The sequence below is a fragment of the Arachis ipaensis genome, chromosome B8 (assembly GCF_059453495.1).
Source record: "Arachis ipaensis isolate K30076 ecotype BB chromosome B8, ASM5945349v1, whole genome shotgun sequence".
Lineage (NCBI taxonomy): Eukaryota > Viridiplantae > Streptophyta > Magnoliopsida > Fabales > Fabaceae > Arachis > Arachis ipaensis.
In genome coordinates, this window is record NC_142443.1 from 132,329,708 (window position 1) to 132,473,886 (window position 144,179).

Consider the following 144,179-nt stretch of genomic DNA (forward strand, 5'->3'; position numbering starts at 1 on the left):
CCTACAACCTCATCCTGGGGAGGAATACCATCAACGAATTTGGGGCGGTGATCTCTACCAAGCTATTGCTAATGAAGTTTGTAGCTGATGATGGATCAGTTGGGACCATCAGAGGAGACCTAGAGACGGCAGTCACATGCGACAACGCTAGCCTCTCCCTGAGAAAGAAATCTAAAGAAGCATTCGTTGTCTTTCTTGCCGACCTAGATGCCAGGGTCGATGACAAACCCAGGCCGGAACCAAAGGGAGATCTTGAAAAGTTCAGGGTCGGCAATTCAGACGAGAAGGAAAATGATCAGGGCTAACGACCTGAAGGAACCTCTGATGGAAATGATCAGGGCTGACGGCGACCTATTTGCTTGGACACCAGCTGACATGCCGGGGATAGACCCGCAGCTCATGTTGCATCGCTTGGCCGTCAAGGCAGAGGCCAAACCGGTGGCTCAGAGGAGAAGGAAAATGTCACAAGAAAGAGCAGAGGAGGTGTTCAGACAGACGGCCAACCTCCTCGAAGCGGGATTTATCCGGGAACTCGACTACTCGACTTGGCTGTCGAACGTAGCTCTAGTAAGAAAGCACAATGGAAATTGGAGGATGTGCAAGGATTACTCCAATCTTAACAAAGCATGTCCCAAGGACTGCTACCCCCTACCCAACATTGACGCGCTCGTCGACGCGGCGGTAGGATATCGATATCTAAGCTTCATGGATGCTTATTCTAGCTACAATCAGATACCAATGCACCGGCTAGATGAAGAAAAAATAGCATTCATAACGCCGGGGGAATATATTGCTACAAGGTAATGCCATTCGGGATGAAGAACGCTGGGGCCACATACCAAAGGTTAATGAACAAGATATTCGGCGACCTCATAGGCAAAACGGTGGAAGTATACGTGGATGATATCCTTGCAAAGACCACCCGACCTGAGGACCTCTTAAGCGACCTAAGAAATGTGTTCGCTTCCCTCCGACAACACGGCATGAGGCTCAACCCGCTTAAGTGTGCCTTTTCCATGGAAGCAGGAAAGTTTTTGGGGTTTATGATAACCCAGAGAGGGGTGGAGGCCAACCCTGAAAAGTGTCAAGCAATACTTCAAATGAAGAGCTCGGGCTGCGTTAAGGACGTTCAGAGGTTGTCAGGAAGGCTCATCGCACTGTCCCGCTTCCTCGGGGCGTCGGCTACAAAAGCCCTGCCGTTTTTCAACTTGATGAGGAAGGGGATAGATTTCGAATGGACCCCGGCATGTGAAGAAGCATTCAAGCATTTCAAAGAGATCCTTGCAACACCACCTATTCTCGGGAGACCCAAGGTCGGAAAACCACTATACCTGTACTTGGCCATAACGGATGAAGCGACGGCGGCGGTTTTAGTGCGAGAAGAAAGAAAGATCCAACAACCAATTTACTTTGTGAGTAAAGCACTGCAAAGAGCAGAATTGAGATACAGCAAGTTAGAGAAGTTGTCATTTACACTCCTGACCTCTTCCCGTAGATTGCGACAGTATTTCCAAGGTCATCAAGTGGTTGTGAGGACAGACCAGGGAATCCGCCAGGTATTCCAGAAACCTGACTTAGCGGGAAGAATGATGACTTGGGCCATCGAACTATCCCAGTACGACTTGCAGTATGAACCCAGGCATGCGATTAAGGCGCAGGCCATGGCCGACTTCTTGGTAGAAGTAACGGGAGATCCAACCGAGACAACGAGCATACGGTGGAAGCTCCACGTAGACGGGGCATCCAACCAAATGTTCGGAGGTGCCGGGATCATCCTGGAAAGCCCAGCCGGAGTCATCTACGAACAATCGATCAAGTTCGAGTTCCTGGTGTCAAACAATCAAGCGGAGTACGAGCCCCTTCTGGGCGGCTTAATCCTGGCTAGGGAAGTCGGAGCCACAAGGCTAGAAGTTTACAGTGACTCGCAGGTCGTTACTTCTCAGGTCAATGGGACCTACCAAGCCAGAGACTCACTGTTATAGAAGTACCTGGAGAGGGTCAAAGAGTTGAGCAAACAATTCGAGGAGGTCAGGATCCAACACGTTCCGAGAGAAAGGAATGCACGGGCAGACATCCTGTCCAAGCTAGCAAGCACAAAACCAGGGGGCGGCAATCGGTCTCTCATTCAGGGTTTGATAAAAGAACCAGCGGTCACCCTCCACTTGACAAAGATAGATCCCTCTTGGATGGACCCAATCACTGATTTCTTGGAAAGCGGCAAGCTCCTTGATGGCGAGAAGTCGGCGAAAGCGTTGAGAAGGGAGGCGGCCAAATATGTGATCATACAAGGTTAGTTGTTTAAGAAGGGACTCAGCCAACTCTTGTTGAAATACCTGCATCCCAACCAAACGGACTATGTGCTCAGAGAGGTCCATGAGGGGTGCTGTGGTCACCACATCGGGGGCAAAGCCCTATCAAGAAAGCTCATCAGAGTTGGTTATTACTGGCCATCGATGATGAAGGACTCCAAAGAATTCGTAAGGAAATGCGTCAAGTACCAGGAGAATGCCAATTTCTACAGGGCGCCGGCAACTGAGCTAAGTCTATTGACGTCTTCCCAACCTTTCTCACATTGAGGAGTCGACCTCCTGGGACCCTTTCCGGCCGGTCCAGGGCAAGTCAAGTACCTTATAGTTGCTATCGACTACTATACCAAGTGGATAGAGGCTGAGCCACTGGCCAACATATCCTCATCCAATTGTCAGAAGTTTATGTGGAGACAGGTGGTAACTCAATTCGGCATCCCTGAGGTCATTATCTCTGATAACGGGATGCAGTTCACTGATAAGAAGTTCGTAGAGTTTCTCACCGGTTTGGGTATAAAGCAAAAGTTCTCATCCGTGGAACACCCCCAGACGAACGGCCAAGTTGAGGCCGCGAATAAGGTCATCTTGCTAGGCCTCAAAAAGCGGCTTGATAAGAAAAAGGGAACATGGGCTGACGAACTCGCCTCAGTCCTCTGGTCCTACCGCACAACCCAGCAATCGTCCACGGGAGAAACCCCATTCTGCCTGACGTATAGGGTGGATGCTATGATACCTGTAGAGGTCGGCGATCCGAGCCCACGGTTACTTCTGGGAGGAGTAGAGGAAGCCGTAGAAAAAGACCTAGTAGACAAGGCTAGAGAAAATGCCCATTTGTCGGAAGCAGCGCTGAAGCAAAGAATGGCCCTGCGCTACAACGCTAAAATACTCAAGAGAGAATTCGAACAAAATGACCTAGTCCTGAGGCGCAACGACATCGGGCTGCCGACTCAGGGGGAAGGCAAGCTGGCGGCTAACTGGGAAGGCCCTTACAGGGTCAAAGAGGTGATTGGTAAGGGTGCCTACAAGTTGGAAAGACTCGACAATAAGGAAGTGCCAAGAACTTGGAATGCGGGTAACTTAAGAATATTTTATTCTTAGTCCAAGCACGCCGAATAGGCGACCTAACCAGCTCAATAAGACCCGGGTTTTGCTTTATCAGTAAATAATTTACTTCTGTCAAATACTTATCACTGCCATAGATTTGTTCAACTGCCGATTAATATTCACTTGTGGTTAAATTTACTTTTTCCCTTTCATACATCCCATGACAACGAATTTCTCATGATACGTGCTAAACGAGGAAACGATACGGTATCCCGGGACTGATCACCCTGGAAACCAACCAAATTAAGACCATAACAAACGGCTATAACAATAATAAAGCCACAACTTGGCTTCGCCAAATTACCAACGCAACGGTAAACAAATGCAAGCGATAAGCCAATACCAACAAAACGGTAATAAAATAGAACGAAAACGCACTACCGAGTAAACGGGGAAGAGCAGTAATAGTAAGATGACCAAGCGACTACTAAAGTAGTTCAAAATTACAAGATCCAACATACGCAACAACAAAGTTCATCAAACTACGCGACAAGGTCCACAAAAACAAAAATTACAAGATTCATACAAGAGTACAGAGATCACTTCTTCGGCATATCGACAATCTTGCCATCCTTGATGGTTTTAGAGACCCCGATTGCCGATGTGTCGAAGTCAGGGGCCACGAGCTTCACTTGGGCTTTAAGGGCCTCTTCAGTCATCAGTATGGCGCTCTTCCCCTATTTCACGGTCTCTTTGTACTTCTTCTTAAAATCTCCAGCTTCAATTTGAGCAGTCTTAGCCGACGAGGCGGCCTCGTCGTGTTCCATCTCCAAAGCAACCACCCGACCCTGAGCAGTATTAAGCTGGCTCTCCGAAGTCAGCTCCCTCTCGGTTAGCTAGGAAACGGCTGCGTCAGAAATCTTCAATTTTTCCTCAGCAACTATAGCCTTCTCCTCGGCAGCTTTGAGTTTCTTATCGGCGCTGGACAACTGTTCCCGAAGTGTTTCCACTTCGACCTTGACTTTATTATTAGCCTGAACAGAAGCCTCGAGTTTTCTCTGCACTGACTGCATTCCCGACAGCTCAAACTCGGCCTTTCTTGCTATGGCAGCGCCGCGAAGGAGAGAACGGTACATCCACCTCGCCTGCCTAGGGAGGTCGGAGCCATAGAAATATTTCTCCGTGCCAGGAAGCAATTGGGAGTCTATAACGTTCCCGGTATCGAAGTTCCTCTCCATCACAGTGAGGACTCCTTCGAGGCTGGAGGACGACCTCTTCCTCTTCGGGTTGCTTATGACTTTCACATCATCCTCCTCGAATTGTGGGCTGGAGGTCGAGTCCTTGCCAGTACTGACCGCCTCGTCTCGGACGGGAGAGACACGCGCCCCGTCAGTATTTTGGGCCGGCACCTCGGCTGCATTGGGGGGAGGCACCACCTGATTCTCGTTATTTTCAGGCGGAGCTTCCTGGTTCTCGTTGGCCTGCTCCTCATCGCTGTCTCCAGCAAGGAAGGTATTGAATAAATTTTCAAGGCCGGTCACTTCGGCAGACATCCCCACTGCAACAAAATAGTGAAACCCATTAGTCGCGGAAGCAGCGCAACAAATTAAAGCAACAGTAATGCAAGAAATGCAAGTTAAAGCTACTCACAAATATAATTTCTAGCGACCTCCCGGTCACCCATAAGGAGGTGGGGCTTCACATGGTTTTTTACAAACACAGCCAACAACACGTCGGCAATTCTCTTATCCACAGAGGACATTCCTTTGTATGTTACCTTAGTAAAGGCATTTGACCCCGCCCTGAAGCTCCAATATGTCGGGATGAGGCATTGCCCTGCCAACGACAACCAGAAGGGATGGCGACCTTTGGCCAGACGTACCTTAAAGTACTTGTCCTTGAACCCGTGGTACGAGTCCTCAAACAAGCCAAAAATCCTCTGACCCTGGGCAGAAGGAAGGATATGAACCCATTTCTCGCCTTCCCTTCTTTAGAAGGATTCGTAAGGGTAAAGAAGTAAAGAAACACGTCGACGGACACCGGAAGCTCTAAATATTCACACACCATCTCGAAGCAGTGGATGGAAGCCCAGCTGTTCGGATGCAACTGCGACGACGCCACGGAACACCGGTTAAGGAGCGCCATTTGGAAAGAAGAGAAAGGAAGGCGAACCCCCAATTGGGTAAACATTGCCTTGTAGAACCAGATCCAGTCGGCAATTCATGGGGAGTGTAGGTTGAGTTCGTATATCCATTCATGGGGGGCGGGGACGAAAACATCATAATTAGATTCCTCGTCAGTCCCTCCGCACAAGTACTCGGCTTGACGAAACTCGGTCAGCTCCTCCACACCCATTTGGTTAGGGGAATCCTTTACATCAGAAGTCACCCAGGCATACCGATCGTAAGCCGCACTTGAGGCGGAAGCCCGTGCAATGTGACGGGGGGCCATACCTACAGTGGGGGCACCACTCAGTTAGTCTAAAAGACCGGGAGGTCGGAACTAACCCAGAAACTACAGCTTGCTCATCCAACCAAACATGACCAAAGAAAATCATAGAAAATCTTAAGCAAAGGCTAAAAACCAGTGTATTGGAATGGTAACCCCCCTATTACGTCTACCTAACACTAGTGTCATTCATGCAAGGCAATCGGGGGAACAACATGCACACCAAGGCATGAACAATAAATTTAAACCGCATGAAGTAAAAAGTGAAGGAGGAAGTGTTACCAGGTTAATTGTGATGGTTGGAAAGGAAGTAAGGGGGAACAAATGCGCAGGAATGCAGAGATTAAAGTAGGGAATTCGAAGATGGAGAAGGTGAACAAGGAAATGAAATGGGAATGAAGTGCACAAACTGACCAAGGGATTAGGAAACTGACTCAAGAAGCACGAAAGGCAAGAGAAAAATAGTCTTTGCGTGCATAATTTTGTAATAACCCATTATGAGCATTAAATGCCTGACGCGAAGAACGAGGCAACGAAAGGTTATCCCTAGCAACAAACAGATACGCGCGCAAGAGGCACGTCCTCTCTACGAGCAGCCGACCAAACGACAACGCACAAGAGAGAACATAACACGCCACCAACGACACTCACGATCATTGCTGGCGCGTTGGGGGTACTGTTACGGCCCAGTCCAAACGTCATACAGGCTGACCCGATCCATAGGCCACCCGACTCGAACGAGGCGGGCGCAAGATGCTCAACGGCTGACCCGGACACATGTCCTTTACAGCTCACTACTACAGCTGTATTGGGAAGCTTCGAGGAAGGTGGGTCTGTCCTCGCGGGACCCACTCCTGACATGGTATATATGGGGAGGGTCCTACCCCTCCCCCAAGGTACGTGACCCTACTCTAAATTCTCACATCACCTATACACTCTACTGACTTGGGCATCGGAGTGTCATTGCAGGTGATACTCCCCTCACTTCATCAAGAGCTCGTCAGATCGGTAGCCCACGCGAACCGTTCCCAGTGCCCAAACCAAGACAGAGACCCATCTTCTCGCACATCCTACCACTCGAACTGTCCGGTAACCCGACGTTCCGAACAATTTTTTTGTTTATTTTATATGTATTTTTTTATGTATTAAAGTGATCAATAAAAAATTTTAAAAAAATATTTTCATATCTTAAAAGTAAATTATATATTTAGAAATATCAGAGGAACAGTAGAATTTATTATTTTTAACTAGCAGTTAATTATTAATGTTTAAAAATATAAAGTTATGAACTAAAACTTTTATTATTGAAGAAATTGAATTGATAACTAAAAAGTATATTAGTGAATTACTAGATTAAAAAAATTGAGTTGATAACTAAAATAATTATCAAAACTAATAAATTCTACTGATCCTCTAATATTTTTTATATTAAATAATAAACCAAATAATTATATAAATATAATTTTTCATAAAATAGACATGATATATTAAATTTAACGCCAAATAATAAATAAATAAATTTTGTATATAATAGAAGATTTATAACTTTTTCTTTTAAAAAAATCTAAAAGATCAATTATAATACAAGTTAATTAAGATTATTTTTTATTTTAAAATTCAAAAAATTAAGATAATAAATTTTTTTTATAATAAACTTATTTTTTAACTAATTAATTGGAGTTAGCTTCACTCCTAATAAATTTTCTAGTCAAACTCTTTCTTTTTTTTGGTATTCAAAAGGCAGAACAAAGGAAAAGAAACAATACGAGATAGAGTCACCTGTTTGTAATTATCAACAACAACTTGCCTAAGAACTAGAGAAATTAAAAAACATCAACAAAATAAAGAATTCAATGGCTTTTCAGACTCTTTTGCTTGCCATCCCACTCCTCTATATTTTTCTCCCAATACACATGTTTGAATTCTAATCTCCAATTACTTGCACCAAGTAGGGGGTGACAATACTTCCTGAACTTATGGATATTCTACCTTTTTCTCTGCCTCTATCCGGTCAGATAGGTAATTATTCGATTTGTTACGAGGTAAGTTTTTGGTGGAGCAAGGTTTGGAGAGTTGGATTTAGAAAATATTTGTCCCGCCAATATATATAAAAAGTTTAATTTTGATATATTATTAGTGTAAAATAGATTTACACATACATTTAATTAGGGTTAAAAAGTTTTTTCATTTCTAAGGTCTGTGGTGAAAATTAAATTCGTTTTCAACTTTTTTTTTGTTATTAAAATCATTCTCAACGTTACTAAACGTTTTAAAATCATCATTTTCATAAAAAATAATAATGTCTTGATGATTTTACCCTTAAAACGAAAACAAAAAAACCCTTCTCCACCACCCTCACCACTAACCCCTGTCCCCTGTATCAACGCACATCTCTCTCTCTCTCTCTCTCTCTCTCTCTCTCTCTCTCTCTCTCTCTCTCTCTCACTCTCTCATCTCTAACACCACCACTACCATACCACCCACAACCGTTAACTCTAACACTAATCATAACTTTTCATCTATCACAATGTCAGCCACCCTATCATCTAAACAACAACAATAAATGACAACAGCAATTCAATTTTGAAGTGAGAATCACAAATAGTTAAGCGGCGGCGGAATTAGTTCGATGGAGTGTGGAAGAGTTTGATGGCTTCGAATAACGACGTCGTCTCAGGCAGAACTTGATATCACCGGAATAACACCCACACTTGGTAGGCTCCAGCGGCAGAAGCGACAAACCAGCGGCAACCGTGATGAACCAGCAGCAACAGCAGCGAATGCAGCAATAACCCCTCCTTCTGTCATATACCTTCTCTTTCTCTCCCTCCGGTAAGCAAGTGCCAGCAGTAGCAGCTTTTCTCCTCGTTGTACTTTCCATCGCATCCCTAAATCTCACTTTCTTTGTTGGAGCTTGTTGAGGTCTGAGTGTGATTTTGTGTTGGGTAAGGGATTCAAGTGAAAAGAGTTAAGGATAATTGATGGTGGTGGTGGTGGTGGTGGGTGGTGGTTGAAAGAGAGAAAGACAGAGAGAGAGAGATGATGAAGATGCAGGGGGACAGAGGGGGTTAGTGGGAAAGGGGTTTTTTATTTTTGTTTTAAGGGCAAAATCGTCAAAGCATTATTATTTGTTATGAAAAGGATGATTTTATAACGTTTAGTAACGTTGAAGATGATTTTAATAACAAAAAAAGGTTGGGGACGAATTTGATTTTCACCCTAGACCTTAGGAACGAAAAAAGTACTTAATCCCATTTAATTACATAACGACATTGTTCCGAGAGTTACCTGAAATTGTAGGTCGATCTCGGATGAGATCTTCTGTACTGGTCAGAGATGATGTGTCCGGCTGGTGAGTGACGGCCGGAGCGGTTGTGTCCGACTTGTTGGACTGGCTATGCTGCTGATCCTTAGTCACCGGAGGGTGGGGGTACCTGCAAGGGACTTTGATGCTTAAGTTAGCAAGGGTATTAAACAGGTTTTTAGTAGAATCAGAGTATGAGTTATACCTGGGTGCTCCAGTGTATTTATAATGGTGTGGAGTGACCTTTTTTGATAAGATAAGTTAGTTTATCTTTATCTTATCTTATCTTTGGGTGAGGTCATCTTATCTTCAAGGGAACTGCCTTTATCTCTATAGGCTTGGGCTGCCTTTGGATTTGGGTCGTGTTCCTCTATTCGGGCCCTTTATTGGGCTTTCCTGACAATTTGGCCGAGCTCTTTGAGAAGAGGTCGGATAGTCTGACCTGAAGAGGTCGGTCGCTTTGTCGCTAAACATCCCGGGTCGGATAGTTCGACCCAGGGAATGAACAGTGCCCCTGCTCGAGCTCGGTCTTTTCTTTTTGAGGTCGAGTCTTAGTTTTAGAACTTCGATCCTTCTCTGGTGAAGCCGAACTCGAGCATCTTGTCGACTTCATCTTTGTAGCGTTCTTCCTTTTTGAATATGGAATGTTTTCTTTTGCTTCTTCTTAAAAGCGCGCGCTTTTGCATTAGCGCTCTTAGCCTTGGGAATATGCGAGGGTTTTAATACCCTCATTAATTGGTTTTTAATTGCCCCGTTTCTCTTAACCTCTCTATTTTGAATTTCACACTCGAACAAAACGGTTTCTCTTCTCCGTAACTTCCCTTTTCTTTCTCTCTTTCTGTTTCCTGAAGTTTGCGGTTTTCGCATTTCTTCCTTGCGATGTCATTTGGTGATTTCTTAGTGTTTTTCTTTGCTTCGAAAGGTGATTCTGTCTCTCCGTCTTCAATCTTCTTCAAAGCTTCTTCCTTTGTTCAGATTGGTTCTTCTTTTCATTGTTCTTATCATTTTTTCTGGTAAAGCTTTGATTCTGACTGAATGTATATTGGAAAGCTCGAACCTTTTTGTAGTCTTGTGTTTGCTTGTTACTGTGATGTATTTTTTCTAGCTTATTTTTCGTCTTTTATGCATACTCCTGGTATTTCTGCTGAGACTTTTTAGGGCTTTGCATGTTTTGCTGCTTGCTTCTAGTTGTTCTTGAGTTTTGTGAACTGCACTTGTTTGCTTCTGAAAAGATTGCCCCTTGATTTTGCCCTGTTGATAGCTTTCCTTGCTACTGGACTTTGTAGAAGATAACGATGCTTTGTTTTGATTTTCTTTGTTTGTTTGGGAGGATTTTATTTCTCTGAAAAAGGGGTGCGTCTTCGATGATTTGATACATTTTGTTGCTTGGTAGCTTTGTTTGTTAATCGAACTGGGACGGTGAGTCTGGAGTTTATTTTGATGGTTTTATTTTGATTTGTGGCTTGTAGTCTTCTTCTCAAAGTGTTGCTTTAGTTGAAAGGGGTCGTTATCAAGGTGTGAGCTTGTAGGTTTTCCTAAGTCCTTGTTCTGTGCCTGCCTCCAAAGGATGCCCCTGGATCTTTGGTGTGGGTCTTGGGGTTTCCTTTTATTGTTTGTACTGCGCTGGATTATGTTGGCCGAGTTGTTTTGCTTTCATCCGAGATGTTTTTTAGTAATCCAATCTTCTTTCCTTGTTATAGGACTAGTTGACCTCATGTTTTCTCGCAAAAATATTGTTGAGACATCTTCCAAGTCCCTGAGGGCATGGCTGATTGGGTGGATTCCATGGTTCTTCTGTGTGTTTCGTTGGTTGATTCTGAGTTTTGTCAGCAACTTAGGCAATTTCATAAGATTTGTGGTAATGGTAGTGATAAAAAGAACTATGAGGTTGTATCTCCAAATTCTGAGGAGATGGTCTGTTTTTCTACCCGAGTTGCTGGAGAGCGTCCCTTTTTCTACGCCTACAACTTCTTTTTTAGTCAAATGAATATTACTCTTCCCTTTACCCCTTTTGAGACCAACCTATTATGGTCCTGTAATGTAGCTCCATCCCAACTTCACCCCAATTCCTGGGGTTTTATAAAAATCTTTCAATTTCTGTGTCATGAGTTCGGTATCCCTGCTTCACAATCCCTCTTCTTTTATCTCTTTGTTTTGACAAAGCCTGGGGTGGTTAACAAGAAAGCCGCTTGGGTTTCTTTCCGAGCTTCCCAGGGAAAAAAGGTTTTCTCCATGTTTGATGAATCTTTTCGTGACTTCAAAAATTACTTTTTTTAGGGTCCGAGCTGTTGAAGGAGCTCGACCCTTTTTTTCTGGATGAGAATGATGAGCCTGCCTTTCCCTTGGAATGGCAAAAGAATGTAATGGTATCTAAATATACGTGCGAGATGTTAGATGAGGCTGAGCAAGCTTTCGTGACTGTGCTGGAAGAAAACTGGGGGCAGCCTCCCCATCTCGATACAAAGAAATTTTTAACCAACCCCTCTCTCCTCCGAGCTGAGCTGGGTAGTGGTTAATTTTTTTGTTTTACTTGTTTTGTCGAGTTTATCTCTTGTAAGCTCTTTTCTGATTTGTAACTTGGTTTCCTGCTGTTATGTTTTGTTTGCAGAGATGATTAAAAATAATGAATCCATGAAGGCCTTTAAAAGGGCAAGGAAGGCTACTGCAGCTCAAAACGTCTCGGCTAAGGCGGCCGGGGGGGGTCGTCCCAGGTTCAGTCGAAGCCAGCCATACCGAGCTCACCGGGGGCGAGGAAGGTAATCCCTACTCCCTGGGTTCATTTGGTTGATCCTCCTCAAGCTTCTGTTGCCACTTCTGGTGCTCCTCCAAACAAAAAACAAAAAACAAATGAGCCTTTCAACCTTGATGCCCTTGACTTTGACGCGGTTGAGTTTGTCGATTAGCAGATTGGTCCTTATGGTACCATTCCTACCGACGATGTCTCTCTCCTTCGCCACTTGGATTTTATTACTCGGAGTAGCGTCAAGATGGCACATATGGGAGCTGCCCTGTACCGAACTGCCCAAGAACTCCCTCTTCATGCTACCAAAGCCTTTATGGAGGAGGCTAAGCAAGAGTTCGACCGTATGAAGGGTTTGAAGGAGGAGCTCCAAGTGAAAGTGACCAAGCTAGAGAAGGAGTTGGAGGGCGAAATGGCTAGTTCTGTTGCCTTGGCGGCTTCTGTGAGGTTGGCTGAAGATACAGCATTGAGGCACAAGGATAGCTATGTCACGGCCTACAGGGAAGTGATGCATTTTAGGGAGGAGTTAGAGTCTGCCCAGGTTGATTATGCTGAGCTCCAGGGTCACCTTGTAGGCAGCGTAACTGCTGCTTATGAGAACCTGAAGGAGCAGGTTCGAGTTCTTGCACCCGAGGTCGACCTTACTCTCTTCAGTCTGGACAATGTTGTAAAGGATGGCAAGATTGTCCCTGACGACCTTCCTGAAGACGATGATGTTGAACCTCCCTCTGTGCCTGCTGCCAAAGCCTCTGTGGTGCCAACTTCTTCAGTTCCTTTAGCCGAGGTTGGTCATTCCGTGTCGGAACCTGATTGTCAAATTTTAAACCGGGATGATGGGACAGTGGATGCTGTTCCCATTCAGACTCACCCTCCTTCACCTTGTGCTGCCGAGAAGCCTTCGGATCTTCCCTGATTATGTAAATGTTTTGTGTAGATAGCCCGGCCTGTGGGCTTTTAAACTTTCTTTTTGTAATGTTTGCTGACTGTTGACACTTTTTTAGTTGCTTGTTTAGTGACTTCATTTTGTTATTATTATAACTTTATGCTTTCCATATCATGTCGGTTTTTATCTATCTTGATACCTTTTTTAGGTTTTTTGGTAGTGTTGGAGCCTTGTTGCTCGACCTCTTTGGATTGCCTTTGTGTTTCATACTTGTGGCTTTGATTCCTTTGGGATTGTGGATGTTATGTCGGCTTCTGAAGTTTTTTCTAGTAATCCTGTTTTGTTTGGACCTTTTGTGAGGTCTCTGCTAGGAATTACTTTTTATAACGTTAGGATTTTTGGGAGGCCGACTTCGTTATGTCGGGTCCTTCTAAGTTATTTTTGTAATCCTCTTTCTTGGGCCTTATTTAGGTCTCTTTCAAGGATTGCTTTTATAACTTTATATTTCGGGCCGACTTCATCATGTCGGGCTCTTCCAAGTTATTTTTGTAATCCTCTTTCTTGGACCTTGTTCAGGTCTCTTTTAGGGATTACTTCTATAACTTTTATGTTTTGGGGCCGACATCATCATGTCGGGCCCTTCTAAGTTATTTTGTAATCCTCTTTCTTGGACCTTGTTCAGGTCTCTTTCAGGGATTACTTCTATAACTTTTATATTTTGGGGCCGACTTCATCATGTCGGGCCCTTCTAAGTTATTTTTGTAATCCTCTTTCTTAGACCTTGTTCAGGTCTCTTTCAGGGATTGCTTTTATAACTTTATATTTCGGGCCGACTTCATCATGTCGGGCCCCTCTAAGTTATTTTTGTAATCCTCTTTCTTGGACCATGTTCAGGTCTCTTTCAGGGATTACTTCTACAACTTTTATGTTTTGGGTCCAACTTCATCATGTCGGGCCCTTCTAAGTTAGTTTTGTAATCCTCTTTCTTGGACCTTGTTCAGGTCTCTTTCAGGGATTAGTTCTATAACTTTTATGTTTTGGGGCCGACTTCATCATGTCGGGCCCTTCTAAGTTATTTTTGTAATCCTCTTTCTTGGACCTTGTTCAGGTCTCTTTCAGGGATTAGTTCTATAACTTTTATGTTTTGGGGCCGACTTCATCATGTCGGGTCCTTCTAAGTTATTTTTGTAATCCTCTTTCTTGGACCTTGTTCAGGTCTCTTTCAGGGATTACTTCTATAACTTTTTATGTTTTGGGGCCGACTTCATCATGTCGGGCCATTCTAAGCTATAATAATCCTCTTTTATAGGGCTGGCCAGACCTCTTTCCAGGGATTTACTTATAACTTTGGTTATTACGACTGGTCCGACTTCTTTACGTCGGCCAGTCTTTAAGTTATTTTTTAGCAATCCATTTTATTAAGACCTCGTCAGATCCTTTCTATGGATCACTTTCGATAACTTCTTGCATTATTCTGTTTTCATCTTTGCCGATTTGTAGAAATTGGGTTTAATCCACATTTGGTCGACCTTTTAATGAATTTGGTTTTCATCTCTGTTGGTCTTTATTGTGATCGTGCAGTGAATTTGATTTTCACTTTCTGCCGATCTGTAGCTTTATAATCGGACGATGAATGTTTCAGATTAATGTGGCTTGCAAATTTGTAGAAGATCTAAACAGATTTTATTCAAAAGAGAATGCAAATATATACATGTGGAAGATTTATCCCTCTAAGTTGGGCAATTTATAGGTCTTGGCTTGGCGCCTCGTTAAAAAACCTTTTCAAGAAAAAGAGTGCGCCTTATCCTAAGATCCTTTATCATCCCTAACTATAGTACCTTCTTAGGTTGCAGGCGTGCCATGACCTAGGAAGCTCTCGCCCATCGAGTTCGGACAGTCTGTAGTAGCCCTTTCCAAGTACTTCTATAACTCGGTAGGGTCCTTTCCAGTTTGCTGCCAGCTTTCCTTCTCCAGGTCGAGTCGTTCCTATATCATTTCGGATTAGGATGAGGTCATTCTCAAAAAAACCTCGTGGCACTACCCTTTGATTATATCTCGAAGCCATTCGACGTTTTAATGCCTCTTCCCTGATCCGAGCTCTTTCTTGGACTTCTGGAAGTAGGTCGAGTTCTTCCCTTTGAAGTTGGGAGTTGGCTTTTTCATTATAGTGGATCACTCTAGGCGATCCTTCTTCAATCTCCACTGGGATCATTACCTCCGTTCCGTACGCTAATCGGAAGGGTGATTCCTTTGTGGTGGAATGTGGCGTTGTTCGATATGCCCATAGGACTTGTGGAAGCTCCTCAGCCCAGGCTCCCTTTACGTCCTGTAACCTCCGTTTCAGCCCAGCCAATATGACTTTGTTGGCAGTTTCGGCTTGTCCATTAGCTTGGGGATGTTCTACGGAGGTGAATTGTTATTTTATGTTCAAGTCGGCCACTAACTTTCTGAAGCCTGCATCTGTGAATTGGGTGCCATTGTCTGTGGTGATAGAGTATGGAACCCCGAACCTTGTGACAATGTTTCTATATAGGAATTTTTGACTTCTTTGAGCAGTGGCGTTAGCTAGGGGTTCTGCTTCGATCCACTTTGTGAAATAGTCTACCCCTACTATGAGGAATTTGACTTGTCCCGATCCCTGAGGGAAGGGTCCGAGAAGGTCGAGTCCCCATTTTGCGAATGGCCAAGGTAAGGTCACGCTGATGAGTTCCTCTGGCGGGGCGATGTGAAAGTTGGCATGTTTTTGACATGGCGGACATGTCTTTACGAACTCTGTGGCTTCCTTTTGTAGAGTTGGCCAATAAAATCCTGCCCGGAGTACTTTTTTGGTAAGTGCTTGCGCTCTGAGATGGTTGCCACAAATGCCACTGTGTATTTCTTCTAGAACTTCCTTTGTGTTGGAAGTCGGCACACATTTTAACAATGGTATTGAAATCCCTCTTTTGTATAGAGTATTATTTATGATAGTGTAGTATTGTGCCTCCTGTTTTAACCTCTTTGCCTCCTTTTCATCTGTGGGGAGTGTTTCTGTTTTGAGGTAGTTAATTATGGGAGTCATCCATCCTTGATCCTGACCTGTTATGGCTAGGATTTTTTCTTCTTCCGAGATTGACGGGTTCTGCAGCATTTCTTGGATGAGGCTTCTATTGTTGTCCCCTGGTTTGGTGCTGGCTAGTTTTGAGAGTGCGTCAGCTCGGGCATTCTGTTCTCGGGGTATGTGACGGACTTCATATTCTCCGAGTTGTCCGAGCTTTTCCCTGGTTTTTTCCAAGTACTTTTTCATGGTGGGATATTTGGCTTGGTAGCTCCCTGCTATTTGTGAAGTGACTACTTGCGAGTCGCTGAAGATGATAAGCTTTTGAGCTCCAACCTCCCTAGCCAGCTTCAAACCAGCTAGTAGTGCCTCATATTCTGCTTGGTTGTTTGAGGCAGGGAACCCGAATTTGAGGGAGAGTTCGATTTGGGTTCCTTGGTCGCTTTTAATTATCACACCCGCGCCGCTTCCAGTTTTATTTGAGAAACCGTCCACGTAGATATTCCATTCTGTGGGGAGTTCTGGGGTGTCTGTAAATTCTGCGATGAAGTCGGCCAGGTATTGTGATTTGATGACTGTCCGAGCTTCGTATTGAAGATCAAATTCGGACAACTCGACTGCCCATTACAAGATTCTGCCTGCTAGGTTTGTTTTATGCAAAATCCCTTTTATAGGCTGGTTGGTCCGAACCCTAATAGTATGAGCTTGGAAGTATGGACGAAGTCGTCGAGATGTTAGTATGAGGGCGTAGGCAAATTTTTCTATTTTTTGGTAGTTCAGCTCGGATCCTTGTAATGCTTTACTGATGAAGTATACGGGTTGTTGCCCACTGTCGTCTTCTCGAACTAGTGCTGAGGCTACTGCCCGACTTCCTACTGCGAGGTACAATATGAGTGGTTCTCCTTCCCGTGGCCGAGTTAGGATAGGTGGTTGTCCCATGAATCTTTTGAAATCTTGGAAGGCTTGCTCTCACTCCGTTGTCCATTTGAACTTCTTTCCCTTCCTTAGAGTGGCGTAGAAGCGGAGAGATCTTATTGCCGATCCGGCTAGAAATCTGGACAAGGCTGCCAACCTCCCGTTGAGTTGTTGTACCTCTTTGACACAAGTGGGGCTCTTCATGTCGAGTATGGCCCGGCATTTATCCGGATTTACCTCGATTCCTCTTTGTGTGAGCATAAAACCCAAGAATTTGCCAGCTTCTACTGCGAAGGTGCATTTTGCAGGATTGAGTCGCATGCCATACCTTCTTATAGTGTCGAACACTTGGGTCAGGTCGTACAATATCGTCTCTTCACTTTGCGTCTTTATTAACATGTCGTCCACATAGACTTCCATGATTTTTCCAATGTGATCCGTAAAGACCTTATTCATTAATCTTTGATAAGTAGCTCCCGCGTTTTTAAGACCAAAAGGCATGACGATGTAGCAGTAGTTTGCTTTTGGGGTTAAGAACGAAGTTTTTTCTTGGTCGGGTGGATACATTGGGATTTGATTGTATCCCGAATATGCATCCATAAACGAGAGGTATTTATATCTGGAGGAGGCATCTACCAGAGCGTCGATACTTGGAAGTGGATAAGGATCTTTTGGGCAGGCTTTATTGAGATCAGTATAGTTGGTGCACATTCGCCACTTCCCATTTGATTTTTCACCAAGACAACGTTAGCTAGCCATAGTGGGTACTTGACTTCTCTTATGAATCCTGCCTCCAGTAGAGCTTGTACCTGCTCTTCCACAGTTTGGGATCGTTCTAGCCCAAGCTTTCTTCGCCTCTGTTGTACTGGCCGAGATCCTGGGTAGACCGCCAACTTGTGGCACATTAATTTGGGGTCAATGCCCGGCATGTCTGCAGCCTTCCATGCAAAGAGGTCGACATTATCTTGTAAGAACTGTACGAGTGATTCTTTTATGTCTCCTTTTAGGATCGTACCAATATTGGTTGTTTTGTCCGGGATATCTCCGATCTGGACTTTCTCTACTTTACCTTCGGGTTGTGGACGGAGTTCTTCCTGCCTCTGAACTCCACTGAGTTCGATTGTGTGGAATTCTTCTCCTCTGCCTCTGAGGTTTAGACTTTCGTTGTAATAGCGGTGCGCCGTCTTCTGGTCTGCTTTTATTGTAGCTACCCCTTCCGTAATTGGGAATTTCATGCATAAATGTAGAGTCAAGACTATTGCACCGAGCTGATTCAATGTTGTCCGACCTATTAAGGCGTTGTAGGCAGAACTCACGTCGACCACGATGTAGTCTATCTTGAGTGTTCTTGACTGGTTTCCTTTTCCGAAGGTTGTATGTAGTGAGATGTATCTAAGTGGTTGCACTGGGGTGTCTCCCAGTCGAACAGGATGTTCGGATATGCTCTAAGTTCTTTTTCTTCCAGGCCGAGCTTGTCGAAGGCAGTTTTGAATAAGATGTCGGCGGAGCTCCCTTGGTCTATCAGTGTGTGGTGGAGATTTGCATTTGCCAGTATAATGGTGATGACCATGGGATCGTCGTGTCCTGAGATGATACCGGATGCGTCTTCTTTGGTGAAAGTAATTGCAGGGATGTCGGGTGCTTCCTCCTTTCCCTCAACATGATATACTTCTTTAAGATATCTTTTGCAAGATGATTTGGAGATTCCTCCTCCTGCAAACCCTCCGTGTATCATATGGATGTGTCTTTCTGGTGTACGAGGTGATCGCTCGGTTCGTCCGACATCTTCGTCCCTTCTTCTTTTTCTTTGCTCATCGTCCCGGGTGGCTAGATACCGATCTAATTTCCCTTCTCTTACTAGTTTTTCTATGACATTCTTTAAGTCAAAACATTTGTTGGTGGAATGCCCGCGGATTCGATGGTATTCACAATATTCGGTCCGATTTCCTCCTCCTTTTTTGCCTTTGAGTGGTCGAGATGGGGGTATTTTTTCAGTGTGGCAGACTTCTCTGTAGACATCCACAAGGGATACCCGAAGAGGGGTGTAATTGTGGTATTTTTTTATTTTTTCCCCATGTCGATCTTCCTTCTTTTTGGACTCTTTATCCTTATCCCGGGAGGGATAGGTGAATCTGGATTTTGAGGTGTCTCCTAGTCGAGAGTTTTCCTCTATGTTGATGTACTTCTCCGCTCATTCTTGCACTTCGTTCAGAGATGTGGGGTGTTTTTTCGATATAGATTGACTAAAAGGTCCCTCTCGCAGGCCATTGATGAGGCCCATAATGGCGGCCTCTGTTGGTAGGCTTTGTATGTCCAGGCATGTTTTGTTGAATCTTTCCATGTAGTTGCGAAGACTTTCCCGATCTCCTTGCTTGATTCCTAATAGACTTAGGGCGTGTTTAGCCTTATCTTTTTGGATGGAGAATCTGGCCAGAAACTTTTTGGCTAAGTCATCGAAGCTTGAGATGGATCTAGGAGGTAGATTGTCAAACCATCTAATTGCTATCTTTGTTAAAGTAGTTGGAAAGGCTTTGCAGTGAACTGCATCTGAGGCGTCGGTGAGGTACATTCTACTTCTGAAATTGCTGAGATGATGGCCGAGATCTGTAGTGCCATCGTACAAAGTCATATCCGGGAGTTTAAAGTCTTTTGGGATTTTGGTCTTCATGATCTCCTTGGTAAATGGATCTTAGTCCTTGCGGGAGCTATCCTCATGAGAGGATCGATTAGCTTTGGCCTTGAGATCGGCTTCGATTTTTAGGAGTTTGTCCTCCAATTTCCGGCGTCGTCTTATTTCCCTTTGTAGGTTTTTCTCAGCTTCTCATTGATGCTCCGCCTCTTTTTTGAGTTGCTTTAAGTGATCTTGAAGTGCCTCCATGGCTCCCACAGTTGATGAATCGTTGTTTTTGTTAGGTTGAGGAGTATCTTTTGGTGTAGTGTCCGCATTCTTGTGCGGCGTTCTATCTTCCAGATCCGAATCGTGGTCGTTGTCATGGTCGTCTGCCATGGTGATGGGATGACTTCCAGGTTCTCTGACAACAGTGCCAATGTTCCGAGGGTTACCTGAAACTGTAGGTCGATCTCGGATGAGATATTCTGTATTGGTCGGAGATGATGTGTCCGGCTGGTGAGTGACGGCCGGAGCGGTTGTGTCCGACTTGTTGAACTGACTATGCTGCTGATCCTTAGTCACCGGAGGGTGGGGGTACCTGCAAGGGACTCCGATGCTTAAGTTAGCAAGGGTATTAAACAGGTTTTTAGGAGAATCAGAGTATGAGTTATACCTGGGTGCTCCAGTGTATTTATAATGGTGTGGAGTGACCTTTTTAGATAAGATAAGTTAGTTATCTTTATCTTATCTTATCTTTGGGTGAGGTCATCTTATCTTCAAGGGAACCACCTTTATCTCTATAGGCTTGGGCTGCCTTTGAATTTGGGTCGTGTTCCTCTATTTGGGCCCTTTATTGGGCTTTCCTGACAATTTGGCCGAGCTCTTTGAGAAGATGTCAGATAGTCTGACCTGAAGAGGTCGGTCGCTTTGTCGCTAAACATCCCGAGTCGGATAGTTTGACCCAGGGTATGAATAGACATATTAATAAAAATAATTCTATTTCACATTGAATGCGGGATGATAATTAAAAAAATATAATTGACTAATTGTGTAAGACGTTTTACATTGTCAATGCATCAAAATTAAACTATATATATATATATATATATATATATAATATGTAAAAATTAACAAAAATATTCACAGTATTATTTCATATTGTATCATTCTTAAGTTTTTAGTTTAATTTTTGTTATATATAATCATAGTTTTATAAATTTTGAGATTTAATTTTATGTGTTAAATTTTAATAATTAATAGAAACGGGTAGAAATGGGTGGGTTAGGATATAGGTTTTTACTACCTGCGAATATGGATGGAATGGATTCTATACAGACTATTGTAAGGCAAAGCGAGGCCAGATAGAGTAAAAATCCACCCTTACTTGCTGTGTTGCCACCCAAACACCAAATTTGCTATAAGTCTCACTAACATTTAAGAATAAGTTCAAATATTCTCTTACTCAGAAATAACTATATTTATAGAATTATAGTTTTAGAATCCATTTCTACAATAATCTTTTGGAACCCAAGATCCCAACACATTCTTAATCCATATATGACTCCTCACAATTCTACATTGTAACTTTGTTTCTTGCATGAAAACTATTGGTTACTAACATTTTATTTGATTTCATTTTTTGGTTTTTCGCGATATTTTTCAGTCTGTAGGTCAAGAATTAATCCATCGCGGATTTGAGTTCTTCATTTAAGGGTTTGTCGCTGGCCAATAAGTTACTGCATGCACACCCGACACTTTTTTAAACAAATTAGTGAGCTACCCATTAGATCAACCCAACTTAGTTTGGTTACTAACATTTTAGGCAAGTCCAATACGGGCAAAACTTCAACACCGGCCCGACAAAATGCCCACGACCCCTACAATAATAAATGGAAGATCCCACTAAAATAGAAAGTATCCCCTCTATGTAGGGATGTCAACGGGGCAGGACGAGGGGACGGGGGATGCCTCCCTGCTTCCCATTCCCGCTTCCAAATTTGCTTTCCGTCTCCATTTCCGTTTCCCGCCGTGGAGGAATATTGCTCCTCATCCCCATTTCTCACAGGGTCTCATTCTCTGCGGGGGACCCCATTCTCCATCTATCTGATAGTTCTAACTAATTATTAATTTCCATATGAATAGAGGTGCAAGTATCCATCTTATACAAAAATAGCAAGATTTTATACAAAAAATTTAAACGACAAGATGGTAATAACTTCTTTCGAAATAATGCAGTGAGGGGACATAACCACGAGTCAGAGGACAGAGCAGTGGACGAGGTGGGAGACGCGGCAACAGAAGGGAGAATAGACACGACGGCAGAGTTAAGGAAAGGAATGCTGCAAATAGAGAGCACGACGCGGTGATGGTGATGGTACGGTGAGGTGTGACGATGCGGTGAGAAGAGAGAGTGGCGAGAGGGTGGCTGCAGAGAGGTTGGATGGAGTATGGAGTATGGACAGCGTTAGGAATTTCTGAATTGAAGAAAGGTTATGCAAATGAGGATTAGGAATTTTGGGTTTGTATATATATGTTTTGAGTTTCAGGGATTAGCGGGGACGGGGCGGAGATCCCCGCTCGGGTCCCCGCGCCTGCCTTTGGAGAATTTTGTCCTCCGTCTCCATCCCCACAAAAAAAATTCTCAAAATAGTTGAATTTCCATTCGACACAATCTCCGCAGATATTTCGCGTCTCGAAGAGTTTTGTCATCCCTGCTTCCATGGTAGCAATGTTTGCAATACGAATTGGTTCACTTTTAATAGAAAAAGTCATTCGATCTGATCTCATCGATTTGCATAATGTTCCATCCATTTTGTTTTTTTTGCATGCAGCTAACGAAACCAAAATGATGAATTAGAGTGAATTGGTTTGGTTCAATTTTCGATTTTAAACCAGTAAAAAAAAATCAATCTATCCTAGCTATATGTGTGTGCTAAAAACCTTTCTTATGTTATTTTCAATCAACAATAGGTAATAAAACACCGACACATGAGAAATAATAAATTCAAAATTTTGTATAAATTTTATATGAGGTTTGTTAAATATAAAAATTATTTATGATTTATAAAAAAATATTAATTTTGGTTATTTATGTCGTGTTCTATAATATTTTGAAACTATTTTTGTCGACTGCCTTTATAAAAAAATGAGAATTATTTTTGTCATCGTTTTCAAAAGTTGGATATGATTTCGGCAATTACTCCTAGTTAATATGTCTTGTACATATCTAACATCTAATAAGGGTTATTCAAAAAATGTAATGGAAAAGCTCTTAAACGAACCACACAAATAAAAAGAGGAAAAAAAACCTCTTTATTACGAAGGAATTTAGATACATTTTTCTTTTATATTTTTGATATGATAAATTTTTTAATTAATTCATATGAAAATTCCTTGTTTAATTTGATTAATTATAACTCTCTCAATTTTTGGTAGGCGGTTAATAAGTGATAGAAAATTGAACATGGTCAAAAATCTCAAGAAAAAATTTAAGTTGAATATGTTAGTTTGTTTGGGATTAAGGAGCGGGTAGTGACAAAATTTGATATAATAAAAATTGGGAAAATGATGCTGGGGGATGAGAATATGTTGAGTCGGAAGGTGCTTCAAGTGGTTTAGTGTTAATTTGGGATGAAATAATGTTTAAAATGAGTCGTTGTCATAAAGGGGTGTTTTGGTTGTGTGTTGAAGGGCTTACTAAAAATAATTTCAATTATATGATGTATGGAATTCATACAAGAGAAGAGAAATTTGTTGTGCGGGAAAAATTGAGTTATATTGCATAGTTAAGTCAGCCTTTATGAGAGACTTCAACGAGATTGTACAGGTGGAAGGGAGAAAGAATGCTGTCAGATTAACAGACTGGTAGACATTCGCTTAGCGATCTTACAATTGGATTGACAGAGTTTTAATAAGATTAGAGTGGTTGAAGATGTTTTCACGAGTACAAAAATCAAGAGTACACCATAAGAAGGAGGAGCACAAAAAATAGTTGATAAGTTTTTTTGCAATTTTTTTTAAACTTTTCTATTTGCTTGTTATTTTTGCTCCACTTATTGTGTTGAGCTATTTTGTTCAAAAAAAAAAAAACTCTCTCAATTTCGATTTTTTTAATGGTTGATTTATTTTTAAATGAAAAAAAATTAAGAAATCCAATTTTTCCCTTTTTTTTGCATGTATCTTTACAAATTTTATTTATTGTTTATTTAAAAAATATTAATTATTTCTGCCACTTTTTAAATTTTTAAGATATTTTTATATTTCACGGTTAAATCTTTCAATTTTTGTATAGTTTTCTTGATAGTTGGCCATTGGCTTTATTCATAATTGTGTAGTTCATTTTTTTAAGGAAAAAAAAGGAGAAAGAAGTGTAACATCAAGGCTAATTTTTTAAGGTAAAAATTCAGGTGAAGTTGACTTCACGTGAAGTTGATATCTGAGAGACATTAGATGAAAATTTAGTCAAATCAATCAAGTATCAACTTCACGTGAAATCGACTGAGCTTCCACCATTTTTTAAATATTGACTAATTTTTTGTGTAACATTCAACTATTAAATTTTATGGTATTTTTTAAAATTTTAGAAGAAGATAATATACCCCGCCATAAAATCTAATAATTAAGTATTGCACCAAACTTTGATCAAAATCTAAAAAAAATATATGCAATATTGATACCAAACTTTAGTGTTCGACTTTTCGGTGTCTATAATTTGCTTCTTGTCCTGTATTCTGTTGATGATTGTAATGCTTGAAACTTGATTTCCTAAATTTTAGGACTACAGATAGAGCTTTTCCCGCGAATCAATTTGGGATCATGAACCTATTATTACTGCTTTATAAGAACAGTGGATTCTCTTAATTAATTTTTGTTGTCTATGTAATATGGTTATGTTGAATGTAAAAAAAAAAAAAAAAACCACGACCGTATATTTGATGTACAATTGTTTATGATAAAGTTTGATTATGTCGCCGTTTTTTATTATTTTATCATAACTGATTTAATTATTCAGGGATAAAATATTTAATTATTTTAATGGATGATTATTTTATAGAAAACAAATAGAAAATAGAAAATAATATATAAATATATACAAATATGTAATGATTGAAATTTATTTACTATTTTTTGGATTTATATATATAGACACACACAATTGATATTATGATAGTAGAAAACTTTTATCATTAAGTTAATTTAAATTTAGAATTTAATTTTGTTGTGGAACTTAGATTAGTAATTAGTGGGATTCACATATTTGTACCAATGATAAAACATAAAGTATACATTTTAAAAAGGTCAAGGAGATTTTTTTTTTTAAATAAATGAAAAGGTTTATTTCCACTTTAAAATGTACTTCTATACATATTAATGTTTTTTGTTTAACTTTTGAAAGAAATAATCATCATTAACCGCGTCTCACAGATTAAGAAATATTCCTCTTATATGTGTGTGCTAATGAGTAAAAGATTAAGATAAATATTTGTATATTTTTAGACTATATTTAATAAAAATTTCAAGAAAACTTATAGTGATCAGTCATTTAATTTTATTTATATAAAAATATGAGAATAATAGTTGTAAACATTTATGGGTAATATATATATATATATTCTAGGAAGATGTAAACATTATTATTAAGAGTTGAAAGTATAAACTTTATAAATAAATTTTGAATTTATTAGGATTTCTATAATATAATTATAACAGGATTTAATTTTTAGGCATAGTTAGTGTAACAAAATTTATACAAAGTCCAATTTCGCAAGGTCATAAAAATAAAAACATCTAATTTTTATGTTTATTTTATAAATAATCATTTAAAATAAAAGATAAAATTAAAGAAATATATAAAACATTTTATTTAAAATACATCAAAATTATTTTTTTAATAAATTAATAACTACATTAATAAGTGCTAGTATTGAAGTCTTCATAGCCAATATGATGATGAAAGAAAATTCTCACCCCTATGTCACTGTACCCAAATTATGAAGAATAAGATATTTGCTATAGATTAGGGTCATCATTGAGCTTATCTTTTCCGGTAGAAAGGTAAAACCATTACAGATTCTCCCCCATAATGATTAACATCAATCCATTAGTTTTCTAATATTTAATATGTGTAATAATAAGGAGGGTTTAGCTATCATATATGTCCTGAAAACCTATATTAAAACAATTAATCTCCACGTATAAGTTTTTTTTGTTATACAAGTCTTATAAGTCCTGAAAATTTTTTACCTCTAAAATGCATCTCTTCTGGCACGTCTAGTTCACGCACTTCCTTAACAAATTTTCAATCAATCAACGCGTGAATATCTAACTTCTTCTTTCGAAAGGATTTTGTTTCCTTTTTCAAATTTCTTCTGCGTTTTCTTACATTTTCTCTTCGATCTCTTTTGTGTGTTTCTCTCTGCATTTTCCTTCGCCGTTTACGTGTGTTTCTCTCTCTGTTCTCTTTTTTCGTTTTTTTCGATTTCCATTGTTTTTGAAATCAAGCTCTGAAATCATTTTGAAGATAATAGATGATTCAACTTCAGATTGTCAGCTAAATCAAAGCGAAGTGGATTTTGAATTTGAATCCAATGAAGTTCCTGAAATATGGTTTAATTCAGTTAATATTTTTGTTAGTAGTTTATGATTGTGGGGCTGAATAATGTTTTAAACCTTGCCTGTAAAATTTGCTATTCATTGTTCGTTGTTTAAATTAAATGTAATGGACTAGTTCTGATGAATTTTCTGCATTTTATATCAGACTTTAGGCTTGTAAATCAGAAATATTTGGGTGTATTTACAGTTTATGACTTTTTATCTGACCGAGGGTGAATTGTCTTATTCTTTTAGTTGAATTAGTTGAATTGTTTTAGTTTTTGTTTGATGATGATTCATGAATCTGATTTTTGTCATTTTTGATGATGGTATTATAGTTGTATTTACATTCTATAGTTTATGCTTGTTTTGATATGGTGTATTTGGACTTTTTGGGTGTATTTTGCAGCCGCTCTGTGATGTTGATGAGCAGTTTGTTCTCAAGGTTGGGATGACTTTTAACATCCTTGAAGATGCTGCAAAATTCTACAAGGATTATTCAAAAGCTGCAGGTTTTTCTACAAGAGTTCAGAGAACAAATAAGAAGGGAAACAAAATTAAGAATCAATTGATTACATGTAGTAGAGATGGGAAATGAAAACCGAAAATATCTCCGACGAAGAAGACAAACCCCTCAGCAGGATTAAATTGTCCTGCAAGAATTTATATACACATATTGAAGGATATCGGTGTTTGGATCATTTCCAAGGTTGTGTTGCATCATTCACATCCTTGCTGTGCAAATCAAGCAGAGATGCTTAAACAGCATAGGAAACTAAGCATTTTCGTGCGTCGTACAATAGAGAATAACGAGGAAGCTGGTATCAGACCAAGCAAAACTTACCAATTATTTGTGGCAACAGCTGGGAGTCACCGGGAGTTAAATTTTATCGAAAAAGACGTGAGAAATTACATCACGAGAGAAGTGCGGAATGTTTCGGAACTAGACGATGCAAAAGAATTCAGGAAATACTTATTAAGAATGAAAGAGAAGAATCAGAATTTCTTTTTCGAGCTTGAACTCGAGGACGATCAGTCGATTAAACTTGCTTTTTGGGCCGACGCAAGGAGCAGGGCTGCCTGTGAGTATTTTGGAGATGTTATTTCATTCGACACCACCTAAAATACAAACAGGTAATATGCTGTTCTGGTTTATGATGCTGAATTAATGTTGTTTTATAAATCTGCTGCAGAGGTGTATATTGGATATTTTTGGATGTAGAAGGTCATTATTTGGGTGTATTTAACGATTTTAATCCTGTTTTGTCGTAATCTATTTCAGGTATAATATGGTTTTAGTTCTTTTGTCGAGGTGAATCACCACGGTCAGTCAACACCTCTGGGATGCGCTTTGATAAAAAAAATGAAGATATTCAATCATTCAAATAGTTATTTGAATGTTGGCTTCGTTGCATGAGACAAAATACTCCAAAAGGGATTCTCACCGATCAATGCGCATCGATGCAAAGGGCTATCGAGGCTTGTATGCCCACAACAATTCACTGTTGGTGTATTTGGCACATCATGAAGAAGATTCCAAGCAAATTAAATGGCTACAAGGGACATATAGATATCGAACAAGAAATGAGCCATGTTGTTTGGAACTCTCATACCAAAGAATCATTTGATAGGAATTGGAATGATTTTCTGATGAAGTATGGTCTTGTTGACAACAAGTGGCTTTCAGGTAATGTCTTTTAAAATATGCAGCAGAGGTGTAAATCGCATATTTTTTGGTGTATTATAGTATGATTTAGGTATTTTTTGCAGAGCTTTACGAAGACCGTCATATATAGATTCCAATTTACCTTGATCACCACTTCTGGGTCGGGATGATAAGCACACAAAGGAGCGAGAGCATGCATGCCTTTTTTAACAAGTTCATTACGCGGAACAACTCACTTATCCAATTCGTCAAATAATACGATAATTGCCTCGAAAGTAGGGAGCAAAGAGAGAGAGAATCAGATGCTGCAGATTTTCACACCGTCATACCGTGTGCAACAAAATTCTCAATAGAAGCCCAGTTTCAACAGGTGTACACTCATCAAAAGTTCAGGAAAGTCCAAACACAATTCAGAGGGAAGGTGAATTGCATCACAAGATCAACGAACTCCGCTCTAGATTATTCGGTATACAAAGTTGTAGAACAAGTTTCCAACTCAACATTGAATAAGTTTGCGGTTACATACGACTCGGTAGCAGGCCAAGTGAAATGCTAGTGCTTATTATTCGAGTCAAGAGGGATATTATGCTGTCACGCCCTAAGCATGTTAAGTTTTGAACGAGTAAACAAAGTGTCACCGAGATACATATTAGAACGATGGAGCAAGAACGTAAAGAGGAGACACACACACATCAAGAGCAGCCACGACGAGCCACTGTTGGACCCAAGAAGCAAGAGGTTTGACGAATTGGTGTTTCGTTTGCAAAATATATGCGAATTTATATCAGAATCCGAGGAGCTCACTGCCATTCTACACCGCGCCTATGATAACATCGTGGTTGAGATGCAAGAACTGAAAGCCAAAAGGAAAGGGACATGTTTGTTATCTCATGAAGATGCTAACTTAGAATCTGTTAACGAGCTTCAAAGCCCTCCAAGGGTGAGAACAAGAGGACGTCCCAAAAATAGACTAGGTTCAAAGTTAGACAAACAAATTGCAAATGCCTTAAAGAAAAAGAAAACGAAAACTCTAAGCGAGGTAAAAGTGATGTTTTCTAAACAGGGGGTAATTGAGTTTATTTTCTGTTAATATTTTTGCTAATATGTGAGTTTATTTTTTCCAGTTGAACCTTTTTAATGGCGCATCAGTGGTGCAACCAAATTCCAGCCAATATCATGGACATGTTATGAATTATCAGTTCAGAGATCCAGCAGCAGGGGATAGGTTTTTGGGTGTATAATGACAATATTTTGGTATAACGATCAACTTTTTTGGTGTATTTCTGCATTCTTTTGTTTTTGATATTTTTTTTTTATATTTTTCAGATGCTGCTCTTTGTGTTGGAAATTAGTGTCTTGTTTATATTTGTTCATTTTAAATTTACAATCATATACAATCAAATCCTAAAGAGGTTAACAATTCAAATTTCTGAATTTTCATAACTCTTGGATGGTTTTTCCATGGAAATATGTGATTACTCAATTTGGGTGTATACCGGTTATATTTGGGTGTATTATTTAAGTAATTCGGTGTACTAGTAGGTTTGATGTTGTTTTCCTTGATTTTTTTTCAACCTGTAATTGACAGCTTTTGAATACAACACAGACAGTTTATTTATGCAAAAATAATTTATAATAAGATTGGATTAAATATTCACAAACTTTACAAAAACTGTTCAAACTATTCCAAGACTACACACCATTCAAACTAATCACTGTCAATATCATCTGAATTTATTTGACAATATGGACTTAACGACATTGCAGATGGCTTGGACAATCTTATTGCTTCGCTTTCCCTAATGGTTGTATCTCTATCTCGATTCATCTCATGAAATAGAATCTGCAAAGCATATTCAACTCTAAAGTGGTCCACCTCCGCCTACAGTTTAACAGAATATTCTTTTAATTAACTCCGTTAATTTAGTAAAGTAATAGATAGTTATATAATTTTAAACACAATTACTTATGTCCAATTGTCCCAGTTAAACTTTCCCTTTTTAATGTTTTGAGGCTCGATTATTTCAAGCCATTTCATTACATAAATAGCACAATCATAGCTGAAAACCAAAAATAAATTAGCAAATTAAAATACGACAGCAAGAAAAAATATAATTTTCAGAGAGAAAGATTTATACTCTGTTTTTTGGCCTGAAATGTTTATGTATGGTGGTTGAATTTCAGGATCGTCTTTCTTGAGAGGTTCCTCCCGGCATATACCCTTATTATGGAAATCACATACCCCTAAAAACAAAAACAAAGCAAAATATAAGAAAGAATAAATTTAATACCTGATTACACCCAAAGGATCCCATACTACACCTTATTTTCAACAGAACTACACCCAAATCCTAAAATACAAGCAACAGAATTAACTTACAACAAATTTATTAAGATTCATTCTGTGTTCGGAGGGACACGTCTTGTGATACGGGTCAAGGATACAAAATTTTTTCTTTCTAACATCAGCCACCCATATCCACCAATGCTCCGCGTAACAAACAGGTGCAAATATCTGAAGTATGGCCACATTGAATAGTGTTTTAGTTTAATTGGCACATAACCAAAGAATTGTGATAAGAAGTTTTAGAAATGAAAACTTACATATGGATGGGATGCCAATTTTTTTAGGTCCAAAAAAGGTATGAACATTTTGTAGTCTTCAATCTTAAACGACTTTTTTGTTTTTGGCTGTAAGAACTCGCCGCCCTTATGATTCCCAATAGCCATGTTCTACAGCATTTGTGAAACAGCGAAAAAAATATTTAATACACCAAAAATATTATACAAATACACCCAAAATTGAGTTCAATACACCTTACCACAATAGTAAAGGGAGACAGTAAACTTCTTCAAATCTTCTAATATTTTGTTGGTTCAGAATCAGACACATAGCAGTGACAATCTAGAAAAATAAAAAATCCAAATTAATTACATCAATCAACATTGCAGTCACATCTCATTATAAAATCATTACTCTTATTATAATATTACCTCAACTTTGATTTATGAACTAGCTTTTAGAGATGCGAAGTGGATTTTTGACAATTGCAATGGTTGTTGAGCATTGAGGATGCACACTGGCTCATACTCTTTAGTACCTCCATCCCCGTAGGTCTTTACATGTGTGGCCCAAAGGTAACACTTTTCTTTCATGTCGACCAACAATTCCTTCCTCCTTGCAGGAGTTTCAAACTTTTCAAAAATTTAGTCGGCAGGCTGCTTTTCGATCGGGGGACTTTATCCTTTGCAAAATTCAATGCTGCCTTAACTTCAGTGTTTGCAATTTTCTCCACCAGCTCTTCTAATTCTTCAATTAGTATTGGTGTCTTAGGACTTTTTCCCTTCTCAGATCCTGGTTGCCCCTCTTGAGTTAGCGTTTCTTCTTTACTCGAATCAGTGAAGCTGAGACTGAATGATGGCGCCAGAAATTGTTTAGGTACATAGGATGCTGTGTTGGCGATCATCATCAGTGTAGCAGTGGCTTCAAGTGTGGATTACTGTGTTTTGACATATAAGATACTATAAAAATAAGAATAGACTAATGATATCGAAAGAGAGCTATATTGTGTAGAACTTACATTTTAGATGGAGTTGGTGGAACTGTGGGTGTGCTTTCAGCAGGTTGCTGGGGTTGTGGAGTACTGCAGTGTTATAGAAAAAGATTTAAATTATAAAAAAACTAATTACAGCTCAATTCAGATGAGATACACCCAAGAAAAAAATACACCCAAGAAAAAAATACACCCAAATAATAACCAAATACACCTGAATATTTATTCCATACCCTCCCTTAATTGCTTATTCACTAATTTTCTTGCTCATAGACTTGGGGGGGGGGGAGGGGATGGTTCAATTTGAATAGGGGTTGTTGCTGTTGTTTGCGACAGAGGCATGCATACTTGAATCGGAATTCTAAACAAGACAAAAATAAAAAGTTAAAAAACTCCCTTAAAATAGATTATTAGAAGGTTGAAATTTAGTTGTAAAACTCACATAGAAGGTTGAAATTTAGTTGTAAAACTCACATATCAAGCGGTTCAGATTGTGAATGTGTCTCCATCCGAACAATGATCATCTTCTATTGAGCTAGGTCACTGACCGATTCTTCTTCCAGACCCAACCTGAAATCCACCCAAATAATGTCAAAATACACCTGAAGCATTGAAAAGAAACACAGGCTTTGTTTTTTGAGAACTTACATAGTTACAGATTTTTCTTTTTTTTCCTGTCTTTTTTTCTTGAATAAAACATTAAAGGGCTTTTTTTTCTAAAAAAAATATATACAAAATTAGAAGCAGATAGTAACAAAAGAATTAAGCAAACGGTATTAGAAACAAAAATTACATGCTATTTGTGGGTTTGTTTATGCTTCTTTGATCCGTTTGTGTTTGAAACACAGGATCATTTTTGCTTCCTAAGTTCACCTCCGTCATTCTAAGCACAGAATAAATATTATTCAGTAAAAATACTATTTAATTAAATTAGGATCTCAAAATTCTATCAAATAAAGGATCTTACATTTCGGATGAGTCATAGTGACCTTCCGTTGATGGGAGCCCAGCTTCCTTCATCCTGGGAAAGCAAAAACAATTATCAACAACAACAATACCTTAAAATCGGCAATATACACCCAAATTCAACATACCCCTGTGCAGCTTTTCCATTGGTTTTTTTTTCTTTTTTGATTCTCTGAAGAATTTTTCTATTTTTTCAGTTCTTACATCAGTTCTGACAGTACATACAAAAGAACATCTTAACAAATATAATTTTGATGATAAAGGGTAAGATAGCTTTACAAAGTATCTTACACATCATAGGATTCAATTTGTTCTTCAGAAGACGAATCCTCAACAATGTGCTTTATTTTTTTGGATTGCATCCTGAAAATAAAAAAAGTATGAATCAGACAAACACAACAAAATTGATGATAAAATACTCTTGAAAGCAGTGCATACTTTTTGGGTGGAGCCTGAATTTTTTTCTTTGATTTTTATTTTATTATTGGTGACGATTCTTCGCTTCTAAAATTAAATGACAAACACTCTATTAATACATCAAATTTTGATAATAAATAGAAAAGAAAGCAATGCAATGACAATTTCAGAATCTTACTCATCATCGGATTCACTTTCACTTTCTGAAGTGGAATCCTCCAAAATCTGTTTCCTTTTTCTGGATACCATTCTGGAGAGCAAACAATCATTAGCAAAAAATACCCTAAAAATGACAAATACACCAAAAAATATTACTTACTTTTTAGTTGTCTTGGTGGGTTGTTTTCTTCTTTTTGTTGCTTCCTCTGAGTCTTCTTCAGACTCAAACTCAGAGGAAAAAGCAAGTTCACTCTCCAATGAACCACTCTCGGATGAACTTACTTATTTTTTTTTGTCTTTTTCTTTTTTTTTTCTTTCTTTTCTTTCTCTTTCATTTCCTTCAATTTCTTTTTCACTTCCGCCTTCTTGACGATGCCCTGAAACAGTAGAAATGTTAGTTTACACCATCTACATAAATAAAATACACCCAAATTAGAGAATGTATTCTGTTTAGTTACCATATTACCATCAATTTCTGCTCTGATCCTCGCTACTAGTAGCTCTCTATTCCAATGGCTAACCCAGGGCAGTCCAGAGATTCCTTCTCCTTTCTTGTCTGCGTGTTTTGTTAGATGAAAATAGACTATCATCAAGCCATAGAGGCAGCCATCAATCAATTTTTTTTCTTTTTCAAACGGTAATTGATTATGCCTTTGATGATGAAATTGAGGACATGGCTGCCCCAATTGTACTCCGTTATGTTCATCCGAAAAATTGGAGCTAGATGGACAGGGGATACTTTGTTTATCGTAGTTGGCAACAAGAACGCCATTTGAATATAGAAGATGAAAATCCTCTTAAACATTAGGCAATCTTGATCGTTGTCAATACCGATATCCATCATCTGATTGGTTAGATTCTTTAATGTTTTTCCCTGGAACCTTCTAAAAATCTCTTTGTTCTCTTCAGAAAGTTCCATAAAACTCAGTTTATCGGAAAATAGGTCTCCTATAAAAAAAAAAACAAATTATACTCCAAATCACTTAAAATACACCCAGTACCAGCCATATACACCTAAATTTATTTCTTGTTTACATGAGATCAGAATAAGATATTACAAAGAATAGATTAGAAAATGCAAGTATAAAGGTTTTCTGTAATCAGTTACCTGATGCATTGAGGCCAAGGGCAGCTTCTATTTTTTTTGGTTTAATTTTCAACGAACCGTGCCTTGTGTCCAATTTGTTTTTGTCCAAATTAAAGGAATTAGCCAACTCCTTCAACAGTTTGTGTGGCACATTCATCGGCGGGATGTGTATGAGACCACCAAATCCTAATCCGCGAATGATGGCCTTCTTTGCCTCACTCATCTTTTCAAACTTTTCACTCAATAGTTGCGTGGCACATTTCAAATCATTGGTTTGCTGTAAACAAAGCAAAATGAGAATCATTTAAATAACCTATATTTATACTAGGAAAAATTGACTTGTTCTAAGATGTGTGTGTGCTTTACATTGTATTTTTTCCATCTTGGCTCTTGCTTGTCATTTTTACTGTAAGGAATAAAAAATACTGTCAATACTAGCCAAATAACAATCATATACACTCAAATACGAGCCGCATACACCCAAATACCAGCAACAGACACCCAAATAACTGCTAGATACACCCAAATACTAGCCCCATACACCCAAGTCCAGTCATATACACATTTATTATTTTTTCGATTACACAACATTATATGAGTTCAAAATAATATTCAAGTCAACAAACATACATATAATGACACTACAAGCTAAAGCACAAGTACAACAGCACCAGTTACACTTGAATACTCTTGATATATATACTAGAGATATACACCTGTATTTTTTTTAATTACATAACATTATATGAGTTCAAAATGATATTTAAGGTCAAAATTTCACTAGAAGCACCAGTCACATTCGAATTCGATGATATACACCCAAAACTTGGCCATATACACCAAAATATGAGTTTACTTGAAATACAGTACAAAATTTATATGTATACAAAATTACTTCCAAACATGCACAAAAATAGATGAAAAATCACGTTAAATCATTCACTAAAAGTATGTAAAACAGTATAAGCGACTTGAGCAGTTTCACCAGAACCTTAATATCTACTTTAAACCAAGAACATATAATGAATCTACTTAATAAAAGAGAAATACGACGATATAATGCTTCGTTTTCAAAATCGGAAAGAGAAATCTGAAAAACCTAGAAGATTAGTGAAACAGTACCTTGAATAATGTTTCTTCTTTCTTTTTGGTGTTTTTTTATGGAGATTTGGATGTTTGCTTGTTGATTTCGTCGACTGTTAGCGAGGAGTTTGAAAGTTTCTTCAGAGTTTTCGAATGTGCCTTAAATCTCGACGGTTGTGGTTTTGATTGAGGAAGAAGAAGAAGAGTCGTTCATAATGGTGAGTAGCGCACTTTGGAAATGGTTGAGTGACGCGCGTGTTTAACATGCTTGAGTTGGGTGAGAGTAATTTTTGTTGGGCTTGGCCCAACTTATAGGACTTGTAAGCCAAAAAGACTTGTATGTGTAGTATGACTGATGTTAAAATTACGAATAATAAAATTTTAAAATTTTTTATGTTAATAAATACACAATAAATGCATTAAGAAACTATTCATTCTTTTCTAATTTTTTTAATTGATAATATTAACTTGGATAAAGTAGTATTTTACACTACACAAAATGTTGAAAATTGTTAGATTTACTAAAAAATTCTTTAAAAAATCGAAGAGACCGTCGAATAAAATCTGACGGTATAAACATCGCCATTAAATATTTATTAGCTGATTTTAAGGATTCGACAATAACCACCGTCATAATATTTCGACAGTAATTACTTCTAGAGTGCCCATTTTTATTTGTTATTATTGTCTAAAATTTCTTCTGAAAATTTTGACAGTAATATTATGTAAAAAAATAATATAAAAATAAATAATTATACTGTTAGATTTATGCAATACAAAATTCGACAGTAATATTTAATTAATATTTTAATAAAATATTAATTTTTTATTTAATTTTTTTTAACAATGATTTTCAAAATTATGATAATTAACATTCAAATTAAAAATTACTGAAAACTAAATACACTATAATATAATTCGAATGGATAGTAATGTGAAACAATACAAAATAAAACTCTAGACGACCCTACGGGTCCTCGTAATTATCGTGGTCCTCCTCTTCCTGATGGTCTCATTATTGCTCTTGGTGCGGTGACGTTGTGGGTGCTAGTGTCTGGGTTGGTCGTTGGTGCAAGTGCAAATAAGGAAGCGCTGCCTCTACCACCGTTGTCCCTTGCTCGCATCTGTTCCTAGTAGACAGCCATTTGCTGCCACATGCATTGTATGTGCTTTAGCCCCTGTCTGAGCTCCTGTCTTAGGGACTCTGTCTCTACATCTCGAGCATTCCTCACTGCCATGCGTGCAAGGAGATCTTCGTATATCATCTCAACCAAATGGATTTGCTGAGCCTAATCTAGTAGGTTCTAGGTCCGGCTACGGACCTGCATGGCTGGTGGTCGAGGTCGAGAAAGCCCTGAAGGTGGACATGCGTAGGTTGCTGGCGTAAAACAACCAGACTTCAAAGATGTGGCTCGGATGCGGTTTGGCGCCACACAACATCAGCATCCACCACGGATGCGCTCGGATGCTGTTTACTGAGATTGCTGTGTCGCGACTTCCAAGTTCTGGGTGTATAAATCCTAACACATTTAATGTGAATGTCAATATAAGAGGTGATATGATAGTGTGTTATAAATTCTATAAAAAGTCAATAACCTACATAAAAGTTCGCAGACCGCTGATCAGCAAACCTCTCCCTGCTCTTCTTGAGTGTGTGGGTTGTTTGAAGACCTCCGGCATCGAAACAATACGCTATAGGAACTTTGTCTGGACATATTCGAAAAGCATATTACAAAAATGACAATTAATTAAAGAAACAAAAATGAAACAAGCTAAGCATATGTAAAGACATTATACGATCTTCACCTTTGTCTTCATAATCGTGGCTGAACCCTTGTGTACCTCAATGTCTTGGCCAACGCCCTGTTGGCCCTATTCGTGGCTTTACGATGTCTAAAACCCTCATCCGTCTCCCAGTACACATGCAAAGCCTTTTTAATGTCAGGTCAGAGCCACTACATTAGGTGGTTCCTCCTTATCTGCACATCATAGAGTATACAAATTAAAGAAGTTTAATGTTTACCCAGTTATGCCATCAGACCAAATCAGCATCTTAGTGACTTGCAGTGCTACAGGATTTGGCTGAGATCCATGGGAGGAAGCTAGCACTGCTGTGGGGTCAGCCACAAGAGGTGGCGTAGATGTTTGGGTCTACTAAAGAGGTGGAGACGGTGGAGCAAGAGTTGTAGGGCCCCAATAATTTGGGTTTGAGACCATGATGAAAGGCTAGTCCCCTGGAGCCTACACCTGTGAAGTCGTAGGCTTAGCGGATGTAGAGGGTGATTGAGTAGTTGTCGGGTGTGAGTCACCCGCCTTGTATTCCGACCACGAGAGTAACTCCCAACACTACCTCTATTGGTCATGTCTACCTAAAACAAATAATTAAAATAGTTAAAAAGAGTTTAATCCAAATGTAATTATAATATAGAGAATGATTACTATGGATATAAGTCTAACATATAACATGTAATACAATATTTGAACTTAATCGAACATATAACATAACACAATTGAACATAAATTTACACTCATTCAGATTCCTCTTTTTCTTCTTTCCCATCAACCCCTTGTTCATCATCTTCTTCGATAGAGTTTACATACGAAACATGTCCTTAAACAATTTTAACGAAAATTTGGCAGAATTTTCTTTTAAATTAGAGATCTCCACAAAGAAAATTCTCAGTTTTCATAGTTTAAACAATTGCAAACATATATTAAAACAAACAACTAATACATCTTTTTAAATTCTTTAAAAATTTCGGCAGAGTTTCGACTATAATTAGCGACATTCACCAAATAGCACCAACAATATTGATGTGTGAGGAAGAGACGATGATGATGACGGTGGTGATAAGTATGGGTTTGGAAATTGGAGTGTTTGGAAGAGATAAGAAAATAGTTTGAAAATGTGATGATGATGAATAGTTTTTGGAGGATAAATACAAAAAAAAAAATATTTATTATATATTGACCAAACAATTTAAAGAGCATGATAAAATTTAAATTTATTGAAAATATTAGGAAAAATATAGTGTGATTCGGTCACATGGAATGTGATGACGGGTCGATTTGTGACACGTGATATGTGTATATTGTACTAATACGTGGCAGCATTGTTTTATTAGTTTGGTGTCATGTATTATAATATAATTTGTCAATCTATCATTAATCATTGTAGGAACACCAAAATGGTCTCTAATTTTGCACTAAATAATTTATTTTAGTCAATAAAATTGAATGTTATGAACCAAATCAGTTTCTGTACCAATTTTTTCTTATTTTTTTATAAATTAAAAATTTTTAATATCTTTTGAACACACTAATTTTTTTCTATTTTTTGCAATATTATTTAATACAAGTATTTTTATAAATATTTTTAGTTTTTTAGTTTTAATCATTTGATTTTTTTTTATAATTTAATATTAATAAATTTTGTTATATATAGTTCTATATATTATTTAAGTATATGACTAATTTAAAAACAATTTTTCTTTTTTACTTTAGTCTAAAAAAAACCCGTGTATTTCATAACATTAGCTAACTCATCTAATATTTTAATAATTTCAATAAAATTAGCTCACTTAGCTAGCTTTCCAATATTTATTTAGAAAAAGTATGATAATTTTATGTCTCTATATATAATTATACATTACAACTTTTTTTATTTTAGTTTTATGCAGTATTTTTTGGTTCGACAAAATAAGAATTAATTTATTGCAGATTTTAACTCTACTTAAAAATTTGTTATTAGCTAATAAATTATTACATATTTAATATGAACTTTAAGTTTCTGACATTTATTTAAATAAACAATGCAAATATACTAATCATTTGAATAACTTAAATTGGTTATAATTATACACTATACTAGTAACTAACTTTTTTAATTTTCTTAAAAATAGAATAAAATATATATATAATTTATTAATATTACGTTATTGCAAAAAAATGATATGAATATATAACTAAAAATTAAAAAATGTTTATAAAAATAATTGTATACATCATAGTGAAAAATAAGAGAAATTAATGTATTTAAATGATATGAAGAATTTTAAATTTATAAAAATATAGAAAGAATTAGTGTATAGACTGATCTGATTCATGACATTTAATTTTAAAGATTAATTTAATACATTTACAATAATAAATTATTAATATGTGAACGAATAATATTGTGATAGATAATATAATTTTCTACATTAATATACCATGTTTCACTTATTAATATATAATTATATTATTGGAAGAGTTTCAGGTATACCGAGAATATCAGTGTTTCAGTTGTTTTAACCGTTGATCTGAATTATAAAAAATATATATAATATATATTAATTAAAATCAACGGTTAAAACAATTGGAACACCAATATTTCCGATATACCTAATAACTTTCCTAATTATATGTGACCAATCTATAATGCATCATTCACTATTCATGTCATCAAGACATATCAATTGTTAACATAATATAAGTAAAAAATTAACATAGTATTTTTTTTATTAATTTTAAAAACATAACCGAAGAGATTAGAGCGACAGTATGGGATTGTGAGTCATCTAAGGCGCCAGGTTGTGATGGATACAACATGAACTTCATTAAGAGATATTGGGATGAGATTGGGTTTGACTTCATGGCAGCAGTGATGAAATTTTTTCAGACGTCCAGATTACTGGCGGAGTTTAATATAACTTGGGTGGCATTGGCACCTAAATTTGTTGGGGCGAAGGAGATTAGAGACCTGAGACCCATTAGTATAGTTGGGTGTCTGTATAAGATTATCTCCAAGGTGTTAGTTAGGAGGATGAGATCAGTAATGTCGAGGTTAGTAGGGGAGACGCAGAGTGCTTTTGTAAAGGATAGGAAAATTCATGATGGGCATGATAGCATACGAAACGGTTCATTGGCTTAAAAGGAGGAACAAAGAGACAGCCATAATCAAGTTAGATTTCCAAAAAGCTTACGACTGAGTCAAGTGGAGTTTTGTGGATATTGTGTTGGAGAAGATGGGGTTTGGAAGCAGGTGGAGGTCATGGGTTATGGAGTGTGTAACCACAGCTTCTATGTCGTTCTTGATAAATGACTCGCCGTCTAAACCATTCAAAATGGGAAAGGGTTTGAGACAAGGAGACCTCCTCTCTCCTTTCTTGTTTGTGCTGGTTGTGGATGTCCTGCATAGGATGGTTGGGGAGACAATCAGGAACATGCGTATTTTTTCATTGATGGTTGGTAGAGACAGGGTGGAGCTTTCGCACCTTCAGTTTATTGATGACACCATTCTGTTTTGCCCGTCGGAAGATGAGACCATGAAGAACTACAAGCGGCTACTACGGTGGTTTGAGTTGATGTTCGGGCTCAGTATTAATTTTGATAAGTCCAGTCTAATTCCAATCAATTGTGATGAGCAATTGGTTCAACGTATGTGTAGCTTGTGGGGTTGTAAGTCAGGTACTCTCCCAATGAGATACCTTCGGGTCCCCTTAGGAGCAAACCCAAGACTGCTAAAGACTTGGAAGCCTGTAATCGACAAGGTATAGGAGAAACTAAGTCTTTAGAAATCTAAGGTGCTGAACAAAACTGGAAAGTTGGTGCTCATCAAATCAGTGTTAAATAGCCTCCCGGTGTATTATCTGAGCTTGTATAAGATGCCGAAAACTGTTGCTGAGAAGTTGATTTCCTTGCAGAGAAGATTTCTATGGAGCAAGGAGGATGGGAAGAATGGGATGGCTCTGGTAAGATGGGATTTGGTGCAGGCCCCAGAGAAGCTAGGTAGGTTGGGAGTTGGAGACGCTATGCTTCGTAACACCGTCCTTTTGTTCAAGTGGTGGTGGCGATTTGCGCAGGAAGAGTGCCCACTGTGGAAAAAAATGGTCTATTCGTGTAATAAGCTGAAGCCAAATGAATTACTGTCCACTCAAGTGTTACCTACTAAAGGAGGACCTTGGAAGGATATATGCCAGATACAGATAAAGGACCAAAATATAAGAGATAAGATGATTACAGGTATGTCCATGGAGATTGGTGACGGTCATCGGACTAGATTTTGGGAGGATATGTGGTTACATTGTGGATCTCTCAAAGATCGGTTCTCCAGACTCTTCTCTGTTTCAAGCCAGTGTGATTCGGTTATTGGGGATTGTGGGTTTTGGGATGGGTTAGAGTGGGTTTGGAATTTTCTATGGAGGCGGGAGCTGTTTCCGTGGGAGTTGGATCTGTTGAGTCAGTTACATGAGTCTTTGAGACCTGTGAGGCTGGTATCAAATAGAGAGGATAGAGTGATGTGGAAATATGATAGACTTGGTATTTTTTCGACTAACTCTTTTGTGCAGGTGATACAAGAAGGAGTGCTACCAGAGGATATCACCAGTTACAACTTCACTAAGTCCATTTGGAAAGGTTTAGTTCCACCAAGAGTGGAGCTGTTTGCTTGGTTTGTCTTGACAGGCAGGGTGAATACCAAGGAGAGGTTAACTCGGCTTGGGATACTCAATCAGGATGACAAGAGTTGTGTGCTATGTAACAAGGATGTTGAGCAGGTCCACCACTTGTTTCTTGGATGTGATTTTACTTGGCAGGTGTGGAATGCTTGGATATCTGTGTTTGGCCGGCTATGGTCTCTTCCGGGATCTATGAAGGACCATTTTTTAAGTTGGACAGAAGAACTGCGCAGGAAGGAGGACCGAAAGCAGCGGCTAAGGTGCTTTTGTGCGATCATTTGGAACATTTGGATGAAAGGGAATAAGAGGATATTTTAAAATACAAGCAGAGGTGTGGAGGAAATCATCAACTTGTCCATGTTTAACTGCGACGAGTGGAAGAGTGCACGTTCTTCAAGTTGTTGATGGCTATGTCGAAGAAGGCATGGAGAGTTATTTATTTTGTGTTACATTCTAGAGTTATTGGTTTGTTTTGAAATATCTTTTCCTGTTTGCTCCACCTTAATGTGTTAAGCTCTTTTATTAAAAAAAAAAAACATAATTAATACAATAAAATTATTTTAGCGTATACGAATAATTTGAAAAACCACTTTAAAATTTAATTCAAAATTTATAAGTGTAATATAGGTCCTATTCCTTTTATTAACTAAAGCCGAAGAATAATAAAAAGTGGAGATAAAATGTAATTATAAAAGAAGTTTGGGTGCAAAGTGAAATTAGGCATGATTATATGTAAACACAATTTCAGGGCAAGAAGGTTGTCAGGTCGTCGTTTGCTTTTTGGCCATCTCCCTCTCATCCTTCCTCCAAACGGTGAGCGGTTGGGCGTCATTCATCCTTACACCTTTTGCTTTCGCTGCGACGTCGTTTTCTAATCAACCACGAACCTTCCTTCCTTCCATTCAATCAATTTCAACAGACCCTAAACGTTAATTAGGTTTGTTTCTCGCTTCTCGCTCTTCTCTTACAACTAACCTTGTTCCTTTTATTTATTTATTTATTGGAGCATTTTTTCTTTAATCCTTTTTTTATGCTTCGGTTTGTTTCTTCTTGGTTGATATAATTGTATTGGAGGAGACTCAGAGATTGTGGGATTAGACCTTTCTAGGGTTTGTATCTTGGGATCAGGATTCGGTGAATTGATATTATGGCTGTGTTGTTGTTCTGGTGGTATTATTGTCTTTGATTTTTGGGTTGGTAGATTTTGCTAGTGCGATTCGAGATCTGGGTTTGATTGGTTTTAGGCTGATATTCATGCATTGGAATCAAAAGGGGATTGGAATATTGTTGACTATATAAAATAGTTAGTTATATTTGTTCTGTCGTTGTTATCTGAAACTTAGATTATGGCATGATGATACTATTTCGTTAGATACCATCATATATGCACAGTGATGTAGCTAGCATATAAGCTCTTCTTTGTTAGTTTTAAATTTGTGTGATGGTTATGGATGATACTTTAGTGGGAAGTGGTGGTTTTGCTTTTATTTTGTTACTACCATTGATCAGTGACCAGTGATAGGCTGATAAATTGGTTTTTGAGAAATTTGAGAATTGACATTTTGAAAATTTGCATATGTAAATGTTCATATGGGTTTGGAATCTAAGCAGGGTTCTGTTGCTATTTGGCAGGTATGAAACTCCAAATGTAGGAGAGCAGTAGGAAGGGATTGTTCTTAGAATATTCTTCTACACTGTCCTCTTTTTAAAATATTACATTGTACCTCAATCCATGCTTTAATTCCATTTTGGATGTTTCATTTCAGTGTCTGGACATGGTATAAGCATGAAATGTCTATCATTGACCTGTATAGACATGGTAGAAGAATTTCATTATGAAACAAAGTGACAATTTTAAATTTTCTACTTTTGCCAATATTTCTGTTTCCATAAATGTCTAGCCTCATTTCAGTGATAGTTTTGTGTAGGAAGGCTGCTCTTATGTAAGAATCCGTAATATAATTTCTCATTCAATAGAATATTTTGTCAACTGTTTAGTGCTTTGGATTACTTTTTTTTCCCCCATTAATGTTACAAAATTCATGGTTCACTGGCTGTTCTTTCTCGTTCTAACTTTTGTAACATATAACTGACTTATGGTGGGATTTATTGTTGATTGTATCTCCCTTGGTTTTCAATTTATAGTTCTACTTTTTGACCTATAACTAGCTAAATACATCAAATAATACAGTAATATGCAAAACAATTTTATTTCATAAGTTGAATAAAAGATATATTCAAACAAAACAAAAGTTAACTTTTAATGTAGTTGCACTATCTAAATACCTTGAAGCTTGCTTTTGAAACAGTGAGTTGCTGTAAGCTCCTTGACTGTTTAGCAAATGGACAAGGGACCACCACCTGCCCTCTTTGTTAATGATGGTTCATTCATGGAGAAGTTCAAGCAACTCCAGCAAGAGCAGGAGAAGGAGAAGAATAACAAACTATCCGAGCCTAAACCAATTAAAGTTGTTTCAGGATCTTTGGCTCCTAAAACCTCCATTAGTAGGGTTAATGATACACGGAAAACTTCTCAGGCTGGTTCCAGTGGCAAACTTGCTTTCAGTCTAAAACAAAAGTCAAAGCTGGTTCCACCGCCTGTTAAGTTAGCTGATGATGAAGAAGAAGAAACAGATGCTGGGGATTTTTCAAATGCTGTACAGGCAAAACGCCAAAAAGTTGATCAGGAGGATGGCACTGCACAGCCATCAAGGCAATTTGATGTTGGTAATTACTTTCACATAATCTTTGTGCAGGTAGTTGGTTTGTGTTTGATATTCCAGCTTAATGCTGGATTTTGACAGCATTATTTACTTCCACTGTCTAATTGTGATTGTATAAAGAGGATTTTTGTCTTCCTAATTATTCTTTATAATTGTTGCAATTTATTGATTTATTTCTTAATAGATGAATATGATTTACATTAAAACAACAATATTGCATTGGTATAGTCAACTTTACTGAGCAGGACAAGGCTTTAATTGTTTAGATGTTAATGTGTGCTATGAACTACCTTTCTCACTTTTTTATCGGTTTCAAATTATTGTTTGTTCCAATGGTTTTTGTATTTGTCTTCAGAATATTTGTTATTTTCTTTCTTTGTCATTCTGTTTTCAATCTCCATTTATTTGTGCTAATTTTTGCTGGTTGCCATGGATGTTGGATAAGTATGGGTTTCTAGTTGTTTTACATCTTTTAAAATATCTGAATGAAGAATTTCCTTTGCAAATTACATCTTTGAATACCATATATTTTCACGTGATGATAGAAAAAGGATGAGATAAATATTGCAGAATGAAACTTTTCATTTCATTCACTTTATCCTTCATACAAAGAGTAGAGGAAGAGAAGTTTGGGTGTTGACTTGGAATGTCTTTCTGAAGCATGTTCTAGACTTCCTCTGAAGGTATTTGGTTACAGGAAGGTCAATGTTGTTGCCTCAGCCAGTAGGCATACAGTTGCATCCACAGTATTCTCTGTTTTCCTTTTCCCTTGCTTGAAAATAGAGTCTTCCTTTTAAGTTAAATCATTTCATTGTCGAAGAGGTAACCTCAGTACATTCCTTCTTTGCTCAATGAAGTGAGCATTTCCAATCAGCAAAGAGGAGAAAATGTCTTAAATACTTTTGTGTCATTAATGCAGCTTATGCTTCAACTACCTATCAAGAATCGTGTATTGGCACGCCAGCTACAAGAGTAATTTTCATTCCATTGTTCATGCTCTTGGTATTAATCAGTTTTATAAGTGATATGCAGCACCCCCAACCCCAAGTGATCCAATGGTGAAGAAAGTTGCTGACAAATTAGCAAGTTTTGTGGCTAAAAATGGAAGACAATTTGAGGACGTTACACGCCAAAAGAATCCTGGGGATACCCCTTTCAAGTAAGTTTGGAGTGTGATCATGACCCTATTTCATTGATATTTTGTTTATGATTTCTAACTTCTGACTCTGATGTTTTATATTAATGTGCAGATTTTTATTTGATCCAAGATGTTCTGACTATAAATATTATGAATATCAACTTGCTCAAGAGGAAAAGGCCCTTGCACAGTCCAGGGAACCACAAGCAAATCATAATGGTGAGTTTTTGAATATAAATAAATTATCCAAACCATGTTAAGATGTTATGCAATTTCCTTTTGAGAGATGGACAGATGGTCCAAAAAGCTTTTCTTATGTAATGCTTGGGATATCTTTATCTTTTCACGGTTCACATTATTTATATTAATTTGGCATGTTATATTGAACAGTTATATCCTCAGGAGGTACAGGCAGTTCATCGTCTAGACCAACAAATGGCTCTCAGAGATCATCTCAGCAGCATTCAACCTACCAAATCCCTGCTTCTGCTTTATATGAAAGTGCTGAAATATCAAGGGCTTCTGGATCTTCGACTCAGGCATATTCAGCAGGAAGCACTGGTAAGGGATATCAGTTTAGATTGTAGTTTTGAATGTTTACTATTTTTTCTCTAGCTGTTACTTTGATTAATTCAAAGTTGCATTGCATTTATTCCCTCCATTAAACATATGGAATTTCCAATTTCCTGAATTATTTTGTTTAATTACATTGCATTTATTCTCTCCATAAGATATAAAAGGACTCTTAATTTCCCAAATCTCATCATTGTTTTGGTGAGAAACTTGTTATCAGTGCATGCAATTGTATTTCTGTTGCAGATGAGCCTAGTGGATCATCAAATGCTGATTCTTTAGCACTAATGGAGTTCTACATGAAGAAAGCTGCACATGAAGAGAAGTTGCGACAACCTAAGCAGTCAAAGGATGAGATGCCCCCTCCTGCTTCTCTTCAAGGTTCATAATTGGGTGTTTGTTGATCTTGTATAAATTTTAGTATTTTAGTCACACTGTTTGTGTACTCTTTCCTCTAATGGGAATAATCTTCTAACTGCTTCCTTTTGGGGCACAGCTTCTAATAAAAAAGGCCATCATATGGGTGATTACATTCCGCAAGAAGAGCTTGAGAAGTTCTTGGCTAGCTGTAATGATGCAGCTGCACAGAAAGCTGCAAAGGAGGCTGCAGAGAGGGCAAAAATCCAGGCTGATAATGTGGGCCACAAGCTTTTATCAAAAATGGGTTGGAAAGAAGGTGCTTTATACTTTACACTCTTTTCACTTTACAAGTGGCTGAATAAACTTCCTTGTACAAGTTGCTAAAATTGGCTCAAGCAAAGCTCTAGCTAGTATCTATTGACGTGAAGTGTAACCAACAAGTCCTTACCCTAGAATAAGCTGAGTGATCTAAATAGATAATTTCTTATCTCTCATATCTTGTGCCCTAATTGTCAATCCTTTTATAGGATTCAGTTTGAAGTGGATCAAACGGATGGTAGCCCTATAACTAGAGGTCAAGGGAAACCTCAGAAAACCTTTGAAGAAATTGTTAAAGATTATAAATTTTTTAAACACATAATTTATTATAGGTAACTTAGGTGTCGGTAGATCTATTTATATAGATGACTTCATCTAGCGAGACAAGGTGCAATTGTTATTGTCAATCCTTTCTTATGCTAACATTCTCAATCATGTAATTTCCAGGTGAGGGTCTAGGTGGTTCCAGGAAGGGTATTGCAGATCCTATAATGGCAGGCAATGTTAAGAAAGATAACTTGGGAGTAGGTGCTATCCAACCTGGGGAGGTGACTCCGGACGATGACATATATGAGCAGTACAAAAAGCGGATGATGCTTGGCTACCGCCATAGACCCAATCCTCTGGTAAACAACACCTGTTTTGGTTGTTAAAGATCTTGGAGTGCAATCATCTCAAGTTAATGTAGTCTGTATCTGCATCCTAATTTTGTTTGTTTTTGCAGAACAATCCTCGGAAGGCTTATTATTGATCATTGCGGAGACGGAGGGAACCTCATGTCAGGTCTGTTATGGGAAATTGCATCCTTACAAGTTAATGAAGTAATGCTGTGGTCATAGGATTGTATGAAAATTTTACTCTAAGCTTTTGTTTGTTTTCTTTTTATTTTTTCCGTGAGTAAAAAATGTGTTTTGGTTAGTGTTTGTTTCTATAGCAATCGCAGTAAACAAAGAATAATGCATGTTTTTTTAGCTTTTTGGAGCATGGTATTTTACTCTATCGCTGTAGGCCTGTAGCACATGAAAATTTGTTGATAAGGTGCTTGCTATCTTGGTCAAGCATGTGTTCGAATATTTCGAATATAATTATGATCTAAAGTCTAAATTTAAAAAACCCGAAACTACAAGAAGTTCTCTTGAATTTAGACACTTTTTTTTAACCCAAGCTTGTCCCCCACCGATCTGATCTCTTTGTAGCTTGGTCCAAGGATGCTACATTGCTAAGAAGAGGTAGGTTAAATTTATAATTGCTGAGTGGGCTCAAAAGAAATCCAAAGGCATAAAGACAAAAAAGCAATGGATATAAGTTACACTAAGAATATTGTTTCTGTCCCTCTGGATTATGTAATTGAACAAGATGCCGAAGAGCATTGATCCTAATGAAAAAGTTGTCTGGATTGTGTTAATTTAAAATTTCCATAAAAACATATTTTTTTAAACTTAAGCTTCATTAGGAAACCCATCAGCAGCTGCTGCAGCAGCCACTTGACCACGTTCGTCAACCACCCAAAAGAAAACCCTTTTCCACCCTCATTGGCAACTTTCTTGGCAATACAATCTTCAACTACGACAGCAATGCATAGTGGTTCCAGTACAAGATGTCTAGTTTGTAGCTGGAATCATCGAAATTTACTTATGTTTGATGACATTTCTGCTGCGTAATGTTGCTGTCACTGGTGATGTTCAAATTGAAGCTGAAGGAAGTGATGCTGTAGTTGGTGATGTGGAGGGAGACACGCTGGTGCGATTGGTTTGTATTTTTTTTTTTTTTTGTTTTCAAAATTTTGTGAAAAAAAAATGAAAAAACAGGAAGTGAAATAAAAAGCAAGATTTTGTTATTTTTTATTATTTTTCATAAAATTTAAAAAACAAAAAATACTAAAAATAAAAATGCAAACCAAACATACAATAATACACACCTTGAATAAATTTAAATCAGAGTTTTTCTTTTGGATCTTGGAAATCATAGTTGTTTCAAAGGGCTGCCAAATACTTGGCCCGCTATCTATTCTGCTAAGGGTATTTTTTTCTCTGAAAAGAGCTATACTCTTATGTGATATTGGTCTCTCATACTAAAACTTTATGTGGTAAGCGTAAATAGTTGTAAGTGTCAATTTAAGGCCTTACCCCCCAAGTACAACAAAATAAAAAAGCCTTACCCCATACGAATATATTAGAAGGGTATGATGCGGATATGACAACATAAAGGTGAGAAAATAAGCACCTAAGTGGGGAAAAAAGGTCAATTCCGATTCCACTTATCTCCTCTCTAAATAGTTTATATAATATTAGAAATTTCTCTGTTTGTAAAATTAAATTATACGTTAGCTGATTTGACATTTAAATTATATAATATTTGATGATTTATATATTTTGAAATAAATATAGCGCTAACCTTTCTTTTGTAGAGTTTAGTGTGTTTTTTTTTTTTTTTTTTTTTGTGTCTACCTATAAAGAAAAGAAAAGAAAAGAAAATAAAAACAAAGCCAATTAATTGGCTTGATTGTTATCTAAGTGTATGAAATAACAAACTCATTTTACATATTCTTCCACATTTAAAACAGTATTTTTAGTCATAAAATCAGGATACAAGTCTTTCAATTCTAACTTAGAATATCAAATTAAAGAATATCACTTATAAAATACCAGAAAAAAAAAAGAAAATATTTATCTAAAAATATAAGAATCAAAATAATTTAGTCAAAGAAAAAGAGTTAAAAATAAACTGAAAAATGCAATGAGTATTCTTCCCCACTTTTCTAATCAGAAATGAGAGAAATTCCCAAATATATTTACGAAATACCTACCATTTATACTATCTTGTTTAATGTAAAATATTACTCTAATTTTAAATTATTTATCCCTATTTTCTTTTTCAAATATGTTTTTATGGCCAATATCTTTGTATCTTGTATCACAAGGGAGTAGGCAAACACTATCTAGACATGTGTGGTTTGAATTTATGTTTGGTGTGTTCATCTATGGTTTGAATTTATGTTTTTGTGTTCATTTTTATTATACTTTTATTTTCATAATTTGTGAAGATAAAAAATATAGACTAATATTACATGACTAATAAAATATTAAATTTTATCTCCTAAATTTTAAACTTTAAATTCTAATAATATAAAAAAAAAGTATTAATTCTAAGGTAGTGTTTATTTTTAGAGATAGGACAGAACATGACACTGAGACAGAGATAATAGCACAGAGACATTAAAAGTTATTTTTTGTGTATTGTGTTTGGATACGATGTACAAGACAATAATGTAATGTGCAGTATTATGTTTGGATACACATGGACAAGACTAAAATATTATATGAAATGACTAAAATAACCATGTGATTTCAAATTTTCTGGTACAAATTAATTTAATAGAGAATGAGAGTACGTAGAAGTACAGACAATGGGAATTTGAAAAAAATGTTTGAAAGGGCAAAAAATTTTAATAAAAAGTTATATAATAGTATTTATATTAAAATAAATTTATAAATATAATTATTTTATTTTTAAATTTATTATTAATATGTAGGAATACATATGGTTAATATTAACAAAAAAATAAATCTGAGTTTGATTAATAAAAAATTTCGTTTAGGATAATAAGCTAAATTAATTTTAAATATAAAATCAGTTTTAAAAAAGAATCTGTTTTACATGAAAAAAATTAGTTTTTGCACGTAAAAATCTATTTTTATTTAGAAAATCAAATTTTTTTTAATCTAAAAACTGATTTTTCCTTTCAAAAAATTAATTTTTCTTTAAATTATATAAAATCATTAACAACTTATAAATTATTTTTTAGTATTTTAAAAGATCAATTTAATCTTTATAATGTTTATCTTTCAAAAGTCTGAAGACTAATTATTTTTGTTATTATTTTTATTACAAATCAAATAATACAATACAAGGTTAAAATGATATTGAAGTAAAAACGATAAGAAAAAAGAAATTATCCAGCTCAATAAAAATTTTTACAAAAAGGAAAGAGCACTTAAAAAAAGAGAAAGAAGGAGAACGTAGAGAATAGAGATAGAGAAAGAGTATGGAGAAGAAAGTAATTAGGAAAACCGTAAATTAGGAAAAATAAGAAGGGATAATAGTGGAATAATAAAAAATATCTATGGAAAAAAAAAATCATAAAAAAGTCTGCGTCCCTCTTCCAAATCCCATATCCATCATTCTCCTTCGTAAAAGAGTAGACACAAAGGTATAAAAAATTATTTCGAAGACAAGATGTTCAGTGTCCATGTCTTTGCTTTCAAACACTTTTTAAAGATGTGCTGTGCATATTTCCGTATCCTGTCTCCGAAAACAAAAACTACCTAAATATTTGCTAATATTAATAAAAAATGTTAGCTAGATATTTTTCAAAAGTAAAAATACAATATGTGGTGCCAAAACTAAAAAGCTTATTGGGGGACACATAAAATGAAAGGAAACTACTTACTATTGTGTCTATTGGCTAGCCACAAAGCAAATCCTACCAAGAAAACAGATTCAGAAAAGAAATTACATATCTATAAGTAGATGAGTTCTGCTAAGAACAAAACAAAGAAAATTAAACACAATATATTTATCCAAGTAGCTGAAAACGACCAATTATAGAGGTGCTAACGTAGTTCTTTCTAACATAATACCAAAAAGTTCCAAACTTTTCTGATTTTCTTTGGACTGGTTTAAGTTTCAGTATTGGGAGACAGTTATACACCAATAATAAAGATTACTTAATGTTTTGTTTGGTAGGCCAAAAAAAAAAAAAAGAATAATAAGTAATAATATAATATATCTAAGATATGCCATTAGCCCACTTGCAATGTTAACTATGTAATAATAAGTCTCTTATTACGCTTTAAACTTGGTGATAACTAATAAACATTAAACAAAAATTGTTTCTTAACTTGAGTGGAAATTAAAGCATCTTCTTTTTTGTTTTTTCTCCCTAAGTGCAATTGTTCCACTTTACCTATCACTTCCCAATTCTTATTCCTAATTCCACTAATGGAACATCCTGCATCCAAAATAAGATGCTTCGTAACGTCATGTCACTGAAACTTAGGTTAACCGTGTGGTTAGTTTATTAGTCCATTTAAGTAAGTATTAGAAATTTAAATTTCGTCTTATAATATATATATAACAGTTTATTGATTAATGACAAATTTTTAAATAAAGTCTCAGATCTGCAGTAAATTAGTCTTTGAGAGTTGGATTGAAAAATACGTGAGGGAAAAAAAAGGTTATGAAATGTCTTAATCAATGGCCATAGCAAACCCATTAACATGATGATGTTTCAAATTAAATCATATCAGATCAAATCAAAATAACATATGCCCAAATTTTAAAATTGAAATTGAGAATGGTATCGCCATCAATAATGGAAAGTTTATGCCGTACATAATAAAAGATCCAAATCTTGCTGAGCCTGCATTCACTGGGAACATGTCCTCTCTGAAAATAAAAATGGAGCTAATAATGAAATTCTTTAAATAATAACTAAGGCAATTAAATTTGAGAGTTTACTTAAATTCTTTAATTTGTACGACTCGATTCGTAAGCTTAATTATCGATTGATTGATCATTGTATTAAAAATTGTGAAAACAGTGATAACTTATGAAACGAGAAATGTTATTTAATAAAACAAAGAGAACCACTTTTTGTGGCGATGGAAAGGGTCTAACTGTTAAGAACAAAAATGATTTCTCACAAAATGCAAATGCTATGCTGTAAAGAATGATTGTTACTTCGTTTCTTTAATGTTTCCTTCCCATGCAAGTTGGATTACCGGTTTATATCAAAATAGACTTTTAAAATATTTTAGGAAAAAAATTAAATGTTTTGAATTAGTTTTTAAAAGATATATTAAGTTTTATATTGTCTAAAATAAAAAGTATGATGATCTTTATAAATGTGAAGCAACTCTTAATTTTTGGAGTAAAGTAAGCATATTTAATTTCTTATATAGTATCATAACATTTTTAAGAAATTGTTACTGGACCCGAAACATCCTCAGGTCACAATAAATTTACGGATTAATACTTAAATTCATCCCTAAAAAATTAGATGATCTTCATTTTCGTCTCCAAATGATTTTTTTAATCAAATTAGTCTCTGAAAGATAAAAGGTAATAAGTCAAATTAGTCATTCCGTCAGTTAGATGATGACGTATCACGTTAAGTGACACGTGGCAGGTCAGTGACACGTGGCACTTGACATGTAAACAAGTTTTTTATAGTCAAAATAGTCCTTGAAAGTCTAGACGTAAGTCATTTTCATCCCTCAAATTTTAAAAATTAGTCAAACTAGTCCTTATATAATTTTTTTATAATATTAAATTTTTAATATTTTTTTATACTACTAATTTTAATATTATTTTTTAAACCTTAATAAACAAAATTCTCTTTACATAAAATAATAAAAATAATTAAATTTTTATAAAGTTGTTTTGTCATTTGTATTTTAAAATTTTACATTTTTAAATTGTAATTTTTTATGTGAATTTTTTTATTTAAATGAGTTTATCAAATTATTGTTGATTATATATTTAAAAATTTAATATTTTAAATTTTACTAAATAATATAGTAATTATTTTAAATTTTAAATCTTTTAAATTTTTTAAAATTATAATTTTTATTATTGTTTAATTTATATAGTAAAACTCAATAATTGAAAAACTGATTTATGAAATCACTTTTTGAATCTTAATATTCTAATATAATTTTTTAAATATTTCATTTAAAACAAAAGAAATTTTATCTTAATACGAAGCATATCTATTTATATAATGTACTAGTGCGGAATAGCCTGTATTATACATAGGTATAATATTTTCTATTTTATTTTATCTCATTGATTTGTGAAATTAAAAGAAAAATTATATAATCTATCTCAAACATATGAAACACACAAATTTATTATGATCTTTGTACGTATTACGCTGAAAAAGCAATTCGTTTATAATAATAATTAAGCAAAATTTGTGGATCTTCTTGAATTTTGACTCTAAGTATCACTACCATTACATCCTATATGTAAGTAATACCGTAATGGAAAAAAAAAGATGTAGTAGAAAAAAAATAGCAGTATAACTTTGTTTAGGTTAACATACATAAATTTTGATTTTGAGCATATAACTTTGTTTAGGTTAATAAATACATACATTTCAATTTTGAGTATATATATATATTCCAGCAAAATGTAATAATGTAAGAAAAAAATTTTAGAATAGAAAAGAATAAGAGAGATTTTGAGAAGAATTAAAGGAGAAAGATAATTTTATTGAAAAAATTTTTAAAAAGAAAAGATATAATTACTAATGTTTTGTTTGTCAATTACATTTCTATTAAAATTAGTAGTATCAAAAAATATTTCAAATTTAATATTATGAAGAAAAAATAAAAAAAAAATTATATAAGGACTAATTTGACTAATTTTTAAAATTTGAGGGATGAAAATGACTTACGTCTGGACTTTCAAGGACTATTTTGACTATAAAAAATTTTTTTACATGTCAAGTGACACGTGGCATCCACGTGTCACTGACCTGCCACGTGACGTGCCACATGTCACTTAACGTGACACATCATCATCCAACTGACGGAATGACTAATTTGACTTACATTTTATCTTTCAGGGACTAATTTAATTAATAAAATCATTCAAAAACGAAAATGAAGATTGCGTGATCTTTCAAAGTCGAATTTGAATATTAACCCATAAACTTACGCTCTAAGTCTTTGTCTAATCTTTTTATAAATGAGACAACTCTTATTTCTTGAATTATCTTTTAAAATAAATTGAAACAATAGTTATTTTATGAACTAATTTTTGAGATAAATTAAGCTCATTTAATTTCTTATGAGATATAATAATAAATCGAATTGTATTTTCAGTTAGATAATAATATAGTTAAAAAATAATTGATGTCATGTGTTTTTATCTAATTCACAAAAATGACCAAGATAACTCATAAATGATAAATATATTATTCATTCGTGGACTATTTTGAATTTAAATAAAAATATATGATTATGTAATATAACCGATAGCTTTCAAGATGGATCCAATAACAGAAGCTCCACTTTTCATCAGCATACCTAACCTTATCTTAACGAGAAAAGTGTTATGGCTGCTCCCTATAGAGTAAAAGATAAATGTGGTTAACCTTCTCAACAAGTTAGTAGGTTGCACATTTTATTTAGGACAAAAAGAAAAAAAAATCCACTCTCCTCTCTATTATATTATTGTAGAAATATTGTATAGTCATGTAGAAATATTGTAATTTGATCTTTCAGCATTAAGAATTATATTCTAGAGATAAGAGAGTTAGTACAGTAATGTCTTTAAATAAGTGATTCGAGATAAATATGAATATTATTGTTCATTTTATTGAGTAATACTACATATTTAAATTTTTTTATGAACTAAATCCAATCAAATTAAATAATAGAACTTAGAATAATGTTAGATATAATTAATTTTTATTAATAATTAAATTTAATTAACAAAAAGACTTAAATGTATAACCATATTATTTTTAATGTAATGCTCTAACTTGTATATTCAATCTATCATCATTAATTAGTTTGTTGTTTAATACCAAGGTTTTGTTATGCTAGTGAATTTCAAAAGCTAAAGTAAACAAATTTATATTTTAATGGTTTTTTTTTTTAAATTGAAAGAGAAAAATCACATCAAACTAATATTAATTTGATCTAATTAAAGATGATAGATAGACTAATTTATCCCGCTAATAAATTTTGGTTTGTCTTGTCAAGACAGACAATGAGAATTTCTCTCTCACTTATTTTTTTGGCTATGTTAATCCACCATAATTTTTTTAATTTAAAAAAATAAAAAATAATATTATTATCAACTGAATTAAAAAATAAAATTCATAACTTATTAACTAATTAATTATAAAAATACTTAAATAAAATTTACAAGTATAGAAAAAAATAATTTAAAAGTATACTTTTATATAAAAAAAAATTAGTAGACATCTACTAACTTATTCTACTCCACCAAAACCCACAAGATACAATTTTGACAAATAATTTTTTTTGGAGGACAAATTCAATTTTCAAGTTCAACCTGTTTGTCACCCTAGATCCAACCACATTACAGTATTTTTGTACCTGGAGACATAAATAGGTAAATTGCTACTGACTTATTATCACCGTCCGTACTCCTATAGTTTAGTATAAATTAATGAAAGAGTTTTAAGTGTATCAGAAACATCGGTATTCCAGTTATTTTAACCGTTAATCTGAATTATAAAAAATATATATAATATATTAATTAAAATTAACGGTTAAAATAATTGAAACACTGATATTTCTAGTACCCTTAAAATTTTTCCTAAATTATTTATCACATACTCTGATCCTATAGTTTTGAAAATGCAAGTAGCTCCATGAAACTTGCATGAATTATTGTGGCACTGCATTGCTTGCTGCGATAGTAATAATGAATATTTTTTTGGGAGTAGACTTTTATTTTCAACTTTAACTTTGCAACTCTTAGAGGGAAACTATGATCTATGCATGCCTTGCCCATTCAACAACAAGAGTTGACCTTGAATTTAATTTGCGTAAAAAGTTAAATAATTGACGGTGCAAAGAAAGCATCACGAGATAAACATGTACAATAATCGATCATCTACTAATTAATAAACATATAATAATCATTTTTTTTATTTTTTATGTTTAGTTATATATAGCTTTGTATGTGGACTTTCCAATATGGATGGTAATTCACTAATTCCAAAGAGGCAAAGACCTTCTTCCGTCTGTAAGACTTTTCTTTCTTTTCTTTTATTTATTTTAATTTTAGAAAAGAACAAACTTTCTGTGATACTGCTGCTGGAGGCTAACACATTTTTTCCCCCATGATATGTTCACTTAGGTTTTTAAAATTTAAAATTTATAACAAGATTTAGAATTTAGGGTTTGATTTAATGTTATTATTACTTATTAGGCTCTAAAATTCAAAAACACTGTAGTTCTTACATTTTAAAAAACGCATTAACATTCGGTAATGTAATATATATCTTAATGATATTCGGAGGAATAAATTAATGGGTTCAAGTTAAAGTTGATCCACTATCAAAATAAATTAAAACTTTCTCTATAATAGTTTTTTTTTTATTTTCCATTATTTATAATATTTAAATATTTATACTAAAGGTTTAAATTATTTTATAAAATATATTTTTTTATTTAGCAGATGTTAAGAACTTTATTTTATTTTATGATTAAAAAATTTATTTAATATTTATTAGCTTATAAAATAACCAAACCATTAAAATCTTACGTTGAAAATTTATATATTTTATTAGGTGAAAACTCGGTGCAGTCGACTTCAAGTGAAGTTGATAATTGAAAGTCGTTAGATAATTTAACTAAATTTTTATCTAACAGTTTTCAAGTGAAGTCGACTACGTTTGAGTTTCTACTATTTTATTATTTTTATTATAAAACATATAAATATTTAATTAATCTCATATAATACGTACATCCGAACATATATACGTACAACGTGCCGTTAAGGTATACATACTACTTGATTATTTCTCTTCTTATCACTTCTTTGAAACGATTTTGGAAATCTGATGGTCTTGCCTTAGCTTGTTTTCATTTTCATGGTCAACAAATAAAACTTTCCACACATGATGATGGACTTGCCTTATTTAAATTAGAAAAAACATTCTTAATTAAAAAGATATATAAATAAATATTGGCCACCAATCTACTTGCTACAGTGTGAAGGCAAAATATTTTGACTGTAACATAATAAAGATAGGAAAGTGAAAGAAGCTACTGTATCTGAGTCAGCAAATTTGTAAGACTTCAATATTTTTTCTTTTCTCCCTCTTTATTATTAGTCTTTTCTGGGCTACTATACTCTTAGGTGAATAATGATGGCTTGCATGAACAGGTCCTTTTCCATTCACATTTGTATTTCTTTGAATTTGAATACTTATATTATTCAAATTTAGAACCTTATTCAAAAATTAGAAATATAATTAAAGAATTAGTCTTTTTTGATCTTGCTGAGTCAATAATGTAGACGGTGGTGTTAAAAAATTTGAGAGGATTCATTTTCTATTAGCGCCTATAGAGAGGACGAGAATTTTCTTTAACAGTATTGGCAACCAAATATAATTTTTATTTATTCACAAATCAAATATATCATTAAACAATTTTAATGAAAATTCGATAGAATTTTTTTTTTTTAATTTAGAGGTCTCCACAAAAAAAGTTATCAATTTATACATAGAAGATAATTGCAAACATAAATTAAAACAAATACACATTCAAACAAATATCAAATCCTAGTCGTTCTAGTGCGCATTCCCTTATTACTCTGTAATTTTTCAATAAATAAGGATTTTGAAAAAGCACCAGGCCACTAGGCAACTTTCTCCTACCTTTATCCTAAAATTCTATCATAAAAAAATAAGTTTAACATAAAGTTTTAACAATTTAACATGTTTAAAGATAAAAAATCAATCTTGATAATGCACAAACAACTCAAGTATATTATCAGCACGAATAACTCACGAGTAATGCTACACGACGTTCAAACAAAAAAAATTCTAAAATAGAAATAAACTTACTAAAATATAAAAATTAATAACAAAAATTAATAACATTTGTAAAAACACTTATTATAAACTAATCCGAAAATCTTAATTAATTCTAAATTTACTTAATTTACCTAAATTCAACTCTAAATTACTCTAACTTTAACTCTAAACTAAACCCTAAACTAATTTATCTAACTAATTATCCTAAATTACACCCTATTTAACTTAATATTATTTAATTTCAAATTACACTAAATTTATGTAACAAATTCTAATCATACATTTCATTAAAAAATTTAATATAGAATTTAATAAAAAATTAATAAAATTATAAACAAATAAAAAATTCAACTTTAAATTACTATAGCTTCAACTCTAAAATAAACCCTAAATTAATTTATCCAACTAATTACCATAAATTTGTAAGTGTATATAGCCAGATAACTCCATACACAGAATGCAGAAGCAAAAGTAGTTACAAACTGTTAAGCAGTTAGAAGTTGTTAATGACAGCTCAGCAGTTAGTTACACTCAATCAGTTACACTCACCCTTAGTTAGTTACTCCCAACCTCAACAATCTGTAATCATACCTTATAAATATCTTCACTGTACCTTCTTTAGGATTAGTTTTTCACAATCATCAGTAATGAACAACATTATTGTTCGCTCCCACTCTCTTCTACACTCTTCTCTCATCTTCCTTCTATGAGCTCTCAAAGCTCTTATCTCTTCTCCTTCTTCCTCAAGAATCTGATACCTTACATGGTATCAGAGCTTCGATTCTGATCCATGGCTCTTCCTAACTCTTTCGCAACGCAAGCTCGTTCAACTTCACCCATGGCTGCAATTGCAAACTTTCCTACAATAATCAAGTTAGATGAAGACAATTTCAAAGCTTGGAATAGACAAGCTCTGGCCTGCATCAAAGCAAATCGATTACAAAACCATATCTCAGCTTGCTCAATGCCAAAAAAATACAACTCAGTGGAAGATCAAGAAGCTGAACAGGTGTCTCCAGAATTTGAAGAATGGGAGCAAAGAGATGAATGTCTTGTAGCGTGGATGCTGTCTACAATGGACGAATTCTTTGTAAACAAAATAGTTGAACATCAATATGCTCATGAAATATGGGAAGTTCTTGAAGAACACTTTGCAGCCAGAATAAAATCAAAGATCAAGTTACTAAAAGCTCAGCTGAAATCAATCAAGAAGCACGATTCATCCGCTGCAGAGTTCGTCACAAAGATTAATAAGGTAGCAAACTCTCTCTCTACCCTTAGAGCTCCATTAACAAAAGAAGAATATTTTGAATGCACACTCGGAGGATTAGATGAAGAATTCAGTGCCTTTATCACCATGGTTAATGGAAGATCCGATCATATGTCCATCAATGAGTTAGAATCACAACTGCTAGCGCAGGAAGAAGTGAATGAGAGATTTCGCAAAGCAAATCTGAATATGGTGCATGCAAATCTAGTACAATGGAAACTTGATTCAAGCAAGGAAGCAATGGAGTATCAAACTGAAGCACCGTATGAGAGTTACCCAAGAGACTATGGCAGAGGTCAATCAGGTCGAAGAGGCAGAGGAAGAAATTCCTTCAGATCAGGCAGATCATGGTGGCAGAACAACAGACCCCAGTGCCAACTGTGTGGGAGGACAGGTCACACTGTGTGGCAGTGCTATCATAGATTCAATCTGGATTACCAGAATCCACAGCTCCAACACCCCAATACTGGACCTCCACCACCAAATGATGGATTTCACCAACAAAATCAACTGGTCCAGCCCTATTACCAACCCAACCAACCAACCCAGCCCTACTACCAACCCCAAAGCCCACATGCTCAGCCATACAGCCAGCCACCTCAACAACCTCTGCAAATAAACCAAAATTCTCAAGCACTGCTCACCACTCTAGGCACCAGCTCAGATCCAGGATGGTATCCAGATTCAGGAACCTCTCACCACATCACATTCGACCAATTGAACCTAATCAACAGCTCAGAATATCAGCCTGAACAGGTATTTGGAGGCAATGGAAAAGGTATGAGCATTGCTAATATTGGAAGGTCTATCATTCATGCATCTATGTCAAACAAAATCTTCAAACTTCAGAATTTGCTTCATGTTCCTACAATTTCAAAAAATCTAATCAGTGTATCAAAGTTTGCATTAGATAATGGAGTATTCTTTGAATTTTGGCCTTACCTCTGTGCTGTAAAATGTCAGGAATGCAAGAAGGTTCTGCTACAAGGCAGACTTAGAAATGGATTGTATAGATTTGATGACATTCAGGTTCAAAGACCAAGTTGCAAAGTTGAAAAAGAAAAAGCAGCCAATGATGAAAAGAGCATTTGTGCAAATGTCAGTGTCAAACTTATACCAAGTGAAAAAAAAGGAAAACATGTGGTCTGCTGTCATGAGTCGAAAGAAAAGAAAAATGAAGAAAAACAAAAAACAAGTTGTAGCAAGCCAATAGAAAGTGCCAATAGTGCAACCAGCTCTAGTGTCCAAAGTAGTGTCAATAAGAATGTCCATGAAGACTCAAATGTAAATGCAAACTTTGACAGTGTTCAAAGTAGTGTCAATAAGAATCTCTACAAAGATTCAAATACAAATACAAATACAAACTTTGATACAATATCTTCCCAATTCAATACAAATATCTTTTCCAATACTCTTAACTGTACTGCTGCATTTTTAAATCGTTGTGCATCTGATTCCAATACTACAATGAACAATGACTGCTATGGCAAACCTCCAACTGATGCTGCATTGAATTCTTGTGCAATAACAACAAACTCAAGTAATGTACCACATACCTGTAGCAATCATCCAGCCAATTTCCCTTACCATAACACTTACCCAGCCAAAACCTCACCTAATCAAATCACACACACCACTGCCACTACCACAACAACAACCATAACCCCACTCAACCAAATCACAAGCATCAATACCAACAACTCCCTAGACCTTTGGCACAAATGACTTAGTCATCCCTCCACCAAAGTCACCAAAATCGTTTTAGCCAGCCTCAATATTCACTCACCTCAGGACAACACTCCCATTACTACAACCTGTGAACCTTGCTGCACCAATAAAATACACCAACTCCCATTCCCTCCCTCCCAAACACAATACACCACACCCTTAGAACTTATCTACTCTGACCTTTGGGGGCCTGCCCCAATGCCCAGTAAGTTCGGTTACTGATACTATGCATGTTTCATAGATACATTTATCAGATACACATGTACCTATCTATTACAAACCAAGTCCCAAACCTTCTCAGCTTTCTGTCAATTTCAAACCATGATTGAAACCAAAACTGGCCACAAAATCAAAACTCTTCAAACAGACAATGGTGGCGAATATCTTTCAAAATCCTTCACCCAACATCTTGCAAACCAAGGAATTCAACACCAACTCACTTGTTCTCACACACACCAGCAAAATGGGTGTGTTGAGCAAAAACACAGACATCTAACCGAAACCTGCCTCACCCTACTCTCTCAAGTCTCTCTACCTCTCTCCTTTTGGGATGAAGCCATCCTAACTGCAACCTTCCTGATAAATCGCTTACCCACCCAAGTCCTCAACTTTAAAACTCCTCATGAAACCCTCTTCCACACCAAACCTGACTATCAGCACCTAAGATCTTTCGGATGCACATGTTACCCCTTGTTAAAACCATACAACAAACACAAATTTGATCACAAATCTCATAAATGCATCTTCATAGGGTACAGTTCAGACCACAAAGGCTACAAGTGCCTATCCTCATCTGGCAGAGTCTATATATCAAGAAACGTAATTTTCTGGGAGCATGAATTCCCTTACCAAACTCTATTCAAAACCCCACCACCTAAACCAACCAACCCGGTCCTCTCCCCACCCTCGAACTTCACATTTCGCCAAATCCCTCAACCCCAGTCCTCCCCTAGTCCCTCTTCCTCACCTACATACATAGACATTCATGATATACCTTCTACTAATATCAATGCTGTATCTAATTCATTACCTGATGCATTTATTGCAGTCACTGAGAACAATGCAGCCACTGACTCTGTTACCACTATAGATTCCTCTAACTCTCTGTTGCAGGCAGCCATAGAATCAATGCCTCCAGCACCCGCCGCCCAGAACACGCATGCAATGGTGACTAGAAGCAAAAATGGCATCTTTAAGCCACGAGTGTTCACAACTACCTTAGCCTCAGCTACGGAGGAATGTGCATATCAGAACCTGCCAAAGTCAATAGAACAAGCTCTTAGTACCCCATACTGGAGAGAAGCCATGGAAGAAGAATTCTCAGCCTTACAAAACAACCTTACCTGGCGGCTTGTCGATCCTCCAGCTCACTCAGCTCCCATAGGCTGCAAATGGGTGTTCCGAGTCAAAAAGAATCCAGACGGCAGCATCCAGAAGTACAAGGCCAGACTTGTGGAAAAGGGGTTTCATTAGAAGCAAGGAGTGGACTATGATCAGATCTTCAGTCCAGTAGTGAGACCTGCGACTGTTAGAATCATGTTAAGCATAGCGCTAGCCAAAGGATGGAAAATTCACCAGTTTAATTTCAACAATGCATTCTTAAATGGTGATCTCTATGAAGATGTATTCATGCAACAGCCTGAGGGGTTTGTCTCCTCCAACAAACAGCAAGTTTGCAAGCTCCAAAGATCGACGGGCTCAAGCAAGCTCCAAGGGCATGGTTCATAAAATTAGGTGCTGCTCTCAACCAATTTGGCTTCACAAGCACCAAATCTGATGTATCCCTCTTCACCAAACTGACAGCCACCTCTGCGGTCTACATTCTTGTCTATGTTGATGATATACTAGTCACTGGCACCTCTGAAAGTGAGATTACCACCCTCATGGCACAGTTGCACAACACCTTCTCACTAAAAAGCCTTCGAGAAATGCACTACTTTCTTAGAATTGAAGTCCACAAAAGCTCCACAGGCACAGTCACACTAAAACAAACCAAATACATTAGAGACCTACTAAAGAAAGCTGATATGAGCAATGCAAAATTTGTCCCAACCCCTATGACCTCCTCCCTGAAACTCTCTGCCTTTGGTGACACTACTTTTACCAACCCCACATTGTACAAGTCAATTGTTGGTGGCCTACAATATGCCACAGTAACCAGATCAGAAATCTCCTTCTCAGTAAACAAAGTAGTACAGTTTCTTCATAATCCCCTTGAATCCCATTGGAAGGCTGTCAAGCGTATTCTCAGATATCTAGCAGGAACCATACAACACGGGCTGAGATTTAGCAAATTCACCAACCTCAGAATATATGGATTCTGTGACTCAGACTGGGCTAGTGACATTGATGATCGAAAGTCAACAAATGGTTATGCAATTTACTTGGGATCAAACCTGGTGTCATGGACAAGCAGAAAACAAATTGCAGTATCCAAAAGTAGCACTGAAGCAGAATTTAGGGGCATCTCAGATGCTGTAAGTGAGATCATTTGGTTACAAAACTTGCTAGGAGAAATAAAACTCTCTTGTTCTACCAAGCCTGTAGTCTACTGTGACAATCAGAGCGCTGTTCTATTGTCAGCAAATCCAATTCTACACAACAAATCCAAACATTTTGCACTAAGTCACTCTTTTGTCAGAGATTTTGTCACAAAAAATCTTTGTGCAACATATTCCAGCTCAGGATCAACTAGCAGATACTCTAACAAAGCCTCTCCCAGTAGCTGCTTTCTTGAGGTTTAGGAATTCATTAAGAGTGTTTGAAGTAGCACCCTAATGTCTGGAGCAGCTGAGGTGGCCCTTGGTTTCAAGGGCATGTAAGTGTATATAGCCAAATAACTCCATACACAGAATGCAGAAGCAAAAGTAGTTACAAACTGTTAAGTAGTTAGAAGTTGTTAATGACAGCTCAGCAGTTAGTTACACTCAATCAGTTACACTCACCCTTAGTTAGTTACTCCCAACCTCAATAATCTGTAATCATACCTTATAAATATCTTCACTGTACCTTCTTTATGATCAATTTTTCACAATCAGTAATGAACAACATTATTGTTCTCTCCCACTCTCTTCTACACTCTTCTCTCATCTTCCTTCTATGAGCTCTCAAAACTCTTATCTCTTCTCATTCTTCCTAAAAAATCTGATACCTTACAAAATTACACCCTACCTAATCTAATTTAAATTCTAATACACTAATTAAATTAACGTAACAAATCCTAATCACATATTTCATTAACAAAATTTAATAAAATACTTAATAAAATCTTAAATAAACGAAAAAAAATTCTTAAAAAATATAGAAAAATTATCTCTGATGGTGACTGCAGGATGGTGAAAGCGTGGTGGTGATATGAGACGACAATGAAATTTATGATGGTGGAGTTAGAGTTTAGTAAATCCTAGGTTTAATATAACTAACAACCAAAAGAAAAAATGGACAACTTACGTTTGGCATAGTAGACCTCAGTGGTATGTAGTGACGGCAATGCGGTGACGACCTCCGATGGCAAGGAACGCCAACAATGACGACGAAAACTTTTCACGGACAGAACTCCACTAGCAGTGAGGACAACATACTGATCTCTGATGACGACATGGCTAAGTGGCAGTAACGGCAGCTCTGGTGGTGGCACAATAACCTTCAATGGAGGAGAGGGAGAGAGACGAGAGAGAAAAAGGGAAGAGAGAGAGCATTTGCATAAGTAAAGAGAGGGGTTTTACATTTGAATTTTATCCTAAATTTACCGTCAGATTTACCGATAGAAATATCATACCGTAAGGTGTTGGTCGTTGCATAAGCATCGCGTTTTCACTAATTCGTGTTACAATTAGAAATTTTCAACGAAAAATCCGACACTAAATTTGACACTAATAATAAAATTAATTATCATGCACTTATTTACCTTCGGATTTGCTTATGAAATTTTGATCATCCGACAATAAGTTACTCTCGGGACGAATTTTTACTCGTAATCGTAAAAAAAAAAATCCACCCCTAAATCTACCAATAACATTCACTACTAAATCCAACAATAAATCTAACAGTATTAAGTATATTTTTTGTAGTGTAAAAATTCTATGTTAATGCTATTTTCTCTTTAAATTTGGACATCTAATTTTTTTTTACCGTCTCTTAACATCAAATAATGAAACTCGCCTCTTGATATCTCTTTAAAAATACTTTTATTTATAAGTTATCTTGAAATTAAAGAAAAAACCTAAATAATTACATTATATAGGATAAATTACTACTTTATCTCCCACAATATTTAGTTTTTGACAATTTATAAGGGCGACCTAATGTCTTGATCCTTTAAAGATTATTTTTGTGCGACGAATGTATGAAATATGTAAAAGATTTTAGATATTATATTTAAACGTAAGTTTTTTTTTTTTAATAATTTTGCTTAAAAGAAAAATCTTTCTATCTTACATGATTTTACAGTGAATGGATTTTATTCTAATTCTATTTATACAAATATATAGCTAAAATTAAAAAAAAATGAAAAAATGAATTTATAGAGATTATTTTTTTCTTAGTCTTTTTATACATTTTTAAATAATTATTCAAATCTTCTAAGCGAAAAAATAAATGCATAGTTTGTTTAGTATTTATAAAAAAGTAAAACATTTTTTCAAATAAAACAATTTTTAGAGCTAACATATCATTTTTTCTTTTAAATACAGTTTATATAGAAAAATGATTTTTTTGACCAAAATAATAATTTAGTCATATTACTTATAATCTTTTGAATAAAATAATTACTTTTTGTATTTTCTTTTCATTTTATTCTAAGCATCGAGCCTATCATTTTTTAAGGGTGATTCACCTAGATAAAATAAATAGAGTTTAAAATTACGCAAATATGTTAAATCAGAATTGGTTATATTTCTGTCCTAAATATTTTTATATATATCAAATCAAATTATCTCGATTTATACTATTTATGTGTAAATCGAATTAATTTGATTCAATTTATTATGTATATGTTGTATCAGTAGTAAATCTTCGATATAAATCAAATTAAGTTAATTTGATTCGCATAAATCGAATCAATTTATATAGAAATAGTCAAAACAAGATGAAAAATGCTATTTATATACCAAAATCAGCCACCAATATATTTGTGTATAAATACATATGTGGTTTAATTTATTTCTAATGTGTATTTATATTTCAATATGTATTTTATACTGATTACTGATTTTGGTGACTAATTTTAGTGTACACATAGCATAACCCAAATAAGATATATAACAAATTCTAATTTAAGATATCTACGTACTTTTAAATTTTATTTATTTTATCCAGGTGAATTATCTATTTTTAATGTATATTGTATTATATAGGCTCCCATTTTTGATAGTATTCAAAATTGTCACGTATAGATTATAACTTGCCACGTCATGGTGTGAAATAGTTTATTCATAACACAGTTTTTCATTGAAGCACATACTCGAAGGGAGGGGAGTAGAAGTTTTCAAAGTTCTACATGACTCTTTTAACTTTCAGATAGAAAAAAAAGGGTTAAGTTCAATTTTGGTTCTTAGCGTAGAGGTCGAAAATTTGTTTCGTCCCCAAGTTTTTTTCAAACAAAATCGTCTCCGAAGCTCATACTTATTTTAAAATGGTCCTGTGGACAATTATGCCCCTAAATTCGTTATTATCTGTTATTGTTTGTTAATCGAATAATAATAATAATAATAATAATAATAATAATAATAATAATAATAATAATAATAATAATAATAATAATAATAATAATAATAGGGAATGTTGTAGAAGAGAGAGGAGAGGATCGTATTGTTGCCAAGGCTCAGAGGAAGGAAGCTGCGTTAGGGTTCGACGAAGTGGAGGTAAGGGATGGAAACGCCGCTTCAATGGCTTCCTAGAGTTCCAGATCAGGTCGAATTCGATCACCTGCGAAGGAGTTGGTATGTGGGCATGGAGAGAGGCCAATTCTGCGAACCTCAACGACGAAGGACAACCTAGACTATCGATTTTGGGGTTACGTCTACTATGAGGTATTTTGTTGGGCTCTATTTTGTGAGATTGAGTTTCTCCATCTGGGTTTCCTTCATCTTAGGAATCTTGGGTTGTGATAGGTTCAGGATGCCTGTGATTTCTTTAGGTGGACAGACCCAGAAGCTGGAGGAGCGCAGCAGGATTCTGAAATTGCAAGAAGCAGGAAGAAAATTACATCCTTGAAGACAAGGTTGAAGGATGTCGAATGGAAGCTGAGGATTGTAGCTACTTTAGGGGTAGTCGGGTGGATTGAGTTTTTGTATTTGTTGCTGCATAATCCACACAAATTAAGGCAACCATATAGAATGCACTTAAATTTCAGATGATTAGAACATGAATTTTAGGATTTTGTTGTGTTCTTTTGGTTATTTGATAGGGTTACTGTTAATGTTACAATGATCTTTTGTGCTGTATCCTTTGTGAACATGTTTGAATGTATGAATGAAAGTGTTGTGCTGATTTCCAAGCATAAAGCAGAAGATATGTGTTACAATACTCTAAAGTAGATATATGTGCACTTGGTAATGACATAAAACACAGACCAATGAACCTTAAAAAATTGACAATTTAAGTCATTCATAACACAATCCATAAGTCAAGAAGGCCAATTACAGAACTAAAGATGTCACTTAAACAAAAAAACACAGACCAATAGTGTTCATAAACAAAGTTGAAACCAGTTAACCACATAAAACAAAATAACAAGATAACATTGTTTGAGGCCTAGTGAAACAGCCATAACAAAAAAACACAGACCAACAGTGTTCATAACTAATGATTTCTAAAGATTGTCCCATGCACTAGGAGGCAATTTTGCCATTAGCTTCAGCTTCTGCAGTGGGATATGAGGTGCACCAGTCTGGATAACAGAAAAATGCCTCTTTCTGTCAGTTGGTTGACTGTCTGACTCCTTGTTGCTAGTAGAGGATGCTGCTGCACTACTCTTCTTAGGCAATGGTTGAGATAAAGGAGCTTTAGGGTTGGACTGAGGTGGTGCAGGCCCTGGTTTTTTAGCCTAGTTCTTGGGCTGAGTTGAGTGATCAATGGGCTTAGCTGTTAATTTTCTGGGCCTGGTTACTGGTTTCTTAGGCTGAGTTGTTGCTGGGTTGGGCTGAGTTGTTGCAGAGTTGGGTTGAGAGCATGAAGTTCTGCTAAGTTTTCCTCTTTGTACTGTTTGGCCAAGGGGTTGTGAGCTTGCAACCTTAATACCTCTCTTAGGACCCTTGCCAGCTTGTTGAGTTGCATATTGGACCTGTGAGGAAAATAAAACATTAGTAACATTTTTAGAACAATTTAATATATACCAAACTGAACCCTATAACAGTGAACCACATACCTTCTTCTTAGGCTTTGTGCAACCTGACTTCTTGTGCCCTAAAGCACCATAATTAGAGCATTTCTGTGTCTGACCCCTACGGGAGAGGTGAGTTTGGCTTCTATTATCCTCATCCCCAGGTCCTCGCTTCCTCTTCTTAACTGGCCGGTGACTTGGCCTCCTATATGGTGGTGGCATGATATCATCATACTTGGATCTCTCCCACAGATCTGGCCCGTTCAGAGGATGTATCACTTCCTAGTAGCACCTTAGGTAAGCATTCTTTTTGTAATGGTCATCCACAAAAAGCTCCAAGTCCAACCCCTTGAAGGTTATGCTGCTAATGGCATGAGGACAGGGTAGCCCGCTCATCTGCCACCTCCTGCAAGAACACTTACCAGCAGATAGATCCACAACAAATTTGTCTAACCCACACATCACCTCATACTTACTAGCAGCTGACCAAAATGGCCTCCAATCCCTAGCATACTTTGCCTTTTTCTCTAACTTCTTCTTAATTGTTGGCATAATAAAGGGTCTACAATGTTGGAAGCTCTTTTTGCATGCATCGAAGCAGACATACAATCTCTGGAATACACAATTATTCATCAATTCTGGGTTCTGGACCTCCGGGGCAAAATCTGGGCTCCTAATCACTTTCAGGCTGACCGATGAATCTGGATTTGTCCTTAGAAGCTCAGCACAGTAATCATTAATCCTTTTATACTGCTTCCTAAATGCACCCTGAATTTGACTTAGTGCCTCTTGCTTTGATTTGGCTACCATGGACTTGGTCATCGTTACATTCCATTTCTTGTGTGCCTTTGCTTGTAACTCCTTTATTTTAATTCTAGGATTAGACTCTACCTTCTTCTTAAACTGTGCTCCAAGCCACTTAGTGTGCAGTATGCCAACCTTGTGTGTTTGCACGCAGGTGTGTTGCAGGTTCATGCTTCTTAACTACCACGTCGATTCATCCCCAACCCTATGTGCATAGAGCCAGAATGGGCAATCCTTTTGACAAACAGCTCTAACCCTCACCAAATCACACTTCTTAAATTTGATGCTCCTAGCCGTATGAACTACATAAACCAACACAGTCTCTTTAAATTCTTGTCTGGATGCATAAAGTGTTTCTACCTCCCATCTATAGCTACTCATATCCTTCAAAGGTTTATGAATTGGAAATCTTTGACCCCCCACGATCTGATACATCATCAGCATCATCCTCGGCATCATCATCATCCCCCTCATCTCCACCAATCATATGGTCTATCTCCAACTCATCACTATCTGCTCCATCCTCATCACTAAACTAACTTATCCCAGTCCCTTTTCCCTTTCCAGCAATAGCTTCCTTAGGCTTAGAATTATTCTTGTCAAATCCACTATCACCCTCATACTCCTCCTCACTATTAGTGAAGTGAACGTCTCCTGCACTGCCCCCTTCTCATAGATGGCACATATTCGGGGTCCTCACTGTCTTCATCACTTGTTCCACTTCCATCTACTCGAAACTCATCCCCCTCATCTCCACCCTCGGTTCCCTTATTAGGTTCCCCACTTGCCTCTGTTGCCTCAGTCCCGTGCCCTTTGAAAACAACCAAGACAAGCCCATCATCTGTCCCCTCTTCAGCAACTCCCCAACGTCAACGTAACCCACTTTCGGAAACGGCTCCGCATTGCCCACATCGTGGACCACATACAACTCTACCAAGCCCCTTAACCCAGCAATGTTGCACATTTTGATTGCGTCTTCGTCACCCTTCAGCATCTTCAAGCTTGTCTCCAAATCATCCAAGCTTGGATCTTTATACCACAACGCTTCAATGTTGGCCTGCAAGTACCCTAACTGCCTTAGCTCTTCATAGGCCTCAAACACAGACCAACGATCGCCGTCAATATCCTCGATAATTGTACTTTGACCATTCAAGTACTTAAATACCCCCTCTTCATATCCGAATGCACCCCATGATGCACCCTCATGTTCATGTACACCATCTTCTGCGCATTCAACCCTGTTATACAACAGAATACATTACTAAAACACATATATAAAAACCCTAGCTATAGCAGCAGACTCGAAAACTTGCATTCAACCCCAAATGCTCAAAAAGAGCAACATGGTGATGAACGGCAAACCCCAAGATGTTGTAAATAGTTGACATGATTGATAGAGGGATGGAAAGTAATCGTACCTGGACAATCTGTTGTTGCAGCGATGAAGATCAGTCACCAATGTCACAGCACACCAATTCTGAAGCTTAAACCCCCAAATGGCGACAACCCTTTCAGTACACTCTCTTCGCACCTACGTATGAGGGTTTCACACCAACGTTTCAACTTTCAAGTGTTTTAAGGAACATTAGGAGTTTCTTGATGAGCAGGAGTACACTTCGCGGGAGTGAAAATTAAGGGACACAAATTGCAAGGGCAAAATTGTCATTAAATTTTATTTTTGGTGCAAAAGGTCCATTTTAATAAAAGTATGAACTTCGGGGACGATTTTGTTTGAAAAAAAACTTGGGGACGAAACAAATTTTCGGTCTCTACGTTAGGGATCAAAATCGAACTTAACTAAAAAAAATTATGAATTTCTAAATAAATCATACCTTTACTCTCTATAAATTAAATTTCGCCTAAAGTCTAAAATTTCAAAATTTCTAACATACATATTCTTCATTATTTTGAAATTATATTTTTTTTTCAACCATGTTAAATATATACTAAAATCAGCTATCGAAATCAGCTAATAGTATAAAATATATGTTAAAATATAAATACATATTAAAAATAAATTGAACGAAACATATTTTTATATACAAATATATTAGTGACTAATTTTTTTTATACAACTATCATTTTTATTTCTCTCTAGTCCAACTTTCGATAATCCATTTCTAGTTTGGTCATGGTTTTTTCCTTATTCTTTTAATTTCAATAATCCTGTGGTGTATTTTGTTTTTTTTTTTGTAGTGTTTTTTTTCTTTTATTGGTGGTGCAATTACTGTTTATATCTGAAAAAATATATCGAAAATAATATTTTGTTCATTGAACATTTACAGATCAGTAAATGTTTTAGATTTATTCAGAGAAGAAAAAGAATATCTCATAATATTGTAACACTTTTAATTTTATGTCATTTTAAAAACAAAAGAGATTAAAATTTATCTCTATTTTTATATATTAAAGATTCTAAAGAATCAAATATTGAGCTTAATTTTTTATTTTAGTTTAACATAAAAAATATTTAATTTTTTCTAGACTTAGATCTAAGATTTTTTTATTGTCTATAAATGTCATATGGTTATTTATTTATTTCTATGTCATAATATATATATATATATATATATATATATATATATATATATATATATAAAATCATGTAAGTTTTCTTCTGCTCATGTAATAGTGTCCAGTTGGGATAAACACAAAATAAAAAAAAAAAATCATCTCTATATTCTAATTAAGCAATTTTTAAAAATATATATACCAAAAGTTTAAGATTGATTATTCAATGATCAGTTATTATATTTTAAAAGTTTTATAATTGAGCCTTTGCATTAAATAAATTTTTTTTAATTAATTGTTTTTTTAAATAAAATATTATTTGATTCATTTTTATGTTTGATTTAGCATAAACTATAGGATATTTTAAGATTATATTATTTTTTAAAAAAATAGCAGCCAATACAAATTTAATCAAAAATTTAGTAAAAATATAAAAACTAACAAAAGAATATAAAAAAATCTTTAATTGTAAAATTACTGCTGAATTATTTCAGTTATGAAAAACTTTAATTCATTTTATTCCTTTTCTTTTCTTCTGATTCCACCGGTCCACCCTAGCATACCCTAAATATAAAATGGTCCTTATTAATTGTATGTTTTCCAACCAATCACTAGGGTTTGCTCAGTTGTTTTAGATCACTAGAGATTAGTACTCTCTCTCCCCATTTCCCTAGGTCTGAAAACCTCTTCCTAACAAAAAAAAATTAAAAAAACATGTTTTCAACCAATTACCACTTCTTAACAAGTAAAAGTCATTGCTAAAGTTTAAGGACAACAATCGTTATCAAAAAGTGCCTTTTTTCCATGTTAATAATTAATTAATAATTGCTTAGAAAATTGATGATAATTATTTTTATTAAACTAAACAATGAAAACATTTAGTAGGATATAATGGAAGAACCTAATAAAGCTAAAAGATAAATTGCCCCTTCCAGAAATCCAAAGAGCACCAACCATAACTTTGGCCTTTTTTATTCCCCACACCATCATTAAATCCTTATTAATTATTTAATCCCCATATACTGCAAGGTATAGTTCAAATAAAGAATGAACTATAATACCATTTATATACAAAAAAAAATGAACTACAATAAATTATTTAAATAATTAATAAAATGATAAAAAAATATATAGTGGGACTGTAGGAGCAAAGAAAAAAAAAAACCTCTATGCCAAGCATATCTTATTAAATTAGTTATTGTACTTTCCATTCTTCTAATTATTTATTCCAAAGCTAACTTAATTATTTGTATAGCATAAGTCATAAAAAATAGCCTAGCTAAATGTATTTTATATTAGTTATGATTATGATAAGCAAACATATTAAGATCCCTTAAGCCAGATTTAGATCCCTTAAGCCGGATTTAGAAGTTTGGGCATTTCATTGGTTTTGGTTGGTCAACGGGAAATAAAGATAATCTGAAGATTAAAAAGTTATATGATGGACCACCATATGTCAGCAAGCAAGGGTATTTTGGTAATATTGGCAAGTTATAAAGGGCTATTATATTGAACAACACACTACATTATATAAACATGTAATATGCAATGTTCCAATGGCAACACGAAATTCTCAACTTTAATTTGTTCTTCAAAGCTCTCTCTTTTCTATATGCTTCAGTTTCCAAACTCACATGAATATAACAAAATTTGAATGAACGCATGTAAGCTCCTTTATTGTCTCTTCTCTCAAGTTCTATGTTCCTTTTGAGCTTTTATGGTACCAAACAAAGGCTACACAGAAATAATTGAAACAATGTTTTTCATGATGATGATAATGTCTTAACAACTTTTTTTTAGCAGGTTTTTATGTTCTTTGAATTTTGTTGTTTAAAGCCAGAATTTGCATTTCCCTTGCAACAAGTTTGAACACAATTTGTTTGTTTTTAATCTTTTTAGTTTCTAGTGTATCTTGTCTTGTGTCAATTATGACTTTATAGTTTTTGTATTTGAGTCTCTACGCTTTTTAATTGAAATTTTGTGAGGTTTTGAACTATAAAAAAAAAAAAGGGAAATTTTGAGACTAATTTATATCTAATGTTTGGACATTTCCGACCTAAATTTTATTGTGCCAACGAGTTATAGCTCAAGTAGTATAGTTTTTCCATATTCATATAAGAGGTCGCGAATTTGAGTCATTCTATCTTTAGTTATAAAAAAAAAAAAAAAACTAAATTTTATTGTAGGGAAAAGCAAAAAAAAAAAGTTCTTTTGTTTAATTACTCTTTTGGGCTATTTTTTTTTCAGGTAATTGTGAAGAAGAGATATAAAGATGAGTGTTGTGTATAGTCATGCTCTAAAATACTCTCAAGAAATGGATTCAAACAACACTAATTCTGGATTATTAAGGTACCGGTCTGCTCCAAGCTCAATGCTCACAAGCCTTATGGATAACATCCACCACGGCGGCGGCGGCGGTGGCGGCGGCGGCGGCGGTGGCGGCGACGAAGAAGCCTTGAGAACTGAATTGGAAAAGTTGATCTCATCCAACAACAAAAACAAACGTGTTGTGAACAATTCTTCAGAGCATTTGAAGAGAGAAGAAGGCAACAACAATTGTAATTACTCTTTTGGGTCTCAGAATCATGTTATTTACCAAAACAACCAGCACTACCATCAAATTCATCAAGGGTTGGCAATGGCATCATCATGTAATAATGGTTTTGATGGAACATTATTTGGTGCAACGAACTCAATGGATTCAGAGAATAATAATGATAATGGCACACAAAATAAAATGGGTTCCAATCTCGTTAGGCAAAAGAGTTCTCCAGCTGGTTTTTTCTCCAATTATTCAATTGATAATAATGGTAAGTATTATATTATATGCTTTTCTCTTGTCTTGTTTAATATAATTTCACTTTTATTAGCGTACTTTTTTTTCGGTCGTTGACCATTTGCCAAAAGATAAAGTATTTTTTTACAATTTAAAAAATTTTTAGTCGATTTTCAATCATCTAAATAATTGACCTAAACAGTCCTTATAAACAGTGATATGATGATAGATAAGAAATTGCTTAGACCAGTAACAAAGATAGATTAGGTCAATTACTTATTAAAAAACCAATTATAAATTTTTAAATTATAAAAAATACTTTATTTTTTGGACAAATGGATAGAGAAAAAAAAAAGAAATTTACTATGATTTCTCATTCTCCTCTAAAGTTTGTTATTGTTAATGTGGTGTGGCCTAAATTTGAATCAAAATTGTGTGATATTAAATTATTATTAGTTGAAGCGGTATCATATGTTTATTACATTTGTAAAACTGTTGAATTAATATTTAATATAGAAAAAGCTGACCAAAGATTGAAATCAAATCTGATTCCTTTTTTGAGCAGTATAATTTGAAAGCAATTGGGAGTTGCATGTCTGGAATACAAAGATAGATCACATTCTTCTTGCAAAGAGAGTTGACTTAATAATAATAATTCTTATCAAGAAATTATATTAAATTAATAAATTTCTCTGATCCAAGCTGAAATTAATTTTTATTCGAAATTTTGGCTTTTGGAGAAAAAGAAGAGGGGTGGAAAGGGAATCTTAGAAACGAATTCTAAAAAAGAAAGCAGAAGAATTTGCTTTTCAAAGTGCTAAAATTTGGATCAAAATGAGAATCTTCTAATTATATGAATTTTCTTCTTTTTATGACTTTGATAACTATTTTACAAAAAAAAAATATTATATATTTTATCATAATGTTCTTTCTCTTAATGGTACGTATGACATTGATCAAATAATATATATATTTGTCCCCTTCTTATTTAGGAAGAGATGGTCTAATTTCAAGTAATAAAATTTCATTTCCAATTATAAAGAAAGACGAAAAGTAATATTCTTTCTATTGGTAAATATGTTTTCTTTTTTTGGCATTGTAATGTTCAAAATAAATAATTAGTATTTTTCCATTTTAGGTACAACAACATCATCAAGAAGTAGTAGTGGATTGCAATGCACTTTGAACTTCTCATCAAGATCATCCTCTTGCTCCAAAAGCCGCATGCCAAAAATTGTTGAGAGTGGAAATGAAGGCATGGAATCAAATTGTGTTGAAAATAGAAACCTAATAATAAGGAATGATGATAGTAATAATAATAATAATAATGGCAGTACTAAGTGTTATATGCCAAGATTCACTGGTGACTTTTGGGATGCTTCTGAATTCAATTCCTCCAAAAGAGGCACTAACAATGGTGAAATCATGTTTTCCACTTCAAATGCCATGGAAGCTCAGGTATATATAGCTCAGATTTTGTTAAATTTTACTTATTTCATCAGTTCCATTATTTAAACATAGTGATTTAGACCTCAAAATTGATATGTGACAATATTATAATATTTAATTATTTATATAGGACAAGTATAACATTTTTTAATCAATTGATAAGAATACTTTTAAATGCTCATAATACAGAAGTACTCCTCAAATAGAAAGTTAGAGTATTTTAACGACGACGACAACAACAATAACAATAATAATGCTTTGATGATTGTTTATTTATTTATTTATTTATTTTTCCATGAGAAATTAGGATGTAGATTTTGGATATCAAAAGGTTGGTTTGACCCACCATTTAAGTCTACCTAGTTCTTCTACCAAGATTGGTGGCATGGAAAAGCTTTTTCAAATTCAAGGATCTGCTCCATGTAAGATTAGAGCCAAAAGAGGATTTGCCACTCACCCAAGAAGCATTGCAGAGAGGGTAATTTAATCTTACATACTTGAATTACAATTTAGTTTTAGAATTTTTTTTTTTCATAATACTCAAATTCTCGCAGTCCGTTTCAACACTTATTATGTCATTATAAATTTTAAGTATAATTCTTGCTATAAATATCACATTTAAATATCACAATTTTTTTTAAACAAATTCATGTGTCATTCGATTTAAAACTTTTAGGAAAGAAGAACAAGAATAAGTGCCAGAATCAAGAAACTCCAAGACCTTTTCCCAAAATCGGACAAGGTAACCTTAATAGCACATGGATTTTTTATTTTACTTGATTTAATTTTATTTGAAAATTCATTAAGCAATTCGATTGATGATATCATGCTTCTTTCCCTTTAATTTGGCAGCAAACAAGTACTGCAGATATGTTGGATTTGGCAGTTGATTATATCAAAGGCCTTCAGAAACAAGTCAAGGTACAAAGAAATTTAACATAGAACCTAAGAAAAATTTTAAGCTTACATATCCACTATCCTTCAGACCTTTTATTTTAGAGTGAAATAACAAAATATAGTCATTCAATAAAATATATTAACTCACTTTTTTTGTGATAATGCAGATACTCACAGATACAAGGGCAAAGTGCAACTGTTCAAGTAATAATCAGAAAGAACAATAATATAGAGCCATTGCATGATTCCTTGTCTTTGTAGATAACAAAATGAAGAAGGGAATTGTTTTTACCTTATATATTTTTTCCCCCCTTCACTTATTATATAAGATAGTGCTGAATAGTGAAGATCTGATATTGTCACTTCCCTTTATAACTTTCCCCTCACTCTTTTCTCTTGGTTTTGTTTGTCTCTCTTCTTTTTTTTGGGTTTTTTTTTTGGGGTGGGGGGAGTTTGGTTTAAGTATCATAATGTATTAACATTCATCCAAAATCAAAGAAAAGAAAATCTAGATGTATTAGCATGTTTACAATGATAATTCTTTACTCTCTATTTTTCTTATTATGACTTTTGATGATATTGCACAACATATAATGAGAAGCTTCAAAATAAGATCACTGCATTTATGGCCAAAAGACATTGTTGTTCGAAGGGAGCAATGCTAGCATACCAACATTTTTAGTAGAAAAAATGGAATAAATAATACCATGGGGCCTTTTGAAGATGGGATTAACTCTACTCATCTTCATAAAAGCTATGAACACTAATTAGAAGCTAAAGAATGAAGGTAGAAGTTGAGTGTATAATAAAGTCATGAAAGAAATATAGGGAAGAGGAAAAAGAAAACTCTGTAAAACTAAATGTCAACTACATTCAAAGTAAATGTTTCTTAGCTATAAAGTAAGCCGAATATAATTATGTTCCACAAAACGTGTTGAAAAATTCATCATGTATAAATTACATGCTATAAGTTTGTAAATAAACTAGCTTTAAAGATCTACAAAGCCATCATGCAGGTATCATCATGTGTCACACTACCAAAATCATCATCCAATAACTGAGTGTTGCTAATTTGATGTGTTATTCTTTCAATCAAATGAGACAATGGTTGAGACAAATCACCTTGATAGAATTTATGAGCCCTTCCTCCAATACTGATCCAGCTACAACCAGGGGTTTTAATCAAACCTTGTTCTCTCATTCTTTCTCTAACAGTTGCAATTCCATCAAGCATACCATGAGACTGATAGATGCCACATAGGGCTATGTAGTTACTAGCATTATTTGGTTCTAATTGGAAAAGATGATGAGCTGCAATTTCTGCAATCTCAACATTCTTGTGCATTACACAACCAGCAAGAAGCGCACCCCAGACGCTTCCCGTTCCTAACGATTTCATGCTCCTCAACAACTCAAGTGCTTCAACAAGATACCCAGCGCGGCCGAAAAGATCCACCATACATGCATAGTGTTCAGCACTTGGCTGCAATCCATAACTGGAACTAATTGAATTGAAAATTTTCTTTCCTTGGTCTATCAGACCAGAGTGGCTACAACTGGCTAACACTGCTGTAAGTGTGACAGAATTTGGTGTAATTCCCCCATTAACCATCTTTCGAAATAGAAAGAGCGCTTCCTCCCCATTTCCGTGCATACCATAACATGATATCATGGTAGTCCACGTAACCACGTTCACGCTGCGCATTGTCTTGAAAACCTTCTCTGAATCATTTAAGCATCCACACTTCCCATACATATCAATTAAGGTGTTACCAATGGGAGTATCCACATCAAACTCGCAGTTCTTAAAGACGTACCCATGAACTTCTTTCCCTTTCATTAAGTCTCCTTCCCTCCCACAAGCAATTAAAATGCTAGGAACAGACATGGAATCCATCTTCCCCCCATTTGTAAGCAGCATTTCTCTGAAACAATCGATAACACGCAAATACAAGCCAGCCCTTAAAAAGCCGGAAATCATCAAATTCCAAGCCACAAAGTCCCTACAAAGCATCATGGAATACACCGAGTATGCCTCGGTTATCAACCCAAATTTCGCATAAAACTCGAGCACAGAACTAGCCACAACAACATACCCCTCATAGCCAAGCTTTATCACCCAACCGTGACACACCTTACCAAAACAAGCATCACCTACTCCTACACAAGCCTTAAAAAGTTGAGGCAACGTATAATGATCTGGAACAAGATTGCAACTCTTGAACTCACGAAAAATAGCTAAAGCATTGGAATACAAGGAATTCTCAATGTAGGAGGCAATCATGATGTTCCATGAATGCATGTTTCTTATGGGCATTGTGCCGAACACCTTCCGAGCATGGCGGAGAAGGCACAATCTACAGTAGGCTAGCAAGAGATCTGTCTGAAGAGTGAGATGCGGAAGCAATCCTTGGAGAATAGTTTGGGCATGGCATTGCTTGACTTGCAAGACTGCAGAACAGCGCACACAATTTCGGAGCAGAATCGACAACTTCAAAGCTTTGTTCCTACACATTTTGATCGTGTCATGGGTTCTTCCTATAACAAACAACTAATTAGTGATCACCGCGTAAAAGATTGATCAATTGTGTTAAAAGGTTCATGTTTATCCTTCATCATGATTAGGGAAGCCTGGAACCTTTTCTGTGAAATTTTCATATAGAAACATCTCATTTCTAGAACTAGCCTTGTGCAATTACCTAGATGTTACTTATCATAGAAGATAAATAAATAATAATATTTTCCTACATGTCCACAAGCAATTATTAAAGAACTCCACGATAACTCACAACGAAAGAGCACAAAAGTTTCAAAAATAAAAGGAAATGACGCAATAATAATTGATGCTAAAAAATCCAAACAATTAAAAAAGTAAAAACTTAATTGCTTGTTATTTGTTTAGATGAAAAATTAGAGAGCAAATACTTTTTTTTATCAATATTAACGAATATTTGAAGTCAACAACTTATATACTATTAGGATTAGGTTTGGAGGAAGAGGAATGAGTTGATTTTCAAAAAAGAAAATACCGCTTATCAAGCGACAAGTTCGGTGCTGAAGGATGGGTGGTACAAGGTCAACGTTGAGGGTTCCGTGGTCCACGAAAATAAATCAAGCTCCTGCGACGGTCTCATCAGGGTTTATGATGAACATTGATAAAGTTACAATTGCAGAGATCAAGGAGGGCAGGGTGCTTCAGATTAGCGGTGAGAGGAGCAAGGAGAAGGAGGATAAGGGTGACATGTGGCACCGCATTGAGCGAAGCCTGAGACGGTTTAGGCTGCCGGAGAATGCTAAGTTGGAGCAGGTGAAAGCTTCCATGGAGAACGGGGTGCTTACTGTTACGGTTCCGAAGGAGGAAGTTTCAGATCACCTGCCTGAAGAGCAAGGTAGAGAAAATCGAGATTTTACGTAAAATTGAAAAAGTAAATTAAAAATATAAAACGTAAAATTTTAATAAGATTTAAATCGTAAAATCGTCAGACTTAGTAGAAATTTTGTAAAATTGATAAACTCATTTAAAATTCTAATATTAGAAAATTTTAAGAGTTAAATCGAGATTCTTGCTACTATACTGAAGAGCAGAATTTAAGTTAAAGCCCCTTCTGACCAAAATAAAAAAAAAGTTTAGAATTAAACAAATGCAATAAATCGTGTCAATATAATTTTAAGTTGTTTTATTAAAATTAATTTAAATTATAATAATTTAATTAATAAAAAAATAATATATTATACGTTTAAAATATTTGTTTAATTTGATATTAAGTATATCAATTTTAATATAATTATTAATTATTTTTATTAATTTAATTTTTTTAATAAGCTAAACATATATATTTAATATCAAATTAAATAATCTAGTAATATTTAAACTCATTAATAAATATTTATATGTTGTTTTATTGTAAAGTAAAAACATATAAAAACTAGTTTAAAATAAATAATAATAAATTAGTAGAAAATTCGAATGCACAAATTTCTCTAATAAATAGTAAATAATTTAAAATAACAAAAAATAACCCAACACTCTCCTTTGATATCTGCAAAATATGTATGATTTTTTATTTTAATAAATAAAATGAATATAATAATTACCAAAATAAATAATTTAAAAAATATTTACCGATTTAAATTCTCCTGCCATCGGAAGCCTGGCAACTGCTCCACCAACGCCCACGTCTCAGTGCCGTACCACCTATCGAAGTCACGGAGGCACCCCCAACGGGGTTACTGTGCGCGCGTAGGTCTAGGTGGTACGCCACATCCTACAAGGTGATAGTGATCTCACCCCACGGGAGATGAAACGTGTGCGTCTCTGGACGCCATTACTCCACAAGTGCCGGAAATCAGGGAATCGTCAAAAGTGAAGTCCCTGAGGGGCACCGTGTCACCGAATCCGGCCTTAACCAGATACGGGACGATGGCGTCGGGTAGAGGAAGGGTATGACTCACTCGCCGAGGCAGTAGAAGGCGAGGCCTCTGAAGAATAAAAAAAAATTCATGCTTAAAAAACATTCAGCCAGATATTGGTTTTTTTGATTTAGTAGTTAGATCAGCTTAACATGATACACAGCACATTAGAAGTTACGCAAATATTTCTTTCTAACTTATAGCTACTTCTACTTAAGCACATACTTCGATGTTTCATTGTTTCTAGGCTACACATGTCTCTAAATTACATATTCCATACTAAGCAAACCCTAACTAGAACGTTATAAATACTAACAACCTAACACAAGTAAAACAGAGTTCCAAACTAATAATTATGTCATAACAACCTTGCACAAGCAAATAGAGTTCTAAATTCCTCCTAGAGATCTATCCCTAAACCATTTAACTACATTCTGTCTCTTCAGGATTACCCTAACAATGGCCACATACTTAGATTAAACAAACAGAACACAACTAACCTCGAAGTCGGCCGCTACGGCGTAATGCGACGTCTCGTTCAGCCTGTTGATGTCTTCGTCGTTCCTCGCCTGGCACGCTATCACCGTATCAATATAAAATAGGGTAAGAAAGGGTCAAAAGAGGGGAGAAAGAGGTTGACAAAGTCAAATGGAGGTTCGGAATGAAGCTGTAAACATGGTTCTGAAAACTGGACCGGTTATCGAACCGCTCTAACTACTGGTTTACTGGTCCAACCGTAGTTCAACCGAAAAAACCGTTTTATAATAAAATAAAAATAATAAATAAATTATAAATATACACTCTAAAACATAATTATAATGCAGAGACATATTTTCCAGAGCCACCAAACATAACCATGCTTGATTTTCTTGACAGTTCCCAAGTCAACGATAGGAAACTTGCCATACTTGAGCCTAATGTTTTAAGTCACAACAAAATCATACTAAATAAATTCAAGTGCCTTGGAAAATGATTAAATAGAATTCTACTTAGAATGAGACTAAATCAAGACATATGGAATCAAATCTCACAACCATAAGTTTTCATCTCATCTCAAAATATAAAGCAAACAAAAACAATAGTTACCTTAACTTCGTGGAATAAAAAACAGCACCACTTTTGTCAACACATTCAACAGTGAATTTTTCAACTGTTAGACCAAAAAAATATCCATAAAGACGTGTTTAAATAAATTCCTGTTTGGTAAGTGTTCCGAGGGTTACTTAAAATTGTAGGTCGATTTCGGACGAGATCTTCTGTACTAGTCGGAGATGACATGTCCGGCTGGTGGGTGGCGGTCGGAGCTGTCGTGTCCGACTTGTGGGACTACCTGCACTGCTGATCCTTCGTCACCGGAGGGTGGGGGTACCTGTTCATACCCTGGGTCAAGCTATCCGACCTGGGATGATTGGCGACAAAGCGACCGACCTCTTCAGGTCAGGCTACCCGACCTCTTCTCAAAGAGGTCGGCCGAATCAACAGGAAAGCCCAGTAAAAAGACCCAAATAGAGGAACACGACCCAAATCCAAAGGCAATCCAAGCCTATAGAGATAAAGGCGGTTCCCTTGAAGATAAGTTGACTTCACTCAAAATAAGATAAGATAAGATAAGATAACTAACTTATCCCACACTATTATAAATACACTGGAGCACCCAGGTATAACTCATACTCTGATTCTACAATAAACCTGCTTAATACCCGTGCTAACTTAAGCATCGGAGTCCCTTGCAGGTACCCTCCACCCTCCGGTGACCAAGGATCAGAAGTGCAGCCAGGACAACAAGTCGGACACAACAGCTCCGGCCGCTATCAAGCCAGCCGGACTCGTCATCTCTGACCAGTCAGAAGATCTCATCCGAGATCGACCTACAGTTTCAGGTAACCCTCGGAACATTGGCGCCGTTGCCGGGGAACCTGGAAGTCATCTCATCACCATGGCGGACGAACAGGATAACGACCACAACTCAGATTTAGAGGACAGAACGCCGCATAAAAACACGGGTGCCACACCAAAAGACACTCCGGAATCTAACGGAGACAAAAACTCATCACATCCGGGAGTAATAAAAGCACTTCAAGATCGCCTAAAGCAACTCGAAAAAGAAAGCTAGTACCAGCAAGAAGTCGGCAAGGATCTACAAAGAGAAGTAAGACGACGTCGAGAATTGGAAGATAAACTCCTACAACTTGAAACCGATCTCAAAGCAAAGGCTACCCGGACCACCCCTGAGGACAACTCTTGCAAGGATCAAGATCCATTCACTAGGGAAATCATGAAGACTAAAATCCCTAAAGACTTCAAAGTCCCGGATATGACCTTGTACGATGGCACTACAGATCCCAACCATCATCTCAGCAACTTCAGAAGTAGAATGTACCTCACCGACGCCTCAGACGCCGTTCGCTGCAAAGCTTTTCCAACGACTCTCACGAAGACAGCAATTAGATGGTTCGACAACTTGCCTCCTAAGTCCATCTCAAGCTTTGACGACCTAGCCAAAAAGTTCTTGGCCAGATTCTCCATCCAAAAAGACAAAGCCAAGCATGCCCCCAGTCTACTAGGAATCAGGCAAGGAGATCGGGAAAGTCTTCACAACTACATGGAAAGATTCAACAAAACATGCCTGGATATACAAAGCTTGCCAACAGAGGCCGCCGTCATGGGCCTCATCAACGGCTTACGAGAGGGACCTTTCAGCCAATCTATATCAAAGAAATACCCCACATTTCTGGACGAGGTGCAAGAGCGGGCAGAGAAGTACATCAACATGGAAGAAAATTCCCGACTTGGGGAGGCCTCGAAATCCGGTTTCACCTACCGAGATAAAGATAAAGAATCCAAGAAGAAGGAAGATCTATCGGGGGAAAAAATAAAAAAGTATCATAATTACACCCCTCTTCGGGTGTCCCTGGTGGATATTTACAAAGAAGTCTGTAACACAGAGAAGATACCCCCAGCTCGACCACTCAAAGGCAAAAGAGGAGGAGAAAATCGGAACGAATACTGTGAATATCATCGGGTCCGAGGACATTCCACCAACGAATGTTTCGATTTAAAAAACATCATAGAAAAATTAGTAAGAGAAGGAAAACTAAATCGGTACCTGGCCACCCGAGATGATGAGCAAAGAAAAAGACGAAGAGATGAAGATGTCGGACGAGCTGAGCGATCACCTCGTACGCCAGAAAGACATGTCCACATGATACGCGGAGGATTTGCAGGAGGAGGAATCTCCAAGTCATCCCGCAAAAGGTATCTCAAAGAATTTTATCATGTCGAAGGGAAGGAGGAAGCACCCGACATCCCTGCAATCACATTCACCAAAGAAGACGCATCAGGTGTCATCACAGGACACGACGATCCCATGGTCATCACCATCGTACTGGCGAACGCCAATCTCCACTGCATATTAATAGACCAAGGGAGCTCCGCCGACATCTTATTCAAAACTGCCTTCAACAAGATCGGCTTAGAAGAAAAGGAGCTTAGAGCATACCCGAACAGCCTGTTCGGACTGGGCGATACCCCAGTACAACCACTGGGATACGTGTCACTATATACAACCTTCAGAAAAGGGAACCAATTCAGAACACTCAAGATAGACTACATCGTGGTCGACGTGAGTTCAGCCTACAATGCCTTAATAGGTCGGACAACACTAAATCAACTCGGCGCAATAGTCTCAACTCCACATCTATGCATGAAATTCCCAACTACAGAAGGGATAGCTACGATAAAAGTAGATCAAAGGATGGCACGCCGCTGTTATAACGAAAGTCTAAACCTCAGAGGCAGAGGAGAAGAGTTCCATACAATTGAGCTTGGTGGAATTCAGAGGCGAGAAGAACTCCGTCCACAGCCTGAAGGTGAAGTAGAGAAAGTTCAGATCGGAGATACCTCAGACAAAACAACTAATATTGGCACGATCCTGAAAGGAAACACAAAAGAAATACTAGTACAGTTCTTACGAGATAATGTCGATCTCTTCGCATGGAAAGCCGCAGATATGCCAGGCATAGATCCCAAGCTAATGTGTCACAAGTTGGCGGTTTATCCAGGATCTCGGCCGGTACAGCAGAGACGAAGAAAACTTGGGCCAGAACGATCCCAAGCTGTGGAAGAACAGGTACAAGCACTACTGGAGACAGGATTCATAAGAGAAGTCAAGTACCCACTATGGCTAGCTAACGTCGTCTTGGTGAAAAAATCAAATGGGAAGTGGCAAATGTGTACCGACTACACCGACCTCAACAAAGCCTGCCCAAAAGATCCTTACCCACTCCCAAGTATCGACGCTCTGGTAGATGCTTCCTCCGGATATAGATACCTCTCGTTTATGGATGCATATTCCGGATACAACCAAATCCCCATGTATCCACCAGATCAAGAAAAGACCTCGTTTTTGACGCCAAAAGCAAATTACTGCTACATTGTGATGCCTTTCGGTCTCAAGAATGTGGGAGCTACTTATCAAAGGCTAATGAATAAAGTCTTTTCAGATCATATCAGAAAAATCATGGAAGTCTACGTGGACGACATGTTAATAAAGACACAAAGCGAAGAGACATTATTGTCCGACCTGGCCCAAGTGTTCGACACTATAAGGAAGCATAACATGCGACTCAATCCCACAAAATGCACCTTTGCAGTAGAAACGGGCAAATTCTTAGGCTTCATGCGCACACAAAGAGGAATTGAAGCAAATCCAGACAAATGCCAGGCCATACTCAATATGAAGAGCCCAACTTGTGTCAGAGAGGTACAACAACTCAGCAGGAGATTGGCAGCCTTATCCAGATTCTTAGCATGATCAGCTATAAGATCTCTCCCTTTCTATGCCACTTTAAGGAAAGGAAAGAAGTTTGAATGGACAATGGAATGCGAGCGAGCCTTCCAGGATTTCAAAAATTTTCTGGGACGACCACCTATCCTAACTCGACCACAAGAGGAAGAACCACTCGTATTATACCTTGCAGTAGGAAGTCAGGCAGTAGCCTCAGCACTGGTTCGAGAGGACGACAAAGGGAAACAACCTGTATATTTCATCAGTAAAGCGCTGCAGGGATCCGAGCTGAATTACCAAAAAATAGAAAAGTTTGCCTACACTCTCATACTAACATCTCGACGACTTCGTCCGTACTTCCAGGCCCACACCATTAGGGTTCGGACCGACCAGCCCATAAAGGGGATATTGCAGAAAACAGATCTAGCAGGTAGAATTTTACAATGGGCAGTCGAGTTATCCGAGTTCGACCTCCAATATGAAGCTCGAACAGCCATTAAATCACAATACTTGGCCGACTTCATTGCAGAATTCACAGATACCCTGGAAACCCCCACAGAATAGAATCTCTACGTGGATGGGTCTTCAAATAAAACTGGAAGCGGCACAGGTGTGATAATAGAAAGCAACCATGGAATCCAAGTTGAGCTTTCCCTCAAATTTGGGTTCCCGGCCTCAAACAACCAAGCAGAATATGAAGCGTTACTAGCTGGTTTGAAGCTGGCTAAGGAGGTGGGAGCTCAAAAACTCAACATCTTTAGCGATTCACAAATAGTCACCTCACAAATAACAGGGAGCTACCAAGCCAAAGATCCCGCCATGAAAAAGTATTTGGATAAAACCAAGGAACAGCTCAGACAACTCGGAGAATATAAGATCTGCCACATACCCCGCGAACAAAATGTCCGAGCTGATGCACTCTCAAAACTAGCCAGTACCAAATCAGGGGGCAACAATAGCAGCCTCATCCAGGAAATACTGCAGAATCCATCAATCTCGGAAGAGGAAAAAGTCCTAGCCATAACAAGTTAGGATCAAGGATGGATGACCCCCATAATTAATTACCTCAAAACAGAAACACTCCCCACAAATGAGAAGGAGGCAACGAGGTTAAAACGGGAGGCTCAGTACTACACCATCATAAACAACACCCTATATAAAAGAGGGATTTCAATACCACTACTAAAATGTGTGCCGATCTCCAACACAAGGGAAGTTTTAGAGGAAGTATACAGTGGCATTTGTGGCAATCATCTCGGGGCACAAGCTCTCACCAAAAAGGTACTTCGGGCGGGATTTTACTGGCCAACTCTACAAAAAGAAGCTACAGAGTTTGTAAGAACATGCCCACCATGCCAGAAACATGCCAACTTTCACATCGCCCCGCCAGAAGAGCTCATCAGCGTAACCTCACCTTGGCCATTTGCAAAATGGGGACTTGATCTTTTCGGACCCTTTCCCCAGGGATCAGGACAAGTCAAATTCCTCATAGTAGGAGTAGACTATTTTACAAAGTGGATTGAGGCAGAGCCCCTAGCCAACGCCATCGCTCAAAGAAGCCGAAAATTCCTATATAGGAACATTGTCACGAGGTTCAGGGTTCCATACTCCATCACCACAGACAATGGCACTCAATTCACAGATGCAGGCTTCAGGAGATTAGTAGCCGACTTGAACATAAAGCACCAGTTCACCTCCGTCGAACATCCTCAAGCCAATGGACAGGCCGAAGCTGCCAACAAAGTCATATTGGCTGGGTTGAAACGGAGACTGCAAGATGCAAAGGGAGCTTGGGCCGAAGAACTTCCACAAGTCCTATGGGCATATCGAACAACGCCACATTCCACCACAAACGAATCACCATTTCGACTAGCATATGGAGTGGAGGCAATGATCCCAGTAGAGGTCAAGGAAGGGTCGCCTAGAGTAGTCCACTACAATGAAGAAGCCAACTCTCAACTTCAAAAAGAAGAGCTCGACCTACTTCCGGAAATCCAAGAAACTGCCCAGATCAGGGAAGAAGCGCTAAAGCGACGAATGGCTTCAAGATATAATCAAAGGGTAGTGCCAAGAGGTTTCACTGAGAATGATCTCATCCTAATCTGAAACAATATTGGGACAACTCGACCCGGAGAAGGAAAGCTGGCAGCAAACTGGAAAAGACCCTACCGAGTCATAGAAGTACTTGGAAAAGGCTATTACAGACTCTCTGAACTCGATGGACGAGAGCTTCCCAGATCATGGCACGCCTGTAACCTAAGAAGGTATTATAGCTAGAGAAGGTAACAGATCTCGGATGCACTCTTTTTCCTGAAAAGGTTTTTTAATGAGGCACCAAGTTGAGATCCAGAAATTATCCGACTTAAAGGGATGAAAAACTCCCGCATGTATATATTTGCACTTGCTTTTGAATAAAATATAATTTTAGATATTCTACAAATTCTCAAGACGCATTAATCTGAAGCATTCATTGTCCGATTATAAAGCAACAGATCGGCAGAAAGTGAAAAACAGATTCACTGCACGATCACGATGGAAGACCAATAAAGATGAAAACGCGATTCATCTAAAGGTTGACCAAAGAAAGACAGAAACCACCCTCTACAAATCGGCAAAGATGAGCACAGAATAATGCAAGAAGTTATCGAAAGTGATCCAAAAAAAGAACCTGACGAGGTCTTATGGATTGCTAAATAATAACTTAAAGACTGGCCGACATAGAGAAGTCGAACCAAGTCAACCCAAGTTATCAGCAAATCCCTAGAAAGAGGTATGGCCAACCCTATAAAAGAGGAATTGCTATAACTTAGAAGAGATCGACCTAACGAAGTCAGTCTCCTACAAAAACAAGTTATAAAAGTAATCCCTGAAAGAGACCGACAAAGGTCCAAGAAAGAGGATTACAAAAATAACTTAGAAGAGGACGACATGAAGAAGTCGACCTCCTACAAACAAGTTATAAAAGTAATCCCTGAAAGAGACCTGACAAAGGTCCAAGAAAGAGGATTACAAAAATAACTTAGAAGAGGACGACATGAAGAAGTCGACCTCCTACAAACAAGTTATAAAAGTAATTCCTGAAAGAGACATGACAAAGGTCCAAGAAAGAGGATTACAAAAATAACTTAGAAGAGGACGACATGAAGAAGTCGACCTCCTACAAACAAGTTATAAAAATAATCCCTGAAAGAGACCTGACAAAGGTCCAAGAAAGAAGATTACAAAAATAACTTAGAAGAGGACGACATGAATAAGACGGTCTCCTACAACCAACAAGTTATAGAGTAGTCCCTGAAAGAGACCTAAAAAAGGTCCAAAAAAGAGGACTACAAAAATAACTGGAAAAAGGACCAACGAAAAGAAATCGGTTATGGGTTGCTGGTAAGAGCCAGAAAACTGAAATACAAGTAGGATACACACATCCACAACATCAAAGGATCCAAGCTACGAGCAATAAGCACAAAAGCAATTAAAAGAGGCCGAGCAGCAAGGTTTCAGCATCCTCAAAACCCAGAAAAGTGCCAAGACAAGTGCAAACAAGCATGATATAAAATACAGTATTATAAACAAGCTTCAGGGTTGAGTCCAAAAGCTTGAAAGCTACTTGTTGTTTTTTCAAAAAATTAAAAGTTGCTAAACAAGCAACCAAAAGGAGTACCAGCCGTCAGCAAAATATTCAACTATACAAAATAAAGAGTTTTAAAGCCCACAAGCCGGGCCAACTACGCAAATATCCAAAGAAAATTCAGCTAAGATTAGAAGACTTCTCGGCAGCATCAGTCTGAGGAGAAGGAAGGCGAGTCTGAATAGGCACAGCATCCACGGTTCCATCATCCTGGTTCAGAATCTGGCAATCCGGATCAGACACAACTGGAGGAACTGAAGAGGTCGACACTTTGGCAGAAGACACAGGGGGAGGTTCAACATCATCATCATTCTGGTCATCAGGGACAATCTTACCATCCCTCACAACATTATCCAAGCTGAAAAGAGTAAGACCGGCCTCGAGAGCAATAATCCGAACCTGCTCCCTCAAGCTCTCATAGGCAGCAGTTACGCTGCCAACAAGATGACCTTGGAGCTCGGAGTAATCAGCTCGGGCATTCTCCAACTCCTCCCTCAGGCGCACCACTTCCCGATAAGATGTCACATAACTGTCCTTATGCCTCAATGTCGTGTCCTCGGCCAACCGCACAAAAGCCGCCAGAGCAAGGGAACTCACCTTTTCGTTCTTCAGATCCTTCTCCAACTTGGCTACCTTTACCTCAAGCTCTTCCTTCAGGCCCTTCATCTGGTCGAACTCCTGTTTAGCCTCCTCCATAAATTCCTTGGTGGCATGGAGAGGAAGATTCTGAGCAGTTCGGTACATGGCAGCCCCCATATATGCCATTTTAACACTGTTTCAGGTCATAAAATCCAGATGGCGAAGGATTGACACATCATCCATGGGGAGGGTACCGTAGGGACCGATTTGCTGATCTACGAATTCGATTGCATTAAAATCAGGGGTGTCAAGGTTAAAGGCCTCAATTGTTTTCTGTTTCTTATTGGGAGGAGCACCAGAAGTAATGGCAAAAGTCTGTGGAAGATCAGTCAGACGAACTCGAGGAGTGGGAATCACCTTCCTTGGCCCAGGAGAACTTGGCACGGGCGGCTTCACTGGAACTTGAAGATCCTTCTCCGGCCGCCTTGGCCGAGATGTTTTGAGCAGCATCAGCCTTCTTCGCCTTCTTGTAGGCCTTCATGGAATCATTGTTTTTCGACATCTCTGAAAATACAGAATCAACCATAAATGACGAGTTACAACATAGAAGAAGAAAAGCTCAGAAACAAGCATAAAAACAAGTCAGACAGTACCCAAAGCAGTTCGAACCAAAGATGGATCACTCAAGAATCTTTTTGTATTCAGATGGGGTGGTTCCCCCCACAAATCTTCAAGAACAACTACAAAAGTCCGCTCAACCTCATTAAGCATCTCCCATGTATAACGTGGCACTCTCACATTCTTTTGCCACTCTAGAGGAAAAGCAGGCTCGTCATTCTCATCAAGAAAAAAGGGGTGGACCCCCTCGACAGCACGGACTCGGAAGAAATAATTCTTAAAATCTTTAAAAGACTCATCATACATGGCAAAAATTTTATGACCCTGGGCCGATCTGAAAGAAACCCAGGAAGCTTTCTTTTTGGAAGAACCTCCGGGCTTGGCCGAGACAAAAAGATAGAGGAAAAGAGTTTGAGAAGGTGTTATGCCTAATTCTTGGCAAAGCAGTTGAAATATCTTGATAAAATCCCAGGAATTCGGATGAAGATGGGATGGAGCAATGTTACACGACCACAACAAGTCGGTCTCGAAAGCAGTAAAAGGAAAAGTAACGTCCAACTGGCTGAAGAAATATTCATAGGCATAGAAGAATGGACGCTCCCCCTCGACGAAAGTAGGAAAACAAGCCCTCTCATCAGATTTAGGAGCTACAAGCTCATAATCCCTCTCCCGAGCACTGTTACCACAGATCCTATGACGTTTCCTCAACTCTACACAAAATTCAGCATCCATGACAGAGACACACATTAGGACAAGGGAGTCCAGCCAATCGGACATCCCCTCGGGAACTTTGGAAGACACCTCTACAACGTTATTGCGAGAAGACATGAGGCCAACTAATCCTACAAAAAGAAAAGAAGATTGGATTACTAAAAAACATCTCGGAGGAGAGGCAAAGCAACTCGACTAATATGATACAGATGAACAAACAGAAAAGGAAAACCCCAAGACTCAAACCAAAGTCCCGGGGCATCCTTTGGAGGCAGTGGCAAAGCAAGGTTTCAGGAAAAATCTACATCTTACGTCTCGGCATCCTCCAAACAAAAAGAAGATTTCAAACAGCAAGAATTTTCACAGGAGAAAGACAAAACACAAAAAAGTACAAAAAGTCATCAAAGCCACTATCTTTTTACAAAAAGCTTCGACAACACCAAACATGCCAAGCAGAGAATCATCAAAGACACAGCCTTTTCTCCAGAATTAAACAAAAACCATCATCGAAAGCACAAGCAGAAACGGTGATAACATGCAAAAGCCCTAAAAGCATCAAGCAACAGGAAAGGCGAAAAATTTTATACGAAAGACGAAGAAACTCCCAGAAACAGCAATTAGGCACAACAAAAACAGAAAGACCCAAACTTTCTCCAAGCAAAATCAAAACTTCACCACAAAACCAGAGCCAAAGCAACAAAAGAGAAAGTAATTGCAAAATGGAACTAACCTGGAGAAATGAGAAGTTCCGGAAGAAGTAGAAAGGAAGGAATCGTTGGAACACTGGAAGGCACCGCAACGCAAGAAAAGACAGAGACAGAGAAAACGAAGGAGTTGCAAAGAAAAAGGAAGAAGAGAAGCCGTTTTTTTGAGGAAGCAAAATTCAAAATAAGGCCAGGAGAAACGGGGAAATTAATACCAATTAATGAAGGTATTAAACCATCGCACGTTCCCTAGAACAAAGCGCTAACACAAAAGCGCACGTTTTTAGAGGAAAAACGTTCTACATTCAAAAAAGCTCTACAAAGAAAGGAATCGACAAAAGTGCTCGAGTTCGGCTTCGCTATAAAAAGTTCGAAAAACTCGACCTCAAAGCAGAAGACCGAGCTCAAGCAGGGGCACTGTTCATACCCTGGGTCGAGCTATCCGACCTGGGATGATTGGCGACAAAGCGACCGACCTCTTCAGATTAGGCTACCCGACCTCTTCTCAAAGAGGTCGGCCGAATCGACAGGAAAGCCCAGTAAAAGGGCCCAAATAGAGGAACACGACCCAAATCCAAAGGCAATCCAAGCCTATAGAGATAAAGGCTTAATAAGATAAAGCCCAAATAAGCTGACTTCACTCAAAATAAGATAAGATAAGATAAGATAACTAACTTATCTTATCAAAAAAGGTCAACCCACACTATTATAAATACACTGGAGCACCCAGGTATAACTCATACTCTGATTCTACAATAAACCTGCTTAATACCCGTGCTAACTTAAGCATCGGAGTCCCTTGCAGGTACCCCCACCCTCCGGTGACCAAGGATCAGAAGTGCAGCCAGGACAACAAGTCGGACAAAATAGCTCCGGCCGCTATCAAGCCAGCCGGACACGTCATCTCCGACCAGTCAGAAGATCTCATCCGAGATTGACCTACAGTTTTAGGTAACCCTCGGAACAGTACCTGCAAGAGACTCCGATGCCTAAGTTAGCATGGGTATTAAACAGGTTTTTAGTAGAATCAGAGTATGAGTTATACCTGGGTGCTCCAGTGTATTTATAATGGTGTAGAGTGACCTTTTTAGATAAGATAAGTTAGTTATCTTATCTTATCTTATCTTTGAGTGAGGTCAGCTTATCTTTAGGGGAACCGCCCTTATCTCTATAGGCTTGGACTACCTTTAGATTTGGGTCGTGTTCCTCTATTTGGGCCCCTTGCTGGGCTTTTCTGTCGGTTTGGCCGAGCTCTCTTTAAAAAGAGGTCGGATAGTCTGACCTGAGGAGGTCGGTCGCTTTGACGCCAATCATCCCGGGTCGGACAACTCGACCCAGGGTATGAACAGTGCCCCTGCTCGAGTTTGGTCTTTTTTGGGAGATCGAGTCTTGTATTTAGGACTTCGATCCTGCTCTGATGAAGCCGAACTCGGGCACCGGTCGACTTCTTCCTTGTAGAGTTTTCGTTTTTGAATGCGGAACATTTTCTTCTAAAAGCGCGCGCTTTTGTATTAGCGCTTTGTTCTTGGGAACGGGCGAAGGTTTTTAATACCCTTATTAATTAGTTTTTAATGCCCCGTTTCCCTTGGCTTTCTAATTTGAATCTTTACACACAGAAAAGATGGTTTTTCTTCTCTTGTTACCGTAACTTCCCTTTTCTTTCTCATTTTCTGTTTTCGCCTGGAGTTTTTAATTTCGCGTTTCTTCCTGCGACATTGCCTGGTGCTTTTGCTTGTGTGAGGGTGATTCAGGATTTCATCTTCCTTCCTCGACTCCTCTGAAGCTTTCTGCTTTTTTCCAGGTTGGTTCTATTTACAGTTAGTTTTCTTTGTCATTTGATTGCATGTTTGAAAAAAGCTTGAACCTTTCTATGATCTTTGTATTTGCTTGTCGTTGTAATGTGTTATCTCTGACTTTCTTTTTCGTTTTTCATGCATATTCCTGGTATTTCTTGTTTGAGGCTTCCTAGGGATTTGCATGTTCTACTGTTGCTTCTGGATGTTTATTTTGAAAAAACTGTATCTTGCTCATAATTTTAAAAGATTGCCCCTTGACTTCTGCTCTGTTTTGGTGGCTTTCCTTGTTGCTGTATCTTTGTAGGAGATAACGATTCCCATAATTTAATTTTCGCCTTTTGTTAGGAGTGCGTTTCCCTCTTGATGCTTTTGTTAGTTCCGTCTGAGACTGTGAATTTTGGGAGGTGATTTTGATGATTTTTTATTTGTAACTCGTGGCTTTTCTTCTTGGAGTGTTATCTTCCTGCCAAGACGTGTAGAGACGTAAAGATGAAAACTTGTAGGTTTTCTTGAGTCCTTGCTCCCTAACTTGCACCCAAAAGGATGCCCCTGGGTCTTTAGTGTAGGTCCCGGGGGTTTCCTTTTGTTTGTATTGCTCCGTGTCGCGCTTGTCCGAGTTGTTCTGAGATGTTTTCGTTTTTATCCGAGATGTTTTTGGGTTAGTAATCTGTTTTCTTCTCTTCTTGCTGTAGGACTAGTTGATTCTCATGTCTTCTCGCAAGAACATTGTTGAGACATCTTTCCAGGTCCCCGAGGGCATGGCTGATTAGGTGGATTCAATGGTTCTTCTGTTTCTTTGGTTGATTATGAGTTTTGTCAGCAGCTTAGGCAGTTTCATAGGATTTGTAGTAGTGTCGGTGAGGAGAAGAATTACGAACTTGTACCTCCCTCCTCTGAAGAGAGAGTTTGTTTCTCTACTCGAGTTGCTGGAGACCGTCCTTTTTTCTATGCATATGATTTCTTCTTTGGCCAGATGAGCATCACCATTCCTTTTACTCCTTTTGAGACCAATCTGTTGTGGTCTTGCAACGTAGCTCCGTCCCAACTTCACCCCAATTCTTGGGGCTTTATAAAGATTTTTCAATTGTTGTGTCGTGAACTTGACACCCCTGCCTCGCAATCCCTTTTCTTTTATTTGTTTGTCTTGACAAAACCTGGGGTAGTGAAGAAAAAGGATGCCTGGGTTTCTTTCCGAGCTTCGCAAGGGAAGAAAGTTTTTTCTATGTATGACGAGTCGTTTCGTGATTTTAAGAACTATTTCTTCAAGGTCTGAGCTGTTGAAGGAGCTCGGCCCTTTTTTCTGGATGAGAATGATGAGCCCACTTTTTCTTTAGAGTGGCAAAAGAATGTTGTTGTGTCGAGGTATTCATGGGAGATATTGGACGAGGTCGAGCAGGCCTTTGTGACTGTGTTGGAGGAGAATTGGGGGGAGCCTCCCTATCTTGATACCAAGAAATTCTTAGGGGACCCCTCACTTATCCGAGCTGAGCTGGGTAGTGATCGATTTCCTTTCTTTGTCTGTTTGATTTTATTTTCTGCAGGCTCTTTTCTGATTTGTAAATTGATTTCTCACTGTTGCGCGTTGCTTGCAGAGATGATTAAGGATAATGAGTCTATGAAGGCCTTCAAAAGGGCGAAGAAAGCTACCGCAGAAAAAAACATCTCGGCCAAGGCGGCCGGGGAAGGATCTTCCCAGGCTCAGTCGAAGCCGTCCGTTCCGAGCTCACCTGGGGCGAGGAAGGTAATCCCAACTCCCCGGGTTCGTGTGATTGATCCTCCCCAAGCCTCTGTTGTTACTTCTGGTGCTCCTCCCTATGGATGATGTATCGCTCCTCCGCCATTTGGACTTTATAACTCAGAGTAGTGTTAAGATGGCGCACATGGGGGCTGCCTTGTACCGAACTGCCCAAAATCTTCCTCTTCATGCCACCAAAGCCATCATGGAGGAGGTTAAACAAGAGTTTGATCGGATGAAGGGATTAAAGGAGGGGCTCGAAGTGAAAGTGACAAAACTGGAGAAGGAGCTGGAGAACGAGAAGGCTAGCTCCCTTGCCCTGGCGGCTTCTGTGAGGTTGGCCGAGGACACGGCATTGAGGCATAAAGACAGCTATGTTACATCCTATCGGGAGGTAATGCATCTGAGGGAGGAGTTGGAGTCTGCCCGAACTGATTACTCCGAGCTCCAAGGTCACCTTGTCGGCAGTGTGAATGCTGCTTATGAGAACCTGAAGGAGTAGGTTCAAGTTCTGGCTCCCGAGGTCGATCTGTCTCACTTCAGCCTAGACAATGTTGTGAGGGATGGTAAGATTATCCCTGATGACTCGAATGATGATGATGTTGAACCTCCCCCTACGCCTGCTGCCAAAGTGTCAACTTCTTCAGTTCCTTCTGCTGTGGCCGGTCATCCCGTATTCGATCTGGACTGTCAAATCCTGAATCGAGATGATGGGACCGTGGATGCTGTGCCCCTTCAGACTCGCCCTCCTTCTTCCCATGCTGATGCTACTGGGAAGGCTTCTGATGTTTAACTGAACTTTTTTATCTTTGGTTGTGTAGATAGCCCGGCTTGTGGGCTTTTAAACTCTTTATTTTGTAAATTGTATTTTGCTGACTGTTGGCACTTATTTAGTTGCTTGTTTAGCAACCTTAGGCTAAAAAACAAGAAATAGCTCCCGAGTTCTTGGGGCTGATTTGGGTAGCCCCCTTGAATTTGTTTTTATCAACTTCGCGCCTTTAGTATCATGTCGATCTTTATCTCGTCTATGCACTTTTTCTAGGCTTTTGGTAGTGCTGGAGCCTTGTTGCTCGATCTCTTTGGGTGGCTCTTGTGCTTTTGGCTTTGATTCTTTTTTGAGGCAAAAAATCTTGTTATTTTGGACCTTTTGTGAGGTCTCTGGCAAGTATTACTTTTGTAGCCTTTGCACTTTATGTGGATCAACTTCCTCATGTCGAGCCCTTCTAAGTTACCTTTATAATCCTCTTTTTTGGACCTTGTTCAGGTCTCTTTCAGGGATTACTTCTATAACTTTGTGTGTTCGATCGACTTCGTCATGTCGGATCAAGTTATTTCGTAATCCTCTTTCTTGGACCTTGCTCAGGTCTCTTTTAGAGATTACTTCTATAACTTTGTGTTTTGGGCCGACTTCGTCATGTCGGGCCCTTCTAAGTTATTTTTGTAATCCTCTTTCTTGGACCTTGTTCAGGTCTCTTTCAGGGATTACTTCTATAACTTTGTGTTTTGGGCCGACTTCGTCATGTCGGGCCCTTCTAAGTTATTTTTGTAATCCTCTTTCTTGGACCTTGTTCAGGTCTCTTTCAGGGATTACTTTTATAACTTTGTGTTTTGGCCGACTTCGTCATGTCGGGCCCTTCTAAGTTATTTTTGTAATCCTCTTTCTTGGACCTTGTTCAGGTCTCTTTCAGGGATTACTTCTATAACTTTGTGTTTTGGGCCGACTTCGTCATGTCAGGCCCTTCTAAGTTAAAGTAATCCTCTTTTATAGGGTTGGCCAGACCTCTTTCCAGGGTTTACTTATAACTTGGTTTGACTTGGTCCGACTTCTTAACGTCGGCCAGTCTTTTAAGTTATTATTTAGCAATCCATCAGGACCTCGTCAGGTCCTTTCTCCGGATCACTTTCGATAACTTCTTACATTATTCTGTTTTCATCTTTGCCAATTTGTAGAAAGTGGATTAAATCCTCGTTTAGTCGACCTCTAGATGAATTTGGTTTTCATCTTTGTTGGTCTTTAAGGTGATCGTGCAGTGAATTTGTTTTTCACTTTCTGCCAATCTGTCGCTTTATAATCGGACGATGAATGTTTCAGATTAATGCGTCTTGAAAACTTTGTAGAACGTCTAATATATTTTATTTAAAAGAAAATAAAAATATGTACATATAGAGTTTTTATCCTCTTAATCTCAACTTGGTGCCTCATTAAAAAACCTTTTCAGGAAAAAGAGTGCATCCTATGATGAGATCTTTTACCTTCTCTAACTATAGTACCTTCTTAGGTTGCATGCGTGCCACGACCTAGGAAGTTCTCGCCCGTCGAGTTCGGATAGTCTGTAGTAGCCCTTCCCAAGTACTTTTGTGACTTGGTAGGGTCCTTTCCAGTTTGCTGCTAGCTTTCCTTCCCCGGGTCGAGTTGTTCCAATATCATTTCGGATTAGGATGAGATCGTTCTCAATGAAACCTTTTGGTACTACCTTTTGATTATATCTGGAAGCCATTCGTCGTTTTAGTGCTTCTTCCCTGATCCGAGCTCTTTCTTGAATTTCAGGAAGTAGGTCGAGTTCTTCCTTTTGAAGTTGGGAGTTGGCTTCTTCATTGTAGTGGACCACTCTAGGCGACCCTTCTTCGATCTCTACTGGGATTATTGCCTCTGTTCCATATGCTAATCGGAAGGGTGATTCCTTTGTGGTGGAATGTGGCGTTATTCGATATGCCCATAGGACTTGTGGAAGTTCTTCGGCCCAAGCTCCCTTTGCCTCTTGTAATCTTCGTTTTAGCCCGGCCAATATGACTTTGTTAGCAGCTTCGGCTTGTCCATTGGCTTGGGGATGTTCGATGGAGGTGAGCTGGTGCTTTATGTTCAAGTCGGCTGCTAATTTTCTGAAGCATGCATCTGTGAATTGGGTGCCATTGTCTGTGGTGATGGAGTATGGAACCCCGAACCTTGTGACAATGTTCCTATATAGGAATTTTCGACTTCTTTGAGCAGTGGCGTTAGCTAGGGGTTCTGCCTCGATCCACTTTGTGAAATAGTCTACTCCTACTATGAGGAATTTAACTTGTCCCGATCCTTGGGGAAAGGGTCCGAGAAGATCGAGTCCCCATTTTGCAAATGGCCAAGGTGAGGTTACGCTGATGAGCTCTTCTGGCGGGGCGATGTGAAAGTTGGCATGTTTCTAGTATGGTGGACATGTCTTTACAAACTCTGTAGCTTCCTTTTGTAGAGTTGGCCAATAAAATCCCGCCCGGGGTACTTTTTTGTTAAGAGCTTGTTCTCCGAAATAATTGCCACAAATGCCACTGTGTACTTCCTCTAAGACTTCCCTTGTGTTGGAGGTCGGCACACATTTTAATAATGGCATTGAGATCCCTCTTTTGTATAGGGTGTTGTTTATGATAGTGTAGTATTGTGCCTCCCATTTTAACCTCTTTGCCTCCTTTTCATCTGTGGGGAGTATTTCTGTTTTGAGGTAGTTGATTATAGGGATCATCCATCCTTGATCCTGACTTGTTACGGCTATGACTTTTTCCTCTTCTGAGATTGACGGGTTCTGTAGCATTTCCTGGATGAGGCTTCTATTGTTGCCCCCTAGTTTGGTGCTGGCTAGTTTTGAGAGTGCGTCAGCTCGGGTGTTTTGTTCTCGGGGTATGTGGCGGATCTTATATTCCCCGAGTTGTCCGAGCTGTTCCCTGGTTTTATCCAAATACTTTTTCATGGTGGGATCTTTGGCCTGGTAGCTCCCTGTTATTTGTGAGGTGACTACTTGTGAGTCGCTGAAGATGTTGAGTTTTTGAGCTCTAATCTCCTTAGCCAGCTTCAAACCAGCTAGTAGTGCTTCATATTCCGCCTGGTTGTTTGAAGCCGGGAACCCGAATTTGAGGGAAAGCTCAATTTGGGTTCCTTGGTTGCTTTCAATTATTACACTTGCGCTGCTTCCAGTCTTATTCGAGGAGCCATCCACACAAATATTCCATTCTATGGGGGTCTTTGGGGTGTCTGTAAATTCTGCAATAAAGTCGGCTAAGTATTGTGATTTAATGGCTGTCCGAACTTCGTATTGGAGGTCGAATTCGGACAACTCAACTGCCCATTGTAGGATTCTGCCTGCTAGATCTGTTTTTTGCAATATCCCTTTTATGGGCTGGTTGGTCCGAACCCTAATAGTGTGAGCTTGGAAGTACGGGCGGAGACATCGAGAAGTTAGTATGAGCGCATAGGCAAATTTTTCTATTTTTGGTAGTTCAACTCGGATCCTTGTAGCGCTTTACTAATGAAGTATACAGGTTGTTGCCCTTTGTCATCCTCTTGAACCAGTGCTGAGGCTAATGCCCGACTTCCTACCGCGAGGTATAATACGAGTGGTTCTTCCTCTCGTGGCCGAGTTATGGTAGGTGGTTATCCCAGAAAACTTTTGAAATCTTGGAAGGCTTGCTCACACTCCGTTGTCCATTCGAACTTTTTTCCTTTCCTTAGAGTGGCATAGAAGGGGAGAGACCTTATTGCTGATCCCGCTAGGAATCTGGATAAGGCCGCCAACCTCCTGTTGAGTTGTTGTACCTCTTTGACACAAGTTGGGCTCTTCATGTTGCGTATAGCCTGACATTTATCCGGATTTGCCTCGATTCCTCTTTGTGTTAGCATAAAACTCAAGAACTTGCCAGCTTCTACTGCAAAGGTGCATTTTGCAGGATTGAGTCGCATGCCATGCTTCCTTATAGTGTCAAACACTTGGGCCAAGTCGGACAATAATGTCTCTTCACTTTGTGTCTTTATCAACATGTCGTCCACATAGACTTCCATGATTTTTCCAATATGGTCTGAAAAGACTTTGTTCATTAGCCTTTGATAAGTTGCTCCCGTGTTTTTAAGACCAAAAGGCATTACAATGTAGCAATAGTTTGCTTTTGGTGTTAGAAACGAGGTTTTTTCCTAATCAGGTGGATACATTGGGATTTGGTTGTATCCGGAATATGCATCCATAAACGAGAGGTATTTATATCCGGATGAGGCATCCACCAGAGCGTCAATACTTGGGAGTGGGTAAGGATCTTTTGGGCAGGCTTTGTTGAGATCGGTGAAGTCGGTGCACATTCGCCACTTCCCATTAGATTTTTTCACCAAGACGATGTTGGCTAGCCATAGTGGGTACTTGACTTCTCTTATGAATCCTGCCTCCAGTAATGCTTGTACCTGTTCTTCCACAGCTTGGGATCGTTCTGGTCCAAGTTTTCTTCGTCTCTGCTGTACCGGCCGAGATCCTGGATAGACCGCCAACTTGTGGCACATTAGTTTGGGGTCTATGCATGGCATGTCTGCAGCTTTCCATGCGAAGAGATCGACATTATTTCGTAAGAACTGTACTAGTGATTCTTTTGCGCCTCCTTGTAGGATCGTGCCAATATTAGTTGTTTTGTCTGAGGTGTCTCCGATCTGGATTTTCTCTACTTCACCTTCGGGCTGTGGACGAAGTTCTTCTCGTCTCTGAATTCCACCAAGCTCAATTGTATGGAATTCTTCTCCTCTGCCTCTGAGGTTTAGACTTTCATTATAACAGCGGCGTGCCATCTTTTGATCTGCTTTTATTGTAGCTATCCTTTCTGCAGTTGGAAATTTCATGCATAGATGCGGAGTTGAGACTATTGCGCCGAGTTGATTTAAGGTTGTCCGTCCTATTAAGGCATTGTAGGCTGATCTCACGTCGACCACGATGTAGTCTATTTTGAGTGTTCTAGATTGGTTTCCTTTTTTGAAGGTTGTGTGTAGTGGCATATAACCCAATGGTTGTACCAGGGTATCTCCCAGTCCGAACAGGCTGTTCGGGTATGCTTTAAGCTCTTTTTCTTCTAAGCCAAGCTTGTCGAAGGTAGTTTTGAATAAGATGTCGGCGGAGCTTCCTTGGTCTATTAATGTGCGGTAGAGATTAGTGTTTGCCAGTATGATGGTGATAACCATGGGATCGTCGTGTCCCGAGATGATACCGGATGCATCTTCCTTGGTGAACGTAATTGCAGGGATGTCGGGCGCTTCCTCCTTCCCTTCGACATGATATACTTCTTTAAGATATCTTTTGCGGGATGATTTGGAGATTCCTCCTCCTGCAAATCCTCCGTGTATCATATGAACATGTCTTTCTGGTGTCCGAGGTGATTGCTCGGTTCGTCCGGCCTCTTCATCCCTCCTCCTTTTTCTTTGCTCATCGTCTCGGGTGGCCAAATACCGATCTAGTTTTTCTTCTCTTACTAACTTTTCTGTGACGTTCTTTAGATCGAAGCATTCATTGGTAGAATGTCCGCGGATAAGATGGTATTCGCAATACTCGTTTCGGTTTCCTCCTCCTCTTTTGCCTTTGAGTGATCGAGCTGGGAGTATTTTTTCTGTGTGGCAGACTTCTTTGTACACGTCCACAAGAGACACCCGAAGGGGGGGGTGTAATTATGATATTTTTTAATTTTTTTCCCATGTCGGTCTCCCTTCTTTTTGGGCTCTTTATCTTTTTCTCGGTAGGAGAATCCGGATTTTGAGGTTTCACCTAGCCGAGAATTTTCTTCCATGTTGATATACTTCTCCGCCCGTTCTTGCACTTCGTCCAGGGATGTGGGGTATTTCTTTGATATAGATTGACTGAAAGGTCCCTCTCGTAGACCATTGATGAGGCCCATGATGGCGGCCTCTGTTGGTAAACTTTGTATGTCTAGGCATGTTTTGTTGAATCTCTCCATGTAGTTGCGAAGACTTTCCCGATCTCCTTGCTTGATTCCTAGTAGACTGGGGGCGTACTTAGCTTTGTCTTTTTGGATGGAGAATCTGGCCAGGAACTTTTTGGCTAGATCATCAAAGCTTGATATGGACTTTGGAGGTAGGTTGTCGAACCATCTGATTGCTGTCTTTGTGAGAGTTGTTGGAAAAGCTTTGCAACGGACTCCATCTGAGGCGTCGGTGAGGTACATTCTACTTCTGAAATTGCTGAGGTGATGGTTGGGGTCTGTAGTGCCATCGTACAAGGTCATGTCCGGAAGTTTGAAGTTCTTAGGAATTTTGGTCTTCATAATTTTCCTAGTGAATGGATCTTGGTCTTTGCGTGGGCTGTCCTCCAGGGTGGATTGAGTAGCTTTGGCTTTGAGATCGGCTTCGAGTTTTAGAAGTTTATCTTCTAATTCTCGACGTCGCCTTACTTCTCTCTGTAGATCCTTCCCGACTTCCCGTTGATGATGGGTTCTTTTTCAAGTTGCTTTAAACGATCCTGAAGTGCTTCTATCACTCCCGGATTTGATGAATTTTTGTCCCCGTTGGATTCTGGAGTGTCTTTTAGCGTAGTGTCCGCATTTTTGTGCGGTGTTCTATCCTCTAGATCTGAATCATGGTCGTTGTCATGATCGTCCGCCGTGGTGATGGGATGACTTCCAGGTTCCCCGGCAACGGCGCCAATGTTCCGAGGGTTACCTGAAACTGTAGGTCGATCTCAGACGAGATATTCTGTACTGGTCGGAGATGACGTGTCCGGCTGGTGGGTGGCGGCCGGAGCTGTCGTATCTGACTTGTGGGACTGGCTGCACTACTGATCCTTCGTCACCAGAGGGTGGGGTACCTGCAAGAGACTCCGATGCCTAAGTTAGCATGGGTATTAAACAGGTTTTTAGTAGAATCAGAGTATGAGTTATACCTAGGTGCTCCAGTGTATTTATAATGGTGTAGAGTGACCTTTTTAGATAAGATAAGTTAGTTATCTTATCTTATCTTATCTTTGAGTGAGGTCAGCTTATCTTTAAGAGAACCGCCCTTATCTCTATAGGCTTTGACTGCCTTTGGATTTGGGTCGTGTTCCTCTATTTGGGCCCCTTGCTGGGCTTTCCTGTCGGTTTGGCCGATCTCTCTTTAAAAAGAGGTCGGATAGTCTGACCTGAGGAGGTCGGTCGCTTTGACACCAATCATCCCGGGTCGGACAACTCGACCCAGGGTATGAATAGTAAGCAATCAGTCTCAACTCTCAACATCATACTGTCTTTATACTACAATAGTGGAATTAAAAACAAAAAACCACTAACCGATTTAATTAAGGGTGAAAAACTCATTTTCAGTTCCATCACCCAAGCCTAATAATGCAAGGTAATTCACCATTGCTTCAGGTAGGTATCCTATCTCCCTGAACTGTAAGACAGCAGGTATTAGAGTTTGGATAAACCACACTAACATCAGCTCTCAATGGATAAACCCAATCAAAGAACAATTAGCATTCAGTTATGGATTTCAACAAACACCATAACACACTAAACAGAACCAAAAATCAAGAAAAATCAGCATTCAGCAACAAACATTACAAAACAGCAACCAGTAATCACACTAAACCTGAAATCAATAAAGCTAAATAAATTTCAACAATGATTTGATTTCCATTTTTAGCAGCAGCAAGAAAATTTCAGAAATTAAAAAAACTAAAAAGAGCAGCAGCACTAAATCAATTATTTAATTTAAAAATATCCATTCACAATTTCACATCCAGAAATAAGTACACAGAGCATAAAAAAGGAAGAAGAAGAACCGAAGTAGTGAAAGCAGGGCCACTAACCTTCGACGGACAGACGGAGGGCGAGCGGCGACCCGACGGTGAGCTGCTTCTAGCCTCAAACAGAGAAGTCAGGGAGGATGGGGACGACGTGCCGAGCAACAAGAAAGGGCCTGGGTTCTGGACACGGGGAAGGAGGAAGAAGCGGAGGCACCGACAACACGGATGGTGGCGGCACTGCGGCAGAACCGTTGAGGACTGAGGAGGAACTAGGGTTTTGATTTGGTACCTTTGCTTCAATCAAAAGGAAGGGGGTGAGAGTACTCTGAGGAGGAACTAGCTATTTAGGTTTTTTTTTAAGGGGTCAAAACGGCGCCGTTTTGGAGGGAGTTACTAAACCAGAAAACCTCTAAAAAACCGGTCAGTTCTGCCGGTTCAACGGTTAATTGCTGGTTCGACCGATTTTGTGCCAGACAGTTTTTGGAGTCAATCGAACTGTCCTAGTGACCGGTTTCCCGTTAACCCAGTTGAATCGACCGGTCCGATTTGGTTTTCAGAACTATGGCCGTAAACGACTTCTACTTATAAGCGCGGACAGGCCTTATCTTGTTTACAGTATAAATGAGATAACCACATGTCATGCTGATGTGTCTTATCTCGTTTACACTATCTCCTTTACAGTGTAAACGAGATAAGACTGGAGAATTTAAATTGGTAAATATTTTTAAAATTATTTATTTTAGTAATTATTATATTTATTTTATTTATTAAAATAAAAAATTTAAAATATGTACCTGAAACAACATTATGATTATTTTAATATTCTCAATATATAAATATGGAATAAGAATGTATTACCAATTAGCACCTAGAATTTTTTATTTTTTTTAATTAATAGTAATAAATTTGTCTAAAAGATTTAGAAATTACCTTTTCATTATTATCTCTCAAAAACTTCTCTATATATCATATTCATTGTACAGTTATCTTCCAAGTGTCTGTGATCTTGCAACAGCACACGCAGACCATCTTTATTCTTTACTCTTGATAACACAACATACAATTGGCCACTTATTTAGTTTAGGGTTGTTTGTGGATTTAGTTGTAACAGGTAGCAATTATTAAAGTGATAGTTGAAGTGGACTTAAAAGCTCTTCTGTAAATAGGAACCCGAAATAAAAAAGCATCCATATAGTCTAGTTAAGTGCACAACATAGCACAACAGAAGATATAGAATTATTTTTTGTAATATCTATTTAGTTTATTTTTTATTTTTATCATAGGTTACAATTATTTTTAAAATATTTATTTAATACATCATGTATTAATACTAAGAGTATTTTCTAAAAAAGATATATTCGTAAAAATAGATATAATATGATTACAAATATAACATAAATAAATTAAATAAATAAAAGGTTAACCTAATATACTTACCAATGCCTTTGTTAAAATTTTCAAATTGAAAATTAATTATGTATTCGATTTTTGGTGATCATGTAGATAATTGAATAATTGAGTTACAAATTAATTTTTCAATGTACACCTTATTTTTTTCTCATTTCTAAATGAAATCAAAAATTAAGAGATATAAGTTGTAATACGTAATGAAAAAGATAAAAAAATTTGCATAAAAAAAGATAATTGTAATAAAAAAAAATCTCATTGTGAAATATTAAAATTTTACATATTGCAAATCATGAATATCAACTACAATGTACGGGCTACTTCTCTCTATTTTTGATCATAATATAAATTTTTTTCGATCAAGAGTCCAACAATATCTCTTTAAAAAAATGAATTAAATATACTAAATTAAGGACAAATGAATGAATAATATAAGAAATTACAGCTCTATACGTGTATAAATTAAAGAGAATTTACTAATTTAATTTAGGGTTAAGTACTTTTTTGTCCCTAAGATTTGAGACCAAAATTAAAATCGTCTCTGATCTTTTTTTGTTGTTAAAATCATCCTCAACGTTATAAAATCATTCTTTTGTCCATAAACAATATTTTTTGGACAATTTTACCCTTAAACAAAAATAATAAAAAAAAAACTCCACACCCTCACCATTAACGTTACATCATCATCATCGCTTCGCATCTCCTCCCTTTCTCTTTCCTTACCACCATCACCGCTGCCACCATAACCATCACCATTGCCATCATAACCAACACACCTTCTTTCTCTCTATTATTCGTTCATCATCCTAAATTATTATCACCCACTCATTACTCCCAGCACTTTTCTTTCAGCAACAACAATATTCCTAAAATAAATCAACAGCAACATTCACAAAATAAATCAACAAAAATTTCAGATTAAACAATAATTCAATAATCATCAATCACAATTTCAGATCCAAAATCAGCAACAACATAAATTTAAAAAATTAAAAAGAAAGAAATAATGTTTATGTTCTTCAAAAGTTAAAAAATAAAAATAAAAAGAAAGGAAGAACGAAGATAGAAACAGAGAACTTAAAAGAGGGGTGGTGTTACTGCCATCCGTTGCCGTCGCGGTTGAGGAAAAGAGGAGGAACGACGTGTGAGAAGCTACTGCTGCTAGCACTGTCGCAGTTGTGGCTGAGGATAGGATTAGAGGTGTCGAAAATTCCCAGGAGGCCGGGATCCCTGCGGGGACCGCCCCAAATGGGACCCCAATGGTGGGAAATTTTTCCCGTGGGGATGGGAATGGGGAGCGAAATTTTTCCGAGACAGGCGCGGGGACCCGAGTGGGGATCCCTGCCCCATCCCCGATAATTCCTTGAATTTTTGAACTTATTTAATGACCCTTACTTTATTTCTAATATAGGGTTTTTTTTTAGTAATTTCACTCATTGAAAAATCCTAACCCTATTGTTCAAGATTTTATTTTATGGACTATGATTTGCTATGTTATATTTCTGGACTTATAATTTTGGATAAGATATGTTTGTGTGTTTGTAATAATATTTTGTAGTTTATTTTTTGATTTTTTGATATTTTTATTATAGTTTCCATATGAATGTTAAACATAGAGAGATGGAGAATGGGGCCCCGCGGAGAACGGGAATGGAGACAATTATTCTCCCATGATGGGGAATGGGGCGGAGATGGGATTAATTCTGGGGGCAAGGACGGGGAGCAGGGAGGCATCCCCCTCCCTCGCCCCGCCCCGCCCCATTGACATCCCTATGATAGGAACAATGGTGATGGAGAACATCATGATGGTAGTGGCCAGAACTGAAACCACTGGAGTAAGAGACCCAAATCGGTTGCTAGAGTTGAAACGATGCCGTTGAGGTCGATGCCGACATGGTTGTCGTTGAGGGCTAAGGAGGGGTCGGGATCGCCGAGAAAGCGGTCGCCATGGGTGGTTGAGGAAGGTGAGGCCAACGCCAATGGAGGAAGGGTTGAGGTTGGTGATGGAGAAGGAGAAGAATATGGAATAAGAGGCGGGGCAGAGATAGTAGGGCGGCGAACAGGGAGAGAAGAAGAATTGGGATTGGGAGTTTTGAAGAGAGGGGTATGAAAAAGGGGATGAGGAGGGAAGAAAGTGAAGAGATATGGGGGTAGGGTGGAAGGAGGATTTTGTTTTTGTTTTTTAATATTATTTTTATTAATTATTAAGGGTAATTTGGTAAAAAAAATTGAAGTAAAAAAGAACGATTTTATAACGTTTTGTAATGTTAAGGATGATTTTAATAACAAAAAAAGGTTAGGGACGATTTTGATTTTGGCATCAGACTTTAGGGACGAAAAAAGTTTTTAAACAATAAAACTACCAGTATATTAATATAAGAATATGCCTTTAGAAAAAGTCACAATACAATTTTAAACATTTTAATAAATAAATTTCTAAAATTTTTGCTATCAATAAAATGATGTTATTATACAATTTCTTGGCAAAATTAAAACTAAAAGAAAAATAATTTTGTGTGGGTTAATATAAATTAACTACATATCAAATAAGTGGATTCGTTCATTTATTATTTTCAATATAGCAGCATGAGAAAGAAAATTGAAATGATTCTCGACAATTTACGATCATCGACCATATTTAATACGTGACTCCTTTTAAAAAATTTTCTGCATACGTGTGCAGTCAGAAGATATATTCCGCTTGATTCTTAAATCGTAAAATTTGAGAAGGCATAGACCTTCCCTTTGATCAGTTCATTCTCAAACATTTTTGCCAAAAAATTCTTGATTAAATAATAAACTTTATCACACTGTAAAACAAATTAAATATAAAAGCTATTAGCACTTATAAAGCTATTAAATCGCACTATTTTTGACTCGTGTAAGGGTTTACTTATCGAATAAACTTAAAATACGAAGAAAAATATTTATAAATTGGACCTAGCATCACTTGAAAGAATTATAAAAAGTAATCAACTAACTTTATCATCCATTAGAACAATTTCTATGTAAGTCATATTACTTTTATTAAATTTGGATGGGACTTTCCATAATCTTAAAATTCTTGGCTTTATTTTCCATACTTTCTTCTATTTTGCCAACTTTTTTTATTTGGCTCTTTCGAAAAAATATATTACTATTAATTGTGGATACTTGTTATAATTATAATAAATTTAATTATTATTCTAAATAAATAAAATAGATAACAATTAAAATTATGTTTTAGTGTTTTATATTCAATATTTACTATAAATATAAAGAGTATAATAACTAATTAATAGAAATATGAGTAGAAAATAAAACATATTAATTAAAATTATTAAATTATTGAATGTAAATAATATTTGCTAATTATTTTAGCATTTAATTAAAATTTATTCCTTTGTAATGAAATGACTTTTTAATTATTTTTATCGTATATTACCGAATAAATTTTAATAAATAATATCTAAAATAAGTAAATCAAATAACAATGATTGAAAAGATATTTTTAACAAATTAAATGTGAGAAATAGAAATAAAAAAATTGATAAAGAATAATAATTATAGGTAAAAATAGAGTTTTTGTTTTGGAAGAAAAAAGAACACATGAGGAATTGTTTAATAACCCATGTCATGTACGTAATAATAAATTGTTCAATAATTCGTGTTATGCACGTAAAAAGGTTAAAATTATAATTTTAAATTATTTTATTAAAATTAATTTAAATTGTAATAATTTGATTAATAAAAAAATAACATATTATGTATTTATTTTCTTTTAATCTAGTGTTAAATGTATCAACTTTAATGTAGTTATTAATCATTTTTGTTAATCTATTTTTTTTCTAAATTTATGATTGAAATAACAATTATAAATATTAATAATTAAACAAATTATTATATTATAATTATTTACGTTTTATTCCCAAAATTAAAAACATACTATTTCATTTTTATTTAATGGTTTTCTTATGTATGCTACCTGTATATATTACTTGTTTAGTCAATGATTTTTTTATTCATAGGATATCTTTATTTATTTTGTTTAAATCATTTTAATTTTTTTATTTAAGTATACATATATATTAAGTCACATATGTTAAGTTTTTTTAATTTTCTGATTATGAATATTTTTCTTTGGTTCTATAATCATTCAATAATTTTGTTATTCTATTAATATCACCAAACACATAATAATCTTCATAAATCATAGTAATTTTCTTGTTTATGTATATGTATATATTTATATATATTTTTTACTAAAGATAGAGAGATTTGAATCTGCGACCTCTTAGGTGAGTATGAAAAAACTATGCCATTTAAACTATAACTCATTGGCTATATATATTAATTGTTTAGTTAACAGTTTCTTATTCTTAGAATATATTTATTTTATTAAATAATTTTAAATATTCCCTCGTTTAGTTCATACATATATATTAATTATACGTAATTATATTTAAGTCACATATATTAATTATTTTTTATCATGATATTTCCTTTTAATATTACAATCATTCAATAATTTTTTTATTCTTTATTATTAATGTCATCGTATGTGTAATTTTCATAAATTATAATAGTTTCTTTATTTATGTATACGTATATATTAGTTTTGTTAAATAATTCTAAATATTTTTTATTTATGTATATATATGTATTAATGATACATAAAAATATTTAAGTCACATATATTAATTTTTTTTATCATGATTGTTTCTATATATATATATATATATATATATATATATATATATATATATGATTATTTTTTATCCTACAATCGTGTAATATTTTTTTATTTTTTATATCCATACATATTCTCCAATTCTCATTCATAAGCATGATTAATAATTTTTTTTAAATGGTGATGTTTTAATTTTTTTTCTTTCACGTATTTTCATATATTAACAAGAAAAGTAAAACTACGTATTGTGACTCTTTCTTTTTCACGCCTTAATTTTAATTAATCAATCTTGTTTCTACACAATATAATCAAACTTTTAATCACTCTAATCTATTAATGAATTATACTTTTCTTAATAATTTGATTACTAATCTGAAATACAAAAAAGAAAAAAAAGGTGATACATATATCCAAGAAAGAAAATAAACTTAAAAATCGGAAAAAATAAAGAAATTTCATGTTAAAAAAATTTAAAAATAACATATCCAAAAAGAATAGTCGTAATATATAAATTGAGGCAATAATTTAAATTTCTCTAAAACTAATTTAATCAAATACTAATATTAGAACTAAATTATTTAAATAATATTTAATATATCCTAGTCCTTAGACACTTATAGATTAGAGTCATTCTCGTAACGACAATCAACCAAAACATCATAAGCTCGAACATTTAGAATCCGTACAAATTCGGACCATTCTCTTATTAAATAAGCTTCATCTATCCATGCAATGCAGCAAGATATAGAATTGTCATACAGAAAAACTAAATTGACCTTTATTCTCCTCAATAGCATTGCATTAATGCACCAAAAAGCTAGTAGTTTCTAAAAAAAATCACAATATGTTATAAAACTATTTTTAATACAAAAAGCTTAAGAGAAGAAAATTTAAATACAGTACCAACTTTTGAAATTGTATCTTCAAGTTTGACACGAATTTTCTAAAACTGAACCTAAATTGAAGAAATTCAATTTCATGATATGCTCCACTTCGAAGATTTTCTGGCAGACGTAGAAAGCGTGGAGGGATGAAACTTGAACTTGACCTACAAAGCTTCTTGGAAGCAATTGCTCAATCAAAAATCGAACTACTCCCAAGAAAACTAACTTTACCTACATTCCATTAGGTTAGTCATCATATATGAGTAGATCCAACCATCATTCAATAAAATAATAGAGTTTACTACCCCTTCGTTGAACGCTTACATCCATGTAATTAGAATCTGAATCAGTGAATACAACTCGATATGGTATTTTATGGATGTGGTGCATTATAAATGATTGCGGCAAAAGACAATCGCACTGGAACGTTAGATGAAAAAGAATAAGTTGAAGTAAGAACAATTATCAAAAGAATAATATAATAGAATGCCTACATAAAAAATACCATAAAAAATCATAACTTGTACCTTAAAAGGATCAATTTCGATGAAAAAAGAAGAATACATTCTATTTCTATGAAGTAGTCAAAGAAGAATAACAAATTAGAAAAAAATATTTTGACTCTTAGATCTAGACTCACGAACGGTAAAAGAAATATTATATATAGTCTTTAGTAATACAAAAATAATTATAGAAATTAATTATTGATATCAACATCAGTTTACCACTATCAACATTAGTATCATATTATGGTATTTAGAATTACGAATTTATGTTTATTTTTTATTTTTAATTATTGATATCTTAATCCTTTTTAAAAGATACTTTGCTTTTTTAAAATATAACGTGTGTGCTATCTAGACCTTTTTTATTATTATTATTTGTTATCAATATTAATTTGTCACCACTAAAAAGTAATAATTAAAAAATATTAAGAATTGACAATTAGTATTATATAATTAATATAATAATTAGTATCAACTTGTATTAACGTGTGTATCAACTTGCATAATGATTGAGATTTAGAATTATATCAATTAATATAATAATTAGAATGATTAAAAATATTAATAATTAACAATTAGTATAATAATACATTAAATATTAATTTCATAATTATAAAAAAATATTTTTTTAAAATAGATTGAGAAGAGAGTAAATATAAATATATTGAAAGTAATATTTTTATTTTGGAGGAAAAAAGAGCTCATAAAAAATTGACATCTCACCTCTAATATTTGTAAAAATATACTAATATACCAATAATCACTACAACAATTCCGACAGATAGCAGCGAAAATTTTGCGGCACATATAGCGGCAGTTATTGGTTGGGGCTGCAATCAGAGCTACATTTAGCGGCGTCTTTTTGAAAACTGCCGCTATATGTACCGTTGGGAGAGTTATTGTTTTACATTTTGCGGCGGTTTTGCATTTACCACATATTGCAATGTTTTCTTTAGTAATAACCATCTGGGTATAATCTAGTTAAGTAAACACTACTATCTTAAGCTACATATGTTTAAATCATTGTTATTTAAACTCATAACACTTTCTCTACATTCGTTTTACGTAAAAAAATTCACAAGTTAAATAAGCTATATATCTTAACTCATATGAACAAATTTACCAACAAGATTTTCTTGTTTACTTTATTGCCATTTAAATTTGCATTCAAACATGGATGTAAAATAAGAAAATAAAATCATACTCTAAACTAATTAAAAATCAAACATTTTCTAAAATTAATAATTATAAATATTTTCTATAAAATATTAAAAATAATAATTAAAAATATTTTCTACAAGTCATTAAAAATTCAAAACTTTATAATTTTACCAAAATTATAATTTTAAATTATATTTTTTTATTTTAATAATTTGTTGAGGATTTATTAAAAGAAAAAATTTCAATTTCTTTTAATAACAATAACTTGTATTCGTAGATATAAGAATTCATAATAACTAAATTCAAAATTAATTAATGTTTTATCAAAATTAAATACTAAATAGAATAAAAATATTTTTATATGAAAACCAATCAATCATCTGCATATTATCGTGGTTAATAGATTCAATAATGCTAACTGACCAACAAAATATAATATTTTTGGCAAATATTTTACTAATTTTAAATATTAAAGACTAAATTCTAAATCTCAATAAATATTTTTAGAAAATATTTGATTTTTAATAATTTATAAAAAATATTTATAATTATTATTTTTTTATTTATGATTGAATGTATTCTTTATTGAATTCATTATGGATATTATTAAATGTACTCTTTATTGTACTCTTTATTTACGCTTGGATCATATATAAATAGATGTAAATTAATTTGAGCTACTATGGTCCAAAATTAATTCGAAGCAGACCCATTCGAATTACTAGGGACGTCCTAGCGTGCATAATTCAAATCACCTTGATTCGAACTACCCTAAGACTACATGCAAGCATAATTCAAATTGGACAAATTCGAATTACAAGTATTACTACTAATTCGAATAGGACTAATTCAAATTAGTGTTGGTTTGTCTAATTCGAATGAGACTGATTCGAATTACATAAGAATGTGCTTTTGGGAGATCCTGGTAATGTTTTTCAATTTGGTAGAATTGTGTAATTTGGTCTTCCATTTGATTTAATTGTGCATTTTACCTAATATATAAGGTACCCATAATAACTATGATCAGATATAAAGTATACAACAAAAAATTGTGTGGCAATCAAATGTGTTCATATGATATATATAATTATTAGCCCTATATACATTGAAGAGACATTTGGCTTGGTGGTAACATGACATTGTTAAAGCTTTTCCTTCTTCCAGGTTCCAGGTTCGAGCCCTACCTTCTTCATTTGTGAAAGGCTTTACATAGTTGATATTCTACATAGTCCGGTCCGATTCTAATAACTATGAACGGAAATACTAAAATTTGGCGGCGGTTTGCAAAATTGATAGACGTTTAGCGGCGGTTATTCCAGCGGTTAGGTAAAACCGCTGCTAACCGTTTACCCGCGACTTATCTTTCGGCGTTTGGTTTAACCGCCACAATATGTTTGGCGGTGGTTAAAAATTGCCGCAAAATGGCTCTAGCAACCACCGCTAAGTGCCGGATTTGTTGTAATATTAATAGTTAAAAAATAATTGTAAAGACTTGTTATAATTATAATAAATTTAATTATTACTCTAAATAAATATCATAAGAAAAATAAATAACAATAATTGAATATTAAAGAGATACAAAGAATATGTGACTATTATTACAATATGACTACGGAATTTTAATAAGATAGCCACACTACAACAATTTTTAGCTATTGCAACATGTACTGCAAATAACACTTAAAAATGTTGTCTAAATTAATTAAAGACAACACTTAATATTTGTTACATAAAAACAAAGTTGTTGCAACTCTTTCTTAACAACACACCATAAATGTTCTCTTTTGATTAATTAAAGTACACTTAAAAAGTGTTGCTTTTATAAATTAAACAAACAACATTTGTGATATTTATATATTACATTTTATAACTGTTGTTCTTACATTTTTAATAAGCTTCTCATTATAAATGTTGCCAAAATTCAATTAAAATTTTTCCTCTAAAATTTTGACTTTCTCTCTAAATATTTTAACAAAAAATATTTTTTAACTTAGTAAATAATATATAAATTAGAAACAAAATTCCAAAGTTCAAAACAAAATTGAAAATTCCAAGCCTTGTTTTCAATTAGAAACCCTAACCCCAACCATTTCAAACCCTTCTGCGCAATTTACCCTTGTTTGTTCGATTTCCTCATCGTTGCTTGTGAAGTTGTGTTCCTCTCTGCTCGCTTCGCCGTCATGCTTGTCTCTGCTCGCGCGCCGTTGTGCTCATCACTGCTCGCATCGCCGTTGTTCTTGTCGCTACTCGCATCGCCGTCGTGTTCGTCGCTGCCCTGCATTTCCTCATCGTTGCTTCTGAAGTTGTGTTCCTCTTTGCTCGCGTCGCCGTCGTGTTCCTCTCTGCTCGCGTCGCCGTCGTGCTCGTCTCTGCTCGCGTGTCGTCGTGCTTGTTGCTGCTCGCGCGTCGTCGTGCTTGTTGTTGCTCGTGCTCCTTCGTGCTCGTCGCTGCTCGTGCTCGTCGCTGCTCGCATCGCCGTCGTATTCGTCGCTCTGCATTTTGAGCTTCTGAATTTTTCTCTGCTCGATTCCAATTTTCTCGCCTTCTTCTACTTGTGACGTTTTGCTTGGCCCCTGGCTGGGTGCTGATATGCTCTGCTCCCCCGTGGTGCTCGTGCTCTTTCCATCACAGATAGGCTCCTTGCTTTACTCAGCTTTGTCATGGCTGAAGTTGATGAGAAATTCTGGTCATGAAAATTTTTCTTCTTTGATGAGAAATTACTGTTTAATTAATTATGATCCTATTAAATCACTGCAATGTTTAATTTTTATTGTGTATTCGCCGGCCTGTGCTTTAATCACTAAATGATGTCAATTTTAGGGCTTGGAAATGTGCTTTGTTGAATAGCTGAAGAGCCAGGAGAATTATTCTTACATGGTGGTTATATCTACTAGTTCTTCTCCTTCCTATACAAGAGTTCAGATCAGTATTTCTTTTGGGGTTTTATGAAAAGCAGGTTTTACTTTCATGCTTTTTCTTCATCTAATTTTTTCACTTATTTTCCTATGCATATTTATGAAGAGCTTTGTGTTTGTCACAGATTCTGCTAACAAAAACACTCATTCTACTTATTAGAGATCAAGCACAAAATTCAATATTAAGATTCCCAGTTTCTTTCAATAAATGTATTTTCGTTTGGATTCAATGCTACTAGATTAGGATTTCCTCTTGTTTTTTGCTAGCTAGGCTACCAGCGGAATTAGTAGAAGTGGTATTTTACACAGAAAAAATTATAATTTTTGTTGTTGGATTAAAGTGGTTCAAGTATCTATTTCAAAGTTTCATGAAATTTCGATAACAAATTTCGGAGAACTTCTAAAACCACTTTTTAATGAGGTAGCAAGAAATGTTGTCGGATTTGGTCCTGAATGATAAGAAATCATGTATTTATAAGAATTAAGATGGTGACTTGCTAGTTTTGCTTTAACAAATATTCTATTAGAAAAACTACAAAAAGCACTGCTCATGAATATATATATTTGTTAAGGGGAATACACAATTTAATATTCATATATAAGAAACATTCCCAGAGGTGAGGTCCTGTTACCCTTCACATTTATTGTTTAGAAGGAGTTTTTTAGACTTATTTATTGCTTTTATATCTATAGTATTTAATATTATAAAGAAATTTTTATTATAATTTTTCAGTTTTAATGATAAGTTGCTTATTTTTTGTTGTGTATTATTTGCAGATTTAGCATATAGGACAAGTCAAGCATGGATATAAAATATGCAAGTAGATTGACATCTTTTTGATAAATATTAATTACTATTTTGTTATGAAAATTATTGTTAGATAAGAATTTTATTTTGTTGAGAATTATTAATAAACATATATTTGAAATACTAATTGAACTTTTTAATATCTATTTTAATTAGAATTTTATAATTAATTATTTTGTCTCTTTTATAATTTTTTTCTATTGTGCACAAATTTATTTATTAATTAAAATAATTACACATGTATGAACAAAAAATTTTATTGTAAATTTTATTTTTTTGTATTTTTATTACAAAAATAATTTTTATTTTTATCAAAAAGGCAACCCTTTTATTAATTGCATATTTTGAATATTAGACAATACTTGTATGATTGTATATCCAAAAGAAAAAGCAACATTTGTATAGGTTGCATATCCAAAAGAAAAAAGCAACACTTATATAGGTTGCATATCCAAAAGAAAAGGCAATACTTTAAAGGGTTGCATATTCAAAATTAATAGGCAACACTTCAAGGGATTGCAAATTTCAACTTATAAGCAACACGTAAAAGAGTTGCATTTTATTGCAAATAGGTAACACTTTTTAGTAGTGACCAAAATACAAGAGAAGAGACAACATTGCAAAAGTGTTGTCTCAAACACACCTTTGAAGTGTTGTTGTTTTCAACGAAAGGCAACACTTACCAAGTGTTGCTCTCAAAAGCGTTACTTTTGAAACAAAAAAGTGTTGTCTTGATCTAAGGCAACGGCTGCATATGCAACGCCGCCCAAAAACGTTGCTTTAGGTCCAAAAGTGTTGTCATAGATCAAAAACAACCTTTTGTCAGCCTTTAGGCAACACTTTTTAAATGTTGCCTCAACCTAAAAATGTTGTAGTGCCACTAATATATTATACTAATATATCAAATCAAATTAATATTATTTTTTTATTTCTTTACAATTAATATGTATTGTAAATACAAAGAGTATAATATTTAATGAATAGAGATATTAATGAAAAATAATACGAATAACACATATCAATTAAAAGTAAAAATTATTAAATGATTGAAATTAAACAATTTTTTATCCCATATTGCCTAATAAATTTTAATAATTAATACCTAAAATAAGTAAATTAAATAATAATAATAATTGGAAAGAAATCTTTAACAAATGTGAGAAATAAAAATAAAAAAATTGGTAAATAATAAATATAAATATATTAAAAAATAATATTTTTATTAGTATCAACTTGCATTAATTTGACGTAATAAGGTTAAAATTATAATTTTAAGTTATTTTATTAAAATTAATTTGAATTATAATCATTTGATTAATAAAAAAGTAACATATTATGTATTTAAAATATTTTTTTAATTTGGTGTTAAATGTATCAACTCTAATATAGTTATTAATTATTTTTATTAATTTATTTTTTTAATAAGCTAGACATATATACTCACTAATAAATATTTATATGTTATTTTATTGTCAAGTAAAAATATATAAAAATTAGTTCAAAATAGACAACAATAAATTAATAGAGAATTCGAATACACAAATTTCTTTAATAAATAGTAAATAATTTAAAATCACTAAAAAATAACTCAACCCTACTCTTTGATGCCTGCAAAATATGTAACTTAAACAACATTATGATAATTTTAATATCCTCAAGATATAAATGTGGAATAAAAATGTATTACCAATTAGCACCTAGAATTTTTTTTATTTTTTTAATTGATAGTAATAAATTTTAATAAATTTGACTAAGATATTTAAAATTTTACAAAATTTTCAGCCACAATGTATTGGCCACTTCTCCTTGTTTTTAGCCATGATATAAGTTTTTCTTTTTCGATCAAGAGTGCAATAACATCTCTTTAAAAAATTTGAATTAAATGTACCAAATAAAGGACAAATAAATGAATAATAAAAGAAATTATAGCTTTCTACATGCATAAATTAAAGAGATTTTATTAATTTAATTTATATTAAACGATAAAAATAACAGTATATTAATATAAGAATATACCTTTAGAAAAAGTCACAATACAATTTCAAACATTTTAATAAATAAACTTTTAAAATTTTTACTATCGATAAAATAATGCTATTATACAATTTTTTGACAAAAATTAAAATTAAAAGGAAAACAGTTTTGTATGGGTAATTAATATCTATTTACTACATACCAAATAAATGGAATCATTTATTTGTTTATTTCAATGTAGCAGCATGAGCAAGAAAATTGAAATAATTATCAAGAATTTTACGATCATTGACCGTATTTACTATATGTGACTCATTCTTAAAAATTATTCTGCACGCATGTGCAGTCGGAAGATATATTCCACTTGATTCCTCAATCGTATCGCAAAATTTGAGAAGACATAGACTTTTTTCTCGATCAGTTCATTCTCAAACATCTTTGCTAAAAAATTCTTGATTGAACAATGAATTTTATCACACTACAAAACAAATCAAATATAAAAGCTATTAGCACTTATAAAGCTATTAAATCGCACTGTTTTTGACTCATGCAAGAATTTACTTATCAAATAAACTTAAAATACGAACAAAAAATATTTATAAACCTATCATCACTTGAAAGACTTACGAAAATAATCAACTAACTTTATCATTTATTAGAACTATTTCTATGTAAGCTATCTTAATTTTATCAAATTTGGATGGGACTTTCCATAACTTTATTAATTCTTGCTTTTATTTTCTATACTTTCTCATCACATAATCTACCATATGTGACACTATTGATAGAATCACAGCTAATAACCATTAGATATGAAAAACAAAAATTAGAATAAAAACTATATCTAAATTATGAATTTTTCAAATGATAAACATGAAAAAATTTACTACTATTCATTATATATATATATATATATATATATATATATATATATGCGCTAATTATATTCTCCCATATTTTTATGGAGATACTTGCCACAATTATATCAAAATTATGCCATTATATTTTATTATTAATCTTTATTTTTAATTTAAGAAGAGTGTTAGGAGGTCACCAAGTTTTGTGATTTATAGCCATCAAGTAGCCATCAATTATATTTTTTATAATGTGAGATTTCATCCAATGGTGTGGAATTATTCACTTTTTTTTTTGTTGGTTAAATCATAAATGGTAGCCAAATTTTAATAAAAGTGCTGGCCTCCTAGACTTTTTCTTAATTTAATGCAGATACTTGCTCGGTATATATATTATATACATTAATTATATGTTTATTATTCATTATTTATTTCTCCCATTTTATCAACTTCTCCCATTTGGTTCTTTCCAAAGAATATATTACTATTAATTGTGGATAGTTACTACAATTATAACAAATTTAATTATTACTCTAAATAAATAAAATAGATAACAATTAAAATTATTTTTTAGTCTTTTATATTCAATATTTAATATAAATATAAAGAGTACAATAACTAATGAATATAGAAATATGAATAGAAAATAAAACATATCAATTAAAATTAAATTTATTAAATGATTGAAAGTAAATAATATTTGGCAATTATTTTAGCATTTAATTAAAATTTACTCATTTGTAATCAGATTGACCAATGACTTTTTAATTATTTTTATCGTATATTACCTAATAAATTTTAATGAATAATATCTAAAATAAGTAAATCAAATAACAATGATTGAAAAGATATTTTTAACAAATTAAATGTGAGAAATAGAAATAAAAAATTAATAAAAAATAATAATTATAGGTAAAAATAGTGTTTTTATTTTGGACAAAAAAAGAACACATGAACAATTGTTTAATAATTCGTGACATGTACGTGATAATAAATTGTTCAATAACTCATATTATGCACGTGATAAGGTTGAAATTATAATTTTAAATTATTTTATTGAAATTAATTTGAATTGTAATAATTTGATTAATAAAAAATTAACATGTTATGCATTCATTTTTTCTTAATCTGGTATTAAATGTATCAATTCTAATGTAGTTATTAATCATTTTTGTTAATCTACTTCTTTTTTCTAAATTTATGATTGAAATAACAATTATAAATATTAATAATTAAACAAATCATTATATTATAATTATTTACGTTTTCTTCCCAAAATAAAAAATGTACTATTTCTTTTTTATTAAATGGTTTTCTTATTTATGCTACCCGTATGTATTGATCGTTTGGTCAATGATTTTTTTATTCGTAGGATATATTTATTTATTTTATTTAAATAATTTTAAATCTTTCCTTATTTAAGTATACATATATATTAAGTCACATATGTTAATTATTTTTTTATTATGAATATTTTTTTTGAGCCTACAATCATTCAATGATTTTGTTATTTTATTAATATCATCATATGTGTAATAATCTTCATAAATCATAGTAATTTCCTTATTTGTATATATTAATTTAGTTAATAGTTTCCTTATTCTCATAATATATTTATTTTGTGAAATAATTCTAAATATTTTCTTATTTAGTTTATACATATATATTAATTGTATGTAAATATATTTAAGTCACGTATATTAATTATTTTCTTATCATGATAATTTCTTTTTGAGCCTACAATCATTCAATAATTTTTTTATTCATTATTATTAATGTTATCGTATGTGTAATCTTTATAAATTACAGTAGTTTCTTTATTTATATATACGTATATATTAATTTTGTTAAATAATTCTAAATATTTCTTTATTCATGCATACATATATATTAATTATACATAAAAATATTTAAATCACATATATTAATTATTTTTTGTTATGATTATTTCCTTTTAAATATATATATAATTATTTTTTATTCTACAATCATACAATAATTTTTTTATATCCACATGTATATTTCTCAATCCCCATTCATACGCATGATTAACAATTTTTTTTTAAATAGTGATATTTTAATTTTTTTCACGTATCTTCATATGTTAGCAAGAAAAGTAAAATCACGTATTGTGACTCTTTATCTTTTACCATGCCTTAATCTTAATTAATCTATCTTGTATTCATACAATATAATTAAACTTTTAATCACTCTAATATATTGATGAATTACACTTTTCTTAATAATTGCATTACTAATCTGAAATACAAAAAAAAATGTAATGCATATATCCAAGAAAGAAAATAAACTTAAAATCGGAATAAAATATTTTATATTAAAAAATTTAAAAATAACATATTCAATAAGAATAGTCGTAATATATAAATTGAAGCAACAATTTAAATTTCTCTAAAACTTAATTTAATCAAATACCAATATTATGAATAAATTACTTAAATAATATTTAATATATTCTAGTCCTTAAACGCGTATAGATTAGAGTTATTCTCGTAATGACAACCAAGTGATCAACATCATAAGTTCAAACACTTAGAATTTGTGCAAATTCAGACCATCCCTTTGTTAAATAAGCTTCATCATCCGCTATCCATGCAATGCGGCAAGGTATAGAATTGCCACACCGAGAAATTAAACTACTGACATTTATTCCTCTCAATGGCATTGCATTGATGCAAAAGAAGGCCGGTAATTTCTAAAAAAAATCACAATATGTTATAAAATTATTTTAATTACGAAAAATTTAAAATAAGAAAATTTGAATATATTACCAATCGTTGAAATTGCATCTTCAAATTTGACACAAATTTACCAAAACTGAACTTAAATTGAGGAAATTCAATCTTATTATGTGCTCCACTTCGAAGATTTTTGGACAGACGTAAAAATTATGGAGGGGATGGAACTTGAACTTAGCCTACAAAGCTCCGTGAAAACAATTCATCAATCAAAAATCGAGCTCCTCCCAAGAAAATAAACTTTATCCATATTCCATTAGGTTGGTCATAATATGTGAGTAGATCAAGCCATAATTCGGTAAAATAGAGTTTACTGCTCCTTTGTTGGATGCTTACATACATCCATGTAATTAGAACCTAAATCAGTGAATACAACTTGAGATGGTATTTGATGGATGTAGTGCATTGTAAACGATTGCGGCAAAAAACAATCACACATTGGAACATTATATGAAAAGAATAAGTTGGCGTAAGAACAATCATTAAATTATCAAAAGAATAATATAATAGAATGAGTATATAAAAAATACTATGAAAAATTATAAATTGTACCTTAAAAGGATTAACTTCAATGAAAAATGAAGAATATATTTTTATTCTATGAAGTAGTTAAAGAAGAATAATAAATAAAAAAAATGAGTTGACTCTCATATCTAAGCTCACGAACCACAATAAAATACTATATATAGCCTTTATTAAAACAAAAATAATTATATAAATTAGTCATTATTAAGTTAATTTTTTATTATTTACATTATACATCATATATTTGCCGTGATTGAATAAGCCATTATCATATCATATACATTTTTATCATGATTAGAATCATAGATTTTTGTTTTAATTTTTTAAAGTAGATATCAATATCAACGAAAATTACGATTAATTTAAAATTATATTTACAATGATTGAAAATTAAAATTATTGACAATTAACATAATTATGTATTAAATGCTAATTTGATGTATAATTATAAAAAAATTATTGACAATTACCATAATTATGTATTAAATGCTAATTTGATGTATAATGATTGACAATTAACATAATTATGTAGAAAATAAAAAATAGTAACTAAAAGTAAATTTGTTAACTAATTGAAGCAAGGTAGACAATATTTGGCAATTATTTTAGCATTTAATTATTATTATTATTAATGGGTCACCATTAACGTAATAATTTACCACTAATAAAATTATTGCATAATGAATGAGAATTAGAATGGTATTAATATAATTAAAATAATTAAAAGTATTCTCGATTGATAATTAGTTTAATAATGCATTAAATATTGATTTTATATAATTATAATAAAGATATTTTTTAAATTAGTATAATTATGTATTATTCATTAAATACTAATTGTAATATAATTATAATATTGTAATATAATTATAATAAAGATATTTTTCTAAAATAAATTTAGAAGAGAAAATAGTACTTTTATTTTAGAGAAAAAATGAATTCATGAGGAATTGATACATCACTTTCATTAGTTGATAATGTATTAAATATTAATTTTATATAATTATAATAAAGATATTTTTCTAAATTAGCATAATCATGCATTATTCATTAACTGCTAATTGTAACATAATTATAATAAAGATATTTTTCTAAAATAAATTTAGAAGAGAGAATAGTGCTTTTATTTTTGAAGAAAAATGAATTCATGAGAAATTGACACGTCACTTTCATTAATTGGGAGAAAACTCAGTTTTAGTAGATTAAGTAGATAGATAGATAGATTAATATAATAATTAGTATCAACTTGTATCCACATGTGTATCAACTTGCATAATGATTGAGATTTAGAATTATATCAATTAATATAATAATTAGAATGATTAAAAATATTAATGATTGACAAGTTGTATAATAATGTATTAAATATTAATTTTATAATTATAAAAAATATATTTTCTTAAAATAGATTGAGAAGAGAGTAAATATAAATATATTAAAAGTAGTGTTTTTATTTTGAAGGAAAAAAGAGCTCATGAAAAATTGATATCTTACCTCTAATATTTCTAAAAATATACTAATATACCAATAATATTAATAGTTAAAAAATAATTATAAAGACTTGTTACAATTATAATAAATTTAATTATTACTCTAAATAAATATCATAAGTAAAATAAATAATAATAATTAAATATTAAGGGGATACAAATAATATGCGACTATTATTATGATATGACAATGAAATTTTAATAAGATAGCCACTAATATATTATACTAATATATCAAATCAAATCAATATTATTTTTTTATTTTTTTACAATTAATATGTATTGTAAATATGAAGAGTATAATATTTAATGAATAGAGATATTAATGAAAAATAATACGAATAACACATATCAATTAAAATTAAAAATTATTAAATGATTGAAATTAAGCAATTTTTTTATCCTATATTGCCTAATAAATTTTAATAATTAATACCTAAAATAAGTAAATTAAATAATAATAATTGAAAAGAAATCTTTAACAAATGTGAGAAATAAAAATAAAAAAATTGGTAAATAATTAATATAAATATATTAAAGAATAATATTTTTATTTTGGAGAGAAAAAAAATTCATGAGAAGATGACATCTCACTTTTATTAGTTAAAAAAACCCAATTTTAATAAATTAAGTAGAAGTAGATTTAATATTTAAAATTTAAAACTAGTTAAAGTAATAAATTCTGTTAGTAATATAAATATCAGTACTGCTACAGGCCTAGAGCAACAACTAAAAACACTCTCAAGAAAAAAAAAACGCAGGCTACATTAAGAGGCAAAAATTGTTTCACCTTCATTTCAATACACTTTCTTCCACTCTCATTCCAAAATCGTTTTACCTTCATCTTCAAATTTCAAAATCTAAAACCATTTAATAATAAAAAACTTCTCAAATCAAAGCACAAAAACTCGAACGAACCCGAATGAACCCTAAGAAGCAAAGAAATTGACGATTATTCAAAGTAATGAGTTCGATTCTTCTCATTTTATTACTGTCAGTATACTTTAATTTGATTTTGTATTTCTATGCAGGGCTGCACACAGATCAGATCGGATATAGCCTATAATTCTATTCGATCCACACTGCACTCATCGGATCGAATCGGATACGATATCCGCAGTCTTGCAAGTTGGATCCGCCCCGATTTTATCCGCATACTTGCGGATCGGATCGGATATCGGGTATATCCGCATAATTCAAAAAAATTGTTTTAAGGCCCTTTTTGACTCTAGAAAATCTATTTTTTTCATCTGTTTAAGCCTATTTACTCCTAAAATATTATCAATAAAAGTTCTCTTAAATAACAAAAAAAAAAAACAAGATCTAAGTTTAATTATTCTAAGTTAAGTACAACATAAAAAATTAAAAATAAGATATAAAATTCATGAAACAACACACTAAAATTCATATCACATTAGGGTTTACTTTCTTAAATTATGCTATTTATATAAGACGTGCGGATATGCGGATCTGCAGATCGGATCCACAGATATCACTGCTAAATCCGCAATCCGATTCTACCATAGTGTGGATCGGATAATATCCGTAAAATTCGGATCGGATACGGATAATTACCACAGATATGTGGATATTATCCGATCTATGTGCATCCCTATTTCTATGTTGAGTTTCATACTGTGTTCTGTGTTTCAATGTTTATATTATGTGCTTTGATTTTGTATTTTAGTGCTGAGTTTCATAGTATGTGTGATGTGTTTAAATGTTTGTGTGCTGAGGTCTATTGTTTGTGTATTGTGTTTTATTCTTTGTGCTTTGGTTTATTTTATGGTTTTAGTCATGAAATGCAATGGCAAATTTCTGTTCTTAGCGATCACAAAGGAACCTACATTTCGTTGCTACATGCCTCTAATTAATTTGCTTCAATCTAACCAACAAAAAGAAAACTATTCTAATCTCATACTTTGGATATCTGGAGGATTAAGAAAGTACTTATCAAGAAAGGTGGCTCTAGACAGAAACATGAGAAAGAGAAAGAAACGAAAAATATTATTCTATGAGTATATGTATGTAATCTAACATTCAACTTCATCTAGACAATATGATCTAACATGACTACATGAATTTTTGTAAAGAATTTATGACATTCGATGTTTTCCACGATATGTTGCGGAGATTTTCAAAGCAATATAATGTTTGATGGTAAAAATCATACTGTGAATGCAATAGGGTTTGGGGCTTTAAGGAATATCTCGGCATTGAATTTGAGCCACGCTCTTCAAATGGAGCTTGTTAAATGTTATGATCCTGAAAACGATTGCATAAGAACTCCATATGCAGATATATGCTCCAATCCCAATCACATCAATAAAGATTGGGTAAGCTCTAGGTCTAAATTCAATAGGTATTTTTTGGTGTTGTTTTCTAACATCTTTGTGCTTTATCTTCAAATTAGTGTGATGTTTTTCATTATTTTTATTTTTTAAATATTTATTTTATGTGAAATTATACCTTCAAAGATTAAAGAGTATGAAATGATTGAAGATATAAAGAATATAATAATGCCAATCTAGAACAAGTCTCTGTCAAGGGATATGGTTCTCCAAACCACCATTGATACTGATGAGAACAGAACAAATTTTAAAAGAGCATTTATTCTATTCATTCAGAAAAGCTTTTTGTACCAACAGCAACCCCAAAGATATCTCCAGTTCACTTCCCTGCAATTCTGGATATAAAAGACATAATTGAGAAGAATTAGGCTAGTCGTGTCAACGAATTTCTCATAGGAGGTATCAAAACCTTCAGGGAAAGGAACAAAAAATCCATCATTGGGTGCACATACGCTCTGGTCATCATATACTTCCGCAGTAAAAGGTAGGGGATTGAGCCAGTACCTAATGCCCCTCAAGGACCATGGATGTTGTATTGGAATAGGGACAAATTAGTACAGAGAATTGAGGATGAATACAAAAAATATAAGGTAAGTTTGTGTATTGAGATCTTTTGTTTATGTTGTCCATTCTTAGTTTGCTAAATATCTTAAATAACCATTTATTTCAGGGCCTCATAAAACAAGACAAAACAATGAGAAAAAGAGCTCGCATGGAGGCCAAAAAGACTGAGAAAACAATAGAACCTCCTACTTCCACATCTGATTCAGAAAAAAAAAAAAAAAAAAACAGAAAACAAAACTGAATTAGATTCTGAGTAAGATTCACACTATTTTCCAATAAATTCTTTTCTATTATAAAATTAAATCTCTTTCTTATTAAAGATTTTTAAATGTATTCTTAGAATTGAACAACAAAAGTGAAAAACAAAAAAAAAGGTAGAGAACAAAGTCTAAAGAAGCTCAAACAACAAAGAAAGTAAGTATATGTACTATAAAACTTTTAATTCTGTGTTGTTCCCTATTGATATTATTCTATGTTTTTTTTTTGTGCTTTCTTCAATAAATTTTTAACTATTATACTACAAAATTAACAAAGCCTAAAGAGGCTCAAACAAAAAAATTCAACAAAAGAAGAAAACAAATGTGGGTAAAAAACAAAGAAGCATGGGGCTTCAAATGAGTAAATTTGTTTTGTTTTAAACTCCCATGAGAATTTGTATGTTGTTTCTATAGTTTTTTTATTTTCTTAGCTAATTTTTCTGGTGATTTAGATCCACAAGCAATTATGAACCCTCTAACTCCACACAAACAAGCACACACAGCGGAGAACATGATCTTGCCGGTACTCCAACCCCTAAGCTTAATATACTAACTTTCATTTATTCTTTGTGTAAAATCTGATTTAATATTATCATATATCTTTAGTTCTTATTCAAATTTGTTTTAAGTTTTATTAGAAAGATTTTTATAAGAAAAAGGAATAGACGAGGAAAAGAATATAAAAAAACAACATTGCAAAAAGAAGATCAACAATCTGCAAAGAAAGCAAAAGAAATAACTCAGGATCAATCCCACTACTAAGATGTAAGTTAATTATTTTAACTAAATAAATTATATAATCCATTGAGAACTACTCCATTTATGTTTAGTCAATTTATTTGTTTGCACATTGAGAGATAAGGATAATGCTTCTCGTGATCAAAGCCATTCATTTGACTCTCTCGATGAAATACTCGAGAAAAACAAAGATCCCATGGACAAAGATCTTATTGATGTTTCAAAAAGTGAGTTTCTCAATTTGTATGCTATACTTTCTAGTTTATGTGTTATGCTACAATAGTTGTTTGCTAATCTGATTTTTGAGTAGTCTATTCTTCTTAAATGGAAATCTCCTTATTTTTTGTTGAAATTAAAAGAGTATCCCTAAATTCATAATAATAATATCTTCTTTATACTGTAATTTTCAATTGTTTCAATAAAAAAATTTCGAAACATTAGAAAAAAGTAAGTTGACCTAACCCATTGAATCAGAACTATATCTACTATTCTGATATTTAAATTTGACATAGATGAAATTGATCTTTTTTTAGACTTTTTTTTTATTTGTATTTCATAAGAATTAGTTGATATTTACGATTAAATCCTTCCGTTCCTTAAGATTATATTGGAATATTTTTATATTCCTTTTCTATCGTTTATTTCAAGCTCCAAAATATAAGTCATTTTTTTTACACAATAAAAGATCAAATTTCATTTCTATAAAATGGGATATGGTATATAAAAAATACATTAAATTATGGCTTCACATATCAAATATTTTATTTTTCTATTGGTACTTTCGGTATATTTTCAGCAATTAATGACAGAAAAAAAGAGACTTTTCACTTAAGTCTCTTCTATTATTATTTCTATTATTTTATTTAATATTAATTAAAATATTTTAATTCAATTAATATTAATTACCGAGATAGATAGATAGATAGATAGATAGAATTATGGAAAAAGTAAATAGAAAAAATATTAGAAATTTCTCTTTCTCTTACCGTGATCTACAAAAAAGTAGTGTTTTAGTTTTTTGTTTTTGTTTCATAGATAGATAGATGGATAGATAATAGATAAAATTATGGAAAAAATAAATAGAAAAAATATTAGAAATTTTTCTTTCCCTTACCGTGATCTACAAAAAGTAATGTTTTAGTTCTTTGTTTTTGTTTCAACACTAACTCGCATAATTTATGTTTCAGTCTTAACTGAACAATTTGTTCCAGTTCTCATATTGGAACATTTACCAACTACTCCCTACATGTAAGATTTTTTTATGATTTGAAATTCCTTGAGAATTTATTTGTCATTCTTTAATAAAATTCTAAGTTTTGCAGTTTTCAAGATCTTGGTGATACATCTTCCAATCGCACAAGAATGTTTGACTCTAGTACGTAAGTTATCCTATCTTACTAGTGTTTCTATCTAACATGTTAATATTGACATATTTTTCTTCAATAGCCACACTATGATTCTTGGAAGCTCCCTAGACAAACAAACAGAGAAATGTGTTGATGGGCTAGTAAAAGACTAGACAGATGCTGTTGAAAGGTGAGTTTCTTTGTTTGTGTGCAAGAATAGCTAATTATTGCGCTGTATTTTGTATTTTATATGTTGAGAACTAAATATTGTGTGCTTCCATGTTTTCTTACTCACTTTTATATACATTGATAAAAACTAATATAATTGATGTTTCAGTAAAAGAGAAAAAGTTATCAATGTTCTCAACATCCATCCCTTTCACATGTAATATCTGGCATTAAGGAAGAAAAGGAGAAAATTGTTGACCCAGCAACTAAAGATCAGACAAATGCTGCTGAAAGGTGAGTTCTCTAATTTTATGTGCTAGAATAGTTATTTGTTGTGTTGTACTTTATATTTTGTGCCGAGCAGCAAAATTTCTTTTGTGTAACCAAACTCCTTCGTTTTTTTTGTATAGTTTGGCTAAAGCTAATTAAGCAGATATTGTTGTTAAGTTGCGGATGGTTGAAAATATTGCAACGGAAAAAGATTTAGATTTCTAATGTCTTCCCTTTGACCTTGGGATTGATACACAGCCTGCTGAATTTGTTGTTATCAATCAGGCAATGGATTCAGGCGTTAAAGCTACACTAAAGTTTGTCAAACTCTCAACGCCATCCATGACAACATAACCAGCACCGATGGAACGGGTCCTAGATAAGCTTAAGAATCCAACAAAAGAAAATCAAGTTTTCACACGTACATCAGACCTAATAGATTAGCCTAATTACTGGGCAACCAATGAAATTACTTTCCAGAACAATGAGGTCGAAGAGTTTTTCAAGCTAAATGATCTCAACTGCTACTTTGTGGGATATAGAGATCATTTCATGTCAATATCCCCTGAAACATACATTGAACAATTTGTAAGACTCTTTCTTATTTCCTTGATATATTTCAATCTTATTTGAATGTATTTTTTCATATTAAATGCTATATAACTACATTTCTCTACTTTCTTTGCACACAGTTTGTTAGGACATTGTGTTTAATCTTGAACACCAAAAACATTATATTAAGAGGTTTACAGACCAAATATACTGCGTACCCCCATTCATAATTATATGTTACTCAAGACTTTCTGTGTTGTGCTCTATCATTCATGTGTTTTACTATCTTATTTATGTGTTGTATTCTAATATTAATGTGTTGATGCTTATTATTCATAATACACAGTGATAAGCTATTTACTATCTTATATAATCACCTTATAAATTGCTTATCACTGCGTATTATGATAATAAACATAAACACATTAATAATAGAATACAATACATAAATAAGATAGTAAAGCCCATGAATGATAGAGCACAACACAGAAAGTCTTGAGTAATATACCATTATGAATAGGGGTATGCAGTATATTTGGTCTGTAAACCTTTTAATATTTTTGGTGTTCAAGATGAAACATAATGCCCCAACAAACTATGCAAAGAAAGTAGATAAATGTAGTTATATAGCATTTAATATGAAAAGATACATTTAAATAAGATTGAAATATATCAAGAAAACAAGAAAGAGTCTTATGAATTGATCAATGTATGTTCTAGGGGATATTGACATGAAATGATCTCTATACCCTAGTAGAAATTGGGATCAGTTAGCTTGAAAAGCTCTTCGACCTCATTGTTCTGGAAAGCAATTTCATTGGTTGCTCAATAGTAAAGCTGATCTATTACGTCTAATATAGGTTTGAAAACTTGATTTTCTTTTGCTGAACTCTTAAGCTTATCTAGGACCCATTCCACCGGTGTTGGTTGTGCTATCATGGATGGCGTTGGGAGTTCAGAAAACTTTAGTGCAGCTTCAACGCCTAAATCCATCACCTAATTGACAACAACGGATTCAGCAGGCTGTGTATCAATCATAAGGTCAAATGACGGACATGCGAAATCTAAATCTTTTTCCATTGCAATATTTTCAACCATTCACAACTCAGCAGCAATATCTGCTTGATTAGCTTTAGTCAAACTATACAAGAAGCAAGTAAATTTGGTTACACAAAAGAAATTTTGCTGCTCAACACATAAAATACAAAGTACAGCACAACAATTAGCTATTCTAGCATATAAAATTAGAGAACTTATCTCTCAACACCATCTGTCTTATCTTTAGTTGCTGGGTCAATAGTTTTCTCCTTTTCCTCCTAAATGCAAGATGTTACATGTGGAAGGTGTGGATGTTGAGAAATATCTATAACTTGTTTTCTTTTATTGAAACATTGATTATGTTAGTTTTGAACAGTATATATAAAGTGTGTAAGAAAATATAGAATATGTAAGAACACAATATTTGGTTCTCAACACATAGAATACAAAGTATAGTATAACAATTAGCTATTCTAGCACACAAACAAGGAAACTCACCTCTCAACAGCATTTGTCTAGTCTTTTAGTGGCCCCTCAACACTCACTTGATTGACAACAACAGACTCAGTAGGCTCTATTCATTGTTGACCTACTTGTGTCAGAGCTACTTTCTCAGTTGATGATTGTGTATCAATTCCAAGGTCAAAGGACAGACATGAGAAATCTAAATTTTTCTCTATTGCAATATTTTCAACCATCCGCAACTCAACAACAATATCTGCTTGATTAACTTTAGCCAAACTATACAAAAACAAAGGGATTTGGTTACACAAAAGAACTTTTGCTGCTCAACACATAAAATACAAAGTGCAGAACAACAATGAGCTATTCTAGCACATAAAATTAGAGAACTCATCTCTCAACAGCATCTGTCCGATCTTTAGTTGCTGGGTCAATAGTTTTCTCCTTTTCCTCCTCAATGCCAGATGTTACATGTGAAAGAAGTGGATGTTGAGGAACATCTATAACTTGTTCTCTTTTACTGAAATATCGATTATATTATTTTTTATCAATGTATATAAAAGTTGTAATAGAACATGCAAACACAAAATATTTGGTTCTCAACATATAAAATACAAAGTACAACACAACAATTAGCTATTCTATCACAAAAACAAGGAAACTCACCTCTCAGCAGCATCTGTCGAGTCTTTTAGTGGCCCCTCAACACTTTTCTCCGTTTGTTTGTCATCACCAAGATCTTGAAAACTGTAAAATTGAGAATTTTATTAAAGAAAGACAAATAAATTCTTAAGGTATTTCAAATCATAAAGAAATCTTACATGTAGGATGTAGTTGGTAAATGTTCCAATATAGGAACTGGAACAAATTGTTCAGTTGGACTGAAACATAGATTATGCGAGTTAGTGTTGAAATAAAAACAAAGAACTAAAACACTTATCAGCAAACAAATATTGTAGCATAACACATAAACTAGAAAGTATAGCACACAAACTGGGGAACTCACGTTTTGGAAGCATCAATCAGCTCTTTGCCTGTGGGGTATTTGGTTTTCTTGAGTATTTCTTGAGTATTTCATGAATACATACACACCTAACACATATATACATACATATACCCAAAAACTCAGTATCCAACATACTCAAAACAAGAAATAGTTAGGGTTAAGGATCCTTACCGTACCCACGGACCAAACGAACTAAATCCAACAAGTTCCGAAAGCTAAACCGAACCAAGAGTACCAAATTCAACAAAATCTCAACATGGGTGCTCAAGATTTTTAAAAATCAAAGGATAGATCAACTGGAGTGAGAATGAGGCTTACCTATGAAATTGTTCTGATAGACTCGTAGAGCTCAACACAGTGGACGCGTGGCCGCAAATGGTGCGGCGATCGGAGCTCGGAGCAAGAAGTTATGGTAGATTTAATGGAAGACAAGGGTTTGTTCCTCACCTTCTTCCTCTTCTGGCCTTGAAATGTGAATGAGGAAATGAAGGGAAATGTTATGAGCTGAAACTCATAATTGGGGTGTGGGTTTTGGACCTTGGACCCATTTTGGACTCGGTTCGGCTTAATTTTGAGCCAAATTCTTTGAAATTAGTGTCAAAATTCTCGTTTTAATTAGCTCTAACCTATTTTAATATAAAATTCACATTTCTAATTTATTTTATTAAAATTTAATTTATTAGCTAATTATTTACTAATTTTACGGAATTTACACTTTGTCCTCAACGTTTTTTGCTTTTCAGTTCTAAGAATAAATTTAAAAATCTTTAATAAGAAAGAGATTTATTTTTTTTAATAGAAAATAATTTATTGAAAAACAATGTGAATCTTACTCAGAATCTGATTCAGTTTCGTTTTCTATTTTTTCTGAATAAGATGTGAAAGTAGGAGGTTCTATTGTTTTTTTCAGTCGTTTTGGCCTTCATACGAGCTCTTTTTCTCGTTATTTTGTCTTGTTTTATGAGGTCCTAAAACAAATGGTTATTTTAGATATTTAGCAAACTAAACAAGAATGAACAACATAAACAAAAGATCTCAGCACACAAACTTATCTTATATTTTTTGTATTCATCCTCAATTTTCTGTACTAATTTTTTTCTATTTCAATACAACACTCATGGTCCTTGAGGGGGACGGGGGCATTAGGTACTAGCTCAACCCCCATCTTTTGTTGTGGAAGTATGTGATGACTAGAGCGTATGTGCACCCATCCATGGAGTTTTTGTTTCTTTCTTGAAGATTTTGATACCTTCTATGAGAAATTCGTGAACACGACTAGCCTAGTTCTTTTTAGTTACGTTTTCTATATCAGAATTGCAGGGAAGAGAATTAGAGATATCTTTGGGGCTTTTGTTTAGCACAAAAAACTTTTTTGAATGAATAGAATATATGCTCTTTAAATTTTGTTCTGTTCTCATCCATATCCCTCAAATCTGACAGAGACTTGTTCTAGAATGACTTTATTATATTCTTTAGATCTTTAGTCATTTCGAATTCTTTAATCTTTAATGGTATAATTTCACCTAAAAATAAATATTAAAAAAATAAAAAACAGCCACTAATTTGAAGATAAAGTACAAAGATGTTAGAAAACAGCACAAAAAAAAAATACCTATTAAATTTAGACTTAAAGCTTGCTCAATCTTTATTGATGTGATTGGAATTGGAGCATATGGAGCAATCACTTTTAAGATCATAATGTCTAATGTAAGACTCCATATTTTTTAAAATTAAATAATAAATTATTTATAATTTATTTTAAAATATATTTTCAAGAATTTTTTATATTAATTGAATACTTTTTTATTATTGATTTAAAACTTTAGTGATCGAAATAATAAAAGTTTTATCTACTTTAATTTGATTAATTAGATTTTGAATCTTATTTTATAATTTAAAAAAAATTAATTTAATTATCTCTAGTTATAAAATTAGAATATTTATTTAAAAATAAATTTATAAATTAAAAATTAAATAATATTTTTATAGATATTATTATTAAATTAAAATTAATTTTTAATTACTCTAATACCCCTAATTTTATTAAATGACTTAAACTACCCTAACCTTAACCTAACCTAGCCACCGCCTTGCCCCTAGGACTGGAAGTGAGTCAAGCCAGCTCGAGCTCGACTCATTAACAGCTCGATAAGCTAAGCTCGTGAGCTGGTGAGCCAAGCTTGAGCCTGAAATTGAGCTCATAAATTAAATGAGCCGAGCTTGAGCTTGGATAAGCTCAACTCATTAGCTCGTGAGCTGACTCGATTGTATATATTATAACAATCTTAATTATTTAATATTTATATTTAGTTTTTACATATAATTTTAATATAGGACATAAATAAAAAATTTATAATTTATTGATAGATAAATAATATATAAAATTGATCTTTTCAAATATTTTTAAAAATATATAAGTTATAATTTATTGATATAAAATTATAGATTATGTATCTATGTTTCTCTTATTTGAGCCAGCTCGTGAGCTCGAGCCAACTCGTGAGCTTTTGGTGAGCCGAGCTTGAGCTTAAGAAATAAGCTCGATTGTTAATGAGCCGAGCCGTGAGCCAACTTCAATTTTCGTGAGCCGAGCTTGAGCTTGGTCTAGCTCGGCTCAGCTCGGCTCACTTCCAGCCCTACTTGCCCCACCCTCACCCAACACACTACGATACACACACACACATTACACAAACACACACACGCACACTGAGAATCAAAGGGAGAAGAGGGGGAGTTGCAATCAGAAGAAACGGAGAGGAGAAGAGGGAGGACGGTGTTGTGCCGCCGCGCCGCTAAGTCGCCGTCGACGTCAACCCGAGGGAGATAGGGTGTCTGCGAGTTGAAGTAAGCTGTGCCGCTGCCGTGAGTGGTTCCTTGTGCCGCCGTCATGGTCGCCGAGAGGGACGCGGTCAGTTTCGTCGACGTCAGATTCGTCGCTGCCGTGCCTTCCCCACCGCTGATTTGTCTTTGCCAATGGAGACCCCGTTGACGAGCTGCTGCACCGCCGCTGCCGCCGTTGGGTTTGCCAAGAAAGAGAGCTCGAACGGGAGTGAGAGAATAAGGAGGTTGCCGCCGCGGGAGCGTTGCCGTCACAGATGAGCAGAATGCGAACAGAGAGGAGGGAAACTCGCCAGATGAGGAGAAGGATACACCACCATGCCTGGCTGCCGGAGAACGGCGCCGTGGTCACCGGGAAGCACCGCTGGAGGTGCTGCTGTCCCTGTTCTTCCTTCCTAGTGGTACAGTAAGTCGCTTTGCTCCAAAAACCCTCTTAAATCGTTGTTCCGTTATAAGTTATTAAGGATTTTGGGACGTTGATGTCTTAGGATTGAGCTACTATGATTGCATGCGGTATGTGATGGCTACTGCTGCCACGAGAGCGGTTGCAAGTGATGCCGCTGCTGTGAACGGAAAGAAAAAGAGAGGTTCGTTGCGTTTAATAATCGCCAAGTTCGACGATTTGAGGTAGGGGTTCGTTTTTAAGTTAAAAGTTTTAATTTAAGAATGCCCGAAAGGCCTATTGAATAATTGCAAGTAATTTATAAGTATGTGGTATTACTATTTGATAAGGATTGGTTGAATTGTGATTGTGAATGATGTTTAATTGGTGCTGTTTGTTAAATGGAAATATGGATGGAGTTTGGATTGTTGCTGAATTTCTAGTCATGTTACCTTCTTGGTTTGGTTGTTGATTGAGATTTATTTAATAAGAGTGAGCACTGTTGCAATGGTTTGGGAATTATTGTTTGTTGAATATGCTAATTCAATTTGGATATTGTTGTATTGAATGTGGAAGTGAATTGTTGGTTATTAAACTGAGTTAAAGTGGATTGATTATTGAGAATCATGCTGTATTGATGATTGTGGAATCAGACTAGTGGATTGTTGAGAAAATGAAGGAGCCCGTAAGGGTGGTGAAGTTGAATGTTAAAAGGGAGTTTTTGTCCGAGTTTTTGTAAAACATACGAAAAAGTGATTTTGAATTGAAAATCCGGTTTATAAGCTTATTTTGAGAAAATGTTAGCTTGATTTATTGGTAACGAATGAAGAGTTAAAAATGATTTTTTATATTGAACTTGGTTAGCTTTCAGATTTACAAATGTTTTGATAATAGATATGGTTTGTTGGATTTATCAATGATTTTTGAAAATTGAAAATGGTTGGGTAGGGATCCTAGAAGGGTGGCATAGTCCGAATTTTAGAGGAAATGTTGCCGAAATTTTTATAAAACTCTAAGACTTTATTTAAAGTGTTATTTAAAAGCAAATCTTATTTAAGAATATTATTTGATTTCTATTTATTACGAAAAGAGTTTTGTTTTCAATTTGATTTATTAAGAAAAGTATAATGTTTTAAACTCAATCTTTTGAGAAGGAATTTTGCTTTAAGTTATATTTTGAGTTCAGTATGATAAGAAAGAAAATAAGAAGAAGGAAAAATAAAGAGAGATAATTAAAGGAATCTCTGCCACAGGAGAGCAGAGAACAAAGATTAAAGGAATATATAAATTAAAGGAATGTCTGCCGCAGGAGAGCAAATGCGACTTTGTTTGGGCCTTAGTGCCAAATGTATAGTGGGGACGCCCACACATTGAGAACAGTTTTCCAGATGTAAGCACATTGGAAGTCACATTGTATGCGGCCTAACCATAAGACTTATATAAGCACACTGTATGCATCTGGAAAGTCCTATCTGGGACTCGTGTCCGGGTAATGTCGGGAGCGCGTAGGCAACCGACACATGAGCTCATGAACTGCTTAGGACAGACATGCATCATATTGTTTGCGCATTTGCATTTGATTATGTTTGATTGTTTTATTTCTTTGTGATTGTGCCGTTTGTCTTGTTGTGACTTGCTTGTGTGTTGAACTGAATTTCTTGCTTGTACTATTAACTTGTGAATGTATTAAAGTGATTAAGAATTGACGTTTTGGTTGAGAAATGGTTATGTGGCTGAGAGATGGTTAATATGACTAATTTTGTGATTAAAATCTGTTTTGAATTTAGAAGTTTAAAGAAAAGTAATTATTTATCTAAAGTAAAAATAAAAGTATTTTCAGGGATTTAATAAAAATAGTTTTATTGAGTACGTTAATTATTTGCATTATTTCATTACTTTTACGGCATTCTCATTCCTTACTGAGAACGTGTGGTTTGTTCTCACTCCAAAATCTTCCACTCTTTCAGTGACACAAGTTCGAAGACTCAATTTGAAGCTGCGGGTGGTTATTAGTCTTATTTGAGTAAGTTTATGTGTTGAGTTGCTTTCATAGAATTTCCTCGCCTTTGTTATTTAAGATTTTATTTTATACAGAGGGATAGGAATTGTATCTGGGTTTCTTTTGAATTCTTTTGTACAATATTTATTATTATTAATAATTATGTGATTATTATTACTCGATGATCTTTGATTTATGATTTTAAAAACAAAAACAAAATTTTTTGGTATTTTCTTAAAAAATTGAAACGCGATATCGAACTAAAGGCTCAGTATTAAATAGTAAATAAGGAAAGTAGGTTAGTAACGTCTTACTTTTGGTACAATCATGACGTACTGGAAGTTTGGGTGTTACATCTAACAAGCTCCATTTGAGAGCGTGGCTCAGGTTCAATGCTGGAATGTTCCTTAAAGCCCCAAACCCCATTTCATTCACAAGATGTATTTTACCATCAGACATTGCTTTTAAAATCTCCACAACATATCCTGGAAAACATCGAATGTCATGAGTTCTTTACAAAAATTCATGTAATCATGTTAGATCATATTGTCCAGACGAAGTTGAATGTTAGATCACCTACATATACTCAGAATATTTTTTGTTTTTCTCTTCCTCATGTTTCTGTCTAGAGCCACCTTTCTTGATAAGTACTTTCATAATTCTACAAATATCCAAAATATGAGATTAGAATAATTTCTTTTGTTAGTTAAATTGAAGCAAATGAAGCAAATGAAGAGGCATGTAGCCAAGAAGCAATAGTTCAAATGGCATAGTCTCCTCATACTCAATTAAGAGGTTGGGGGTTCGAGTCTCCATATCTTTGATTAAAAAAAAATGAAAGCACATCTCTATTATCTTATTCATTTTTAGCAGCTGAGTGATCTGTAGGCTCTGCCTAGTAGCTTAGTGAGGTAGCAGCTGTTGATGACTAAGTAACCATTGAATTACCATTGGCCTAAAGCGCGGAAGGGAGAAAAGCCTTAAGTCCCAACATAAAAGAACCTTGAGTCACTAAAGGCCTTTAACTAATTCCTTGCAAAAAGTCCTGACTTACTCTATTCTAGTAGGGCCAATGATTGAGAAAGTGTTCCGTTGTAAGTGATAACATTTCGATATTTGGCCCTCATGGCTGGCGAATTTGTCCAAGAGTAACGGTTGCCCCATTAGCGGGGATGCTTCTCCAGGGCTTTTAATTGAAAACCCTAAGATAGACGTCGCTTGTTGGATTCTTTAATTCTCCAAGCAGACGTTGGAAATCTTCTTTTGTGGTGCCTACGCCAGCCTTTTTACCTTCCAAAACGAGAAGCTGCGCGATATCGTGCCATGGTTGGCGGTCTCTTGTTTGGGTTTTGGAGAAGGATTCTATAATGAAAGCACACTTTAATCGTAGGTTGTTCACCGTATCCGAGGGAGACTCGTTGGGAAGATCCACCTCTTCCACCCAGTTTGGAATTTGTTCCGTAGGTGAAAGAGAATGTCCTCCCTCTTCTGTTTGGGGGTCGAAACTAGAGAGTGGTTCTGGGTTGCTGACCTTTCCGGGATGGACGGATTAGGCAGAAGCAAAAGGGGGCTACTCTTCTTTTTTGTCAATTGAGCCGCCAGTTACTTTCTGATGGGCTCCGCAGGAGAAAAAGAGGGTCGCCCTTACTCTTCTCTCTTAAAGCTTGCTTTAGAAAGCTCGACGAGAAAAGGGTTGGTTAAGAACCTTTAACTGTAAACCATATTAAAGTCACTCAATGAAAAGGTTCACTTTTGGAATGAAGATGGATGAGCAGAGGTTTGAAGCCGCTTGACCAACAACGTAAAGGAAGGGGTGATGTTAGAGTAAGGGGGCGCGAAAGCCTACTTTAGAGAAAGGCTAACGACGCGCATCCGTTTTCTTGCTGGGAGAGAGAGGAAAGCCTGGAACTGAGGAAATTCGGGGGAAACATGGAATCGGTCGCTATATTAGCCTCCTCCTGCCGCAATGGTGTGGGGCGTCAGAGGCTGTTGCCCCGTGGCCAACTCGAAGGGGCTAAAGTTTGACGCAGAGCTTTTTGGTTGTTAATTTATAGCAGCACTGAGCAACATCCAACAGCTCCAGTCTTTCTGGTTGGTTTGCACTTAAGTGCCTTAAGTAGGCCTCGAGGAGTCCGTTTATTCTATCCGTCTGAGCTTTCAAAGATATACCGACCGCATGTATCTTACTTACCATTAGATACCTACTGTCGTCTTCTTACATTACCTACCATAAAATATCGGGTTTTCATCATCAGAAACAACCCGATTTTTGAGACCTCTTGCATTGCATTACCATAATGAAAAAAAAAAAAAAGAGAAATGGCTCTTGTGACTCGGAATGAGCCTTTCCTTTAATGGTTGGGGAAGAAAGGAATAGCGATGGATTCCTATGAAGCATTTAGGAACAAGAAGATTCAATCAGACGATGAATTCTTACGTGGTCCAAGGAAATCAAAGGTCCGCTTCCACGATTTCATCTATATCGAATCTGAATATCAGAATAGTTTATATAGTCATGATTCAATTCAGGTCCACTGATTTTGATTGATTTCTCTTCGGATCTGATTGGAACATTGGAGAAGTAGGAAGACTTTGGCGGGCGATTCATGTTGGGTATCTAGAATATCTATGTCCTAGGACATAAAATATGAATAATGAAGAAAAATAGATATATAAAAAGCGGTACACCTAATTCAAATTCTTTTTCTGGGATTATAGTTCAATCGGTCAAAGCACCGACCTATGAAGGCGGAAGTTGCGGGTTCGAGCCCCGTCAGTCCTGACCTAGGATCCGATTCATCGATCAATTCATCTCTCCATTTTCTGTTAAAAGGGGGAATATATATAGGGTTTAGCCATTCCTATTTATTTTTTTATCAATTTTTGTAGTCTCGCTCTAAGTTAGAAATGAGAGTCGCTTGGCCATAGTGTGGAATTTGGATAAATGGATTGTGGGTCTTAAGCTATGAAGGGCTCAGCATGCCAGTCAGACATTATCACATCCAGATACTAACAACTTATAGAACTAGATTAGATGGAGCTTTCTCTGGTCTCAGTTTAGCTGAAGCCTCTATGTAGGCAAGCCGAATGAACTTCAGACCTTCCACTCCTTTCTACTACTCCACTCGCTCCCATAAAATGAAAAAGTTTAGAATCGGGTTCAGCTCAACAAGTCTAAGCCTTCTTTCCTTCAGTTGTAGTCGTAGAGCGAGGAAATAGGAACGCAGGCCTATCGCCATTTCGCTATTGCTTAAGGTACCTTTGCTTATTCTCTTAGCTTAGTCTATTAGAGCAAGAATTAGTCGCATATCAATTGTTTATAGAATGGAATAAACTCGCATATCCGATGTAAGACTTTGATTACAGGAAGATTTTAGAAAGACACCGGGGGAACACCTATTATTTCATAACATGCATTGGTGCGGTAGAGCGGCACCTGATATGCTCGATCCATAGAGAAAGAGGGAGTACCAAGTTGTATTCAGGAGTAGAATATTTTCACCTATCCATCAATCAGTCATCCCATTTCCTTCCTGTGTGACACCGTGTGCTTTGGTCTAATAGCTTCACCTCCGCGGGTATTGTACTAATGGTCTTGACCCCTATCCAATTTTTGGGCAAATTCCCCCTTCGTACTACCAAAAAATGAAATTCTTGCCGAATCCGAGTTTGCTACTCCAACCATTACCAAACTAATACCTATTCTGTTTAGTACTTTAGGTGCTTCTGTTGCGTATAATGTAAATCCCGTAGCGGATCAATTCCAACGAGCCTTTCAAACAAGTACTTTTTGTAATCGACTCTATAGCTTCTTCAATAAACGCTGGTTCTTCGATCAAATTTTGAATGACTTTCTAGTCAGATCGTTCCTGCGTTTCGGATATAAAGTCTCATTCGAAGCTTTAGACAAAGGTGCTATTGAGATATTGGGCCCTTATGGAATCTCATACACATTCCGACAATTGGCCGAGCGGACAAGTCAACTTCAAAGTGGATTTGTTGTGCGAATAGTGCGTTATGACCCGTGGCCGCCTGCCTGGTCTGGTGGGGGTGGCTCCTTCGTTGTGGGTAAACGGGGAACCCGACTCTACGAACCCGAGGAAAGGCTGCACAGCAGTAGTAGGGGCGTTAAGACCGGAGCTTTTTGTAGTGCTAGCAGGAATGCAAGTGAATGAATCCCATCCCCTAGCGAGTGAAGTGCTTACGCCCCTTTAGATTAGAGATAGGGGTGCGCTAGCGCTTTAATAATAGAAAGGTTAGGGGGCTGAGAAAAGCTTGTTTTCTACTTCTCGAGCCTTCACTGCCCCGTTCTGTAACTTCCATTCTTTAGTCCGTCCACGAGGCTGTAAAAAGAAAGAGAGATAGGGGCGGCTATATAGCGGGATTCGTTTCGGTTGTATGCTACGAGGTCTCTATGGACAAGGGTACAAGTGAATCATCGCTTTTGGGCGCAAGCAGCCCTCTATTGAGTGAGAAAAAGGTAGCAGCTTATATATATTATTCATTTTGGATATGGATAGGGATCCCCAGATTCCCGTCACTACGGATTGATTGTCTCTACCTAACTACATGGTAGTGGTCTAGGGAGCGCAATTGCTAGAGCACGGGAGAATAAAGAGTAATGATTTCAGCAAGAGCAGTCGGACAAACTACTATAGTGAGTCCAGTGACTACTAGAGTAGAGTTGAGTCAAAAGGTATGGTATAGCAGCCTTTCCGAGCGAGCCTCTGGGATCCCCTGTAAACCCCCATGGTGTGGTAAAGGGAGGATATTAGGGGAAGCTGTGAGTGGGGATTCCCCTACAGAGAGCCGGATGAGGGGGAGACCTTCACATCCGGTTCGGAGGGCGGGGATATCCCGACCCTACTATCATTATGCCGTTGCAATGTTACTTGGTTCAACTCTATTTGTGACCCTTTTTCGTATGTGGGACTCTCTATCTTCTTGGGTTGATAATCGATCGTCTTTCATTTTGATAGTGAGTTGTTTTTATAATAATAAGTCAATAAAATAATAATAATCGAACTGGAGGAGCGAAAAGCCAAGATGGCTTAGTAAGCAAGCAACCTGTTATGTAGGCGCCAACTTCCTTTATTGATGCATATGTTGAATGCCCAAAGACTATCAAGAGGCCCTTTCTTCCCTATTGGGATAAGAATAACACTCTAATCTTTTCTACTGGGGAATTCATTGGTGTGTACTATAGCGAGGAGTTAAAATATGCTAAAAGACTCGGATACCGAGTGATTCCGCTCTCAGGCTATCTCTTTGAGAGGAGGGGAGTTAAAGTATGCTAAAAGACTCGGATACCGAGTGATTCCGCTCTCAGGCTATCTCTTCGAGAGGAGGGGAACCCCGTTCAGGGACTTTGTTAGCACCCTATATAAGAGCAGGTTGAAAGCTAAAAAATCAGGCAATGAAGCATTGTCATTTGTGTACAAGATAATTATGAATTTGCTATATGAAAGAATGCGAAGTGATTGCATGTGTATATATTGAAAGTAATAAAATGAGAAAGAATCGAACTCATTACCTTGAATAATCTGTCTGTTTCTTTGCTTTTTAGGGTTCATTCGAGTTTTTGTGCTTTGATTTGAGAAGTTTTTAGACAAAGGATTGTAAGTCTCATAACGTTTAGACTATTAATTATTAGGTGAGTTCTATGGTTTTAAAAGGAGAGAATTTTTACATTTATAGATATGTGTTGGTTGATGGGAGAATTTGACAAGTATTTAGAGAGGGAGACAAAATTTGTACTCTTCGCAGGAATGTTACAAAAAAACTCTCTTTTTTGGCATAGAATTTAGGTGAGTAATTATTTTCATTATGACTAATTATATTGACATAATAATAGACCTCAGCATAAGCTGGATTTCTTTTTTATTATTGTTCGAAAAATAACGACTCAGTCTAAACTGTGATTTATCTATTCTATTATATAGAAATTGGATTTCTCCACTTAATGATGGAGTTGACGTAGCATGTTTTTGAGAATGTTTCTCGATTTATTTCTTTTAACGCATTAAATATAAGTTTTTACGATATACTAACTATATCAACTAATTGATTTGATTAGATATTTAAATATCAT

The 144,179-nt window shown here is 35.3% G+C and overlaps 5 protein-coding genes and 2 long non-coding RNA genes across 12 annotated transcripts; 5 read left to right on the plus strand and 2 right to left on the minus strand.

The window, feature by feature from the left end:
• Positions 1–41,952: 41,952 nt before the first annotated feature.
• Positions 41,953–47,516, plus strand: LOC107613036 (SWAP (Suppressor-of-White-APricot)/surp domain-containing protein / D111/G-patch domain-containing protein). 3 transcript variants are annotated; one of them, XM_088497610.1, is made up of 9 exons: positions 41,953–42,182; positions 42,878–43,972; positions 45,001–45,127; positions 45,219–45,325; positions 45,497–45,667; positions 45,926–46,060; positions 46,176–46,355; positions 46,805–46,983; positions 47,082–47,516. In XM_088497610.1, exons 2-9 carry the CDS (start codon positions 43,588–43,590, stop codon positions 47,106–47,108), a joined length of 1,311 nt encoding a protein of 436 aa, XP_088353736.1. In that variant the 5' UTR covers positions 41,953–42,182; positions 42,878–43,587; the 3' UTR covers positions 47,109–47,516. The 3 variants fall into 3 exon arrangements, with proteins under 3 accessions (XP_088353736.1, XP_088353735.1, XP_088353737.1); XM_088497609.1 differs by having other exon boundaries at positions 43,555–43,972; XM_088497611.1 differs by having other exon boundaries at positions 41,966–42,182; positions 43,555–43,972; positions 45,509–45,667; positions 47,082–47,486.
• Positions 47,517–58,737: 11,221 nt separating this feature from the next.
• Positions 58,738–62,418, plus strand: LOC148549892 (uncharacterized). Its single transcript, XM_088495833.1, has 2 exons — positions 58,738–60,757; positions 61,994–62,418. The coding sequence occupies exons 1-2, from the start codon at positions 58,738–58,740 to the stop codon at positions 62,416–62,418; spliced, it is 2,445 nt and encodes an 814-aa protein (XP_088351959.1).
• A 10,708-nt stretch (positions 62,419–73,126) lies between these two features.
• On the plus strand, positions 73,127–77,264 carry LOC107613535 (transcription factor bHLH130). The gene is made up of 7 exons (XM_016315576.3): positions 73,127–73,245; positions 73,829–74,391; positions 75,496–75,815; positions 76,114–76,284; positions 76,483–76,548; positions 76,659–76,727; positions 76,871–77,264. The coding sequence occupies exons 2-7, from the start codon at positions 73,854–73,856 to the stop codon at positions 76,928–76,930; spliced, it is 1,224 nt and encodes a 407-aa protein (XP_016171062.2). The 5' UTR covers positions 73,127–73,245; positions 73,829–73,853; the 3' UTR covers positions 76,931–77,264.
• A 287-nt stretch (positions 77,265–77,551) lies between these two features.
• On the minus strand, positions 77,552–80,090 carry LOC107613534 (putative pentatricopeptide repeat-containing protein At3g23330). 2 transcript variants are annotated; one of them, XM_016315575.3, is made up of 3 exons: positions 79,875–80,090; positions 79,733–79,819; positions 77,552–79,210 (listed from the first exon to the last, which is right to left on the minus strand). In XM_016315575.3, exon 3 carries the CDS (start codon positions 79,018–79,020, stop codon positions 77,701–77,703), a length of 1,320 nt encoding a protein of 439 aa, XP_016171061.2. In that variant the 5' UTR covers positions 79,021–79,210; positions 79,733–79,819; positions 79,875–80,090; the 3' UTR covers positions 77,552–77,700. The 2 variants fall into 2 exon arrangements, with proteins under 2 accessions (XP_016171061.2, XP_088353551.1); XM_088497425.1 differs by having other exon boundaries at positions 77,552–79,241.
• A 3,298-nt stretch (positions 80,091–83,388) lies between these two features.
• Positions 83,389–95,754, plus strand: LOC148549893 (uncharacterized). The gene is made up of 3 exons (XM_088495834.1): positions 83,389–85,242; positions 93,878–93,953; positions 95,474–95,754. The coding sequence occupies exons 1-3, from the start codon at positions 83,389–83,391 to the stop codon at positions 95,752–95,754; spliced, it is 2,211 nt and encodes a 736-aa protein (XP_088351960.1).
• Positions 95,755–127,461: 31,707 nt separating this feature from the next.
• LOC110266076 (uncharacterized) lies at positions 127,462–130,697 on the plus strand. Of its 3 annotated transcripts, XR_015896670.1 has the most exons (4): positions 127,462–128,254; positions 129,215–129,275; positions 129,350–129,402; positions 129,474–130,697. It is a non-coding gene; the product is annotated as an uncharacterized LOC110266076 (long non-coding RNA). The 3 variants fall into 3 exon arrangements; XR_015896669.1 differs by having other exon boundaries at positions 129,215–129,563; positions 129,711–130,697; XR_015896668.1 differs by having other exon boundaries at positions 129,350–130,697.
• Positions 130,698–132,257: 1,560 nt separating this feature from the next.
• On the minus strand, positions 132,258–133,154 carry LOC107612162 (uncharacterized). Its single transcript, XR_001613620.3, has 4 exons — positions 132,870–133,154; positions 132,685–132,744; positions 132,530–132,610; positions 132,258–132,383 (listed from the first exon to the last, which is right to left on the minus strand). It is a non-coding gene; the product is annotated as an uncharacterized LOC107612162 (long non-coding RNA).
• Positions 133,155–144,179: the final 11,025 nt, after the last annotated feature.

What these genes read in the sequence shown, in the direction of transcription:
- LOC107613036 (XM_088497610.1), top strand. Translation starts at nt 43,588, where the DNA reads ATGGACAAGGGACCACCACCTGCCCTCTTTGTTAATGATGGTTCATTC. An exon ending in ATCAAGGCAATTTGATGTTG is followed by an intron (nt 43,973 to 45,000) that starts GTAATTACTTTC and finishes AGTGATATGCAG; the next exon opens with CACCCCCAACCCCAAGTGAT. An exon ending in ATATTCAGCAGGAAGCACTG is followed by an intron (nt 45,668 to 45,925) that starts GTAAGGGATATC and finishes TTTCTGTTGCAG; the next exon opens with ATGAGCCTAGTGGATCATCA.
- LOC148549892 (XM_088495833.1), top strand. Translation starts at nt 58,738, where the DNA reads ATGGCTCTTCCTAACTCTTTCGCAACGCAAGCTCGTTCAACTTCACCC. An exon ending in TGCAATAACAACAAACTCAA is followed by an intron (nt 60,758 to 61,993) that starts GTAATGTACCAC and finishes CATTTATTGCAG; the next exon opens with TCACTGAGAACAATGCAGCC.
- LOC107613535 (XM_016315576.3), top strand. Translation starts at nt 73,854, where the DNA reads ATGAGTGTTGTGTATAGTCATGCTCTAAAATACTCTCAAGAAATGGAT. An exon ending in CAAATGCCATGGAAGCTCAG is followed by an intron (nt 75,816 to 76,113) that starts GTATATATAGCT and finishes ATGAGAAATTAG; the next exon opens with GATGTAGATTTTGGATATCA. An exon ending in TTTTCCCAAAATCGGACAAG is followed by an intron (nt 76,549 to 76,658) that starts GTAACCTTAATA and finishes TTAATTTGGCAG; the next exon opens with CAAACAAGTACTGCAGATAT.
- LOC107613534 (XM_088497425.1), bottom strand. Translation starts at nt 79,218, where the DNA reads ATGTGTAGGAACAAAGCTTTGAAGTTGTCGATTCTGCTCCGAAATTGT.
- LOC148549893 (XM_088495834.1), top strand. Translation starts at nt 83,389, where the DNA reads ATGAAGACTAAAATCCCTAAAGACTTCAAAGTCCCGGATATGACCTTG. An exon ending in CCCAAGCTGTGGAAGAACAG is followed by an intron (nt 85,243 to 93,877) that starts GTACAAGCACTA and finishes TGCTTGTGTGAG; the next exon opens with GGTGATTCAGGATTTCATCT. An exon ending in CCAGGTTGGTTCTATTTACA is followed by an intron (nt 93,954 to 95,473) that starts GTTAGTTTTCTT and finishes TATTTTCTGCAG; the next exon opens with GCTCTTTTCTGATTTGTAAA.